This window comes from Pongo pygmaeus, chromosome 18 (genome assembly GCF_028885625.2).
Source record: "Pongo pygmaeus isolate AG05252 chromosome 18, NHGRI_mPonPyg2-v2.0_pri, whole genome shotgun sequence".
NCBI lineage: Eukaryota > Metazoa > Chordata > Mammalia > Primates > Hominidae > Pongo > Pongo pygmaeus.
Genome location: NC_072391.2, coordinates 32,081,095 through 32,196,013, shown reverse-complemented (window position 1 = coordinate 32,196,013; position 114,919 = coordinate 32,081,095). Strand labels below are relative to the sequence as shown.

The window sequence follows — 114,919 nt, the reverse complement described above, 5'->3', positions numbered from 1 at the left end:
CTACAATTGAAAGGAAAAATTATAAAAAAGGAAAAAAAAACCTCCAGTGGCTCCATGTTTCACTCAAAATACAAGCCAAAGTTCTCACTGTGGCCTACAGAGCATTAACCCACCAGAGATCTCGTTCCCTCTCTGACTTCATGGCCCTCTGGCCCTCTCCTCGCCAGTCACGCTGCTGCCCTGGACTGTGATCATTCCAGCATGCCTGTTCTCTTCTTTGAATGCCCTTTCCCAAGAAAGCCTCACATGGCCAGGCTCGGTGGCTGATGCCTGCAATCCCAGCACTTTGGGAGGCCAAGGTGGGCGGATCACAAGGTCAGGAGATCGAGACCATCTTGGCCAACATGATGAAACCCTGTCTCTACTAAAAATACAAAAATTAGCTGGGCATGACGGTGCTTGCCTGTAATCCCAGCTCCTCGGGAGGCTGAGGCAGGAGAATTGCTTGAACCCAGGAGGTGGAGGTTGCAGTGAGCCGAGATTGCACCACTGCACTCCAGCCTGGTGACAATGCTAGACTCTGTCTCAAAAAAAAAAAAAAAAAAAAAAAAAAACCTCATAGATGGCTTGTACCCTCGTGTCCTTTCAATCTCTGCTTGAATGTCAGCTTCTCCTTTACATTTATAGCCTCCTCCTGTACTATCTATTTTTTTTTATATATATGGAGTCTCGCTCTTATGCCCAAGCTGGAGTACAGTGAAATGATCTTGGCTCACTGCCACCTCCATCTCCGGAGTTCAAGCGATTCTCCTACTTCAGCCTCCTGAGCAGCTGAGATTACAGGTGCACACCACCACGCCTGGCTAATTTTTGTATTTTTAGTAGAGACAGGGTTTCACCATGTTGCCCAGGTTGGTCTCGAACTCCTGACCTCAGGTGATCCGCTCGCCTTGGCCTCCCAAAGTGCTGGGACTATAGGCCTGAGCCACTGCGCCTGGCCCTATACGATCTAATTTACTTTGTTATCCAGTTTATTGTCCATTTTTCCTACTAGAATGTAAACTCCACAGAGGAAGTATTGTTATTATTTGTTTTTCTTCACTGTTCTATCCCCAGGACCTAAAACAGTGCCTGAAGCATAGTAGATGCTTAGTAAATATTACTGAATGGGTAAATGTTTGGGGTTGCCCCTGCCCCTAAGGAGAGTTAAGAGGCTTTTGCTTTTGCTGGGCACAGTGGCTCACCCCTGTAATCCCAGCACTTTGGGAGGCTGAGGCAGGCAGATCATGAGGTCAGGAGTTCAAGACCAGCCTGGCCAACATGGTAAAACTCCATCTCTATTAAAAAGACAAAAATTAGCCTGGCGTGGTGGCGGGCGCCTGTAATCCCAGCTACTCAGGAGGCTGAGGCAGGAGAATCACTTGAACCCAGCAGTCTGAGGGTGCAGTGAGCAGAGATCACGCCACTGCACTCCAGCCTGGGCAACAGAGCAAGACTGTGTCTCAAAAAAAAAAAGAGCCTTTTGCTCTTGAAGGTCTAGATTCTTAGAAGCAAAGAGCTGTATTGTCCAAAAGGGATGGGCTGAAGGGGTTGAATGAAGAGGGTTAGGCCGGGCATGGTGGCTCACGCCTGTAATCCCAGCACTTTGGGAGGCTGAGGTGGGCGGATCACCTGAGGTCAGGAGTTCAAGACCAGCCTGGCCTACATAGCAAAACCCCGTCTCTACTAAAAAAAATATATATAAATTAGTTGGGTATGATGCTGCGTGGCTGTAATTCCAGCTACTGGGAAGGCTGGGGCAAGAGAATCATTTGAACCAGGAAGCGGAGGTTGCAGTGAACAGAGATTGCGCCACTGCACTCCAGCCTGGGCGACGGAGCAAGACTCCATCTGCCCCCCCCGCCCAAAAAAAAAAAGAAAAACAAGAGGGCTAAATTCCCAGAGACTGGGCCTTGAAGAATGCTTCTGGTCCTGCAAGTGAGGGCGATCAATGTCTGTGACTCTCTGTGCTGGAAGAGGCAGTCCTGGAGGGTGATGTGTGGAGGTCTGGAGACAGAATCCCAAACCCCTGGATTTAGAGGCTGCAAGGTGGGTTCCAATGTCCAATCTGGGCATGAAGATATGAAATCCCTGGAGTAGAACCATTGCTTTAGAATGAAACAGGCAGCTTGGACAATGAGCATCCCCATAGCCACCAAGACAGTGAAAACCAAAAACCCTCCATCTAATTTTTGAAATACATAAACCTCCCAGGACTCTTTAAAGCCAGATTTAGGCTGGGTGTGGTGGCTCACACCTGTAATCCCAGCACTTTGGGAGGCTGAGGTGGGAGGATCACTTGAGCCCAGGAGTTCAACACCAGCCTGGGCAACACGGTGAGACCTCGTCTCTATTTTTAAAAATTAAATGAAATTAAAAACTAAAAGCCAGATTTGTTTATGTATCATCTACACTCATTAACATTCACCCTTTAAAAGAGTATAGTTCATGAGTTTTGACAAATATATACTGTTGATTAACCACTATGACAATCAAGATATAGAATATTTCCATCACACTCAAATGCCCCTTTTTTACTACTTAGTAGTAAATTTCTTCCATTTACCCCAACTCCCTGACAACTATTGATCTGTCTCTGTTCCTACAGTTTTGCTTTTTCAGAATAGCCTAAAAAGGAATCATGTAGGGTCTTAGTCTGTTTTGTGCTGCTCTGACAGAATACCTGAGACTGGGTAATTCATAAAGAACAGAGATTTATTATTTGGCTTATGGTTCTGGAGGCTGGGAATTCCAAGGCTGAAGGACCTGCATCTGGTGAGGGCCTTCTTGCTGTGTCATCCCACAGTAGAAGGTATCACATCACATCTTTTGAAGGAGACAGCATTCCAAAAAAAAAAACCAACAAAACAAAAAACAAAAAAACAAGAGATTGAACTCATAGCATTAAGTCCCTTTTTTTTTTTTTTTTTTTTTGAGATGGAGTCTTGCTCTGTAGCCCAGGCTGGAGTGCAGTGGTAGGATCTTGGCTCACTGCAACCTCCGCCTCCCAGGTTCAAGCAGTTCTCTGTCTCAGCCTTCCACCAGTCCCTTTATAACCAGCATTAATCTATTTAGGGAGGCAGAGCCCCCATGACCTAAATACCTCCCATTAGGCCCCACCTCCCAACACTGTTGCATTGGGGATTCTTTTTTTAACATATGCTTTTGGGGGACACCTTCAAACCGTGGCGTATAGGCTGTAGCCTTTTGTGCCTGGTTTCATTCACTCAGCGTGATGCTATTGAAATTCATCCATGTTGTTGCATTTTTATTTTTTTGAGACAGAGTTTTGCTCTTGTTGCTCAGGCTGGAGTGGAATGGCGTGGTCTTGGCTCACTGCAAGTTCTACCTCCTGGGTTCAAGTGATTCTTCTGCCTCAGCCTCCCAAGTAGCTGAAATTACAGGCACCCGCCACCACGCCCAGCTAATTTTTGTGCTTTTAGGAGAGATAGGGTTTCACCATGTTGGCCAGGCTGGTCTCGAACTCCTGATCTCAGGTGATCTGCCCGCCTCGGCCTCCCAGAGTGCTGGGATTACAGGCAAGAGCCACTGCACCTAGCTGTTGTTGCGGTTTTATAAAAAAAGTTTTATTTCAAATTTTGTGGGAATGTAATAGGTATATATATTTATGGGGTACATGAGATGTTTTGACACAGGTATGCAATGTGAAATAATCACATCATGGAGAATGGGATATCCATCCCTTCAAGCATTTATGCTTTATGTTTTAAACAATCCAATTACACTCTTAGTTATATTGAAATGTACAGTTAAGTTATTACAGACTATAGTCACCCTGTTGTGTTAGCAAATAGTGGGTCTTGTTCATTCTTCTTTTTTTTTTTTTTATTTTGACAGGGTGACAGGATCTTGCTCCATCACCTAGGCTGGAGTGCAGTGGCACAATCTTGATTCACTGCAACCTCCTCCTCCTGGATTTAAGCGATTCTCCTGTCTCAGCCTCCCATATAGCTGGGATTACAGGCATCTGCCACCATGCCCAGCTAATTTTTGTATTTTTAGTAGGGATAGAGATTCATTATGTTGGCCAGACTGGTCTGAAACACCTGACCCCAAGTGATCCACCCGCCTTGGCCTCCCAAAGTGCTGGGATTACAGGCATGAGCCACCACGCCTGGCCTGAACCACATTTTCTTTATCCATTCATCTGATGATAAACATTTAAGTTCCTTCCAAATCATAGCTATTGGAAACAGTGCTGCAACAAACATGTGAGTTCACATAACTCTTTGATAGGCTGATCGTCTTTTTTTTTTTTTTTGAGATGGAGTCTCCCTCTGTCACCCAGGCTGGAGTGCAATGGCCCAATCTCAGCCCACTGCAACCTCTGCCTCCTGGATTCAAGTGATTCTCCTGCCTCAACCTTAAGTGATCTGCCTGCCTCGGTCTCCCAGCGTGCTGGGATTACAGGTGTAAGCCACCGCGACTGGCCCTGATTGTCTTTCTTTTGGGTATATGCTCAGTATGAGATTGCTGAATCATATGGTAGCTCTATTTTTAGTTTTTGAGGACCTCCAAACTGTTCTCCATAGTGGTTCTACTAATTTACATTCCTGTCTCTACTAAAAATACAAAAATACAAAAAAAAAAAAAAAAAAAATTCACCAGGCATGGTGGCTCAAGCCTGTAGTCCCAGCTACTTGGGAGGCTGAGGCATGGGTTCAAGTAGAGACATGGTTTCACCATGTTGGTCAGGCTGGTCTCGAACTCCTGACCTCAGGTGATCCGCCCGCCTTGGCCTCCCAAAGTGCTGGGATTACAGGCATGAGCCACCACGCCAGGCCAAACATGCTTATTATAGATTCTTTTTTTTTTTGAAAGAACAAAACATCTACAGCTCTGCAAAGCTGGTGGGACCTACTGTTTACCTTAATTCTGACTTGAACTGGAAGCATTTTAAGAAATCTTCTCATTGCTTTTCTAACAAACTCCAGCTTATTTTGCCTTTGTTGCTACTTCTAGCTAGATTTCAAACTTGCCTGTGGACTTGATAATGCAAATTGCAATTAATTATTTCTGGAGTCATGGGAACATACAGCATAGAGGGTACGTGGGGCCCCCAGGTGCTGAATCTAGACATCTGTGGGGTCTCCTGTGTTCAGCAGCTGTTGATCTAATGTCGACGTTGACCATCGGGGGAACGGTTTAAGAGTACCAGGCAAAGGGCAAACTGTAGATCGATCGTTATACTGTTATTAGAAGAGAAGTGACATACTTTATATATGTTTATATTAGCAAGGTCTGTTTTTAATACCATATACTTTATATTCTATGCATTTATATTTCTAATAATATGGTTATCACTGATTCATGTAGAGACTTTTAGAATTTATTAAATCCTTGACCTTGTGCATTATAGCATTCCATTAGCAACAGTTGCGCCCCCTCCTCTTCCCCTTCCTCTTTATTTATTTATTTAATTTTTTTTTTTTTTGAGATGGAGTCTCGCTCTGCCACCCAGGCTGGAGTGCAGTGGCATAATCTCGGCTCACTGCAACCTCTGCCTCCCAGGTTCAAGCGATTCCCCTGCCTCAGCCGCCTGAGTAGCTGGGATTACAGGTGCACACCACCACACCCAGCTAATTTTTGTATTTTTAGTAAAGACGGGGTTTCACCATGTTGGTCAGGCTGGTCTTGAACTCCTGACCTCGTGATCCACCCGCCTCGGCCTCCCAAAGTGCTGGGATTACAGGTGTGAGCCACCGCACCCGGCAACCCCTTCTCTTTTTAAGCTGTTTTATGCAAAAGATCTAGAAGTCCTTGATTTATTTTTTAATTTTTTAAAGTCCTTGATTTACTTTTATTGTTCTTTCCATAGGTAGAAGAGAAAGTTGATTGGTTGGTTGGTTTTTAATTATGCCATTAAACTAAACATTTCTATTAAATTACCTTAAGAAAAATAAAAAAGAACAGCAATAACTTGCAGAGCTGCCTCCATTCCTCATGGCCCCTCTAGTCCCAGTCCACATACTTTCCTACTGAACCTTTTTCTCTTTTGGCTTTTACTTATTTTTTTATTTTTATTTCAAGACAGAGTCTCACTCTGTCACCCAGGCTGGACTGCAGTAGCATGATCTCAGGTCACTACAAACTCCGCCTCCTGGTTTCAAGCGATTCCCCTGCCTTAGCCTCCCGAGTAGCGCACACCACCATGCCCGGTTAATGTTTTGTATTTGTAGTAGAGACGGGGTTTCACCATGTTGTCCAGGCTGGTCTCAAACTCCTGACAGGTGATCCACCTGCCTTGGCCTCCCAAAGTGCTGGGATCGCCACCATGCCTGGCCTCTTATGGCTTTTAAATGAATAAAATGAATAAAATCTTGGATAAGCCTGGGCAACATGGCAAAACCCCTTCTCTACGAAGAAAAAAATTTTTGAATTAGGTGGCTGTGGTGGCATGTGCCTGTGGTCCAGCTACCCAGGAGGCTGAAGTGGGAGGATCTCCTGAGTCTGCGGTGGTCGAGGCTGCGGTGAGCCGAAATAGCGCCACTGCACCCCCACTGAGTGACAGAATGAGACCTTGCCTCAAAAAAAGAAAAAAGTAGAGTAAGCTGGGGTGTGGCAGCGGGAGGCTGCTGGGCACACTTGGGACAAATGGGCCACGGATACGGAGCCGGCAGCAGGGCTCGGGCTGGAGAAGTAGGCTAGGGCTTCCCTGCCCACGCTAGTCCTCCAGGCCTGGCTGCCTCCAGTCCCTGGAGGGCTCGGTGCTAAAGGTCTGTCTGCAACTTCACAGAGGCCTTGCTGGGGAAGGCGCTGCCTCACTGACAGCTCCTGCTCTCTCCGCCAGCCTGGCTCCCCACCCACCACTTCCTCCTGGGTGCGTGACAAAGGCCACTTCGGTTAGGATGGCTCTGACAGATGTTTGTGGGTCACCACACTGCTCCTTCCCCTTCTTCCCACCTGCCAAGAGGTTAAGGGGAGGCTGCGCCTCAGGGGAGCGGTTTCTAAGGTCGTGGTGGGGGCTTATGATGGGTGGAGCTTGGAGGCCACCATCATATTCCAAGGCCCTTGCGATCTCTTGGTAGGTGGGTGTGGGCATTCCGAAGTTCTAGAAACTCAAAGCCGGGCACAGTGGCTCATGCCTGCAGTCCCAGCACTTTGGGAGGCTGAGGCGCGTGGACCATTTGAGGTCAAGAGTTCAAGACCAGCCCGACTGACATGATGAAACCCCGTCTCTACTAAAAATACAAAAAAATTAGCCAGGTGTGGTGGCGGGCACCTATAGTCCCAGCGACTCGGGAGGCTGAGGCAGGAGAATTGCTTGAATCCGGGAGGCAGAGGTTGCCGTGAGCTGAGATCGTGTCACTGCAATACAGCCTCGGTGACAGAGCAAAACTCCATCTCAAATAAATAAATAAATAAGTAAATAAAAACTAAAGTTCTAGAAACTCAACCTGGATTTTCTGAGGAAGGGCTGAGCTGAATGCACTACAGGTAGGATTTTGGAAGGATGGCTTCCCTTGGGGGTGTTCATATGCAGTCCATAGGATCTGTTGTCACTGGGTAAGCTCACTCCAGGGGCTTCATTTCCAGCCTCTAAGTGGATGGTTGATGTGTGTGTGTGTGTGTGTGTGCGTGTGTGTGTATGTGTGTGTGTTTGCAAACGAGCATATAGTTGAGGGCCAGAGACCTGGGAACCAGATATGGGCAACACTCTCTTGCCTTTAATGTTGGTAAATGGGCTGGGCACGGTGGCTCACACCTGTAATCCCAGCACTTTGAGAGGCTAAGAAAGGCGAATCACCTAGGCCAAAAGTTCGAGACCAGCCTGGCCAATATGGTTAAACCCTGTCTCTACTAAAAATACAAAATTGGCTCGGCGTGGTGGCTGGTGCCTGTAATCCCAGCTTCTCAGGAGGCTGAGGCATGAGAATCACTTGAGCCCAGGAGGTGGAGGTTGCAGTGAGCAGAGATCACTTGACTGCATTCCAGCCTGGGCAACAGAGCAAGGCTCTGTCTCAAAACAAAAAACAAAAAACAAACAAATAATGTGGATGAAGGTATTCCTCTCTCTGGGCCTCGGGCCTCCTTCTGTATATATATAGCTCACACCTCTACAGAACTCACCAACCTGTGAGTTCAAATAGCATCATATTAACTTTCACATACCCATGCTGTGGACTCATTGCCCCCATCTGCCAGTCCAGGCTCCCTAGCTTCCTGCAAACCCGAGTTCTTGCAGAAAGCCTCCAGCGCTATCTCACTGGTACTCCACTCCTCTCCCTGGAGTGTGAGCTGCTCCAGGCTTTTGCCCCTTGGCTGCTGTTCTATAGTCCGACCTCAGACACAGCCATTCCCCTTGCTTTTGGCCCTGAGCTCTGGACGTGCCAGGGCTGAAGGAGCTGTGGCAGAGCTGGGGAGAAGGGCTCTCTCTGCTTTGCATCAGGCAGAAGGTGTCCCAAAGCTATTGCTTGGGCTCCAGGGTGTACAGGCTAGTGAAGTAGCTCTTCCCATCTTGTTTCTTTGTTTGTTTGTTTGTTTTGAGACGGAGTCTTGCTCTGTCACCCAGGCTGGAGTGCAGTGGTGCGATATCAGTTCACTGCAACCTCAGCCTCCCAGGTTCAAGCAATTCTCCTGTCTCGGCCTCCCGAGTAGCTGGGACTACAGTCATGTGACACCACGCCCTCTAATTTTTGTATTTTCAGTAGAAACAGGGTTTCACCATGTTGGTCACGCTGGCCTTGAACTCCTGACATCAAGTGATCCGCCTGCCTCGGCCTCCCAAAGTGCTAGGATTACAGGCATGAGCCACCTTGCCCGGCCAGCTCTTTCAGTTTTTACCGATTCTTCTTTCTCTCTCCCTCTGCCTCTTGAACCCAGATTTATATTCAGGGAGGCTGAGCCAGAAACACACTTGAATAATAGCCACCATGCCACAGGCAGTGTCACTCCCCAAGGATGACTAAGACTTTGTTCCTTGGCCGGGTGCAGTGGCTCATGTCTGTATTCCCAGGGCTTTGGGAGGCCAAGGTGGGATGGCTTGAAGCCAGGAGCTCAAGACCAGCTTGGGGGCAATGTAGTGAGTCCCCATTTCTACAAAAAATAAAAATATTAGCCAGGCATGGTGGCACACATCTGTAGTCCCAGCAACTCAGGAGGCTGAGATGAGAGGATCCCTTGAGCCCCAGAGCTTGAGGCTGCAGTGAGTGGTGATCCAGCCTGGGCTGAACAGAGCAAGAACCCATCTCAAAAAAAAAAAAAAAAAAAAAAAAAAAGAAAAAAAGAAAGAAAGAAAAAAGAAAACAAATCAAACAGAAACAAAGTGGGGCACCTGTTACTGACTGATGTGTTTGCATGGTGTAAGGAGCTAAAGTGTTTGGGAGAATTCCTATAGCATCTTTCTAATCATCTCCAATAGCACGTCTAATAGCTGAATGATTACGAAGGCCTCCTGCTGGCTTCACTAGCTGCTGGACTCCTCTCAGTCCCTTCTGCCACTCCTCCTCCAGCTAAATATTCCTGAAGCTCACTGGGGAGCCGTGGATGACTCCCTTCAAAACCCTGGATGGCTCCCTATTATTTTGGAAGTTCTTGGCCAAAGCTCATACTGTGGCAAGTAGGAGAAGCCCCTGAGAGCTGGCTAGAACTAAAAGAATAATTTGTAGCCACACATGGCGGCATTCGCCTGCAGTCCCAGCTAATCAGGAGGCTGAGGCAGGAGGATCGCTTGAGCCCAGGAGGCTGAGGCTGCAGGGAACTATAATCATACCACTACACTCCAGCCTGGGTGACAGAGCCAGACCCTGTCTCAAAAAACAAACAAATAAACAAACAAACAATACCCCAATAATTTAAAGGCTATCAAAAAAACCCTTAGAGGAACCCAAAGACATCGGGTCTCCTGGGCGGCTGGAGGAGGCCCCCACATCCCTCCATTCTCCCTCTCTCTGCAGGCTACTTTCTCCTCTTCAACACACAGTGAAGATAACTGCCCTTCAGTGGCAACGTCAGTTCCCAACTTTGCATTTACTTAATTGAAAGACCATGGACAGCCAGGCGCAGTGGCTCATGCCTGTAATCCCAGCACTTTGGGAGGCCAAGGTGGGTGGATCATTTGAGGTTAGGAGTTTGAGACCAGCCTGGCTAACATGGTGAAACCCCGTCTCTACTAAAAATACAAAAATTAGCCAGGGGTGGTGGGCGCCTGTAGTCCCAGCTACTTGGGGGGCTGAGGCAGGAGAATCGCTTGAACCTGGGAGGCGGAGGTTGCAGTGAGCTAATATCTTGCCACTGCACTGCACTGCACTGCACTCATCCACTGCCACTGAGACAGAGTGAGACCCTGTCTCAAAAAAAAAAAAAAGAAAGAAAGAAAAGAATGACCATGGAGGCTAAGGTCTCAATTTCCACAGTCTTAGGTCTTAGGAGGGAGGATCTCTGATTGGCCCAGCTGGAGTCAAATGTCCATCTTGCGGTAACCTATGGTCAAAGGAACAGGGTCATATCCTACATACAAACCCAGCACTCAGCTGCCTCATCTGGCTGAGGAAGTAGTTCTTACGTGGAGGTTGTCGTGCTAGGCAGACACAACAAAATTATTTGTCACTTGTGGTAATGTTCAATCTTGTGCCATACCTTGGCCCAGCCTCTCTCTTTGGCCTCACACCCTGCTTCCCTTCCTCAGTCTCTCTGATCAGCCTGTTCCCTTCGCCTGGAAAACACATCCCCCATCACCACTTGCCAAAATATCCCCAGGCCTCTAAGGCATTGGGCCAACTTCTCCAGGTCACCTTTTATGATACCTTCAACTGTCAGGCCTCTGAGCCCAAGCTAAGCCATCATACTGTGACCTGCACTGGCCTGAAGCAACTGAAGATCCACAAAATAAGTGAAAATAGCCTTAACTGATGACACTCCACCATTGTGATTTGTTTCTGCCCCACCCTAACTGATCAATGTACTTTGTAATCTCCCCGACCCTTAAGAAGGTTCTTTGTAATTCTCCCCACCCTTGAGAATGTACTTTGTGAGATCCACCCCCTGCCCGCAAAACATTGCTCCTAACTCCACCGCCTATCCCAAAACCTGTAAGAACTAATGATAATCCCACCACCCTTTGCTGACTCTCTTTTTGGACTCAGCCTGCCCGCACCCAGGTGAAATAAACAGCCTTGTTGCTCACACAAAGCCTGTTTGGTGGTTTCTTCACATGGACGCGTGAGACATCAACTAGAAGTGTAGTAATAAAACGTCAGATTTGAAAGGACTCCAAATATCATCTAATCCAACGCTCCCCTGCTTCACACAAGTCCCTTCTCTATTCCCTCCCCCTAAGTATTCAGCCAGCCCCGCTTACGCACCTTCAGACAGGATGCTCACAACTTCCCACAGAGATCCATTGCAGCTCTGCCTATAGGAAATGCTTCCCTGTGACTCCCATGCTGAGAAGTGGCTCTGACCTGTGGAAATGCCCAGGACGAGCCTGTTCCATTCCACACCTGGAAGCTCCTTCAGAAATTTGGACAGGGCTCATGTCAGTTCTTAGTCTTCTCTCTTTCTGGCTGAACATCCTTAGTTATAACTAATATTCCCCCATAAGACAAATTCCCAAGTCCTCTGATCACCCCATGGGGAATACCTGCTTCAACTTTTAGGACATCTGATGCCTCAGAATAAAAGCAAAAGGGGCTGGCCTGAGTGCAGTGGTGTTTACAGCGAATTGATCACAACCAGTTACAAATTCCTGTGTCTTTCTCCACTCCCACTGCTTCACCTGACTAGCCTAAAATCAATCAATCAATCAATCATTCAATCAATGCAAACGCATGTTCCAGGAAATCTTTTTTTTTTTTTTTTTTAATGCAGGGTCTTATTCTGTCACCCAGGCTGGAGTGCAGTGGCACAATCTTGGTTCACTACAGTGATCCTCCCACCTCAGCCTCCCAAGTAGCTGGGACCACAGGCGTGTATCACATGCCCAGCTAATTTTATTTTTTGTAGAGACAGGGGTCTAGCCATGTTGCCCAGGGTGGTCTCGAACTCCTAAGCTCAAGCAATCCTCCCACCTCAGTCTTCTAAAGTGTTGGGATTACTTGGCATGAACCACCACACGTGACCAAGGAAATCTTTTAATTAAAAAAAAGAGGAAGAAGACAAGACAAATGAAATATCCAACAATAAGTCGGTTAAATCAATTAAATATATCAATTTCATAGAATATTATCCAACCTTTAACAAAATATCGACTGGGCACGGTGGCTCATGCCTGTAATCCCAACACTTTGGGAGGCCAAAGTGAGCAGTTCGCCTGAGCCCAGGAGTTTGAAACCAGCTTCAGCAACATGACAAAACCCCATCTTTGCAAAAGATACAAAAATTAGCCGGGTATGGTGGTACATGCCTGTGGTTCCAGCTACTCGGGGAAAGGGAGGAGACCTCCCCATATATTATCTTATGCCCAATTTCTGCCTCCAAAGAAAGAAAAAGTAAAAACTAAAAGGCAGAAATGAAATCCACAAGCAGACAGCCCGGCACCACACCCTGGGCCTGGTAGTTAAAGATCAACCCCTGACCTAATCAGTTATGTTATCTATAGATTACAGACATTCTATAGAAAAGTACTGTGAAAATCCCTATCCTGTTTTGTTCCGATCTAATTACCAGTGCATGCAGCCCCCAGTCACATACCCCCTGCTTGTTCAATTGATCACGACCCTCTCACGCGCACCCCCTTAGAGTTGTGAGCCCTTAAAAGGGACAGGAATTGCTCACTCGGGGAGATCGGCTCTTGAGACAGGAGTCTTGCCAATGCCCCCCGGCCAAATAAACCCCTTCCTTCTTTAACTCGGTGTCTGAGGAGTTTTGTCTGTAGCTCGTCCTGCTACAGGGAGGCTGAGGTGGGAGGATCATTTCAGCCCAGGAGGCAGAGGTTGCAGTGAGCTGAGGTCACGCCACTGCACTCCAGCCTGGGCAACAAAACCATACCCTGTCCCCAAAATAAAAAGGTAGATTTACATGTGCTAGCATAGAAAGACTGTTATGATAATGTAAGCAGAAAAAAATCAAGTTACAAAACAGTGTGTGTCACATCTTATTTATCTGTTAGGCAGGAAATCTGTTTTTTCTCAGCCTCTCACTTCCACATCTCTGCCTACTAAACATTTGTCAGGTATACTTTAAAACAAATTGGTATGAGGAACTTTGCACAGTTATTTCTAGATTTTAGAGATGTCTTATTTATAGAGCACAGAAGAGATGAGATTTTGGGAACCTTCCATGTGTGATGATATTGATATTGATATTGATACACACAGTCGTCCCTCCCATATCAATGGTGGATTGATTCCAGGAAGCCCTGCAAATAACAAGTTCTACGGATGCTCAAGTCCCTTATATAAAATGGCATAGTATTTGTATGTAATCTACACACATCATTTCTAGATTACTTATAATACCTAATACAATGTAAATGGCATGTAAATCATTGGTACACTGTATTGTTTAGAAAATAATTATAAGAAAAAAGTCTGTACATGTTCAGTGCAGAGGTAACCATTATTTCTTTTATAATCATTTTCAATGCATGATTTGTTGAATCCACAGATATGAAACTCACAGATACGAAGGGCTGGCAGTGTATATATCTCCATAATGTTTGTTTTCAAATAAAGAGCACATATTACTTTTAAAATTAAAAAAATTCATAATGGATTTGAGATAAGCTTGGCATGGTGGGAAGATAAGGCAGGAGGATTGCTTGAGCCCAGGAGTTCCAGGCTGCAGTGAACTATGATTGTGCCACTGCACTCCAGCCCGAGTGAGTGCAGCATGGGTGAGAGACTTAATCTCTTTTTTAAAAAATTAATTGGCTGGATGCAGTGGCTCACGCCTATAATCCTAGCACTTTGGGAGGCCGAGGCAGGCGGATCTCCTGAGGTCAGGAGTTTGAGACCAGCCTGGCCAACATGGCGAAACCCCGTCTCTATTAAAAATACAAAAATTAGCTGGGTGAGGTAGCAGGTTCCTGTAATCCCAGCTACTCGGGAGGCTGAGGCAGGAGAATCACTTGAACCCAGGAGGCAGAGGCTGCAGTGAGCCGAGATCATGCCATTGCACTCCAGCCTGGGCTACAGAGCAAGACTCCATCTAATAATAATAATAATGATAATAATAATAATAATACATTTTTGGCCAGACGTGGTAGTTCACGGCTGTAATCCCAGCACTTTGGGAGGCCGAGGCCGGCGGATCACTTGAGGTCAGGAGTTCGAGACCAACCTGGACAACATGATGAAACCCCATCTCTACTAAAAATAGTCCCAGTTACTGGGGAGACTGAGGCGGGAGAATCACTAGAACCTGGGAGGCGGAGGTTGCAGTGAGCCGAGATCGTGCCACTGCACTCCAGCCTGGGCGACAGAGCAAGACCCTGTCTCAAAAAAAATTATAATTTTTTTTTTTTTTTTGAGATGGAGTCTTGCTCTGTCGCCCAGGCTGGAGTGCAGTGGCACGATCTCATCTTACTACAACCTCTGCCTCCCGGGTTCAAGCGATTCTCCTGCCTCAGCCTCCTGAGTGGCTGGGATTACAGGCATGCACCACCATGCCCGGCTAATTTTTGTATTTTTAGTAAAGACGGGGTTTCACCTTGTTGGTCAGGCTGCTCTCGAACTCCTGACCTTGTGATCTGCCTGCCTCAGCCTCCCAAAGTTTTGGGATTACAAGCATAAGCCACCTTGCCCAGGCAAAAAATTATAATTTTTAAAAAGGATTTGCAATGCTTTGATGAGCTCTGAATGTCAGAGTGTTGCACTGTTTACTTCTTCACATTCTTTGCATTTATTCATTCAACAAACACTCTCTAAGACTTTCTTTGTACCAGACCCCATGCTGAGCCTTGGGCACATGGAGACCAGTGAAGCAGGGTTCCAGCTGTAGGAGCTCACAGGTGTCACAGAAAACCCAGAATGGTAAATGCTAGAATAGAGGAAAGACCAGGGTATGAGATCACAGAAGAGGGACTTCCTCTTGAAGATAACAGTGTTTCTTGGGCAGAGAAACAGCCATTCCAAAGGGCAATTGAGAGCCGCACTGTGTTGCCTGGGCTGGAGTGCAGTGGCCATTCACAGGTGCCATCGTAGCACACTATGGCCTTGAACTCCTGGACTCCAATGATCCTCCTGCCTCAGCCTCCCAACTAGCTGGGACTACAGGCTTGCCCCACCATGCATAGCTCTCTTGCTCTTGTGGCAAGAGATGATGCACTAGGCCTTCTCACATTTGCCCCAGATACAAAGCTGAAGCTTTCTGTCACTTGGGATGGTGGCAGCTGATGAAGGTGTGAGGGTGGTGGCCATAGGTGTCATCTCTCAAGTCTTCTGAGGCAGAACCTGCTACTGTTAAGTCCCACAGGCAAGTCCAGGGGAAGTGGGGCTTGGGAACTGAGGCCACGCCGGGCCTGGGTCAGGGTCAGGGCGAGGTCAGGGACTGGCAATGGGGGCACTCATTCAGATGCTGAGCCAAGGTAGTGCAGGCTCAGACTGTGGGAAGGACACTTCAGAGATTCCGAAACTCTTGAATTTTTTTTTTTTTTTGAGACGGAGTTTTGCTCTTGTTGCCCAGGCTGGAGTACAGTAGCATGATCTCGGCTCACTGCTGTGAGACAATTTTGTCTGTTGTGTTCACTGCTGTATCCCTGGGTCTAGCACAGTGGCTGGCACAGAGGAGGTCTTCAGTAAGTATTTGTGAATGAACCCAGGGAGTGTTGAGCATCTATAACCAGGTATCCCAGGTAATTTTTAACCATTATTTTATTTCTTACTAGAAAAAATGATGCTGGCCGCAGTGGCTCACACCTGTAACCCCAGCACTTTCGGAGGCCAAGATGGGAGGATCACCTGAGGTCGGGAGTTCGAGACCAGCCTGGCCAACATGGTGAAACCCCATCTCTACTAAAAATACAAAAAATTAGCTGGGCATGGTGGCGGGGGCCTGTAATCCCAGCTACTCAGGAGGCTGAGACAGGAGAATCGCTTGAACCTGGGGCGCGGAGGTTGCAGTGAGTCAAAATCGTACCACTGCACTCCAGCCTGGGCGAGAGTGGGACTCTGTCTCACCAAAAAATAATAAAATAAATAAATAAATGAGATTATCCCATTTTTGCTAATTAAAAAAAAAACATACATACACAGCACACAGGGCAGGGTTCCCCACAGGGCGGAGGGTGACAGGGCGCCCCCTGGAGTTCAGTATGAGGTGGTGACGCGTGTAGGTGGAAAATGTTTAAAACACCATCCATTAAGGTATCCCAAGGATTTCTCTTTGGGAAATGGGATTTCAAGTTGTTTAACATTCCTCCTTTTTACGAAGCTGTATTTTGTGATTTTTCTACAATGACAACAGAATGATTTTGCAATAAGAAAAAAAAATGGGGCCGGGTGTTGTAGTTCACACCTGTAATCCCAGCATTTTGGGGGCTCAGGTGAGTGGATCATTTGAGCCCAAGAGTTGGAGATCAGCCTGGGAAACATATCAAGACCCTATCTCTACAAAAATTTAGCAGGAGTGGTGGTGTGCACCTGTAGTCCCAGCTACTTGGGAGGCTGGGGTGGGAGGATTGCTTGAGCCCAGGAGGTCAAGGCTGCAGTGAGCTATGATTAAACCACTGCACTCCAGCTGGAGTGACACAGCAAGACCCTGTCTCAAACAAAAAAAAAAGTGAAAAAGAAAAAAAAGGGGGAAATGGGAATAGTGTACTAAAGGTATGTATATTTTACCACAGTAAAAAATAAGAATTTTTTAGATGTACTGATCCTTCAAGTGTAGTGTTATAACCCCAAATGATTATCACAATTGGGCCACATACCTGACCCAAATGCTGTTGTTGTATGTGAAAAGCAAACCAGGGGCTAGGAATCTGATCCCGTTATTCTTTTCCCAACCTGGAGTGCAGTGGCGCAATCATAGCTCACTGTCACCTTGAACTCCCAGGCTCAAGCGAGGTCTTCTTCTTGTTCTTTTTTTTTTTTTTTTTTTTTTTTTGAGATGGAGTCTCGCTCTGGCACCCAGGCTGGAGTGCAGTGGTGCGATCTCTGCTCACTGCAAACTTTGCCTCCCGGGTTCAAGTTATCCTCTTGCCTCAGCCTCTTGAGTAGCTGAAATTACAGGCATGCACCACCATGCCCAGCTAATTTTTGTATTTTTAGTAGAGACAGGGTTTCGCCATATTGGCTAGGCTGGTCTCGAACTCCTGACCTCAGGTGATCCGCTCACGTTGGCCTCCCAAAGTACTGGTATTACAGGCGTGAGCCACTGCGCCTGGCCACAAATAGTAAAACATAGCTCAATGGATCTCTCAGTGAGAAATAAGAACAAAACGAATGCTTCCAGGTGCTGAGGCTGCAGTCCTCAGTGTCACCCTTGAGAGGCCCCTATGGGTCACCTGCACAGAGGCACATGCATGTGTCATTCTGAGCACAGCAGGTTGGTCACTGGCCAAGGTAAATTCGTGATTTTCTTTGCACTGGCCCAAGTGAATATTGCTCCAAGTAGAAGCAACAGGGAACTGCATGGATGAAAACCTTCCCCCAAAGACCTCTGCTTCCTAGAAGGGCATGGAGTAGAGGTTATGAGTATCATCAAGGAGGCCCCTCAGCCAGGTGCAGTGGCTCATGCCTGTAATCCCAGCACTTTAGGAGGCTGAGGCAGGAGGATCACCTGAGGTCAGGAGTTCGAGACCAGCCTGGCCAACATGGTGAAACCCCATCTCTACTAAAAATACAAAAATTAGCCAGGCATAGTGGCAGGTGCCTATAATCCCAGCTACTCGGGAGGCTGAGGCAGGAGAATCGCTTGAACCTGGGAGGCAGAGGTTGCAGTGAGCTGAGGTCAAGCCACTGCACTCCAGCCTGGGTGACAAACGCAAAACTCTTTCTCAAAACAAAACAAAACAAACAAACAAAAACAACAGAGCAGCCCCTGCTCTGCAGAGCTTACAAACGAGGGGGCCAGACAGATAGGCATGGCATTATCACATGATTAAAGAATTACAGGGCCAGGCGCGGTGGCTCATGCCTATAATCCCAGCACTTTGGGAGGCCGAAGGGGGTGGATCACGAGGTCAAGAGATCGAGACCATCCTGGCCAACATGGTGAAACCCTGTCTCACTAAAAATACAAAACATTCGTTGGTCGTGGTGGTGGGTGCCTGTAATCCCAGCTACTTGGGAGGCTGAGGAAGAACTGCTTGAACCCGGGAGGTGGAGGTTGCAGTGAGCCGAGATCACACCACTGCATTCCAGCCCGGGAGACACTGCGAGACTCCATTTAAAAAAAGAAAAGAATTACAAATTGTGCTAAGTGCAGAGAGGGAGAAGTCCAAAGAACTAAGAGAATGTATAACCAGCACCACCTGACCTAGTCACTTCTTAACTCAGGTGAGGTGATTACAGATGTAATACAATGTTTTCCTCTTTCCCTTAGAGATATGAGGATCCTTTCCCTGTACAATAGGCTTAACATTTTGCAAAACACTTCTCAGCTGAGGTTTCCTATGGCCCTTCCACTAGATCCTAAGCAGAGATTGTGACCCTGGTTTAACAGAAGAGGAGACTGAGGTGCAGAGAGGCTAGATCACTTCCTCAAGGTCAGCCAGCTCACTGACAGCAATGCAGACATCATACAAGGTCTTTTGCTTTCACTCTATTTTCCCACTCCATCATGTTTTCTTTTTGCTTGTTTTTTAAATTCTGAAATATAGCATACCTACAAAAAGAGTGTGGGAAAATATCTATGTGCAGTTTTGTTTTTTTGTTTTTTTTTTGAGACGGAGTCTCGCTCTGTCACCCAGGCTGGAGTGCAGTGGTGCAATCTTGGCTCACTGCAACCTCCGCCTCCCAGGTTCAAGCAATTTTCCTGCCTCAGCCTCCCGAGTAGCTGGGATTACAGGCGCTCACCACCACGCCTGGCTAATTTTTGTATTTTCAGTAGAAACGGGGTTTCACCATATTGATCAAGCTGGCCTCAATCTCCTAAACTCGTGATCCACCTGTCTCGGCCTCCCAAAGTACTGGGATTACAGGTGTGAGCCACTGTGCCCAGCCCCAAAAATATCTATGTACAGTTTAAAGAACAACCATGTACCACGTACCCACCACCAGCCCAATGAACAGAATTAAACATAGCCCAGAAGCTCCCTATGTAGGCCTCCCTAGAAATAGCCCCTATGCTAAGTTTTCTATTCATTTTCTTGTCTTTTAAAAAAGTTTTTATCGGCTGGGTGTGGTGGCTTATGCCTGTAATCCCAGCACTTTGGGAGGCCGAGACCAGAAGATCACCTGAGGTCAGGAGTTTGAGACCAGCCTGGCCAACGTGGTGAAATCCCATCTCTACTAAAAATGCAAAAATTAGCCGGGTGTGGTGGTGCACACCTGTAATCCCAGCTATTCAGGAGGCTGAAGCAGGAGAATCGCTTGAACCCGGGAGCTGGAGTTTTTAATAGATATTGGCAAACTGCCCTTCATGGCTATATAAGATATATATATTTTTTACAGATCTATCTATCTATATATATATATTTACAGAGATATAGAAATTTTAGAATAGACCAGTCCTATGTAACCTACTCTGTTCCACAGATGGATGGGTCAACCGAGGCGGAAAGTGAGTCCACCCAAAGCTGGTGGGAAACACCATTAGAATCCATGAAGGTGTCTGGACTTTCAGTCCTAAATCTCTCTCTTTTTTTTTTTTTTTTTGTGGAGGTGTATGTTTGTTTGTTATTGTTGTTTGCTTTTTTAGAGACAGGTTCTCGCTCTGTCGCCCAGACTAGAGTGCAGTGGCGCGGACACAGCTCACTGCAGCCTCGACCTCCTGAGTCCTAGAGTTCTTGAAGTTCCTGTTAACATTAATTATATTGATGCTGCCTGCAGTTTGCTTACTTAATGGTAGTAGTTTAATTTCTAATTTCTCATGCTTTCTGTTTTTTCCTTTGGGCTATTTTGCTACCCTGGATCGATCATGTGCGCTGTCAGGTGACCTTTGGGACAATCCTGCCGATCATGAGGTTTGCCGAGTGACCAATCTTCCCTCGTCTACAATTTGCTGGACTTGGAAAAGTGACTGGAAGGGAGCAGAGTTCCATCAGCCACTGCCAAGAAACCATTTAAGTTACTAAGAGAGCGAAGGAAAGCACGTGACGTTCTGCAATCCCGTTGCAAGCAGTTTTGCAAGCCGGAGGTCGTTGCACCTTTTAGAGTCTAGGAAGCCCGCCTCTCGGTGGCGGAGTCGTCATTGGATGTTGTGGCTGTCAATCACCAGGGCTATAAATAAGGGAGTCCCGCGGCTCCTCTATCAGGAAGATTGCGCATGCCGTGGGTCTGACGACTTGAGTCGCGCTAAGGAGACTCCCTGCAGGTAATATTTGACTTTTACTTCATATTAACCTAAGTGGAAAATAAAAGGGCCCTCTTCTCCCCTCCCTTCCCTGCTGGGCAGGCGCAATGGCGGAAGCCTCGGCGACGGGCGCCTGCGGAGAGGCGATGGCAGCGGCGGAAGGCTCCTCGGGCCCGGCGGGCTTGACTCTGGGCCGGAGCTTCTCGAACTACCGGCCCTTCGAGCCCCAGGCGTTGGGCCTCAGCCCGAGCTGGCGGCTGACGGGCTTCTCCGGCATGAAGGGCTGAGGCTGTAAGGTCCCGCAGGAGACGCTGCTCAAACTCCTGGCGGGACTGACGCGGCCGGATGTGCGGCCCCCGCTGGGCCGGGGCCTGGTGGGCGGCCAGGAAGAGGCGTCCCCAGAAGCCGGCCTGCCAGCAGGAGCGGGCCCCAGCCCCACCTTTCCAGCCCTGGGCATCGGGATGGACTCCTGCGTCATCCCCCTGAGGCACGGGGGCCTGTCACTGGTGCAGACCACGGACTTCTTTTACCCCTTGGTAGAAGATCCCTACATGATGGGGCGCATAGCTTGTGCCAACGTGCTGAGTGACCTCTACGCCATGGGGATTACTGAGTGTGACAACATGTTGATGTTACTCAGCGTCAGCCAGAGTATGAGTGAGGAGGAACGCGAAAAGGTAACGCCACTCATGGTCAAAGGCTTTCGGGATGCGGCTGAGGAAGGAGGGACGGCAGTGACCGGTGGGCAAACAGTGGTCAACCCTTGGATTATAATCGGTGGAGTTGCCACTGTAGTATGCCAGCCAAATGAGTTCATAATGCCGGACAGCGCCGTCGTTGGGGACGTGCTGGTGTTAACCAAACCGTTAGGAACCCAGGTTGCTGTCAATGCCCACCAATGGCTGGATAATCCTGAAAGATGGAATAAAGTAAAGATGGTGGTCTCCAGAGAAGAGGTGGAGCTGGCCTATCAGGAAGCCATGTTCAATATGGCTACCCTCAACAGAACTGCTGCAGGTTTAATGCACACATTTAATGCCCATGCGGCCACAGATATCACAGGCTTTGGCATTCTAGGACACTCCCAGAACCTTGCAAAACAACAAAGAAATGAAGTGTCCTTTGTTATTCATAATCTGCCAATAATTGCCAAGATGGCTGCCGTCAGCAAGGCCAGTGGACGGTTTGGGCTTCTTCAAGGAACCTCAGCTGAAACCTCTGGGGGATTACTGATTTGTCTGCCAAGAGAACAGGCGGCTCGCTTTTGTTCTGAAATCAAATCCTCCAAGTACGGAGAGGGTCACCAAGCGTGGATCGTTGGCATTGTGGAAAAGGGAAACCGAACGGCCCGGATCATTGACAAGCCGCGAGTTATTGAAGTCCTACCTCGTGGGGCCACAGTTGCTGTTCTTGCTCCTGACAGTTCAAATGCCGCCTCTGAGCCTAGCTCGTGAGATGAAAGAACAGAAGTTGTTTGGACCTTAGAGCCATTGTCCCCAATCACGGATGGTTCTCAAGAGTTGATTGTAAGAAATTTCCAAAGAAGGCTGCCTGCATAGTGGTTCCGGCTGCCCTTTCTAGATGATTGGAATCAGCCCATCTAAAGCAGTCTTTATGTGCATTCCGAGGCCAGAGTAACATTTTGAACTTTGGGGGGATATTTGTTCATCACTTGGGTAGAAGAGGAGCAAAAATACCTCTGTTTTCTCTTTCCAAAGTAAGATGAAGCTATTCCAGGTTGAGGGATTTTTCTTTGCACTGGGTTGAATAATTTCTGCACAGGGAGTGAGATTATTAAAATAACACACGCACAAAGTAAATTGCAAAATGAAAAAAATTTAGATCAGAAGCAAATGAGTTTTGGACCAATACTGTTGATAAATCTAAATTGTTAAGAGAGATCTTATAATGCAACATAAAATTCTTTATTCAATTTTACTGAAGTACTGGCGCTTTCCTGCTCTGGACAAGAATTGAGCACCTTGTCTGATGACTGGGAAAGGAGGACCTGCAACCATCTGACTTGGTCTCTGTTAATGACGTCTCTCCCTCTAAACCCCATTAAGGACTGGGAGAGGCAGAGCAAGCCTCAGAGCCCAGGCCTCGGTGGTCATTAAGATGTTAAGTCTTTTGCTGCAAATTCCTGGTGATTTGATCAATAAAGAGTAATTTCTTGCTAAATAAATAAACCTTGTTGAAAAACTATTCTGGCTAATGTTTGGTGGTTTGAAATTCAATACAGTCTTATAAAAGGAACCAGCTGATACATTGAGTCTGGTATAGCAGAGAGAGAGTGTTTTCCCTGATGATGGTGAATTGGGGGATTTAACACCCAGATTCAGGGTTGCATCTTCCCCCTGAGATGACAGAAAAGGACTCAAAGCAGGCATACGCCCCAAGGGTTAGAGAGTGGGGCAGGAAATAGCAAAAGAAAGGTGTCAACAATTCTTGAAAGATGGAAAGGAGGTGGAAGAGGGGTAACTGACTTAAAGGAATCCTTCATAGTAGGGGAAGACAAGAAGCAAGAAGATGTGCTCTCGGAAGATGGGGTAAGGGCTGGGGATAAAAACATACTGGTTGAGAGTTTATACATGGTAATTAGATCTCTAGCGTTCTCCACACTCATTTCACACAGCCAGGTGACTGCCTCTCACCTACGCAGGTAAAGTTGGGAGCACCACACACAGCAGAGGATAGGGAGCCTAACTGAAAAAATAAAAATTTAAAATGAGACTGCCCAGCCCCCTTCCTCAATTAGCTATTCAAAATACTGGCCAGGCTGGCTCGGTGGCTCATGCCTGTAATCCCAGCACTTTTGGAGGTGGAGGCGGGCAGATCATGAGGTCAGGAGGTTGAGACCATCCTGGCTAACAAGATGAAACCACATCTCTACTAAAAATACAAAAAATTAGCTGGGCGTGGTGGCAGGCGCCTGTAGTCCCAGCTACTGGGAAGGCTGAGGTGGGAGAATGGCATGAACCTGGGAGGCGGAGCTTGCAGTGAGCCGAGATCGCACCACTGCACTCCAGTCTGGGCAACAGAGCGAACTCCATCTCAAAAAAAAAAAAAACACGGGCCAGGCCAGGCCCAGTGGCTCATGCTCATAATCCCAGCACTTTGGGAGGCCGAGGTGGGCAGATCTCTTAAGCTCAGGAGTTTGAGTTCAGCCTGGCCGATATGGCAAAACTCCGTCTCTAATAAAACAAAAAAAATACAAAAATACCCAGGCGTGATGGCGTGCCCCTGTAGTCCCAGCTACTCGGGAGGCTGAGGTGGGAGAACCTTGAACCCGCAAGGCAGAGGTTGCAGTGTGCAAACACTGCAGTCCAGCCTGGGCAACAGGAGTGAAACCCTGTCTCAAAAAAAAAAAATAAAAGCCCAAAATCACTGTACCTCCTAGGTGAAAGCCTTTATTGAATGATGTTAAGCTTTTTTTTTTTTTTCTGGACAAAGTCTTGCTCTGTTGCCCGGGCTGGAGTGCAGTGGTGCGATCTCGGCTCACTGCAACCTCCGCCTCCTGGGTTCAAGTGATTTTTCTGCCTCAGCCTCCTGAGTAGCTGAGATTACAGGTGTGCACCACCACACCCGGTGAATTTTGTGTTTTTAGTAGAAAATGTGGTTTCACCATGTTGGCCAGGCTGGTCTCCAACTCCTAACCTGAAACAGTTTACCCCCCTCAGCCTCCTGAAGTGCTGGGATTACAGGCGTGAGCCACCACGCCCAGCTAATGTTAAGCTTTTTAATGCCTCATTCTTAAATATGAGCAGTCAAGGATCACCAGGCATGTGAGGAGAGCCTCCAACTTAAACAGAAAAAGGAAACTCAGAGGGACAATACAGGGAGTAGGAAAAAAGATAAAAAATATCCACAAAGCAATACTTAAGAGAACCAGCCACTTAGAATATAAAGATAAAGCTAAAACTTGAAATTTTTAGTAGGGGGCTGGGTGCGGTGGCTCACATCTGTAATCCCAGCATTTTGGGAGGTCAAGGTGGGTGGATCACCTGAGGTCAGGAGTTCGAGACCAGCCTGGCCGACATGGTGAAACCCCATCTTTACTAAAAATATAAAAATTAGCCAGGCTTGATGGCATGCACCTGTAATCCCAGCTACTCGGGAGGCTGAGGCAGGAGAATCGTTTGAACCCAGGAGGCAGAGGATGCAGTGAGCCGAGATTATGTCACTGCACTCCAGCCTGGATGACAAGGCAAAACTCTGTCTCCAAAAAAAAAAAAAAAATTTCTAATAGGAGACATAAAGTTGCAGAAATTTATCAGAAAGTAGTCCCAAAAGGCCAGGCACCTTACTCACACCTGTAATCCCAGCACTTTGGGAGGCCAAGGCGGGCTTGAGCCCATGAGTTCAAGACCAACCTGGGCAACATGGCGAAAACCTGTCTCTACAAAAAATACAAAAATTAGCAGGCATGGTGGTGTGCACTTGTAGTCCTAGCTTTTCTGGAGGCTGGGGTGGGAGGATCACTTGAGCCTGGGAGGTGGAGGCTGTAGTGAGCCGACATTGCACCACTGCAGTCACCACTGCAGTCCAGCCTGGGTGACACAGTGAGATCCTGTCTCAAAAAATAAATAAGCCAGGCGTGGTGGCTCACGCCTGTAATCCCAGCACTTTGGGAAGCCAAGGCAGGCAGATCACGAGGTCAGGAGATCAAGACCATCCTGGCTAACACGGTGAAACCCCGTCTCTACTAAAAATACAAAAAATTAGCCGGGTGTGGTGGCAGGCGCCTGTAGTCCCAGCTACTTGGGAGGCTGAGGCAGGAGAATGGCGTGAACCCGGGAGGTGGAGCTGGCAGTGAGCCAAGACCATGCCACTGCACTCCAGCCTGGGTGACAGAGTGAGACTCTGTCTCAGAAATAAATAAATAAGAAAGTAGACCATGTAGCCATAAAAAAGAATGAGTTCATGTCCTTTTCAGGGACATGGGTGAAGCTGGAAGCCATCATTCTCAGCAAACTAACACAGGAACAGAAAACCAAACACTGCATGTTCTCACTCATAAGTGGGAGTTGAACAAATGAGAACACATGGACACAGGGAGGGAAACATCACACATCGGGGCCTATTGGGGGGTTGGGGGCAAGCGGAGGCAGAGCATTAGGACAAATAGCTAAAGCACGTGGGGCTTAAAACCTAGATGACAGGTTGATAGGTGCAGCAAACCACCATAGCACATGTATACCTGTGTAACAGGCCTGCAAGTTCTGCACATGTATCCCAGAACTTGAAGTAAAATTAAAAAAAACAACAGTAGCCCAAAAAGATGCACAGTAAAATAAAATCTATAAAGATAAAATGAGGCAGGAGGTTCAACATCTAAGCGGAGTTCTAGAATAGGGCAGTAAAGCAGATGGAAGAAAAAATATTATCCAAGTTTTCTAGAACTTAAAAGTTGTAAACCACATACCTCTTGAATTCCTAGCACAGTACATTTTAAAAGACCCATGCTAATTTTATTAAATTTCAAAATGCCAGGTATGAAGAAGAGATCCTAATAATAATGATAGCAAATGTTTATATAGCACATACTCTGTGCAGGAAGTAAGTGTTTTATACATATTAACCCAATCTTCTAACAACCCCAATTTGCAAATGAGGAAGCTGAGGTATAGGGAGAATAAGACATTTGTCCAAGGTTGCATAGTCAGTCTTGTAGGCGGTCTGACTCCAGAACCCATGCTTCTGATCACTATGATCACATACAAAGGTGTGGGAATAATGACACACCTTTGTATGTCATCATGACATCAGACTTCACAACCTCAAATTGGAAGCTAAAAAACAATAAAGCTGCCAGGCGCGGTGGCTCACACCTGTAATTCCAGCACTTTGGGAAGCCGAGGCAGGAGGATCACTTGAGCCTAGGAGTTTGTGACCAGCCTGGGCAATAGAGTGAGATCCTATTTCTACAAAAAAAAAAAGAAAATTAAGTTTAGCCAGGCGTGGTGGCATGTGCCTGAGGCTGAGGTGCAAGGATTGCTTGAGCAACAGAGTGAGACCCTATCTCAGAAAAAAAAATTTAAAAACACACACACACAAAAGCAATGCCTTCAAAATTCTGAGGGTAAATGTTAATCTCTGTAGAAGTCTACAGCAAGCCACATTTTTCAAATAAGTAAAATAAAGATATCTTGGGGCATGCAGGGTATCAAAATGGCTTCATCCCACGTGCTTTTTCTCAAGAAACTACCAGAGGATATGCTCCAACAAAACAAGGAAGCAGGCCAGACGCGGTGGCTCACGCCTATAATCCCAGTACCTTGGGAGGCCGAGGCGGGCAGATCACGAGGTCAGGAGTTCAAGACCAGCCTGGCCAACATGGTGAAACTTTGTCTCTACTAAAAATATAAAAAATTAGCCAGGCGTGGTGGCGGGTGCCTGTAATCCCAGCTACTTGGGAGGCTGAGGCAGGAAAACCGCTTGAACCCAGGAGTCAGAGGTTGCAGTGAGCTGAGATCATGCCACTGTACTCTAGCCTGGGTGACAGAGCAAGACTCTGTTTCAAAAAAAAAAGAAAGGAAAAAAAAAGAAAACCCCGTCTCTACTAAAAATACAAAAATTAGCCAGGTGTAGTTGGTGGCGGGTGCCTGCAATCCCATCTTAGGAGACTGAGGCAGAAGAATCACTTAAACCCGGGAGGCAGAGGTTGCAGTGAGCCGAAATCACGCCACTGCACTCCAGCCTGGGTGACAAAGCGTGACTCTGTCTCAAAAAAAACCAAGAAAGCAAAACAAAGCAAAACAAAAAACAACAAGGAAGCAAACTGAGAAAGAGAAAAACATGAGATTAAGGAAATGCAACCCAGCACAGGAGAGAGGTGAAGGTAATAGCTAAACAGTAGGCTTACAGAGCAACCAGCCCACGCTGGACAGGGAGCCTGGAAGGCTTCCAGAAAGGCCTTCCAGAAAAGAAAAATATTAAACTGATATAATATTGATACATTTAATTGTGTGAAAATGGTATTGGCAGGATAATCGAATATGTGAAAACAATTAGTGGCCAGGCATGGTGGCTCATGCCTGTAATCTCAGCACTTTGGGAGGCTGAGGCAGGAGGACTGCTTGAGGCCAGGAATTCAAAAGCAGCCTGAGCAACATAATGAGACTCTGTTTCTACCAAAAAAAAAAAAAAAAAAAAAGAATTCGTGATAATCATTTAGAAAATTAGCAAATGATTGCCAGGTGCGGTGGCTCACACCTGTAATCCCAGCACTTTGGGAGGCTAAGGCGGGTGGATCACCTGAGGTCGGGAGTTTGAGACCAGCCTCACCAACATGGAGAAACCTTGTCTCTACTAAAAATACAAAATTAGCCAGGAGTGGTGGTGGGTGCCTATAATCCCAGCTACTCAGGAGGCTGAGGCAGGAGAATCGCTTGAACTCTGGAGGTGGAGGTTACAGTGAGCCGAGATCGCGCCATTGCACTCCAGCCTGGGCAACAAGAACGAGACTCCATCTCAAAAAAAAAAAAAAAAAAAAAGAAAAAGAAAAAAGACAATTAGCAAATGACAACAAAAAATGAATCAACACAGCCAAAAATAACCCTGTAAAACAAACCGGCTTACTAACTCCAGCCCAAAACAACCTTACAGAACAAATGAAATGTAGTCATACTACAGCACTGAACATTGAATTTTTTTTTTTTTTGAGATGGAGTCTATGTTGCCCAGGCTGGAGTGCAGTGGCGTGATGGCGGGTCACTGCAACCTCCGCCTCCTGGTTCAAGCGATTCTCCCGCCTCAGCCTCCCGAGTAGCTGGGATTACAGGCAGATGCCACCACGCCTGACTAGTTTTTGTATTTTCAGTAGAAACAGGGTTTCACCATGTTGGCCAGGCTGGTCTGGAACTCCTGATCTCAAGTGATCCACCTGCCTCGGCCTCCCAAAGTAATCCTGGGATTACAGGTGTGAGTCACCATGCCCGGCCAACATTGAATATTTACATAGCCAGTTATGTAAATACTGTTAACATCAACAACAAAAAATAGGTAAATCAATTCAATCCATTTTTCTCCTGTTCAAAGTGCAGAAACATCTTTTCCAGCAATTTCCCACCCCTGCTACAGATCTCCAACTTCATCTTATGGCACTCTCTCTACCTCTCTCACTACCTGCTGGCCCATCAGCCTTCCCTGAGACTTCAAACAAATCAAGATCCTTTGTGCTCGCAGTTCGCTCTGTCTGGAACCTCACCTCACACTCACCTGGCTGGCTCGCTCTCAGTCCTGTCTCAGTTCAAATAAAACCTCTTCATAAAGGCCCTCTCCCACCTCCCGGCCAACAACCAGCCACTCTCCAATGCATCACCCTGTTTATTTGCTTCGTAGCCTATAATTCCCTTGAGAATGTGTTAGTTCGCTTTAGAATTGTCCCCTTCTGGGCCAGGCATGGTGGTTCATGCCTGTAATCCCAGCACTGTGGGAGGCCGAGGCGGGCGGATCATGAAGTCAGCAGTTCAAGACCAGCCTGGCCAACATGGTGAAACCCCATCTCTACTAAAAATACAAAAATTAGCCAGGCGTGGTGGCGGGCGCCTGTAATCCCAGCTACTTGGGAAGCTGAGACAGGAGAATCGCTTGAACCTGGGAGGCGGAGGTTGCAGTGAGCCGAGATCATGTCATTGCACTCCAGCCTGGGTAACAGAGCAAGACTTTGTCTCAAAAAAAAAAAAAAAAGAATTGTCCCCTTCTGCTAGTATGTAAGCACCAGGAATGTAGGGATGTTCAGTATCTCCAGCAGCTAGAACAGTGCCTGGTCCATAGGTATGGACCCTTTCTTTTCACTCTTCTAGGGCTCTTGGTGTCTCCTGCAATTGAAGCTGGTACCACTTTTTTTATTTGAGACTGTAACCCAGACTAAAGTGCAGTGGCACAATCGTAGCTCACTGTGGCCTCAATATCCTAGGCTCAAGTTATCCTCCCACCTTAGCCTCCCTTGAGCAGCTGGGACTAGAGGCACACACTACCACACCCAGCTAAGTTTAAAAGTGTTTTTGTATAGATGGGGTCTTGCTATGTTGCCTAGGCTGGTCCCTGGCTTCGGACCGGGCATGGTGGCCTGTAATCCCAGCACTTTGGGAGGCCAAGGCGGGCGGATCATTTGAGGTCAGGAGTTTAAGACCAGCCTGACCAACATGGTGAAACCCTGTCTCTACTAAAAATACAAAAAAAATTAGCCAGGCATGGTGGCACAGGCCTGTAATCTCAGCTATTTGGGAAGCTGAGGAAAGAGAATGGCTTGAACCCGGGAAGCTGAGGTTGCAGGGAGACAAGATCACAGCACTACACACCAGCCTGGGTGACAGAGCAAGACTCTGTCGAAAGAAAGGAGAGGAGAGGAGAGGAGAGGAGAGGAGGAAAGAAACACCTGGTTTTTCAAGTGATCCTCCTGCCTTGGCCTCCCAAAGTGCTGGGATTACAGGCGTGAGCCACTGTGCCTGACCCTATTTCCTTTTAGGAGGAAGTTTAGAAAGGCTTTTCAGAGGAGGTGGCCTTGAAACAGGGCTCTGCAGGATGGGTGGCATTTGGATTTGGATGTGCACAGAACGGGGCAGGCATTCCAGATGGAGGGAACCGAGGAAGCAAAGGTGGGGAGGGAAGAGTCCGGAACATCTGTCTGGACTTCAGCAAGTGTGTACAGGGACTGGATGGAAAAGCAGGTTGGAAGAAGACTTCAAAGGGTGTCGGGGACTCTCTGGCCTGAATGAGCTAGGCTGGAGATTCCTAAAAGCCTCTGTTATGACTCTCCCTAAAAAATTTAAGAACAAATATTCTGAATTATAGCAGCACCTTTTCTCCCAGTAGCGGAAGGATGTGCTGCAAGCATGGCCTGCTCGCCTGGCCCAATCCATCCATCCTGCCATTAAACCTTTATTGGCTTGCACTGGAAAAACACCTTTGATTTGAAAAGACTCAGGCATCCCGTCTCTTGGGAAGATAGGCTCATAAAGGGCTAGTCACTGGAGCACGGTGGCTGATGCCTGTAACCCCAGCACTTTGGGAGGCTGAGGCAGCAGGATCACTTGAGTCCAGGAGTTGCTGCAGTGAGCTGTGATTGCACCACTGTACTCCAGCTTGGCCAACATGGTGAGACCCCGTCTCTAATAAAAATACAAAAATTAGCCAAGCATGGTGGCATATGCCTGTAGTCCCAGCTACTCGGGAGGCTGAGGCAGGAGAATCACTTGAATGGAGGTTGCAGTGAGCCGAGATCGTGCCACTGCACTCCAGCCTGGGCGACACAGCAAGACTCCATCTCAAAAAAATAATAATAATAACATATAAATAAATAAATAAGTAAACATTAATAATATAGAAAACATCTCACTATGTTGCCCAGGCTAGTATCAAACTCCTGGGCTCAAGCAATCCTCCCACCTCAGCTTCCCAAAGCGCTAGGATTACAGAAGTGAGCCACCATGCCTGGCTCCAAATCTTGGTGTTTTCTGCCTAGATTCTTGTGTTAGTTATTCATCTTCAGTTCCTTGACTTTCGGTATTGTCTAAATGATTGAGACTGCCACATCTGAATGTCTAGCCCTGATCTCTCCTCTAAACCTTAGATTCAAAACTTCACTGCCAACTCACCATGCCTCTTCAATTTGCCTTGCCCTAAACCACACGCCTGAGGCCACACGTGTTCAGTCCTGCCCCTCATCTTTTCTATCCCCAAATCAGTCACCATCCACCCACTGGGTTGCCAAACCCTCAAAATCTGTAAGTCATTCTACCCTGTCTCCCATCCCCCATTCAAAACCAACAAAAACCTCCAGATCTACCTTCAAAATACGTTCCCAAGACATCCATTTCTCCCCATCTTCACCCACCATCACCCGGCTCAAGTCACCATCATCTCTTGCCTGGACAACAGCAGTAACTCATCCCCCTGCTTCTACTCTTGCCTCCTCCAGTTCTTTTTCTTTTTCTTTTCTTTTTTTTTTTGGAGACAGAGTCTCGATCTGTTGCCCAGGCTGGAGTGCAGTGGCACAATCATAGCTCCCTGCAGCCTCAAACTCCTGGGTTCAAATGATCTGCCCAAAATATGATCACTCTCCTGCTTAAAACCCCCTGAGGCCGGGCGCGGTGGCTCACACCTGTAATCCCAGCACTTTGGGAGGCCAAAGCGGGCAGATCACCTGAGGTCAGGAGTTCGAGGCCAGCCTGACCAACATGGTAAAACCCTGTCTCTACTAAAAATACAAAAATTAGCTGGGCATGGTGGCACATGCCTGTAATCCCAGCTACTAGGGAGGCTGAAGCAGGAGAATTTCTTGAACCCAGGAGGCAGAGGTTGCAGTGAGCTGAGATCGCACCACTGCACTTCAGCCTGAGCATCAGAGGGAGACTCTGTCTACAAAAAAAAAAAAATCTAAAATGAAACTCGTGGTAAATTGGTCTGATCTGAACTCTTTTTACTTCTCCTACACCGTACACATGCAACCACTCTCTCTTTTGCTCACTACCTTCCTGCCACACTGCAATATGCCAAGCCTTTCCTGCATTAGGCATTGGTTGTTTCCTCTGCCTAGAACTCTATTCCCCTTGATTTGTCCTCAGCTTAAATGTCACTTTCTCCAAGCCAAGTAACAGAAAACCGAACTAAAAGTAGTTTGACCATTAAAGGGATTTATTTTCTTATATAGCCAGAGTCCTAAATTAGGGTATTTCTGGAACTTGTACAATAAGTGGCTCAGCAATGTTAGGAAGGATCAAGTTCCTTTCTATCTGGCTGACTTGCTAATTTCAGCCTGAGGACTAGGTTTCCTCTCAATCCTCTCTTCACATACCAACATCTAAAGGTAGAAACATCCTGTGTCTTTTGTGGTTTTGTTTGTTTGTTTGATTTTTTTTTGAGACAGGGTCTCCCTCTGTCACCCAGGCTGGAGTGCAGTGGGCTGATCATAGCTCACTATAACAAACTCCTGGGCTCAAGTGATCCTCCCACCTTAGCCTCCTGAGTAGCTGGGAATATAGGTGCATGCCACCATGCCCAGCTAATTTTTTTTTAATTTTGTGTAGAGTGTCGCTCTGTTGCCAGGGCTGGCCTCAAAAGATCCTCCTGTCTCGGCCTCTGAAACTGCTGGGATTACAGGCATGAACAACCATGGCCGGCCCCTATAATTTCTTTAAAGAACTAAGAAGAACATTTCCCAGAAATTTGCAATAGACTTCCTCCAACTTGGCCGGGCAGTGGCTCATACCTGTAATCCCAGCACTTTGGGAGGTTGAGGCAGGGAGATCATGAGGTCAGGAGATTGAGACCATCCTGGCCAACATGGTGAAACCCCATCCCTACTAAAATACAAAAAATTAGCTGGGCGTGGTGGCACGTGCCTGTAGTCCCGGATACTCAGGAGGCTGACGCAAGGGAATCGCTTAAACCCAGGAGGTGGAGGTTGCAGTGAGCTGAGATTGCGCCACTGCACTCCAGCCTGGCGACAGAGCGAGATTCTGTTTAAAAAAAAAAAAAAAAAAATACTTCCTCCAACTTATTATCCATAGCATGCTCATTCATAAACCAATCAATGGCCAGGGCAATGGGAACACTATGACCAGTCAGGCAGAACAATCAAGTGGAGGAGCGTGGACCCCAGAACAAAATCAAGATTCTGTAAGTGGCCGGGCGCGATGGCTCATGCCTGTAATCCCAGCACTTTGGGAGGCAGAAGGGGGAGGATGACTTGAGGTCAGGAGTTCAAGACCAGCCTGGCCAACATGGTGAAACCCCATCTCTACTAAAAATACAAAAATTAGCTGGGTGTGGTGGTGTGCACCTGTAATCCCAGCTATTCGGGAGGCTGAGGCAGGAGAATCATGTGAACCCAGGAGACAGAGGTTGCAGTGAGCAGAGATCACACCACAGCACTCCAGCCTGGGTGACAGAGTGAGACTCCTAAAAAAAAAAAAAAAATTCTGCAAGAATAGAAGAGGAGCCAGGCATGGTGATGCTCACCTGTAGTCTTAACTACACAAGTGAGCTGTGATTGTGCCACTGCACTCTAGCCTGGGCAATAGAACCAGACCCTGTCTCCTCAAAAAAAAAAAAAAAAAAGAAAAAAAGAAAAAAAAGAATGGAGAAAAGGAAAAAGAGCAATTAAGTAGGTAACCTACAGTGCTTACTATATATCTTCCTGGACCGTGCAATCTAAACATGCCCCCAATCACTTTTCATAGTATGTATGTATGTATGTATTTATTGAAACAGGGTCTCACTCTGTCGCCCAGGCTGCAGTGCAGTGGCATAATCATGTCTCACTGCAGGCCTGACCTCCCTAAGCCCAGGTGATCCTCCCACCTCAGCCTCCCAAGTAGCTGGGACCACAGGTGTGCACCACTACGCCCAGATTTTTCTTTTGTTTTTTTTTTTTTTTTTTTTTGAGACAGGGTCTTGCTGTGTCACCCAGGCTAGAGTACAGTGGCACAATCTCGGCTCACTGCAACCTCCATCTCTCGGGTTCAAGTGATTCTCGTGCCTCAGCCTCCCAAGTAGCTGGGACTACAAGCATGCACCACCACACCCAGCTAAGTTTGTATTTTCAACAGAGACAGGGTTTCACCATGTTGCCCAGGCTGGTCTCAAACTTCTGACCTCAAGTGATCTGCCCACCTCCACCTCCCAAAGTGCCAGGATTACAAGCGTGAGCCACTACGCCCAGCCTTTCATAGTATTTAAAATACAGTCACATTTATTTTTTTCATAATATTTATCACCATTTCAGGCAATACATCATAGGGTCTAGTAACAGACTGTGAAGCGAAACTGCCTGGATTTGACGCTGGCTCTACCACTTTACTAGCTGTTATTTCACCTCTCAGTTTCCTTATCTTTTTTTTTTGAGACGGAGTCTCACTCTTTCGCCGAGACTGAAGCACAGTGGCGCGATCTCGGCTCACTGCAAGCTCCGCCTCCCAGGTTCACTCCATTTTCCTGCCTCAGCCTCCTGAGTAGCTGGGACTACAGGCACCCGCCACCACACCCAGCTAATTTTTTGTATTTTTAGTAGAGACGGGGTTTCACCGTGTTAGCCAGGATGGTCTCGATCTCCTGACCTCGTGATCCGCCCGCCTGGGCCTCCCAAAGTGCTGGCATTACAGGCATGAGCCACAGTGCCCGGCCTCAGTTTCCTTATCTTTAAAATGGGGATGGCAACAATATTACCCACCATATAGGGTTTTTGTGAGGATTAAATTAGTTGCTATGAGGATTAAATATGTAAAATGCTTAAAACAGCTATCCCAGTTCCAGTTCATTCCTGAGGTCCCACTGTATTCTGGAGACACTCTTGTATCCTTATGATAAATTCCTTGTGGCCGGTGGGGGTGGCTCGTGCCTGTAATCCCAGCACTTCGGGAGGCCAAGGCAGGAGGATTGCTAGAGCCCAATCCAGCAATCCTAGTTCAAGACCAGCCTAGGCAACATGGTGAAACCCTGTCTCTATAAAAAATTTAAAAAATAAAAATAATAGATTTCTTTTTCTTGCTAAAACCAGTTTAAACTTGTTTCTGTTGCATGTATCCAATCTTAACTGCTGGATAATATCATTTGTATAAATATACCTCCATGTACCCATTCTTCCGTTGATAGTCATTTTATTTTCAATTTTTTTTACTCTTAGAAACAAAACTGTAATGAACTTCTTGCATGTGTCTCTCTGCACATATTCATTAATTTCTCTAGGGCATATACCTAGAATTGCAATTGTCACAGCCTTGGGATTTTAATTTCCAAATTCTGACTCTGCCTTTTCCTGCACTTTCTTACGCTTTCACTTCCAGCAAGCTGGAAGCCTCCTTAAACGTGGAAATCAGAGATAGTAGCCCTAATAAGGGTACAATAATAAATAATTCTTTGCAAGACTACACCTGTTCTAGGGTTTCATAAAGATCTCTGCTCCTCCCATGGCCAATAACTCAGTGGTTCTGATTTGAAAGCAGCAACTCTGTGACTCGCCACCTCGCGTATTCCCTGGTGTGAGTGAGCCTGGAGTTCTCGTGTGTGGGGTGGAGGAGCCGTGCTGGGAACCCATGAGGCTGGAGAGGCCGGCACAGGCCAGACCATAACGGGCCACGTGTTTCAGGGCAATGTACGTTGCGCTGGGGCCTACTGCCTTCCTTAGGACAGGGATGGGGCGACCTCCATCGTTTCAACCACAGGACACAGAGATGGCGGGGAGCTGAAGTCCTACTGCCGTCTGATCTTACTCCACTCTTCCCCTTCAATCCCATCCAAATAGTGTGGGGGTTGGCCTCGGGGGTTCTCAACGTCCTTAAGCCCTGACAGATTTAATACCTATGCATAGGGCCTTTCATTTATAGGGTTTTCCACCTGACGGGCCCTCTTCCGCTGCCATTTCGCTTTGGCGCCCTCTGGCGCCCATAAAGGAAGTGACGCGCCTGGGCTTCCCCCGCCCTCTGCCCTTCGTTTCTTCCCCGGGTCGAATTGGTACCTGTACCTTTAGACACAGGGCCTAACGGAAGAATTCCAGGGCCTAAGACTAGAAACGCGCGCTTGAAGCTCCCTCAGATTGGTCCAGTGAGGGAAGGGGAGGGCTGTAGCAAACTCCACACAAGTCATTGGTCTCTTTCCTCAGGCTCCGCCCCGTGAGGCAATAGAGAACTCCCGTAATTGGTCGGAGCTCTGGAGGCGGGGCTTCGAGCGCGGCGCGTGGGTTTTCCGTGAAGTCGCGGCTGCAGCGGGTGGGCGGCATGTCTGTGGCCGGTGGGGAGATTCGTGGGGACACGGGGGGAGAGGACACTGCTGCTCCCGGCCGGTTCAGCTTCAGCCCAGAGCCCACGCTCGAGGACATGTAAGCAGGACTGGCCCAGCTCGGGGTGGGGAAGTCGCCCCTTTCTCCCGCGTTTTGGGAAGGATTCCTCCACGTGGTCGGGAAGCGGGCTGGCAGCGGGGCTCGGGTCCTGGCTCTGTGGGCTGTCCCTGGGTGAGCCTTCTTACCTCATCTGCAAAATGGGCGCAGCGGTGCACACCTGAGGCAAGGGAAATTGGGTGGTGCCTCCGAGAGATAACTAGGAACGCCCTTCAGCCTAGCCCTGGGAAGATACCGGCACCCGATACCGCCTCTGCTCTCCAGGCGCCGGGGGTACGAGAGGGGCAAACGAAGTGCTGAGAGGTGGGAGACGTTATTTCTTGCTGGAGGAGGTCAAGAAAGGCTTCTTAGAGGAAGGGCCTGTGGAACTACCTTCTGTAAGAGAAATTGCATTTTGATGTGCGGCGATTCTAGGTGGAGGAAACTGCAGAAGTAGCAGCAGGAGATGGAATAATGAAGAGGGTTTTGTTAGTTTTGGCGAGATGTTAAGGGCAGCTCAGGGACACGCCCGTTTTATAGATGAGGGAACCAAGTTCCGGAAAGAGGAAATGGCCTGCACAATACCATCCAATGAATTAGTTGCAGAATCTCCTGGTCCCAGGCCCCCATTACATACTACCGGGGTAGCTGCCTCTGGCCCCTGCATCATCCTCTAACCCAGAGACTTGGGCTTACACTCCTTTGTCCTATTTCAGCCGCCGCCTCCATGCTGAGTTTGCTGCAGAACGAGACTGGGAACAGTTCCATCAGCCTCGGAACCTCCTCCTGGCTTTGGTTGGGGAAGTGGGGGAGCTGGCAGAACTCTTGTGAGTAGATGGAAAGCTTCCTGGTAGAGTCTGAGTTGTGGGGGACGGGAGGGGAGCATTTATTTGGTCTTCAAACATTCATGGGTTCAATTTCCCCTCCTGATTGCAAGGCTCTTTGCTGTTGTTGGGATGCAGAGAGGACTCACGGGTCCCTGCCCTCTAGGGGCACTCAGCCTCCTGGAAGAGAGAGGTGTGAGGTGTGAAAGCATCAGGGCAGGTCCCGTCTAGGAAGAAGCAGTGGCAACAACCCTTTTCCCTTTTTTGTGTTTCGTTTTTTTTGTTTTTGTTTTTTTTTGAGACGTGGTCTCGCTCTGTCGCCCAGGCTGGAGTGCAGTGGCTCAATTTCCGCTCACTGCAACATCCACCTCCCGGGTTTAAGCAATTCTGTCTCAGCCTCCCGAGTAGCTGGGACTACAGGTGCCCCCCACTACGCCTGGCTAATTTTTGTATTTTTAGTGGAGATGGGGTTTCACCATATTGGTCAGGCTAGTCTCGAATTCCTGACCTCAGGTGATCTACCCGCCTTGGCCTCCCAAAGTGCTGGGATTACAGGGGTGAGCCACCACGCCTGGCCCAACAACCCTTTTCCTCTGCCTCTGGGGCTGAAAGGAAGGTATTCTGTAGAGGACCTGCCTGTGGCATTCCAGACATGGGAACTATATTTGCAGGGGCAGTGAGGCAAGAAAGGGCAAGTTCAATTCAGGGAGAATCTGATGCTCCTTCATTGTAAGCATCTTGGGAAAAATCAGGGATTTGGGATCTGTTTTCTCTGATGTGTCCCAAATGCCCAGCATAGTAGGCACTCAACAGGCACATGTTGGATGAGTGATAGGGCTGTGGAGGAGAGGGGTGGGAGTTGAACCCACGAAGGTAGGATTAGGGCTAGAGTGTGATGGAGAGTTTGGACGAAGACCTGACCAGATATGAGTGTTGGAAAGGTCACTGTGTCTACAGGGTGGATTGGATGGATCACTGAGAGAATGGGACAGGGGACACCAGAGAGTTGGCTGGTGTAGACCAGGCAAGAGGCGATGAGCCCTAGACCAGGACAGTCATTTTTTTAAGAGAAAGGGTCTCACTCTGTTGCCAAGGCTGGAGTGTACTGGTGTGATCATAGCTCACTGCAGCCTCAGGAGCTCAAACGATCCTCCCACCTCAGCCTTCGGAGTAGCTGGGTCTACAGGCGTGCGCCACCACCAAGCCTGGCTAATTTATTTTTATTTTTTGTAGAGATGGGATCTCTCGCTGTTGTTGCCCAGGCTGGTCTCAAACTCCCGGTCTCAAGTGATTCACTCGCCTCACCCTCCCACAGCACTGGGGTTACAGGTTGAACCACTGCACATGGTCTCATGACAGATTTATGAACATCACCTATGTGCTAGGTCTTCTAGAATTGAGATATGGCCTAGAACAAGGCAGAAAGGTTTCCACCTTCACAGTGGAAGGAGATTGACAGTAAATCAGTAATCTCATATTAGAAGATCCAGGAATTATGAGAAGTTCTATGAGGAAAAGAACACAAGGTGATGACCCAGTCTGGCCAACATGGTGAAACCCCGTCTCTACTAACAATACAAAAATTAGCCAGGCATGGTGGCAGGCGCCTGTAATCCCAGCTACTCAGGAGGCTGAGGCACAAGAATTGCTTGAACCCGGGAGGCAGAGATTGCAGTTAGCCAAGATCACACCATGGCACTCCAGCCTGGGCGACAGAGCAAGACTCTGTCTTAAAAAAAAAACAAAAAAGGGGCCGGGCCGGGTGGCTCACACCCGTAATCCCAGCACTTTGGGAGGCTGAGACGGGCGGATCACAAGGTTAGGAGATTGAGACAATCCTGGCTAACACGGTGAAACCCCGTCTCTACTAAAAATACAAAAAAATTAGCCGGGCGTGGTGGCGGGCGCCTGTAGTCCCAGCTACTCAGGAGGCTGAGGCAGGAGAATGGCGTGAACCTGGGAGGCGGAGCTTGTAGTGAGCGGAGATTGCGGCACTGCACTCCAGCCTGGGCGACTGAGCAAAGCTCCGTCTCAAAAAAAAAAAAACAACAACGAAAAAGGTCCAGGTGTGGTGGCTGATGCCTGTAATCCCAGCACTTTGGGAGGCCAAGGCAGGCAGATCACCTGAGGTCAGGAGTTCAAGACTTCAAGACCAGCCTGGCCAACATGGTGAAACCCTGTCTCTACTAAAAAATACAACCATTAGCTGGGCATGGTGACATGCCCCTGTAGTCCCAGCTACTCAGGAGGCTGAGGCAGGAGAATTGCTTGAACCCCAGAGGCAGAAGTTGCAGTAAGCCAAGATTGTGCCACTGCATTCCAGCCAGGGCGACAGAGCAAGACTCCATCTCAACAAAACAAAACAAAAAAGACCAGCCTGGCCAACAGGCTGAAACCCTGTCTCTACTAAAAATACAAAAATTAGCCGGGTGTGGTCACAGGCGCCTATAATCCCAGCCACTCAGGAGGCTGAGGCAGGAGAATCGCTTGAATCCAGGAGGCAGAGGTGGCAGTGAGCCAAGATCACGCCATTGCACTCCAGCTTAGGCGACAGTGAGACTCCGTCTCAAAAAAAAAAAAAAAACCTGCCAGGTGCTGTGGCTTACACCTGTAATCCCAGCATTTTGGGAGGCCAGGGTGGGGCGGATCATGAGGTCAGGAGATCGAGACCATCCTGGCTAACAGGGTGAAACCCCATCTCTACTAAAAATACAAAAAATTAGCTAGTTGTGGTGGCGGGCGCCTGTAGTTGCAGCTACTTAGGAGGCTGAGGCAGGAGAATGGCGTGAACCTGGGAGGCGGAGCTTGCAGTGAGTCAAGATGGCACCACTGCACTCCAGCCTGGGCGACAGAGCGAGACTCCGTTGAAAAAAAGAAACAAAAACCCACAAGGTGATGAGCCAGGAGGTGACATCTAGGCTGAGCCCTGAATAACAGGAAGGAGCTAGCCCTGGGAATGATGGGGGATGGGGAAGCATTCAAGGCAGAGGGAGCAGTGAGTGCAAAAGCCCTGTGACAGTCTAGCCTGTGAGCAAGGCAGAACAAGCCAAAGTGGCCTTAGGCGGGGAGTGAGAGTGGTGGGCAGTGGCATTGGAAAAGACAGGCGTCAGCCCATGCAGGACAGGAGGGCTTTGTCAGGAGTTTAGATTGTATTCCAAGCACAGTTTGGATTTTAGCAGAGAAGGGGAAAAATATAATTTGTGGGGTTTTGTTTTGTTTTGTTTTTGAAACGGAGTTCTGCTCCTGTTACCCAGGCTGGAGTGTGATGGTGTGATGGCGGGTCACTGCAACCTCTGCCTCCTGGGTTCAAGCGATTCTCCTGCCCTCCTGCCTCAGCCTCCCAAGTAGCTGAGATTACAGGCATGTGCCACTACGCCTAACTAATTTGTATTTTCTGTAAAGATGGGGTTTCACCTTGTTGGCCAGGCTGGTCTCAGACTCCTGACCTCAGGTGATCTACCCACTTCAGCCTCCCAAAGTGCTGGCATTACAGGCATGAGCCACGGCACCCAGCCGATTTTTTTTGTTTCGTTTGTTTTGTTTTGTTGTTTTTTTTGAGACGGAGTCCTGCTCTGTTTCCCAGGCTGGAATGCTGTGGTGCGATCTCGGCTCACTGCAACCTCTGCCTCCCGGGTTCAAGAATTTCTCTGCCTCAGCCTCCCAAGTACCTGGGATTGTAGGCGTCCACCACCATGCCCAGCTAATTTTTTTGTATATTTAGTAGAGACGGGGTTTCACCATCTTGGCCAGGCTGGTCTTGAACTCCTGACCTCGTGATCCACCCGCTTCAGCCTCCCCAAGTGCTGGGATTACAGGCGTGAGCCACTGCACCAAGCCTGATTTGTGCTTTTAAAAGATGGTGTGGGCCGGGTGCGGTGGCTCATGCCTGTAATCCCAGCACTTTGAGAGGCCGAGGAGGGCGGATCACCTGAGGTCGAGTGTTCGAGACCAGCCTGGCCAATATGGCAAAACCCTGTCTCTACTAGAAAAACAAAATTAGCCGGGCACGGCGGCACGTGCCTGTAATCCCAGCTACTCGGAAGGCTGAGGCAGAAGAATCGCTTGAACTCGGGAGGCGGAGGTTGCAGTGAGATCGTGCCATTGCACTCCACTCCAGCCTGGGCGACAGAGCGAGACTCCGTCTCAAAAAATAGAAAAGATGGTCTGGGCAGGAGTAGAAGATGAGTTAGCCGGGAGATGAGTGGGGAGGCTTCTGCAGTGGTCCAGGTCCGAGGTTTGGTCTGCGATGGTAATGGCTAGGGCTGGAGAGAATTAGAATTGGGCCTCAAAGCTTTGTCTCAACAAATGAAACATTCTTTTGGCCACTCCTTGGCCCAGGGAGAGACACAGACATCTTGGTATCATCTGTTGGGGTCTCTTCCCCACCTGACTCTTCCCAGGGCCCAGATTGGTTGGGTCGTCCTTGGAGGTGGGTGTTATTACTGCAAGGACTGGCAGAGCCCATTGCCCCAGGTTACATCTGAGTGTGTGTCTGTCTGTGTTCTGCTCCTAGTCAGTGGAAAACCGATGGGGAACCTGGCCCCCAAGGTTGGTCCCCCAGGGAACGGACAGCCCTTCAAGAGGAGCTTAGTGACGTCCTCATCTACCTGGTGGCCTTAGCAGCCCGCTGCCGTGTGGATCTGCCGCTAGCAGTGCTCTCCAAAATGGACATCAACCGGCGACGCTATCCAGCCCATCTGGCCCGCAGCTCTTCCCGCAAGTATACAGAATTGCCCCATGGGGCCATCTCTGAAGACCAGGCTGTGGGGCCTGCGGACATTCCCTGTGACTCCACAGCCCAGACCTCAACCTAGAAAGATGGCCACAGGACTTGCAACTCAGGGTGGTGTCTGAAGAGCAGAGTGGCCTGGCCCTGGAGCCTTTTTCTAGTCTTTTCCGAATAGATCATGGGCCTGAGGCCTCCACTTCTTGAGGTCTGAGGCCCAGCAGCCTCTAGAAGGTAGCCTCCTGGTGTTTGTTCTCCCAGTAAAATGGTTTTGGGCAATAACTTATAGATTCTTCCTGGATGGCCAGGGAGGCTCTGTCTCAGCAGGTGATGGCGGGGGGACCAGGGTTGCCTCTGAGACCCATTCTCGTGTTTCCCTGTTGTACCTTTTGCCTGCAGGGCAGAGAGATCTGGTTTCTAGCAAATTCCCAGTAGGATGTCATGTAAGTTCCTTCCCCCTCTTAGAGATTGAAGGCTGTAAGAGTCCAGATGATGGAGCCAGGCTGTCTGGCTTCAAATGCCATCTTTGACACTTGCAAGCTGAATGACATTACTCAAATTAATCGTTCTGCACTTCAGCTTCCTTGTCTATCAAATAAAAAGAATAGTACCTGCCCAATAGGGTTGTGAGGTTTCAATGAGTTATGTGAGTGCTCAGGGCGGGGCCTGGCACGTAGTAAAGTACACTTGGTAAGTTTTGCAGTTACTGTTATTACCTGTTTTCCTTTTTTTTTTTTTTTTTTTTTTTTTGAGACAGAGTCCTGCTCTTGTAGGCCTGGCTTGGAGTGCGGCGGTATAATCTTGGCTCTCTGCAACTTCTGCCTCCTGAGTTCAAGTGATTCTCATGCCTTAGCCTCCCAGTAGCGGGAATTACAGGCGCCCACCATCACGCCCAGCTTTTTTTTTTTATTGTTTTGAGACGGAGTCTCACTCTTTCGCCCAGGCTGGAGTGCAGTGGTGCGATCTCGGCTCACTGCAAGCTCCGCCTCCCGGATTCACACCATTCTCCTGCCTCAGCCTCCCGAGTAACTGGGACTACAGGTGCCCGCCACCACGCCCGGCTACTTTTTTGTATTTTTAGTAGAGATGGGGTTTCATCGTCTTGGCCAGGCCGGTCTTGAACTTCTGACCTTAGGTGATCTGCCCGCTTTGACCTCCCAAAGTGCTGGGATTACAGGCCTGAGCCACCGTGCCCAGTCGTTTGCCTTTTCATTTTTATTTATTTATATATATATATTTTTTGAGACTGAGTCTCGCTCTGTCATCCAGGCTGGAGTGCAGTGGCGTGATCTCAGCTCACTGCAACCGCTGCCTCCCAGGTTCCAGCGATTCTCCTGCCTCAGCCTCCCAAGTAGCTGGGATTAAAGGTGCATGCAACCATATCCGGCCAATTTTTGTAATTTTAGTAGAGATGGGGTTTCACTATGTTGGCCAGGCTGGTCTCGAACTCCTGACCTCGTGATACGCCCATCTCAGCCTCCCAAAGTGCTGGGATTACAGGCGTGAGTCCCCGCGCCCGGCCTTATTTGCCTTTTTAACTCAACTACCAGGGGCCCAGAGCAGGAAATCAGGGTCAGGTCTTTGATGTGGGGTGAAATAGGGCTTCCTCCTTGGTAAAAGTAAAGGCTATCCACCCTGCCGCACCAAGGCCAATTCATTGTTTCTCCTCTCCACCTAAAGATAGTGTTGAGGGCCGTGTGCAGTGGCTCACGCCTGTCATCCCAGCACTTTGGGAGGCTGAGGCAGGTGGATCCCCTGATGTCAGGAGTTCGAGACCAACCCGGCCAACATGGTGAAACCCCATCTCTACTAAAAATACAAAAATTAGCTGGGCATGGTAGCGGGTGGCTGTAATCCCAGCTACTCCGGAGCCTGAGGCAGGGAGAATTGCTTGAACCCAGGAGTCAGAGGTGGCAGTGAGCTAAGATCACGCCACTGCACTCAAGCCTGGGTGACAGAGCGAGAATCCATCTCAAAAAAAAAGATAGTGTTGAGTGTGTAAGATTTGCCTGTTGTGTGACTTTGGGCACATCACTTTTTTCTGAGATACCTCTGGCTGCCTCCGTCACAGGGTAGGCTAATGTAGGGGAAAGGACTTTTAAACTACAGTTGACCCTTGAACAACACAGGTTTGAGCTATGTGAGTCCACGTTTGTTTGAATTGTTTTTCAATCAGACATGGTTCAGTAATACAGTATTTGTGGGATGCAAAAGCCATGTGTGTGGAGGACCAGCTTTTCCTATGTGTGGGTTCCGCAGAGCTGACTGGGGCTTGAGTATGAGTGGATTTGTGTACACGGTGGGGGTGGGAGTGTGTCCTGGAAACAGTCCCCCACGTACACCAGTAGACATCTGTGCTTTCAGAATCTACAATGGTCGGCCAGGCGCAGTGGCTCACACCTGTAATCCCAGCACTTTGGGAGGCCAAGGCGGGCGGATCACGAAGTCAGGAGATCAAGACCATCCTGGCTAACACAATGAAACCCTGTCTCTGCTAAAAATACAAAAAATTAGCTGGGTGTGGTGACGGGCGCCTGTAGTCCCAGCTACCAGGAGGCTGAGGCAGGAGAATGACGTGAACCCGGGAGGCGGAGTTTGCAGATAGCCGAGTGCCACTGCACTCCAGCCTGGGGGACAGAGCGAGACTCCGTCTCAAAAAAAAAAAAAAAGAATCTACAATGGTCGCTGACTTGCTGCCTCTCTGAGCCAGTCTGCACATCAGTAAAATGAGGCATTCTCCTTTCCTGGCCTCACTCTCTTATATTTCTTATCCATTGACCCCCATTCTTATTTCCCAGGTAAAACAGTGCATCAGATTATGTGCCCAAACCCGCCTTTCTTCTGGCTCTCCAGTGATAATGGGATCCGCATCCTTACGAAGCCCTGATTCCTTCCTCTCTTTAATTGGGTGTCTGCTTTCCCTTCTGTATGATCTTCTCTGCATTAGCCCTTTCTTCCCGTGCAGAAAGCATATATGAATCCCTTCACTGTTGACAAAAGTGAAACCATCAAACCTCGAGCAGCCTCTTCAAAGGGTTGGCTAAATTCCCCCACTCTGCTTCCCCACCGTCCCATTTACAACCTTGCCTCCTGGCTGGTTTTCACCCCGCTCCACTGAAACAACTCTCACCACTTTCCCCGCCCTCATTACAAATGCAACGGGCACCAGAGCAGCAGCTGATCCTCCACTCTCTCTGAAACACTTTCCTCTAGATTTCCCAGATAAGATGCTTACCTGGTTTTCTTCCTACCTCTGGCTATGTTTCCTTATTTTTAGTGGAGACGGGGTCTTACCATGTTGCCCAAGTCAGTCTTGAACTCCTGGCCTCAAGTGATCCTCCTCCCTCGGCCTCCCAAAGTGCTGGGATTACCAGCGTGAGCCACCACGCCTGGCCACTTTCAAGACTCTTCTTGAGTGCTTTCTTCTGGACATGGTGTCATGGACTCCAGACCTGATATCTCTAAGCTGTTATTGCCAATCCCCTCCCTCATGCTGACCTAACATTCAGCATGTCCAGACTTAAGCTCCTGTCTTGCTCTTCATCCTGCACCCCCATCTCAGTGACACTGTCCTGCAGTCACCCAAGCTAAGAAATGAAGTCAGTCCCATCGCCTTTCTCTCAAGCCCAGGTCCACTGCTATGAGTTCCAGCTCCCTACGGATGCCAGATCCATCCTTCCCCTCTAAGCCCTCAAGGCTTTGCTACCTTGGATACTTTAACCTCACTTCCAAAACCCTCTTGCTTTTTGTCCCCCCATTCCACCCCAGGGAACATCTGCAAGCTCTGATGACCCTGGAATGCAGCTTTAGGGGCTCTCTCCACACTTCCCAAACCCCAGCTTCACCTTCAAGACCCAACTTAAACATCACCTCTGAGAAGAGCCTGTCTTCCTCCATCATAGCACCAGTTGACACTGGACTGCAAGTGCCTATTTACTTGTCTCTGCCATTCATTGGCTGTGGCAAAAATGGACAGAAAAGATTTACCTAGCCAGGCATGGTGGCTCATGCCTAATCTCAGCACTTCGGGAGGCAGAGGTGGAAGGATTGCTTGAGGCTAGGATATGGAGACCAGCCTGGGCACCATAGCGAGACCCTGTCTCTACAAAATAAATAAATTTATTTTCATTTTTTATTACTATTTTTTTTGACAGAGTCTCACTCTTGTCGCCCAGGCTGGAGTGCAATGGTGTGATCTCAGCTTACTGCAACCTCCACCTCCCATGTTCAAGCAATTCTCCTGCCTCAGCCTCCCAAGTAGCTGGGATTACAGGTGTCTGCCACCACACCCAGCTGATGTTTTTGGTTTTTGTTTATTTGAGATGGAGTCTCACTCTGTCTCAGCCTTCCGAGTAGCTGGGATTACAGGCTAATTTTTGCATTTTTAGTAGCCTGTTTAGTAGCCATGTTGGCCAGGCTGGTCTCAAACTCCTGACCTCAGGTGATCCACCCGCCTCAGCCTCCCAAACTGTTGGGATTACAGGTGTGAGCCACCTTGCCCAGCCCAAAATAAATTTAAAATAACGCATGGGTTTGGATTTATGATGGGCCAGATTCCCTAGGCCTCCCATAGTACCCCATGCCAGAGCAAACTGTAGCCCCAACCATTGCCTGGCCTGTATGCCTGTAGGCTGCTGGCACGGAAGTGGGTTGCACAGTAGAAAACAAGAAAAAATAAATTTTTATAACTTTGGAATTTTAAATTTGTATTTATTTTTGAGACAGTCTCACTCTGTCGCCCAGCCTGGAGTGCAGTGCCACAACAGTAGCTCACTGCAGCCTCAACCTCCTGTGCTCAAGTGATCCTCCCATCTCAGCCTCCTCATTTGCTGTGACAACAAGTGTGCCTCACCATGCCCAGCTTTTTTTTTTTTTTTTTTTTTTTAATAGATGGGGGGTCTCACTTTGTTCTCCAGGCTGATCTCAAACTCTTGACTTCAAGGGATCCTTCTGCCTCTGCTTCCCAAAGGGCTGGAGATTACAGGCATGAGCTGCTAGGTCCAATCGCTTTGAGATTTTTTTGGTTTGGTTTGATTTGTTGTTTTTTACTTGTTTGTTTGAGGCAGTCTTCCTCTGTTGCCCAGGCCGGAGTGCAATGGCACTATCTCGGTTCATTGCAACCTCTGTCTCCCAGGTTCAAGTGATTCTCATGCCTCAGCACCCCCAGTAGCTGGGATTACAGGCGCCCAACTCAGTTAATTTTTGTATTTTTAGTAGAGACCGGGTTTCACCATGTTGGCCAGGTTGGTCTCGAACTCCTAACCTCAAGTGATCTGCTAGCCTCACCCTCCCAAAGTGCTGGGATTACAGGCGTGAGTCACTGCGCGCCGGGCTGGGTAAGCTTACATAACAAAGCAGTTAAAACCTTTAACGTAGTGTTAACAGTTTTCTCTCCTTCACTAGACTGAGATCTGAGGGTCGTGCCTTGCTCACTGGAGCTCTGCCGAATGCAGTGCGTGTCTGATCTTGAACATAGTATATTTATGGCCCCTTTCAGATTTAAGGTTATCAGGACGTAACCAAGGGCCAAGTGTGCGATCACCTCCTACCCCCAACACAAACCGAGGTGCCGGGAACCCCTTTTAGGTTTACATCCCCATTTGGTTCCTTGACAACTCACTTGGCACCTGAGCCTGGGGAACCCCAACTTTCTTCCTCTCCCACCCACCTCACTCACAGGCACGGGTGGGGTGAGGATATAATACTTTATTCACTAACACGGGCCGAGGGAATGTAGTGATGTGGGGTGGGCACTGTTTCCAGGGACCCCGGCAGGGGATTCTCCCTGTCTCCCAGTTCCAGGGCAGCCGGGCCTGCCGTCCCCTCAATTTCCCAGACCCGGAGGCCGGGGCGCAGGAGGAGCCTGGGTTAGTGCAGCCAGGTCGAAGCCCCAGCGCGCCCCTCCGCAGCCCTGCGGGACTCAGCTGCCCTCGCACTCCGGGCAGCGCTCGGTGGCAGTGGCGGCCGTGGCGCCAGGGGGCAGCTTGAAGTCCCTGCCGCAGCCGGCGCAGATATACAGGCGGCGCCGCATGTGCGCGCGTCGGTGGCGGATGAAGTGCGAGCTTAGGCGGAAGCGGCGGCCGCACTCGGCGCAGGGGTAGGGCCGTTCGCCTGTGTGCGTGCGCGCGTGCTCCGCCAGGTTGGAGCGGTGGCCGAAGCGACGGCCACACACAGCGCAGCGGTGCGGCTTCTCGCCCGTGTGCACGCGCCGGTGCTTGGCCAGCGCCGAGCTCTGAGCGAAGCGCGTGCCGCAGTCGGCGCAAGCGTAGGGCCGCTCGCCCGTGTGCGTGCGTCGGTGGCGCGCCAGGCACGAGCTGCCGCCAAAAGCGCGTCCGCAGTCCGGGCACGCGTACGGCTTCTCGCCCGTGTGCACGCGCAGGTGCTGTGCGTAGTTGGAGCTCTGCGCGAAGCGGCGGCCGCAGTGCGCGCATGCGTACGGCTTCTCGCCCGTGTGCCGCCGCCGGTGCTGCCGCAGGTTCGAGGCGGCCGAGAAGCGCTTGTCGCACTCGGGGCACTCGTAGGGCCGCTCGCCTGTGTGCGTGCGGCCGTGTTTGGTCAGCGCCGACTTCTGCGAGAAGCGCCGCCCGCACTCGGTGCACGCGAAGGGCCGTTCGCCCGTGTGCGTGCGCGCGTGCTTGGCCAGCGTGGAGCGGCGCGCGAAGGCGCGGCCGCAGTCGGGGCACGCGTGGGGACGCGCCGGGTCGGCGGACGGCGCGGGCGCCTCGCCCGGGACCTGCGGGGAGAGGGGGATAGGTCAGCCTTTAGCGGCAGGCCCCGGAGCCAGAGACCTGGGTCTCCACAGGCTGCTCCCTCTGTGAGCCTCAGTTCCCCATCTATGAAATAGGAAAGGCCACGGTGCTGCCTCGCAGGATGGTGTGCGCATCCAGTGAGATAATGCGCGTAACGCACACATCACAAAGCCCAGTGGCGTTCTAGCTATTTTTATTAATTCAACCAATATTTACTGAGGGCATGCAGTGTCCTAGACTGTTCTAGGCACGGGGATTCTGCATTAAATAAAAAGCATTAAAAAATTCCTGCTTTCAGGAATAATGGATAAGGAATGCTAGTACTGGGGATGCTACAGATTTAAACAGGGTTGTCAAGACACTTTACCGATATGATAACATGAGCAAAGACTTAAAGGAGGTGACAGAGCAGGCTACATGGATAGCCCTCTGAGGAGCACTGCAGAGGGAACGGCTAGGTGCAGAGGCGGGAGTTGCCTGCTGTTCCAGAAATGGCAAGAAAAATTGGTTAAAGCAGAATGCATGATGGGGGGAGTCACGGATGTAGTGGTGGAGGAGATCTCTTGGCATATAGGGCCTTGTATTTGTTATATTTGGCTTTTTTTTTTTTTTTTTTTTAAGAGACAGGGTCTTGCTGTGGCCCAGGCTTGGTCCTGAACCTCCTGGCTCAAGCAGTTCCTCCTGACTCAGCCTTCTGAGTAGCTGGAGTTACAGGCACATACCACTGTGCCTGGCTCTGGCTTTTAATATAAAGGAGACAGAGAACTGTAAGAGGAGATGTCAGAGGACTTTGAGCAGGGAAGTGACCATATCCTACACATTTAAAAAGGCTCCCTCAGGCTACTGGGGTTGAAAACCAAATGAAGGAGTTGGAGAGAACAGAAGCCCAGTGAGGAGGCCACTACAGCCACCTGGCAAGAGAAGATAGTGGCTCATACCCAGGTGACAGAAGTGGACGGTGGATGGTGGAGGTGGTGAGAAGTGATTGGCTTCTGGATCTATTTGCAGTGTGAGACAATAGATTTAATAAGAGATTAGATATGAGGTGTGAAGAAAAAGAGATCAAAATGACTTCAAGGTTTTTGAGCTTAGCAGCTGCAAAAGTGGAGTTGCCATTTACAGAGATGAGGATGGTGGGAGGAGCAAGTTGAGAGGGGAGATCTGTTTTGGATGCTGTCATGGCTTCTTGACATATCTGGAGCTCAGAAGCGAGGCCTAGACTGGAGATGTTAATTGAGAAGCTGTCAACCTATAGATGGTTTATAAAGCCTTGAGAATGAGTGGATGAGACCATCCAGGGGATGGGCAGAGAGAACCTAGGGCAGCAAGACGGGGAGAAGCCAGGGAGGGAGGAGAGCAGGAGAGGGGCATCCTGGAAGCCAGGCCAGGACCAAGTCCAGGCTCTTAATCAGCTTTGAATAGCAAACACCTATCATTTTTTAAGCAGTGAAGAAAAAGGCAAGGGTAAAAGCCAAATGTTATTCTGAGGTCTGAAATGAAAAAAATCTGAAAATTAGCCAGTTTCACAAGCTCTGGCCTTCTAGAGATAAAAATCAGAAAAAGGAAAGAAATGCCTTCTAAGAGGCACATGAAGGGAAAACATTCTGGACTAACAGTGAAGAGTATTGAGGGCATATTGCTCCCTTCTTAGAAAAGAGAACGCTCAAAACCCCAGCAAAACTGATGTCGAGTATCTACTATGGCCAAGCAATTAATTCATGACCAAATGAAGTGCCTGGGGCATATTAAGGACAAGACAGTGTCAGCTTCTCCCATATTCGATCTCCACGAGGTAATTATCATCATCCCCATTTTACAGATGGGAAACAGGTTAAGAGAGAGGGACAGCAAGGCCAGGTGCAGTGGCTCACGCCTGTAATACCACCACTTTGGGAGGCCGAGGCAGGTGGATCATGAGGTCAGGAGTTCGAGCCCAGCCTGGCCAAGATGTTGAAACCCCATCTCTACTAAAAATACAAAAATTAGCTGGGTGTGGTGGCGGACGCCTGTAATCCCAGCTACTTGGGAGGCTAAGGCAGGGAACTGCTTGAACCCGGGAGGTGGAGGTTGCAGTGAGCCGAGATTGCGCCACTGCCTCCAGCCTGGGTGACAGGGTGACAGGGTGAGACTCCGTCTCAAAAAAAAAAAAAAAAAAAAGAGGGTGACAGCAGAAAATAGTAGGGCCTTCTCTTTCTGAAGCTACAGGAGGGCAACTTCAAGGCCTTCAAGATAGTTTGTCAAAAGGTAGTGGCTTTGTGGTAACCAACTCAGAAATTAGAAAACAAGCCAGGCATGGTGGTTCACGCCTGTAATCCCAGCACTTTGGGAGACCGAGGTGGGCGGATCACTTGAGGTCAGGAGTTCAAGACCAGCCTGGCCAACAAGGTGAAACCCTGTCTCTACTAAAAATACAAAAATTAGCCGAATGTGGTGGCTCATGCCTGTAATCCCAGCTACTCAGGAGGCTGAGGCAGGAGAATCACTTGAACCCGGGAGGCAGAGGTTGCAGTGAGCTGAGATCATGCCACTGCACTCCAGCCTGGGGAACAGAGTGAGATTCCATCTCAAAAAAAAAAAAAGAGGCCGGGCGCAGTGGCTCACGCCTGTAATCCCAGCACTTTGGGAGGCCGAGGCGGGCAGATCACGAGGTCAGGAGATCGAGACCATCCTGGCTAACATGGTGAAACCCCATCTCTACTAAAAAAATACAAAAAATTAGCCAGGCGTGGTGGCGGGTGCCTGTAGTCCCAGCTACGAGGGAGGCTGAGGCAGGAGAATGGCATGAACCCGGGAGGCGGAGCTTGCAGTGAGCGGAGATACGCCACTGCACTCCAGCCTGGGCGACAGAGCGAGACTCCGTCGAAAAAAAAAATTAGAAAACAGGGCAATTTGGAAAATTAGTGACCAAGAGAAATCTGGTTTAAATAGTATCTATACTGATAACAATAGCAACAATCAATAACAAAGTATTAAGCTTTGACAACACTATGTATGTTATTGTATTAAATCCTCCTGTCACCCGCCTTGAGCTGGGTGTTCTCTCTTTTGATAGCTGAGAAAGCTGAGGGTGAGGGCGATGAAATTCACATGGCCAGTGGGAGCCAGGATGGACTCAGGGTGCCCATGAGACCATGCCGTCGTTCAGGCTACACTGTTCTGAACTCACGTGACCAAGATGTGACAGAGGCTGGATTCCACGTCCCTGGCACACTCCAAGAGGGATTCAAGGTTAAAATACAACTTGATACTTTAAATGGAGACACTCCCCACAGTACGTTTGGCACCATCTGAATTCAAGGTCATATTTTCCAGTCTTGCCCTGGTTTTGAAATCTGTTGGTTTATTTCAATACATCAGCCACTGTGGAGAGAACTTGTCTCATCAGATCTACATTTTTCTGGCCCGTTTTTCCTTGGCACCCTCTTTCAGGTGACTTTGGACAGCCTGAGGGCTTCCTCATGCTGAGTTCACTGACTTCTGAAAAAGAAATTCTCCATACAAGCGCTGCTGATGTCTCCAGCCCAGGAGAAGGGGCCTTGGATGCCCGAGGAAAAATCTTGGTAAGAGGAGCTGAATCCAGCTCATTAAGATCCTCCTCTGCCCCAGTGTCCCAAGAAAGGCTAGGTGGGCTAAGTGAGATCAAATTCCCAGTATGAGGCCGGTGCAGTGACTCACACCTGTAATCTCAGCACTTTGGGAGGCCAAGGAAGGAGGATTACTTGAGGCCAGGAGTTGGACACCAGCCTGAGCAACACAGTTAGACCTCGTCTCTACAAAAAGTGAAAAATTAGCCAGGTGTGGTGGGGTGCACTTGTAGTCCCAACAACTTGGTAGGCTGAGGAAGGAGGATCACTTGAGCCCAAGAGTTCAAGGCTGCAGTGAGCTACAATCACGTGCCACTGCACTCCAGCCTGGGTGACAAAGCAAGATCGTGTCTCTAAAAAAAGAAAAAAAACCCAAAATTTCCCAGCATGAGGTATGAGGTGGTATGTGGGCAAATTTTTAAAAAGTCTCATTATAATTGTTACACATTTATTTTCACGAATATTAAAAAAACAAGATATCACATGAAACCCACAATTTCATCAGTACTATTGTTTAGATGAAGGTAAATTTATTTAACAAAACAATGTGAATCTATTTGAAGAAAAACATTAATAAATAATGTGAGTACAACATATGAGCAATACACGTGACTGAAACTTGGCAAATACCAGACTAGGTGATCATTAATGGCCCAAGCATGTCTTAAATTCTACAACTATTAGATTTAAAAATTAGAATAAATGGTATTTGCACTATAACAGGAGGCTACTGTGAACATACAATGTAGTGTAATAATATAATAATCCAGGTATTAGAAGTTAGTGATTTTTGTCTTCCTGCTTAAATGTTTTTTAACCAGAGCAAACATCCCAGTTTCTTCCTTAGCCATTACTTCTCTAATTAATAAAATAACTCCCACTTGTTGGGCACTCACCATGTGCCAGGAACTGTGCTAAGTGCTTTTTACCAGTACTCTCTTTCTAAATTCTCACCATGGCTTTGGTTAGGTACCTTAGCCCTGTTTTATATATAAGGAAATAAGACTCAGAAGTTAAGTGACTACACAAGGCTGTTCAGCTAATAAATGGCAGAGCCAGGGTTTGAACTGAAGTTACTCATTTTCTGGAACACCTATTCTGTTAACCATGATGCAATTCTTTTTTTATTCTCTCTCTCTTTTTTTTTTTTTTTTTGAGAAAAGGTCTCACTGTGTTACCCAGGCTGGATGCAGTGGCATGATCACGGCTCACTGCAGCCTTAACTTCCCGGGCTTAAGCAATCCTCCTGACTCAGCCCCCCAAATAGCTGGCACTACAGGGGCGTGCCACCATACCCGGCTAATTTTTGTATTTCAGTAGAGATAGGGTTTTGCCATGTTGCCCAGGCTGGTCTCGAACTCCTGAGCTCAATCAATCCTCCTGCCTCGGCCTCCAAAAGTGCTGGGATTACAGACAAGAGCCATTGCGCCCAGCCTCCATGATGCAATTCTAATCTCACTAACTAGAGTTTGAGGCCACTTACACAGCTTGTCTCCCTCCCCTGGCCCGTTTTTGTGGTCACAGTCTTCCTTCTTTTTGGTACAAACTATTAAACACAACCAGTGTCCTCTAGTTCCTTGCTGGAGGATGTGTGGTCCAAAGACCAGCAACATCAACATCACTGGGAACTTTTTACAAATGCAGAATCTCAAATCCCACTCCAGATTTTACTGAATTAAAATCCTTATTTTAACAAGACCCCTGGGTGATCTGTATGCATGTTAAAAATTCAGAAACTGATCTAGAAGAGAAAAGAGCTACTCCTGGAGAAAGCAGGGAACAAAGGTGAAGAGGCTTTGCGGGCTGAGACCACAACGGGGGATGGGATAGGTGTCGAGGGGATGAAGCCAGAATGGCATGAGGTCAGATGGTAAAGAGCTTTGAATGCCAAGTTTAGGAGCTGAGACCTCACCCTGAGGAAAGCAGAAAACCACTCAAGGTTTCAAGCCAGGGAAAGATAGGTTTGGATGTGCATGGAGCCCTCTGAGAAAATCTTTCTAAAAGATAGATTGGGTTTTGATGGCAGAGGGAGAAGACTCCAGCCCCTGCATGCAGCGTAATTAAGGCCCTTCTGGACAGTGACTGGCCACAGGACTGGCAATAGCTAGGACTCGCTGAATGTCACCACTGGAAGGCGCTTTCGAGGTCACCATTTCATAGATGGAGAAATGAGGCTCAGGAAGGCCCACAGCAAGCTAACGATCGAGCACCCTTCTGGGCACGGTGCTAACAGTTCATGGGATGTGTGTGCGTAATCCTCAATTCCACCCATCTCCTCCAAATCTAGTCACCCTGATGACACTTCTCAGACTGGCATTCAGGGGTCTTACTCTATTACCCCATTTTACAGATGAGAAAGCCAAAGAAAAGCTGGTAAATGGTAGAGTTAGGACCGCTACATGATACCATTCACAATCTGGCCCTGTGTGCCTTTCATGACTAGTCATGCCAGATCTTCACTGCACATGCCCTTTGGCTCTAGCCGGGTTCCTAAATGGCCCCTTTTCCTCATCATTGCTGTTACTACCTTAGAGCAGGCCCTACCTGGCCTGGTCTCCCTGTAGCAGCCAATAATTCTTCTAAACAGAAAATCCAGTCATGTCCCTCCTCTGATTTTTTTTTTTTTTTTTTTTTTTTGAGATGGAATCTTGCTCTGTTGCCCAGGCTGGAGTGCAGTGGTGCAATCTCAGCTCACTGCGACCTCCGCCTCCCGGATTCAAGCGATTCTCCTGCCTCAGCCTCCCAAGTAGCTGGGATTGCAGGCAGGCGCCACCACACCCGGCTAATTTTTGTATTTTTAGTAGAGATGGGGTTTCACCATGTTGCCCAGGCTGGTCTCGAACTCCTGACCTCAAGTGATCTGCCTGCCTCAGCCTTCCAAAGTGCTGGGATTACAGGCATGAGTCACCACACCTGGCCTGTTTTTGTTTTTTGAGACAGGGTCTCTCTTTGTTGCCCAGGCTAGAGTACAGTGGTGCAGTCATGGCTCACTGCAGCCTTGAACTCCTGGGCTCATTCAGCCTCCAGAGTAGCTAGGACTACAGGCATGCCACCATGCCCAGCTAATTAAATTTTTTTTTTTTTTTTTTTTTGTAGAGATGAGGTCTCCCTATGTTGCCCAGGGAGGAATCGAACTCTTGGGCTCAAGTGATCCTCCCACCTTGGCTTTCCAAAGTGCTAGGATTACAGGCGTGAGCCAGCACGCCTGGCTCTTCCCATGATTTAAGGCTTCTTATGGTGCCACAGAACCCAACACAGTACGTCCTGCCCTAGCTTGCAAGGCCCCTCTGTCCCCCAACTGCCTTTCCCGTCTCATTTCCTCTGAGTCTTTGCTTTTGCTGTTTCCTCCTCCTGGAATGCCCTTCCTCCTCCTCCACATGCCAAACCCCCGCAAAGCCTTCAAGGCCCAAGTCAAAAATCATCTCCTCTGGGAAGCCTTCCCCACTGCCTTGAGTCGTTTGCCTTCAGTCTTCTGTGCCTCCACATTCACTTCCCTGATCAACTCCAGTTCTCATGGTTCAGCCCAGGCCTTTGATAAAAATGAGTTGAGCCAGGCATGGTGGCTCACGCCTGTAATCCCAACACTTTGGGAGGCCGAGGCGAGCGGATCACAAGGTCAAGAGTTCGAGACCAGCCTGACCAGTATGGTGAAACCCCATCTCTACTAAAAATACAAAAATTAGCTGGGCATGGTAGTGCACACCTGTAATCCCAGCTACTCAGGAGACTGAGGCAGGAGAATGGCATGAACCCGGGAGGTGGAGGTGCAGTGAACCAAGATTGCGCCACTGCACTCCAGCCTGGGCGACACAGTGAGACTCCGTCTCAAAAAAAAAAAAAAAAAAAAAAGTTGAAAAATCTTGAGAAGGATGACCTTGCCCAAGGTCCCGAGCTTTGGGGAGAAGAATAAATGTAACAGCAACTATTTCCGTGTTTATTTTGTGCCAGATACAGTTCTAACTCTGTGCATGTGTTGACTCATTCATTCTTCACAACTTCAAGATGCAGGTGCTGTTATAATTTCCCTTTTACAAATGAGGAAACTGAGGCATGAAGCGGTTAGGAAACTTGCCCAAGGTCACACAGCGGGTAAGTGATGGAGCTGGAAGTCCACCCTAAGCTCTGGAGCCTGTGTTTGTAACTTAGAGGCCAAAGGTGGAGATCAGGCAATCACAGGGCCAGAAGAGGCAGGCAGAGCTGGATAATGGGCCAAGGGGGCCCGCAACAAACACAACCAGATAGTTACTACACTATCTGGAGGCCTGAGGAGCTAGTCCCCTCCCCCAGCACCCACCAGGCCCACTAGAGGGCAGCAGAGCATTCTTTCCCTGGGAACTGGCTCCTGGGCAGGAAGAATCAGAGTCCCGGCCCCTGCAAGCTGGGTCCCTGGAGCCAAGCCCTCTACTGGGACTCAGGGCTGCTCAGGCTGGGGGCAGACAGAGTCCTCTGGGGTTCTGAGAAGCGGAAACATATCTGGTGGCAGTTAGGGTCTCCAGGGGGGAAATTTAACTCATATTCTGATCTCAAAACCTTCAAATACCCTCAGAATAAAAGCCAGACTCCCTGTGTGTCCTACCAACCACCCCCACTCATCCACACTACAGCATGACCGAACCACCCACCCTCACTGCTGCAGTGCACTACTCACTCGTCTGAGCCTCTATAAGGGCCATTTCTGGCTGGATGCGGTGGCTCACACCTATAATCCCAGCACTTTGGGAGGCTGAGGTGGGAGGATCACCTGAACTCAGGAGTTTGGGACCAGTCTGGCCAACATGGCAAAACCCCAACTCTACTGAAAATACAAAAAATTAGCTGGGTGTGGTGGCGCATGCCTGTAATCCCAGCATCTTGGGAGGCTGAGGCAGGAGAACTACTTGAACCCGGGAGATGGAGGTTGCAGTGAGCCGAGATCACGCCACTGCACTCCAGCCTGGGCAACAGAGCGAAACTGTGTCTCAAAACAAAACAAAAAAAATTAGCCAGGTGTAGTGGTGCATGCCTGTAGTCCCACCTACTTGGGAGGCTGAGGTGGGAGGATCACCTGAGCCCAGGGAAGTCAAGGCTGCGGTGAGCTGTACTGCACTCCAGCTTGGGTGACTGAATGAGACCCTGTCTCAAACAATAACAACAATAATAATAAAAGAGCCATTTCCTCTGCTTGGGTCCATCACCCCACTTCCGACCCCAGACTCCTACTAGTCTCACGTAAGTCATCCTTTTACTAACTTTGAGACCTGTGGCAAGTTACCAAACTGCCCTGGGCCTCAGTCTCCTCATCTGTAAAATGGAATAAATGCTACCAACATCATAGAATCGAGGTGCTTAGAACACTGCCTGGCACATAGAAAATGCTAGGCAAGGGTTAGCTATTGTTACTGTTGCTGTTGAACTAACCTGGCCTTTCCCCAACCTCTAAATCTGAGTTAAGTTCCCACTTCTAGGCTTCATCATCCCCCTGTACCTGCAGCCATCACATGGGATTCTAACTGTGTGGTTACCCTTCAGTCTAACATCAAGCTCCATGGGGGATCCAAGGACGGAGTTTAATCTCCTGCACCCAGCAGGAAGCCTGGGACAGTAGGCGTGTCTTTTGTATGATGGAAGCCCAGACAGTGGGGCAGAAGGATGGGCCAATCCTGAGGTTTTAGATCTGAGATTCTGGGAAAAGTAGGGGCAAGATCCCTGGCTTCTATCTGAGGGAGGCTGGGCCTGGACCAGGTTTGGGGACAGTGGGCCCCAGTGTGTGTGTGACACATACCTCCTTGTTGTCCATGGGGATCTTGAGTTTCACCACCTCATACTTCTCCTCACCCTCATCCTCCTCACCCTTCACCAGCAGCACCATCTCCTCCTGCATCTCTTCCTCCTCCTCTTCCTCTGCCTGCTGTTCGCCAGGCATCTTGGTGTCCTGAGGCGGGGAGCTGGATCAGAAGCTCAGGACCCGCTCCCCCCCACCGTGGCCCTGGCCCAGCAAGGCGGTGCAGCCGTGGCTTCTCCCGCCCCTGCCCTGGTCTCCGAATCTGGTCCTCTCCCGTCCACCCTAGCCCGGCCCCACGCTCTGGCACAGCCCGGGGACCAGCTCCGAGGGCTCGCGTTCACCCCACTCATCCCGGCATTCAAGGCCTTGAACGGTTCGAATCTCCAGCCCCCGCAAGTCGCCACCATCCTTGAGCTGAGTCACTCCCCAGCGCCCGGGTCGGCGACCTGGAGCTCTGGGGCACGGGCTGGAGGCGGGATCGGGGCGGAAACCCCGGGGAGGGGGTGCGCACTCACCAGCCGAAGGTTCGGGGCTCGCGGTGCCCCAGGCCTGGGCGCCGGGCGGTTGGGCACTCAGCGAGGCCGCGGCTCCGGGGGCGGGGAGGGGGCGGGGCCGCAGGGACGGACGGTCATTGGTCCGAACATATAGCCCCACCCCCCTAGGGCGGAGCCCGAAGAACCCAGGCGTCCGGCCCAAACGGCTCGGAGAGGGCGGCGAGCTCAGACCTAGCGTCATCTGCAGTCCCCCAACTCCCAAGCACCTGGAACCTCCCCAGCCCGGCGTTCAAGGTCCTTGCCGCCGAGTTCCAACCTACCCTCGCGGCCCGTCTCCTGGGGCCGGCTTGGAGGTCTCCGCTGCGCCCAGTGCCTCTGCTCCGCCCGAAATAGGCCACGTGCGCTCCCGCCCCGGCCTGGGCCTCTCGCTGGCGCCCCGCCTGGAGGGCGGACCCTGTTGCCTCCTCACTTCTTCCATTCCCTCTTTATCTCCTCTGCCGTCTTTTCTCCTTTCTCGGCGTCGCCTATTCCGCTGGCCTCTGGGATATCTTGTTCCCTGAATACATCCTAACCAATTCAACATCCACCCAAGCTACCGCTGTCGCGTCATGCGTGGGGTGCTTACCATGCGCCAGCGCTGTTCAGCGTCTTACACGCCTGGTCTCATTTGATCCGCATAACGATGGGTCCTGATCCATTTTACAGATGAGCTCACTGAAGTTCAGGGAAGTAAACTGATTTGCCTAAGTTACACAATAAAGATGTCATAGCATCTCTGACAACCAGTAGCCTAGGTGAACAACAGCCCAAAGCTAAATCCAGTCCACAGGGGTACCTTAGGGTATTTTTACTTTTAAAAAATCGTTTCGGACGGGCACGGTGGCTCACGCCTGTAATCCCAGCACTTCAGGAGGCCGAGGCGGGCGGATCACAAGGTCAGGAGATAGTGACCATCCTGGCTAACACGGTGAAACCCCGTCTCTACTAAACAAAATACAAAAAATTAGCTGGGCGTGGTGGCGGGCGCCTGTAGTGCCAGCTACTCGGGAGGCTGAGGCAGGAGAATGGCGTGAACCCGGGAGGCGGAGCTTGCAGTGAGCCGAGATCGCGCCACTGCGCTCCAGCCTGGGCGACAGAGCGAGACTCCGTCTCAAAACAAAACAAAAAAAAAATCGTTTCAAAGCCGGGCGCGGTGGCTCATGCCTGTAATCCCAGCACTTTGGGAGGCGGAGGCCGGTGGATCCCTTGAGGTCAGGATTTCGAGACCAGCCTGACCAACATGGTGAAACCCCGTCTCTACTAAAAATACAAAAATTAGCCAAGCGTGGTGGTGCACGCCTGTAATCCCAGCTACTCGAGAAGCTGAGGCACGAGAATTGCTTGAACTCAAGAGGCAGTGGTTGCAGTGAGCCGAGATCATGCCATTGCTCTCCAGCCTAGGTAACAAGAGCGAAACTCCGTCTCAAGAAAAAAAAAAAAATTAAATTGGGATATTTCGTATAAAAATAGATTTTTTTTTAGTGGAATATACAAATGCCACTTCCTTTGAAAAATAGCCACTTCCCTTGAAAAAGCAGGTATCTAATTTTCCCATTTTATGAATGGGGCAACTAAGATTCAGAAATCATGAAGGAAAAGAGAAATAACATTCAGTAAGTGCTTACAAGTCCTATGTTGTTTCTTTACAACAGCCCTGTTGGGATCAATAATATCTCCATTGGACAAAAGAGGAAACGGAAGCTTAGAGAAGTTAAGTAATTTGCTCAAAGTCACACAGCTGGCAAGCAGCAGATTCAAAGCTTGTGCTCTTCTATTGCACCAAATTACCTCTCAGGAATGAAGTTATAAAATTGGCTCTTTCCCAGAGCTGGGAGAAAGGGTCAAATGCCTGGATACTCACACACAGGATCCCCAAAAGCCACTTTGCATTCATTCTCTGAGGTTTTTTTTTGTTTGTTTTTTTTTTGAGATGGAGTCTTGCTCTGTTGCCCAGGTTGGAGTGCAATGGCACAGTCGAGGCTCACTGCAACCTCCGCTTCCCAGGTTCAAGTGATTCTCCTGCCTCAGCCTCCCAAGTAGCTGGGATTACAAGCACACACCACCACACTCGGCTATTTTTGTATTTTTTGTAGAGACGGGGTTTCACCATGTTGGCCAGGCTGGTCTCAAACCCCCTGACCTCGTGATCCACCCACCTCGGCCTCCCAAAGTGCTGGAATTACAGGCTTGAGCCACCACGCCCAGCCTCTCTGGGTATTTATTGAGTCCTATATACCTGTCACCATTCTACGTATGGGAGATGTAGTAGTGAACAAAACATAAAAATATTGGCTCTTGTGGCACTACTAAGGGTGCAAAAAAATGTACACATGTAAAAAGGAAGGTAATATCAGATAATGATAGGTGCAACGAGAGAAATCTGACAAGATGATCCAACAGAGAGCGGCTATGGTAACAGGGGCTTTAATGCAGGCAGGGAAGGCATCTCAGGATACAATTTTTTTTTTTTTTGAGATGGAGTCTCACTCTATCACCCAGGCTGGAGTGCAGTGGCACGATCTCGGCTCACTGCAACCTCCACCTCCCGGGTTCAAGGGATTCTCCTGCCTCAGCCTCCCGAGTAGCTGAGATTACAGGTGCGCGCCACCACACTCAGCTAATTTTTTTTTTTTTTTTTTTTTGAGGCAGAGTCTCACTCTGTCTCCCAGGCTGGAGTGCAGTGGCACAATCTAGGCTCACTGCAAGCTCTGCCTTCCGAGTTCACACCATTCACCTGCCTCAGCCTCCCAAGTAGCTGGGACTACAGGCACCCGCCACCACGACCAGCTAATTTTTTTGGTATTTTTAGTAAAGACAGGGTTTCACCGTGTTAGCCAGGCTGGTCTTGAACTCCTGACCTCAAGTGATCTGCCTGCCTTGGCCTCCCAAAGTGCTGGGATTACAGGCATGAGCCACCATTCCCAGCCTGGATACAATATTTTGTTCGTTTGTTTGAGACGGAGTCTCCAACTGTCACCCTGGCTGGTGGACAGTGGCGCCATCTTGGCTCGCTGCAACCTCCACCTCCCGGGTTCAATTCTCCTGCCTCAGCCTCCCGAGTAGCTAGGATTACAGGTGCCTGCCACCATGCCTGGCTAATTTTTTGTATTTTCAGTAGAGAAGGGGGTTTCACTGTGTGAGCCAGGCTGGTCTTGAACTCCTGTCCTCAAGTGATCCACCCGCTTCGGCCTCCCAAAGTGCTGGGATTATAGGCGTGAGCCACCGCGCCCGGCCTGGATACAATATTTGAGATGAACCTTGAATGATGAGAAAGGGTTAGCCATTTGAAAATCTGGAAGAAGAGTGTTTGAGACTGAACTGCAGAGGCCTTGAGGCAGAAGCTTGTGTGTTTGAGGAATAAGAAGAAGACTTGTGTTGCTGGATCTGAGCATCCAAGGGAGTGAACAAGGGGAAATGTAGCAGGGGAGATGGAGGAAAGGTAGGCAGAGGGTAAACTTGGCCAGAACCCAACCTCTAGCGAAAGTAAGGCATCTCGCTCTGATTAAGAGAGAATCAGTGAGGAGACTCAGCCAGGAGCCTGTCTCTGGCAGTGAAAGTCCCTACTGGAAGGAGCCTCCTGCTGTTTTAAACAGGAACTTGGAAAAAGAAGGTAAAGGGCTCCATCGATTTGCCCTGCAACCATGTACAGGTATCTACTTGCAATACGATCTAGTTCATGTTCTTGAGGATCTCATAGTCTAGTAAAGAAGTTTTTGGGCCATGCGCGGTGGTCACGCCTATAATCGCAGCACTTTGGGAGGCTGAGGCAGGTGGATCACCTGAGGTCAGGAGTTCGAGACCAGCCTGGCCAACACCCCGTCTCTACTAAAAATACAAAAATTAGCCGAGTGTGGTGGCGCATGTCTATAGTCCCAGCTACTTGGGAGGCTGAGGCAGGAGAATCGCTTAAACTCTGTCTCAAAAAAAAAAAAAAAGAAGTTTTTGAGGCCAGGAGCAAAGGCACATACCTGTAATACCAACAATTTGGGAGTCCGAAGCGGGTAGTCACTTGAGGTCAGGAGTTCAAGACCAGTCTGGCCAACATGGCGAAACCCTGTCTTTACTAAAAATACAAAAATTAGCTGGGCATGGTGGCACATGCCTGTAATCCCAGCTACTTGGGAGGCTGAGGCATGAGAATCACTTGAACCCAGGAGATGGAGGTTGCAGTAAGCTGATATCGCGCCACTGCACTCCAGCCTGGGCAACAGAGCAAGACCCTGTCTTAACAAAAAAAAAAAAAAAAAAAAGAAGCAGCAGCAGCAGCTTGTGGGCTGGGCGTGGTGGCTCTCACCTGTAATCCTAGCACCTTGGGAGGTTGAGGCAGGTGGATTGCTTGAGCTCAGGAGTTGGAGACAAGCCTGGGAAATGTGGTGAAACCCTGTCTCTACAAAAATCACCAAAAAAAGAAAATTAGCTGAGCATAATGGTGCACGTGCCTGTAGTCCCAGATACTTGTGTGGCTGAGGCAGGAGGAGCACTTGAACCTGGGAGGTCGAGGCTGCAGTGAGCCAATATTACATGCTGCACTCCAGCCTGGGTGATAAAGTAAGACTCTGTCTCAAAAAAAAAAAAAAAAAAGAAGCTTTTGATTTAAAATATATCTCTAAATATACAGTATGAGTGATATACGAAAAGGACAATAGGGTGTTCTGGCAGGAGAAGAGTGGGGTAAGTGAACAACTCTTTCAGGGGTATTAGGTATTTGGTGCTGGTCTCACTGAGAAGGTAACCGTGAAGGACCTTGAAAGATGAGTGGGTGTCAGGTGTGGTGATGCACACCTATGGTCCCAGCTACTTAGGAGGCTGAGGCAGGAGGACTGCTGGAGCCCAGGGGTTCAAGGCTATAGTGCACTATGTGCCTGTGAATAGCTACTGTATTCCAGCCTGGGCAATATAGTGAGACCTCATCTCTAAAAAAACAAACAAACAAAAACTAAAGATGAGTGGGACTTTGCCAGCTTGGCAAGGAGGCAGTAGTTTGTGGAAATATATATATATATTTTGAGACAGGGTCTCAATCTGTCCCCCAGGCTGGAGTGCAGTGTGCCCTCACAGCTCACCGCAACCTTGACTTCCCAAGCGCAAGCGATCCTCCTGCCTCAAGCCTCCCGAGTAGCTGAGACTACAGTATTTTCTGGTGGTGGCGGGGGTTGTTTTTGTTTTTTGGAGATAGGATCTTGCTTTCTTGCCCAGGATGGAGTGCAGTGGCGTGACCATGGCTCACTGCAGCCTCAACTTCCTGGGCCCAAGCGATCCTCCCACCTCAGCCTCCTGAGTTGCTGGGACTACAGGTGCGTTCCACCTAATTTTTGTATTTTTTGTAGAGAGGTCTCACTATGTTGCCCAGGCTGGTCTCAAACTCCTGGCCTCCTGGCCTCCTGCCTCAACCTCCCAAAATGCTGGGATGACAGGCCTGAGCCACACCTGGCCTGGAAAGGCCTTCGGATCACAGGGGATTCTCTCCCGCTCATAGGTTTGCTGGACATTTCTCACCTCACTTGTAATTATTTGTTCAATGTTTATCTTCCGCATAAAAACAGGTCAGGGACTTTGTCTTGTTTATATTTCTATCCCAGTACGCAGCACACAATAGGTGCAGCTGTTGAGTGAGTATCCTCAAGAAGCTCTTCACGTGTTAGATGCTCAGAGAGGGGTTGCTCAGAGAAGGGGATTCTAACTAACCCAGGCTGGAGGGTCAGAGTAGGCTTCTTGGAGGAAGTAGTGCTTGAGGTGTTTTGACAGAGGAGATTAACAAGGGGTGGGTAGTAGTGGAGGAGCATTCCAAGTAAAAGAAACGACATTTAAGGAGCCCAGAGCTGAAACTACACAAGTGGAAGGGCTTGAGTGCCAATGAAAGTTAGGCTTTACGGACAGCATGTGGGGTTTCAATGGGGGAGTGACATGGCCAGATGTAATTTTAGAAAGCAGGCCAGGCACGGTGGCTCATGCCTATAAATCCCAGCACTTTGGGAGGCCGAGGCGGGCAGATCACCTAAGGTCAGGAGTTCGAGACCAGCCTGGCCAGTATGGTGAAACCCCGTCTCTACTAAAAATAAAAAAATTAGCCAGGTGCGGTGGCGGACGCCTGTAATCCGAGCTCCTAGAGAGGCTGAGGCAGGAGAATCGCTTGAACCCAAGCGGAGGTTACAATGAGCCGAAGATCCTGCCACTGCCCTCCAGCCTGGGCGACAGAGTGAGACCCTGTCTTGAGAAAAAAAGAAAAAAGAAAAAGAAAGAAAGAAAGAAAAGAAAGTGGCCAGGCGCGGTGGCTCACGCCTGTAATCCCAGCACTTTGGAAGGCTGAGGCGGGCGGATCACGAAGTCAGGAGTTCGAGACCAGCCGGACAAACATGGTGAAACTCCGTCTTTACTAAAAATACAAAAATTAGCCGGGCGTGGTAGCGCGTGCCTGTAATCCCAGCTACTCATGAGGCTGAGACAGGAAAATCGCTTGAACCCGGGAGGTGGAGGTTGTAGTGAGCCGAGATCGCGCCACTGCACTCCAGCCTGGGCGACAGAGCGAGACTCCGTCTCAAAAAAAAGAAAAGAAAGTTCACTGCAGGTCGGCTTGGAGGGCACACTGGTAGGGAAGGGAGCTAGGAAAACCAGCAAGAAGGAACTTCCAGAAGCCCCAAAGGGCTCCGCTCAGGCCATCAAGAGCCCCAGCCCTGAACGCAGGGTTCTAGGGTTTTGAGAGCGCATCAATTTGGAAAGGGCGGGCGGAGCGGGAGGAGCCGCACTGCAGCCAGCTCTGCTCGGTTTCTAGGGAAGCCTGGCCAGTGCTTACGATCTCGCGAGAACCCGTCCAGGGATTCTTCTCGCACGGAGATCGAGGAGAGCCGGGGGCGGGAACTTGCGACCCTGTACTTCGTTGCCTTCATTGCTTAGCGGGGAGAACCGCCCTGGACTTCTTTTTTCTTTAATCCCTGGCCGATCAGGCCAGTGGTTGTGAAAACGCTAGGGATTGCAGACCTGCTTCCCAGGCCCCTCGGGGCGCCGGGAAATCCGGCGGGCTTTTCTGGGGGTGAAGGAGCACCGTTTGCCCTCCCTTTGGGCCGTGCAGCCGAATGACTCATTTGCCGACGCATAAAAAGGGTCTCGGGTGTCGGGTTTCCCAGGTCCCGGTGGGCGGCGCGCCGGCGTCCGGGCTTTCCACGCCGGTTCCAGACCTGTGGACTGCCTCCCGCCGACAGTCGTCGCCATAGCAACAACGCCCCCCGCACGCCCCCTCTTCCTCCTTGCTGCCTTCCCTCTGCAGCGCCGCGCGGTTTTCCTTTTAAGGGTCGCGCTGGATGCTGTGGCGTAGGTGGTGCCTGCGGGCAGCCAGACCTCAGGCCTGGGGCATCGGCTGATGGAGCTGGCGGCCGTTTTTGAACCAGACGTCGGAGCTAGAAAGCCGCTGACTACGCCAAGATAACCTCTTTATTTAATGGGCTCAGAGAGCAAGGGAACCACACAAAATTTACAGTTTGAGTTTTGCCCGCAGAGACCCCTCTCCACCTTTTTCATGCCTGTGTGTACACACACACAGTCCAACCCTCAGACGAGAAGCCGTTTATTGGTAAAGAGACACATGGAAATGTGGCTGCCAGGCCTCAGAGTGTCCTGCCCTTTTCCCAAACAGCTGGCCTCTGCTATCCACCAGGACTTGGGCTTGGCATCCAGGCTGGATACCATGAGAGCACCTTCTGTCTCTGGTCTATTCTGCCAGTGTCTCCGTGTCAGGGTGGGTTGGCTCCCTGCAAGGCACAAAGGCCTGGGCTCTGTCCAAGAGTGCCCCTCCGTAGGGGTGGGTACCACCATGCCACACAGCAGTATTTGCCCCATCCGGATGATCAAGATACCCCTGCCTCATCCAGTTACCTTAAATTCCAGAAGCCGCATCACTGCAGCTCAGAAGGTAAACAAACCCCGGTTCAGGCATTGGTCTCCCAGAGCAAGGTTGGGAGGCATCAGTGGTGCAATCAGCTCACTGCAGCCTCAAACTTTTGGGCTCAAGTGATTCTCCCACCTCAGCCTCCCAAAGTGCTGGGATTACAGGTGTGTACTACCCGCCCAGCAAGGGGAAAGTGTCAGTTCTTAACAGATGAGGCAGCAGGAATTTAGGGTTCTTTGAGTCCTCAGGTGAAAGCTAGTTTATTTATTCAACAAGTATTGAATGCCTACTGTGTGCTAGGCAGTCTTCTAGAAGCCAGGGGTACGGCCCATCCTGGCAAGGTCCTGACTGAGCCCAGCCAGCAGTTTCCTGAGCTTCAAGGTTACTGTCTCCAATCCCTATTTCTATCTATTCTTCCTCCCCTTTCTTCCCTTCCTTCTCCCTCCCACCACCTCCCAGGCCCTTTCTTCTCTGCTGAGCAGCAGAGCCCCTCCCTTTGGTCTCCTGGGCCTCCACCCTCCCTGGACTGCGTCATTCCAGTCCTGTTGGTGCCTCCTGCTTGAGGGGCCTTGCCCTACCATCCCCTATCCCAAAGGGCCTTAGGACCAGGTGCCCACGCTGGTGCTTGATGCGGGCAGAACTGTCACCAAAACCCTTGCCACACTCTGCACACTTGTATGGCTTCTCCCCTGTGTGCGTACGCCTGTGTTTGACCAGATCTGAGCTCCGGGGGAACTCCTTCCCACAGAAGCCACACACGTGGGGCTGGCTGGGTCCAGAAGGCTGGGCCCGAACTCGGGGTCGAGGGGCCATGGGTACTGGGCCAGGTGGGTTATGTGGCCGCAGGAGAGTGGATGGTGGTGGTGGCCGGGCCCGTTCACCACGGTGGGTGCGGAGGTGCTTGACTCGGGCTGAGCTGTCAGCAAAACCCTTGCCGCATTCAGGACAGAGGTAGGGTTTCTCCCCTGTGTGCACACGATGGTGTTTCACCAGGTCAGAGCTTCGGCGGAAGCCCTTGCCACACTCAGGGCACTTGTGGGGCTTGTCGCCTGCCAGTGGTGGGGGTGGCTCCCCGGCCTGTGGGCCCCCAGGCTCTGGCTCCAAGCCAGGCAGGCCAAAAGGCTCACCCGAGTGTGAGGGACTTCGAGGTGTCAGCGGGGGGCTGGTGCCCAGAGGAGGTGGGGGTGGGCTGGGGATCAGAGCGGGTAGGGGATAGCCTGGGAAGCTGAAGTCCTGGGGCTCCATGTGAGTGAGGCGGTGGCGAAGAAGGGTGGAGCTGAGGCTGAAGGTACGGTCGCATTCCGGGCAGGCATGGGGCCTCTCGCCACTGTGGGTGCGGAGGTGTTTGACTCGGGCGGAGCTGTCCGCGAAACCCTTGCCGCACTCTGGGCAGAGGTAGGGCTTCTCACCAGTGTGCACCCGCAGGTGCTTCACCAGGTCGGATCCCCGGGCAAACTCCTTTCCACACACATCACAGCCAAAGGGCTTGGGCCCCAAGTGACTGCGCTGGTGACTCAGGAGGCTGCAGCTGAGCACAAACCTCTTGCCACAATCAGTGCAGATATATGGCTTGTCCTGGGCCTTCGGTCCCTGGGTAGCTGCCGTGGCTGCCCGAGATGGCTGCCGTCGGGGCACCACTGGTCGGGGGGGCTGCTCCCCCCGGTGTGTCCGCTGGTGCTTGATGCGGGCAGAACTGTCGCCAAAGCCCTTGCCACATATGCCACACTTGTAGGGCTTCTCACCAGTGTGTGTCCGCTGGTGTTTCACCAGGTCAGAACTCTGCCGGAAGCTCTTGCCACATTCACCACAGATAGTGGGGCGCTCACCAGCAGGGATCCGGGACCGAGGAATCTTTGGGGGACCCTGGGCTGGTGGCCGGGCTCTATAGGGCTTCTCCCCACTATGAGTCCGCTGGTGTTTGATCCGGGCAGAGCTATCCCCAAAGCCCTTGCCACAGACCCCACACTTGTAGGGTTTCTCCCCTGTGTGGGTCCGCTGGTGTTTCACCAGATCTGACATCTGCCTGAAGCTCTTGCCACACTCACCACACACAGCAGCCCGATCACTACTAGCCTGGCCCCAGCGTGGTTCACCCAGGAGCCGGGGGCCTCTGTCCCGAGGCTGAGGCTTTCCTAGACCCTCTCTCTGTACCCATAAGTCATCCCAGTTCTGGATGCCTTCAGGTTTGAGAGAGGCATTTCCTACTTCATGATCTGGAGCCAACTCTTCTTCTTCCTTGAACCCCAAGTCATCTTCCTGTGGGGTATGTTCAAACACATGCGGCTGAGAAATCACATTCTCACTCCCTAGACCTGAGGAAAGAAAAGGAAGTTGTAGACCCTCCCCTTTGGCTCAGTACTTATTGTTGACAGCAACCTCTCCAGGAAGACTCCCTTGACAATCTGTGGTCACAGGAACCCCAATCTCTCTGTCCTCTCAACCTCTGGTGCACTTACTATCTGTGCCTCTCAATAAAAACTTGTTTTTACTGTGCCCTTAATGTATGTCATTCACCAAACTCAGCATTAGTATTAAATGCTTGCAAACAATACTATAACACTATGACTATCCCCATATTACAGGCATGGAAAGACTCAGAGAATTTAAGTCCTTTTGCTGGAGGTTATAAAGGTTAGAAAGTAGCAAAGCCAGGCTAGCAAGGTGGCTCACACCTGTAATCCTAGCACTTTGGGAGGCCGAGGTGGGTGGATCACTTAAGCCCAGGAGTTAGAAACCAGCCTGGGCAACATGGTGAGACCCCATCTCTACAAAAAAAATACAAAAATTAGCTGGGCATGGTGGTGCACACCTGTAGTCCCAGCTACTGGGAGGCTGAGGTAGGAGGATCACTTGAGCCCAGGAGGTGGAGGCTGCAGTGAGCTGTGATTGTGCCACTCTAGCCTGGATGACGCAGTGAGACCCTGTCGCCAAAAAAAAAAAAAAAAAAAAAAGTAGCAAAGCCTGGTGTCTAACTAAGGTCTGTCTGACACTCAAGCCCGTGTTAACCCCTACATTATATTGTCTATTTGGAAAACCTGGTATTTGCTATTATTATTGTATCTTCTTATATCAGCCCATTCGGTAATTTATTACATCAGTTATCCTGTGTGTACCTGAGAGGACCCAGGCACACATCCCTTCCTCAAGAAGCTTAGGGTGGTAGGAGGGATAAGATAAAGTATCAATGGTTATAATTGTGGGTTCAGAATAACTATGTTGTCACAAGAGAGATAGGAGGTAAGGAAATAGGAACCGGCATTACGGCAGAGCGGAGAGAAAATAATGGAGTGCAATGGAAGATAAGGTGTCAAAGGATGTTGGGACTAGCCTGAGCACGCACGGTTTGGATTGGACACTAGCTAAGGCTTTTAATTAGAAGACAGGGGGACTCTAGGGAAGGTTTTCCAGAAGAGACACAGGATTATATCTGGACTTAGATCAATCTGGCGAGAGAATGCATCAGTGGAGGGAAAGGGGCAGAGAGGAGGCTACTGCAATTGCCAGGATAAAACAGAATGAAGCCTGAAGTAGGGCAGAGGCAGTGAGGTCGAGGAAGGCCGTGAGGGAGGGGACAGAGGCCGTGAAGAGCCTCTCCCGGCCTGGCGCACCGTAGGTGCTCCGAAAGCTCCGCTCCCTCCCTCGAGGTTTGCTCCCCTCCCCCTATCTCCCCAGAGGCATAGCTCACGTCCGATCTTCCTGGATCTCGGCCGGCCACAGCCAAGCATCGCAGTCCCCACCGGCCGTTACCTGTCCGTGGCGGCGCACGGCCGAGGCCCTCACCTGTGCGGGCGCCTCTCAGTGGCTCCCTCTCCTCCGGGCCGTGGAGATCCGGGCCCCAAGGCTCTACCGCGCGCTCCATCGCCGGCACGCCGCCCTGAGCAAGGGGACAGACAGCATCCCGCGGTCACACATCCATGTGTGGCCCGCGGCGCCCTGCCGCTGCCCTCTGCCGGCCAGCGCGGGCACCGGGCGGCGTCGGGTCCCAGGTAAGGGCGCGGCTCCCGGTGCCCCCCGCCCGCGCCGCTGGCCGCCCCTGCACCTGCTGCTCCTCCCCGCAAGCAGCCGCCGCTCTCACCTTGCCGGCCGCCTCCAGCTCCGCCACCCCGGCACCCTCCCGAGCTCCTCAGCGGGGTGCAGGCGCCCGAGCCGCCAGCGGCTCCGGGATACAGGCTCCGCGCCAAGCCGGGAGGGGGCTCGGACCCAGGCGTCCCGGGGGCGGCCGCCGGGGGCGGGGACGGGAAGCGGAAGCGCGGGGCCGCACGGAGCCGCTCTAGGACCTTGGAGGAGCTGCGCGCCTGTGGGGGTCGCCCGCGTCGGCGGGAGCTCTGTGGCCGGCGGGCGGCAGCGTGCGGCCCAGGGGCTACTCTAAGCCGAGGCCGGCGGCCCGAACTCGGTGGTATTAACCGTGTGCCTCCTGGGCTGCAGCTGGGTGATGAGGCCCGAGGCGCTTCGTAATTGTGGCTGTGTGTCTCCAGCCACCCGCGCCGACCTCCCGGGCCGGCCGACAGCGCCAGCCACTCCGACCTGGGAGAGACAAAGAAAGAGGGATCCAAAGACGGACCCGGGGAAAGGGGTGGGGGAGAGACCAAGGCAGACAAAGGGCGGCGGAGACCCCAGACGGGGCGGGGCGGGGCGCCGAGACATGGGAAACAAAGCGGAGCTGGTCCGAGAGGCCGAGGGCCCGGGGTGGGGGTGGGGATGGAATGGGGGCTGGGCTGGGGATACCGAGGCAGGAGCAGAGGCTAGAGGCAGACACCGGGTAAATGCTGCTGGAGAGATGGAATCAGACCTGGGGCCCGGAACAGAGACCCTGAGCCAGAGACTCACATCAGAGCCCTGAGCCACAGACGACACACGGGCAGAGAGAGACCGAGGGACAGCGGCTGACCAAAAATACGGGGAGCCAAAGATTGGCCGCTAGAGACAAAGAGACGTAGAAACGGATAAGAGATAAAAGTCATTGACGCAGAGTCCGAGGAGCAGTAAGAAGAGGCTGGGAGCCTGGAGAGAAACAGGCCCAGAAGCGGAGGAACAAAAGACGACAGTCAGCGAAACGGGCAGAGACAAAGAGAAAGAGACACAAAGAAAGAGGCGGCCAGAAAGACTCCGGACAGGTCGGCAGCCCTACAGAGGCCAGGCTCAGGGAGAGGCTGAAGAACAAGCCCTGTTTCCTATCCTGGTGGGGCCCTGGCTGGAGCTGTGTTTCCAGGTTCCCAGGCCCTTCCCAGGAGCAAGATCCCAGTATCCGCCCTCTGGGCGGGCTTGGTTTTGGGGTGGAGAGTGTCTGGAGGTGTCTTCAGCCCCTCTGCCAATGATGGTGGGGTTAACTGTGGTTTATGTATTAATTCACATTTATTAGCATCTTAGTGCTAAGCCAAGAGTTGGGGATAAAGAGTTGAAACACCTGCAAGATTTGTCCTTCGAGAGCTACCAGTCTAAAGGAGCAAGTACACAAATCACTGAAATTAGAGAATGTAGCTGGGCCTGGTGGCCTGCCCCTGTAATCCCAGCTGGGAGGATTCCCTGAACCTGGGCATTCAAGGATGCAGCGAGCCATGATCATGGATCGTGCCACTATACTCCATGTACATCGTGCCATGTACTTTAAAAAAAAAAAAAAAAAAAAGAGAGAGAGAGAGTGGGCTGGGCCCAGTGGCTCATGCCTGTAATCCCAGCACTTTGGGAGGCCAAGGTGGGAGGATCACTTGAGGCCAGTAGTTCGAAACCAGCCTAGGCAAAAAAGTGGACCTTGTCTCTACAAAAAAACAAAAATTTAGCAGTGCATGGTAGCACATATCTGTGGTCCTGGCTACACTGGAGACTGAGGCAGGAGGATCACCTGAGCCCAGGAGGTTGAGGCTGCAGTAAACCATATTTGTGACACTGCCCTTCAGCCTGGGCAATAGAGCGAGACCCCATCTAAAAAAAAAAGAGAAAGAGAGAGACTGTTAAGGTAGTTATATGGACCCGGCCAGGTGCAGTGGCTCACACCTGTAATCCCAACACTTTGGGAGGCCGAGGCAGGTGAATCACATGAGGTCAGGAGTTTGAGACCAATCTGGCCAACATGGTGAAACCCCGTCTCTACTAAAAATACAAAACTTAGCAGGGCGTGGTGGCATGGGCCTGTAATCCCAGCTACTCAGGAGGCTGAGGCAGGAGTATCACTTGAACCCGGGAGGTGGAGGTTGCAAAGAGCCGAGATCACGCCAGTGCATTCCAGCCTGGGTGACAGAGACAGACTCCGTCTCAAAAAAATAAATAAATAAAATTTAAAAGGCTGGGTGTGGTGCCTCACACCTGTAATCCCAGCACTTTGGGAGCCCGAGGCAGGCAGCTCACTTGAGGTCAGGAGTTCCAGACCAGCCTGGCCAGCATGGTGAAACCCCATCTCTACTAAAAATACAAAAATTAGCAGGGCGTGGTGGCAGGCGCCTGTAATCCCAGCTACTCGGGAGGCTGAGGCAGGAGAATCACTTGAACCCCGGAGGCGGAGGTTGCAGTGAGCTGAGATTGCGCCATTGCACTCCAGCCTGGGGGACAAGAGCGAGACTTCGTCTCAAGGAAAAAAAAAAAAAAAAAGAGTTATATGGACCAATTCACGATAGTGTGGGAGAACAGGAAGGGTTCTAGTTTGTAGTAATGAATCTCTGTGTGCCTGGCATGCATGGATGTTAACAATGACAGAAACAGGGACCACAAATCAACACATACTTATTGATCACCAACTAACACCTAAACACTGTCCTAGCCCTGGAAATAAAGAAACTCTTCAGGGAGCTCTTGGCCCAATAGGATATGGAGTTGTCAGATGGTGTGACAGGTTCTATATTGACTGTATGGACAAAATTTTATAGGACTGCAGCGCACAGAGATGCCTTCTATAGCGTTCAGTGGCTGCAGATACTGTCTTTAAAGCCATTTATGCAGAGTGTGGTTCTAGGCCTTGTCACTTAATTCCTACTTGACTTTAGGGAAGTTACTTAAGCTTCTGTTTCCCAAGCTGTAAAATAGGGATGATAACAGCTAACTTTGATGGTTGAGGATGAATATGTGTAAAGCACTTAGCAAAAGTATCAGCTATTACTCTAATTGGTTTGATTTCAGCAAAGTGCAGACTCTGCCTGGAGTGGGGGCTGAATGAACAACTCCAGGCAGTGGGGGCTGAATGAACAGTGGGCCACACACTAATTGAAAACCTAATATGGGCCAGGCATGGTGGCTCATGCCTGTAATCTCAACACCTCGGGAGGCTGAGGTGGGCAGGTCTCTTGAGTCCAGCAGTTTGAGACCAGCCTGGCCAACATGGTGAAACCTCATCTCTAAAAAGATACAGGGCTGGGGGCGGTGGCTCACTCCTGTAATCCCAGCACTTTGGGATGCCGAGGTGGGCGGATCACGAGGTCAGAAGATTGAGACCATCCTGGCTAACACGGTGAAACCCCGTCTCTGCTAAAAAGACAAAAAAATTAGATGGGCGTGGTGGTGGGCGCCTGTAGTCCCAGATACTCAGGAGGCTGAGGCAGGAGAATGGCGTGAACCTGGGAGGTGGAGCTTCCAGTGAGCCGAGATCGCGCCACTGCGCTCCAGCCTGGGCGACAGAGCGAGACTCTGCCTCAGGAAAAAATAAAATAAAATAAATAAAAAGATACAAGAAAGTTAGCTGGGAGTGGTGGTGCACACCTGTAGTCCCAGCTACTTGGGAGGCTGAGGTGAGAGGATCACTTGGGCGCGGGAGGTGAAATTTGCAGGGAGCTGAGATCATGCCACTGCACTCCAGCCTGGGTGACAGAGCAAGATCCTATCCCACCCCCCTGGCCAAAGAAAAAAGAAAGAGAAAGAAAACGAAAGAGAAAGAAAACCTTAGGCTGGAATCAGTGGCTTATGCCTATAATCCCCACACTTTGGGAGGCTGAGGCAGGGGAATCACCTGAGGTCAGGAGTTCGAGACCAGTTTGGCCAACATGGTGAAACCCCATCTCTACTAAAAAATACAAAAATTAGCCAGGTGTGGTGGTACGCGCCTGTAATCCCAGCTACTCAGGAGGCTGAGGCAGGAGAATCACTTGAACTCGGGAGCCGGAGGTTGCAGTGAGCTGAGATCACACCACTGCATTCCATTCTGGGCAACAGAACAAAACTCTGTTAAAAAAAAAAAAGAAAAAGAAAAAGAAAAAAAACCCGCCAGGAGCGGTGGCTCACGCCTGTAATCCCAGCACTTTGGTAGGCTGAGGCGGGTGGATCATGAGGTCAAGGGTTCGAGACCAGCCTGACCAACATGGTGAAACCCCGTCTTTACTAAAAATAAAAAAATTAGCTGGGGGTGGTGGCGCTCACCTGTAATCCCAGCTACTCAGGAGGCTGAGGCAGGATAATCGTTTGAACCCGGGAGGCAGAGGTTGCAGTGAGCAGAGATCACTGCACTCCAGCCTGGGCGACAGAGTGAGACTCCATCTCAAAAAATAAAAATAACAGAAAACCTAATGTGTACTAGAAGCTTGAGATCCAAAGATGACTATGGATTATGACCTATCTTCAGAGAGGAAAATAGAGAATAGCTCTGTTTTAATGTGCCGTGAGTTTACATATTAGGAAAGCAGTGAAAGATGAAGATAGAATGTAAGTTTATTTGGCCGGGCGCAGTGGCTCATGCTTGTAATCCCAGCACTTTGGGAGGTCAAGGTGGGCAGATCACGAGGTCAGGAGATCAAGACCATCCTGGCTAACACGTTGAAACCCCGTCTCTGGCCGGGTGCAGTGGCTCACACCTGTAATCCCAGCACTTTGGGAGGCTGAGGTGGGCAGATCACGAGGTCAGGAGATCAAGAGCATCCTGGCTAACACGGTGAAACCCTGTCTCTACTAAAAATATAAAAAAAAAATTAGCCGGGTGTGATGGCAGGTGCCTGTAGTCCCAGCTACTCAGGAGGCTGAGGCAGGAGAATGGCATGAACCCAGGAGGCGGAGCATGCAGTGAGCCAAGATCAGGCCACTGCACTCCAGCCTGGGTGACAGAGCAAAACTCCATCTCAAAAAAAAAAAAAAAAAAAGAAACCCCGTCTCTACTAAAAATACAAAAACTTAGCTGGGCATGGTGGCAGGCGCCTGTAGTCCTAGCTACTCGGGAGGCTGAGGCAGGAGAATCACGTGAACCCGGGAGGGGATGTTGCAGTGAGCCCAGATCGCGCCACTGCACTCCAGCCTGGGCGACAGAGCGAGACTCCGACTCAAAAAAAATACATAAATAAAAATAAAAAAGAATGTAAGTTTATTCATTTGTTCCACAAATATTTCCTGGGTATCCATCAGGTACTGGGCATTTGTGCTGGGAAACAGAAGAGGGTATAAATGGTCAGCATGCCTGCCATATTCATTTGCAGAGCTGCCTAACTCTGACTTTGAGAGGACAAATCCTATAGTTATTAGATCTGAACTTGAATTCATGTCTAAAGATATAGAAGTCCCTCCAGGGATGCAAGGGGGAGGGGAAGAGGTAACTATGAAGACATGATGGCAAGATGAAGAAGAACTAATACAGGCTGGGCATAGTGGCTCACACCTGGAATCCCAGTGCTTTGGGAGGCCGAGGCAGGAGAATCATTTGAGGTCAGGAGTTTGGGACCAGCCTGGCCAACATAGTGACCCCGTCTCTAAAAAGAAAAAAGAATTAGCCAGGGATGGTGGTGCAAAGCTATAGTCCCAGCTACTTGGGAGGCAGAAGTGAGCCCAGGTGTTCAAGGCTGCAATAAGCTATGATCGCACTACTACATTCCAGCCTGGGCAACAGAACAAGACCCTGTTTCTAAAAAAAAAAAAGGAACTAATCCAAATTACTAAATAATTACTAAATGGGAAGAGAGCTGTCCACCACACACTGCCCTATATGAAACTCAAGGTACTGCCTTCCTTTGTCGAAGCAAACAAGCCCCAAATATCATGTGAATGATTCGCCATAATTAGTTGGAATTAATAAGCACGTAAATGGACTATGGTGTCACTGTTAATTCATATAAACTCTACATTTAACACAATGACCAAGCAAGAGCCTTTTTTTTTTTTTTTTGAGACAGAGTCTCACTCTGTTGCCCAGGCTGGAGTGCAGTGGCACGATCTCGGCTCACCACAACCTCTGCCTCCCAGGTTCAAGCAATTCTCCTGTCTCAGCCTCCCAAGTAGCTGGGATTACAGGCGCGCACCACCATGCCCAGCTAATATTTGTATTCTTATTCTTCTTATTAATTTTTGAGGCGGAGTCTCGCTCTGTTGCCTAGGCTGGAGTGCAGTGGCACAATCTCGGCTCACTGCAAGCTACACTTCCCGGGTTCACGCCATTCTCCTGCCTCAGCCTCCGGAGTAGCTGGGACTACAGGCGCCCACCACCATGCCCAGCTAATTTTTTGTATTCTTAGTAGAGACGGGTTTCACCGTGTCAGCCAGGATGATCTCGATCTCCTGACCTCGTGATCCGCCTGCCTTGGCCTCCCAAAGTGCTGGGATTACAGGCATGAGCCACTGCGCCCAGCCAATTTTTGTATTTTTAGTAGAGACGGAGTTTCACTTTGTTGGCCAGGCTAGTCTCGAACTCCTGATCTGATGATCCGCCTGCCTCAGCTTCCCAAAGTGCTGGGATTACAGGCGTGAGCCACCACGCCCGGCCGCAAGAGCCTTTTTTGCAGGATTGTTTTCTTTTTGTTGTTGTTGTTTTTATTTTTATTTTTATTTTTAATTTTCTTTTGAGATAGAGTCTTACTCTGTCGCCCAGGCTGGAGTGCAGTGGCGCAGTCTCGGCTCACTGCAACCTCCGCATCCTGAGTTCAAGCAATTCTCCTGCCTCAGCCTCCTGAGTAGCTGAGATTACAGGTGTGTGGCACCACGCCCAGCTAATTTTTGTATTTTTTTTTTTAGTAGAGATGGGGTGTCGCCATGTTGGCCAGGCTGGTCTTGAACTCCTGACCTCAGGTGATCCACCCACGTTGATCTCCCAAAGTGCTAGGATTACAGGCGTGAGCCACCGCGCCCGGACTGTGGTTGTTTTTTTGAGACAGGGTCTTGCTCTGTTGCCACTGCACCTGGCCTGGCATTAATATGTACAAATGCTTAAAATATATAACTTCCTGGGCCGGGTGCAGCGGCTGTAATCCCAGGACTTTGGGAGACCAAGAAGGGAGGATTGTGTGAGTTCAGGAGTTCAAGACCAGCCAGGGCAACATAGCAAGATCTTGTCTTTACTAAAAATCAAAAAGCTTAACTGGGTGTGGTGGTGCACACCTGTAGTCCCAGCTAAAACAAACACAAAAACGAAAACGAAAACAGATAATGTACATGGGCACGTATCATAGAAAGACGTAGAGAACAGGCCTGGCGTGGTGGCTCACACCTGTAATCCCAGCACTTTGGGATGCCAGGAGTTTGAGACCAGCCTGACCAACATGGTGAAACTCCACCTCTACTAAAAATACAAAATTACCTGGGCGTGGTGGCACATGCCTGTAATCCCAGCTACTCGGGAGGCTGAGGCAGGAAAATCACTTGAACCCCGGAGGCGGAGGTTGCGGTGAGCCAAGATCACACCATTGCACTCCAGCTTGGACAACAAGAGCGAAACTAAAAGAGCGAAACTCCGTCTCAAAAAAAGAAAAAATGGTGATAACACATTAAAAAATATATTTTTTTTGAGGTAGGGTCTGGCTCTGTCACACAGACTGGACGATCCTCCCACCTCAGCCTTCTGAGTAGCTGGGACCACAGGTGCATGCCACCATGCCCAGCTAATTTTTGTATTTTTTGTAGACATGGGGTTCCACCATGTTCCCCAGGCTGGTCTCGAATTCCTGAGCTTAAGCCATCCTCCTGCCTCAGCCTTCCAAAGTCCTGGGATTACAGGCATGAGCCACCACTCCCAGCCCACATTTAAATGTTTATATTTCAATTGCATTTTATAATTTTTCTATGAGAGCATGTGTTGGTTGTACAATAAATAGATAAATATATGTCATCCTAAATTTTGTTTTTTTTTTGAGACAGGGTCTCGCTCTGTCACCCATGCTAAAGTGTAGTGACACCACAATGACTCATTGCAGCCTCAAATTCCTGGGCTCAAGTGATCCTCCTGCCTCAACCTCCCAACTAGCTGGGACAACAATTGTGCACCACGATGCCCAGCTCCTTTTTTTTTTTTTTTTTAATTTGTAAAGACAGGATCTCACTGTGTTGCTCAGGCTGGTCTCAAACTCCTGGCCTCAAGTGATCCTCCCACCTCGGCCTCCCAAAGTGCTGAGATTACAGACATGAGCCACTGCCTGGCCTACATATTATCCTCTTATTTATTTATTTTTTTAATACAGATCAGGTCTTGCTATGTTGACCAGACTGGTCTTGAACTCCTAGCCTCAAGCAATCCTCCCACCTCAGCCTCCCAAAGCACTGGGATTACAGGCGTGAACCACCACACCCAACCTTTTTTTTTTTTTTTTTCCTTTAAACATGTTATTCTGTCAAAGGCTGTTGAATAACTCAGAGAAGAGTCGATCAGGGTCTGAACCCAAAGCAGGTTAATGGCATGGAGAGTGTGGAAAAAAGGGGACCAATTTTTTTGAAGGATAGGTGGGAATTGGAAACTCACTGGAAACACTTGTGGGGAGTGAGGGTGGGAGGAGTTCAGAATGTTTTTTTCCTTTTTTTTGAGACAGAGTCTTGCTCTGTCACCAGGCTGGAGTGCAGTAGTGCAATCTTGGCTCACTGCAACCTGCGCCTCCTGGGTTCAAGTGATTCTTGTGCCTCAGCCTCCCGAGTAGCTGGGATTACAGGCACGCGCCACCACACCCAACTAATTTTTGTATTTTTAGTAGAGACGGGGTTTCACCATGTTGGCCAGGATGGTCTCGATCTCCTGATCTTCTAAGCTGCCTGCCTTAGCCTCCCCAAGTCCTGGGATTACAGGCGTGAACCACCACGCCCGGCTGATTTCAGAATTTTAACTAAGACCATAGAGATGCTCAGCCTGGTGAGAGATGCAGGAGGAAGGCCAGTGGTGGTGTGCTGAGAGGTAACATGATCCCTACCCTTTGCTTATTTATTTATTTATATTATTATTATTATTATTATTATTATTTGAGAAAGAGTCTTGCTCTTGTTGCCCAGATTGGAGTGCAATGGCACGATCTCAGCTCAACGCAACCTTCGCCTCCCAGGTTCAAGTGATTCTCCTGCTTCAGCTCCCGTGTAGCTGGGATTACAGGCATGCGCCATCACACCCTGCTAATTTTGTATTTTTAGTAGAGTCAGGGTTTCTCCATGTTGGTCAGGCTGGTCTCGAACTCCTGACCACAGGTGATCCGCCTGACTCAGCCTCCCAAAGTGCTGGGATTACAGGCATGAGCCACCGCGCCCGGCCTATTTATTTATCTTTTTGAGACGGAGTCTCACCCCGTTGCCCAGGCTGGAGTGCAGTGGCAGGATCTTGGCTCACTGCAACCTACGCCTCTCAGGTTCTAGCAATTCTCCTGCCTCAGCCTCCCTAGTAGCTGTGATTACAGGCGTGCACCACCACGCCTGGCTAATTTTTGTATTCTTAGAAGAGACGGGGGTTTCACCATGTTGGCCAGGCTGGTCTTGAACTCCTGACCTCAAGTGATCCGCCTGCCCCGTCCTCCCAAAGTGCTGGAATTACAGGCATGAGTCACTGCACCCAGCCACCCTTTCCAGATTCTTAACAGTCCCTAGATGATATTAAGTAGCATTTTTGTTTGTTTGTCTTTTGTTTTTTGAGACGGAGTCTTGCTCTGTCACCAGGCTGGAGTGCAGTGGTGCGATCTTGGCTCACTGCAACCTCCACCTCCTGGGTTCAAGCAATTCTCCTGCTTTAGCCTCCTGAGTAGCTGGGACTACAGGCACATGCCACCATGCCCAGCTAATTTTTTGTATTTTTAGTAGAGATGGGGTTTCAGCATGTTGGCCAGGATGGTCTCAATCTCTTGACCTCGTGATCTGCCCAACTCGGCCTCCCAAAGTGCTGGGATTACAGGTGTGAGCCACTGCAGCCATCCTGAGGTAGATTTGTTTGTTTGTTTGTTTGAGATAGGGTCTTGCTCTGTTGCCCAGGATGGACTGTAGTGGTGCAATCTCGGCTCACTGCAACCTCCACCTCCTGGGCTCAAGCAATTCTCTTGCCTCAGATTCCCAAGTAGCTGGAATTATAGGCACACACCACCACACCTGGCTAATTTTTGTATTTTTGCTAGACAGGGTCTCGCCATGTTGGCCAGGCTGGTCTTGAACTCCTGGCCTCAAGTGATCCACCCGCCTCGGCCTCCCAAAGTGCTGGGATTACAGGCGTGAGCCACCACGCCAGCCAGGTGCTGGGAATCTGAAGGAGGGAGAATGACCCTGCCTAGGGTAGGTGGAGAGATTGCATAGAGGCAGAGCCCTTGGAAAGAAACACTTGAAGGATGAGGAAGAGTTTAACTGATTCAGAAAAAGGAAAAGCTCAATGTGGGTAGAGAGCCAAGGATGTTTGGAAGAGTGAGAGATGGGGTGATGAGGCCAGCTGAGCGAGGCTTTGGCAGTCAGGCCAGAACTCAGACTTGACTCTGAGTTACTGGGGAGTTCCTGAAGGATTTTGAGCAGTGGAGTTCCTTGGCCAGGATTCTGAAGGAAAATCTGTCGGGCAGTGGTGTCCAAAGACCTGGAGTCCTTTTATGAATCCATTGTCTGAGCTGGAAAATGGATGGCTTCACCCACTCCCAATCCCATCATGGCTTCTGGTCCACTTAAACCATGAGAACTTTTTTCTTTTTTTGAAACAGGGTTGGCCTGGCGTGGTGGCTCACGCCTGTAATCCCAGCAGTTTGGGAGGCCCAGGCGGGTGGATCATGAGGTCAGGAGATGGAAACCATCCTGGCTAACACGGTGAAATCCCGTCTCTACTAAAAATACAAAAAATTTAGCCAGGCGCGGTAGCGGTAGCGGGTGCCTGTAGTCCCAGCTACTCGGGAGGCTGAGGCAGGAGAACGGCGCGAACCCGGGAGGCTGAGCTTGCAGTGAGCCGAGGTGGTGCCACTACACTCCAGCCTGGGCAACAGAGCAAGACTCCGTCTCAAAAAAAAAAAAAAAAAAAAAAGAAAAGAAAAAAGAAACAGGGTTTTGCTGTGTTGCTCAGGCTGGAGTGTAGTGGTGTGATCACAGCTCACTGCAGTCTTGATCTTCTGGGCTCATGCAATCCTCCCACCTCAGCCTCCCCAGTAGCTGGGACTACAGGATTGTACCATCATGCCTCGCTAATTTTTTTTATGTTTTGTAGAGATGGTAGAGGGGCACGTCCCTCTGTTGCCCAGGCTGGTCTCGAGTTCCTTGGCTCAAGCTGTCCTCCCTCCTCCGCCTCCCAAAGTGCTGAGATTACAGGCGTGAGCCACCTTGCCCGTCCTGGGAACTGTTTTTTAATCAGCTCATCAAAACCTTCATCTCCCCTGGTAACAAAGGTAGCCGCTTCCTTCCTCTCTGCACATACCCCAGGTCTCACCACGATGATGGAGCTACAGTGGGACTTGGAATCCAGATGTGTGAAGGATGGAGGGGTTGAAGGTGCGTAGAGAGGTGATGGGCAAAGGGGTCCAGGAGGTGGTAACCCCAGGTGTTCTTGGCCTTGGCCTTCCCCACCTCTCTGGGATTGGGCCAGTTTGAGTATCTCAGCTGCCTCTTCTGCCCGCCCCCTTGTTAGCCGCACTCAGCTTCCTGCCCCACCAGAGGAAGTGGGGAGAGACAGCAGGTGCAGTGATGGCTGGTGGAGTCATGGTGAGTCCTTACACCCAGAAACCCGGGCATCTCGGCCCCCAGCCCCCATGCCTAGGGTCCCCAGACCCCACTGACTCTTCCTAGCCCAGGAACTCAAGTGATCCTGGGGACCCTGCCTGCCATTGCCAGCAGCCTCATATTGTCCACCCCCATCCACAGGACAAGGAGTACGTGGGTTTTGCTGCCCTCCCCAACCAGCTGCACCGCAAGTCTGTCAAGAAGGGGTTTGACTTCACACTAATGGTGGCAGGTCTGGGGGGTTTGGAGAGGGAACTGTGGAGGGGATGTCCTTAGGAGATCCTGGCTGTCCCCTCCCCTGACCAGTTGGGCCTGTTCTGTCCACAGGGGAGTCAGGCCTAGGGAAATCCACCCTCATCAACAGCCTCTTCCTCACCAACCTCTATGAGGATCGCCAGGTGCCAGAGGCCAGTGGTAAGACCCTCCCCACCCTCTCCAGGCAGTAGCCCCTGTCCCCAGGTTACACCCTAGTCTTTTCCATCTGGGGACTCAGGTAGTTGACTGCTTTTTTCTGAGACTTTCCTCCCCTGGGAAATGGGTGCAGGCAACTGTGATATTGACAAAGGAAATTAATTCTGCCTCAGAGCCTCCCCAGATCCCTGACCTCTCCCCCATCCCACAGCTCGCTTGACACAGACCCTGGCCATTGAGCGCCGGGGTGTAGAGATCGAGGAAGGGGGTGTGAAGGTGAAGCTGACCCTTGTGGACACGCCTGGCTTTGGGGACTCAGTGGACTGCTCTGACTGGTGAGGAAGAGGAAAGGGGACAGAGGCTCAGCCTCTCACAGTGGCGACTCCCTGGAGAGTTACAGGGCTGGTTTGTGCTGGCTTCCTATCCCAAAAGGTGGTGTCTGTTTCAGAGGGCCACTGGGTCCCTGTGCTTCTTGATGACTCACCTAGGTCCCCACCAGTTCCCCTTAATGTCTTTGGAGGGAGCCAAAGAAATGACATTCTACTCCCACAGTCCTGGCTAGCCTTACCCCCTGCCCTCTGGCCTTTGATCTCTGACCTCACATCCTCTCCCCACACCCAGCTGGTTTCCGGTGGTGAAATTCATCGAGGAGCAATTTGAGCAGTACCTTAGGGATGAGAGTGGCCTGAACCGGAAGAACATCCAGGACTCCCGAGTCCACTGCTGCCTCTACTTCATCTCACCCTTCGGCCGGGGGTCTGGTGGGGGGATCCTGGGGGCTGGGGCATTTAGGGAGGGCTGGGGGGTCTCTGCCCCCTGAGGCTGGACAATGACCAATCCCTGGGTGCAGGCTCCGGCCCCTAGATGTGGCCTTCCTCCGGGCAGTACACGAGAAAGTCAACATCATCCCAGTCATTGGCAAAGCGGATGCCCTGATGCCCCAGGAAACCCAGGCCCTCAAGCAGAAGGTGTGAGTGATGACCTCTGACCTTTGACCCCAAGTGAGGCCAAACCTGATTTCAGCTTAGACTTCTTTGATCTTGAAGTGGCCTTTTTGGAGCATGGTGCTTCAGGCTAGATTGTAGGAGAAGCTTCTGAGGAAGGCGGGTGGTAAGCCGCCCGCGTAGCCATGTCTCTGAAGGCTCAAAATAGGCTAGATATGCAGCCCCTGGGCTAGATGCCTGGCTAAGGCCTATTTGAGGGCAGGAGCATAGACATGAGAACATAGTGACTTCCCTCTGGCCCCCACCCTGTGTCTTCAGAGCTCTTTCCCACTGTTTCTGCTTATATCTCTCTCGGCCTCTTTCTCTCTTTTTTTTTTTTTTTTATAAGATAGAGTCTCGCTCTGTGGCCCAGGCTGGAGTACAGTGGCAAGATCATAGCTCACTGCAGCCTCGAACTTGTAGGCGCAAGTGATCCTCCTGCCTCAGCCTCTTGAGTAGCAGGGACTACAGATGAACACCACCGTGCCTGGCTAACTTAAAAAAATATTTTTTTGGCTGGGCTTGGTGGCAGACACCTGTTAATCCCAGCACTTTGGGAGGCTGAGGTCAGTGGATTGCTTGCGCTGAAGAGTTTAAGACAAGCCACGGCAACATGGCAAAACCCCATCTCTACAAAAAGTACAAAAATTAGCCAGGTGTGGTAGTGTGCACTTGTAGTCCCAGCTACTCAGGAGGCTGAGATGGGAGGATCACCCGAGCCTGAGAGGTTGAGGCTGCAGTGAACCAAGATGGAGCCACTGGACTCCAGCCTGGGTGATAGAGTGAAACCTTGTTTCAAAAAAGATATATATTTTTTTTGTAGAGATGGGATCTAGCTATATTGCCCAGGCTTCTCCTGGTCTCTTAATGTCTGCCCCATCTTAGAATCTTGTGTTTCTCACCATCTATGTCTCTGAGATTTTGTTTTTGTTTTCCTGTACGTCCATCTCTCCCCATCTCTGTCTTTCATGTCTTTCTCTCTGTCTCTGACCACCCAGTATCTCTGTGTCTCACTGTCTCTGGTCATGAAATGTCTGTCATTGTGGCCCATTTCACACTGTCTCTGTATCTGTTTCCCCTGAGATCCGGGATCAGTTGAAGGAAGAGGAGATCCACATCTACCAGTTCCCCGAATGTGACTCTGATGAAGATGAAGACTTCAAGAGGCAGGATGCAGAGATGAAGGTGTGGGAAACAAAGAAGGAAGGCAGGCCGGGCACGGTGGCTCATATCTGTAATCCCAGCACTTTGGGAGGCTGAGACGGGCGGATACCCTGAGGTCAGAAGTTCGAGACCAGCCTGGGCAACATGGCAAGACCCCCACCTCTACTAAAAATACACAAATTAGCCAGGTGTGGTGGTAGGCGCCTGTAATTCCAGCTACTCGGGAGGCTGAGGCAGGAGAATCACTTGAACACTCCAGCCTAGGTAATGGAGTAAGACCCTGTCTCAAAAAAAAAAAAAAAAAAAGAGGAAGGGGCAGGAAGCAGAGGGAGGCGGGTGTGGAGATTGAAGCTGGGAAAGAGAAAGTTTCTGCCGTGTGAGCCAGTGGTGACCCCCTGCCCCCTGCTCTCCAGGAAAGCATCCCTTTTGCAGTCGTGGGATCATGCGAGGTGGTGAAGGATGGTGGGAACCGACCGGTGAGGGGACGCCGCTACTCCTGGGGGACCGTGGAGGGTGAGTGAGGCCAGGCAGGGGTCCTAAGGCCAGCAGGGAGCCCGGGGCCTCTGGGTCAGGCGCACTCAACATGTGAAGTTGGGTTGGGCTTTGGTCCCAGGGGATCCTAGGAGGAAAGGGGGGTCGCTGGGCTGCAGACCGCGGACCCTCCGCTAGAGTGGCGGCAGGACTTTCCTGTAGACCCGACCCTACGGGTGGGTTGGACCCGAAACTCCCTGATGTTCGCTGGTCCGCGCTGCCCCCCCTCCAGTGGAGAACCCACATCACTGCGATTTCTTGAACCTGCGACGGATGCTGGTGCAGACACACCTGCAGGACCTGAAAGAGGTGACGCACGATCTGCTCTACGAGGGCTACCGGGCCCGCTGCCTACAGAGCCTGGCCCGGCCTGGGGCTCGCGATCGAGCCAGCCGCAGGTGAGACCCGGGGCCGACAGTCTCGGAGCCTCCAAGGTCCCGCCTCACCCATGACCCCGCCCTGAGGCCCCGTCCCCACCACCCATGACTCCGCCTTCACCACGCAGACCTCTCTCCCTCCCTCCCTCCCTCCCTCTCTCCCTCCAACCCTCCCTCTCTCCCTCCCTCTCTCTCCCTCTCTCCCCACCCGCTTTGCCTCCGGCCCTAACCTCAAGGACCTGGCTCCGCCTCCTAGACCCCAACCTCGCCCGAGGCCCTGCCTCCTGGGCCTCACCCACAACCTCAGGCCCCGCTCCTGATTCCTGTCCCCTTCCCACTGTCCCGCAGTAAACTTTCCCGCCAGAGCGCCACGGAGATCCCGCTGCCCATGCTGCCTCTGGCGGACACCGAGAAGCTGATCCGCGAGAAAGACGAAGAGGTGAGCACGCACCTCGCTTCCCCCCGACCGATGCCCCAGGTCCCCCTCTGGCCTTGCCAGGTCACCGCCTGCAATCTCGCCCTGCACAGCTGCGCCGCATGCAAGAGATGCTGGAGAAGATGCAGGCCCAGATGCAGCAGAGCCAGGCCCAGGGCGAGCAGTCAGACGCCCTCTGAGGCCACGCCCCGCCCGGCCTTACCTCGGCTCCGCCTTCAGTCGGCCTCTTGTCCAATCCCCGCGCCCCACACTGCCCAGCGCCCCCCGGACCTCCGCGGGTGCCGCCCTCGCGCGGGCTAGGGGTAGGTTCTCCTCGCCTGGACCCGTATCCCCGCCCCGGCGCTGGTCCCGCCCACCCAGACACCGCCCACTTCCCGGCCCGGGACCTGCACAGTCTCCGACTGCATCACTGTCTTCCGGGGTTCCCCCTCTTCTCCCAGGCTCTGTCTTCAATAAAAACTGAGCTTCCCGCGGCCACGCGAGCCTTCTCCTTCCTTGCGGAAAAAGACGGCGGGCGTAGATTGTGGGGCCGCCTCCCGCAGGCCTCCAGGCCGCATCCATTCATTTGTGGGGCGCCCCCACCTGAGGCCCTCGCGCAGACACTCTGAAGGCGCCGCCCATAAGAAACAAAGACCAGTTAAATTTTATTGGGAGCCGGGGTGGAGGTCGGGCCGAACAGAAACGTCGGCCAGCCGAGGCCCGCGGGGGCCCCTATTCCTGGTCCTTGGCGTCGCCGTGCGTGATGACGTAGCAGATGTTTTTGTAGTCGACGTTGCCGCCCACGTCGGGGGGGAAGGCCGCCCACATGTTCTTGATCTGGGGAAAGACGTAGGGGCGTCTCGCACAGGCCCTTAGGCTCCCCGGCCCCAGCCCCTTTGCCTCTCCGGCCCCGCCCTGGTCCCCACTCACCTCCTCCTGGGAGAAGCGGTCACACTGCGTGGTCAGCAGCTCCTCCAGGCTGGAGAGAGGTGTCACAAGGGGAGTTGCGATTGGGTTCCTGGTTCCTTTCCACTCCCTCGCACCTCATCCCCGTTGCCAGCCCCAGCCTCCCCCGAAAACCCAGGTCACTCTACTTCCTTTTTTGGCCTCCCAGACACTCGCTTTTGCCCTCTCCGCCCACATTTGCTGTGAGAATGCACTCTTACCGCCCATTACCACAATCTTAACTACTCCCTTACCTCTGGCAGTGCCTAACCCTTCGTAGGAATTTTTGGGTTTTTGTTTGTTTTGAGACTGGGTCTCACCCTGCCGCCCAGGCTGGAATGCAGTGGTTTGATCATGGCTCACTGCAACCTGGAACTCCTGGGCTCAAGGGATCTTCCTGCCTCAGCCTCCAGAGTAGCTGGGACTACAGGTGTTTGCCACCACTCCCGCGAATTTTTTTTTTTTTTGCTTTTCTTTCTTTTTTTTTTTTTTTTTGGAGACAAAGTTTTGCTATTCTCGCCCAGGTTGGAGGGCAGTGGCGTGATCTCGGCTCACTGCAACCTCCGCCTCCAGGGTTCAAGCGATTCTCATGTCCCAGTCTCCCGAGTAGCTGGGACTACAGGCGCCCGCCACCACGCCCAGCTAATTTTTGTATTTTTAGTAGAGACGGGGTTTCACCGTGTTGGCCAGGCTGGTCTTGAACTCTTGACCTCACATGATCCGCCCGCCTTGGCCTCCCAAAGTGCTGGGATTACAGGCATGAGCCACTGCGCCCGGCCAGCCCACGAATTTTTTAGTTAAGTTTTTAGAAACAGGGTCGTGCTGTGTTATCCAGGCTGATCTCAAACTCCTGTCCTCAAGCAAATCGTTCTGCCTCTGCCTCCCAAAGCACTGGGATTATAGGCCTGAGCCACAGGGCCCAGCCTTGGTAGGAATTTAAGGAGGCTGTCAGTGTGGGAGCAGCTGGTGGAGTGGGGGAAGGGTCGGAAGGGTGGGGGAGCCGATGCTTACAACTTCTTCTTGATGGTGCCCTTTCCCTCGGGGTCCAGGACCTTGAAGGCTCCAGTGATCACATCCTCAGGGTCGGCACCTGTGGGGGTCAGAGGGCACATGAAGCTGATGGGTCCCTGAAGGGTCTGGGAAAAGGCAGCCGGGGCCTTGGACCCAGGACACTCCTCTCACCCTTGAGCTTCTCCCCAAACATGGTCAGGAAGACAGTGAAGTTGATGGGACCGCTGGCTTCCTTCATCATGGCATCCAACTCCTCATTCTTCACATTGAGGCGGCCTGGAGTGGGTTGGGGGAAGCATGGGCTGGAGCAGGCTCCTGGGGCTGGGCCTGTGCTTCCTACTAATTCAGCTGATCCCATCCATTTTTCAGCTGGGTAGACTGAGGCCCAAGGTGGAGCTGACAGGGCTGGAACCCAAGGCCACTGAATTTCCTAGACTCTGCAGCCTTGAATATTCCCACCTGGGGGTAGGGGGCTCACCCATGGCTGCGAAGGTGTCCCGAAGGTCCTCCTTGTCTATAATACCATCACGGTTCTGGTCGATCACGGTGAAGGCCTGGGGAGGGCCGGGGTGGGGAGGGTTAGGTCCCCCATGGCCCAGCCTCAGCATCCTTACCCCAGGCAGATCAGATGCTGGCTCTCAGCCAACTGTCCTCTTCCACCCCAAGCAGAGAGGGGAGGAAGGAATTCTAAACCTTTCCCCTCCTTCAAACAGGTGCACATTCCAGGGAGAGGGCCGGGGAGAGGGCTAGCAGGGCTGCTTTTGGTCAGCCTTCCAGTTTCCCCGTTCCCTCACCCACCTCTTTGAACTCCTGGATCTGAGTCTGGTCGAACATGGAGAAGACGCTGGAGCTTCCGCCCTCTACTGTCCTTCTCTTGGCCCTCTTGGGTGCCTGGAGGGTGAGGGTTGAACAAAGGGGCCCATGGACCAGTCCCCTCCACCTCTCTGTGGGCAATGGATTAGATTCAGAATTCTTCCAGTCCCTGTTCCTAAAGCAGCCCTTTGGCCCGAGTCTCCCCTTCCTTGGGACCTCTTTGCTGAGGGGGCTTGCTTTGATTGCATTCCCCAAATTCCCATCTGTGGCTCCTGGGTCTCCAACTCTCCATCCCCCACAATGGGTGGAAGCTTCCTTATCTTCTCGGTGCCCTGAGCCTAGCTCCTCTGAGCCCCAGACTTGCTGTGTGACCCTATCCACTCATTTGCCCTGTTTGAGCCTCTACTTTTCTTTTTTTTCTTTGAGACAGAGTCTTGGTCTATCACTCAGGCTGGAGTGCAGTGCTGCGATCTCAGCTTACCGCAACCTCTGCCTCCCGGGTTCAAGTGATTCTCATGTCTCAGTCTCCGTAGTAGCTGGGATTATAGGCATGCACCACCACGCCCAGTTAATTTTTGTATTTTTAGTAGAGACGGGGTTTCGCCATGTTGGCCAGGCTGGTCTCGAACTCCTGGCTTTAAGTGATCCAACCACCTTGGCCTCCCAAAGTGCTGGGATTACAGGTGTGAACCACAGCACCTGGCCTGAGCCTCTACTTTCTCATTTGTAAAATGGGATGGGAGTTATTGCCTGGCTGGTGCCAGAGGGCCTTAGGAAGATGGAGTACAGGAAAGAATGGATCAGGCTTTGAGAGAGACTGGGCCCCTGTGAGTTGAATGTCTGGGCGGATTATCATTGATTGGATCCTTTAGGCCATCACACAGTCTGTTTTCCATCAGTGATGCCGAGAAAGAGATGAGCATCCTTTTAACTTTTTGTTGGACTGGCAACCAGCTACTTTCTTTCAAAGGGTGAGGCTGCCCTGAGGTCTAAGGGATCTGGGCAGGGGTTGGAGGATTCTCACTCACCATGTCTTCAGTCTCAGGGGGGCAAGGCAGCGGCTCCGGCTGGAAAGAAGCAGGGAGTCAGCATGGGGCAGTCCCTCTGGGGTTATATAGTCCTGCCCCAGGGAGCCCTTAACATACCAAGGTAACCTTAGCCCTGCGGGTGCCCACCCCAGATACCAAAATAGCCCAACTCAGGGCCTCTCCTTTCTTGGAGGGCCAGCAGCAGCTGGAGTCCGGGGGGAGGAAGGGGGGAGCAGGTCTTGCGATGCATGTCTCACTAGGGCCTGGGCAAGAAGGGATGTTCTTTCTCCCAAAGAGGGGCTGGAATGTGCCAGAGTTTAGAGGGGACCCAACCCAAGGCATCGTTCTGGGGGATAAATGAACCAGATCCTGTACCCCTGAGTGGGGTGGGCTCAGATTTAAACCCAGTAAACGTCTGGGTGCAGTGGTTCACACCTGTAATCCCAGCACTTTGGGAAGCTGAGGCGGGAGGATTGCTTGAGGCCAGAAGTTCAGGACCAGCCTGGGCAACATAGTGAGACCCCTGTCTCTAATTTTTTTTTTTTTTTTTTTTTTTTTAGACAGTCTCGCTCTGTCTCCCGGGCTGGAGTGCGGTAGCATGATCTTGGTTCACTGCAACCTCCACCTCCTTGGTTCAAGTGATTCTCCTATCTCGGCCTCCCAAGTAGCTGGGATTATAGGTGTGCCACAAAGCCAGGCTAATTTTTTTTTGTATTTTTAGTAGAGATGGGGTTTCACCATGTCAGCCAGAGTGGTCTCAATCTTCTGACCTCGTGATCCATCCATCTTGGCCTCCCAAAGTGCTGGGATTACAGGTGTGAGCCACCACGCCTGGCCCCCGTCTCTATTTTAAATTAATAAAATACACCCAGTAAACATGTATTGAACGCACACAGTGTGCCACGTGCTAGGCCGGGCTTTGTGGGTTCACTTTGGCAGACACAATCCCTCCACTCCCACGTGGTGGAGTTCATAGTCAAGTGTGTGTAAGTGTGAGGGTGGTGAGAAAGAGCCATCTGTGGAAGCTGAGGGATCAGGTGGGTCTCTTACCTCCCTTCAAGGAGAGGGGAATTTTTTTTTTTTTTTTTTTTTTTTTTTTGAGATGGAGTCTTGCTCTTGTCGCCCAGGCTGGAGTGCAGTGGTGCGATCTCGGCTTACTGCAACCTCCACCTTCTGGGTTCAAGCGATACTTCTGCCTCAGCCTCCCGAGTAGCTGGGATTCCAGGCACCCACCACCATGCCCAGCTACTTTTTTTTTTTTTTGAGATGAAGTCTCGTTTTGTTACCCAGGCTGGAGTGCAGTGGCATGATCTTGGCTCACTGCAACCTCCGCCTCCCGGGTTCAAGTGATTCTCCTGCTTCAGCCTCCCGAGTAGCTGGGACTACAGGCACGTGTCACCACGCCCACCTAATTTTTTTGTATTTTTAGTAGAGACGGGGTTTCCCCGTGTTAGCCAGCATGGTCTCGATCTCCTGACCTTGTGATCCACCTGCCTCGGCCTCCCAAAGTGCTGGGATTACAGGTGTGAGCCACCGCACCCGGCATCAAATTTTTTATATTTTTAGTAGAGATGGGGTTTCACCCTGTTGGCCAGGCTGGTCTCAAACTCTGACTTCAGATGATCCACCCGTCTCGGCCTCCCAAAGTGCTCAAAGTGCTCAAAGTGCTGGGATTACAAGCATGAGCCACCGTGCCAAGCCGAGAGGGATTTTTTGAGGCGAGATGCTTTGTGGTCTCAGGTTTTGTGCTGGGCCTTGGTTTCCCCTCTGTAAAAGGGAGATGTAGTTCCCATCCCACAGAACTTGCCTTATAACTAATAATTATCCCTGTCCTGGTGGAACTTACAGTCTAGCCATAGAGACAGGAATGAATGCAGAAACTGACATACCAGGGCTGGTCAGGAGCCCAGAAGTGGAGGGCGCGCCAGCCCTGTCTAGGAGTATGGGAGTGGCTTCACGAGGGCCAGGGAGTCAGGTGCAGGTGGAGGATCAGGTGTGCTGGGCGGAGGGCATGACCTGAGCAAAGGCCTGGAGAGTGGAAGATCAGAGGTGTTCAGGTTGCCAGAATTGTGATGGGGCTGGTGACCAGCCCCTGAGGGGCCTTCAAGGCCAGGCACAGGACGGAGACCCTGGGGAACCTTGGAAAGGTTTCATGCAGAAGAAGGACGTGATCTAGTATGAGTCTAGAATATTTTCTCTGGGTACTGGTGCAGAGGCTGGAACTCAGGAGGGGAGGCAAAGACCCTAAGAGGACAGCCAGCTGGTCAATTTCTGTGAGGTGCCTTGATGGCCAGTGGCAGCTCACTTCATTCTGGCCAAGAGCCAGCTTGGCTGATTGTGTGACTTTGATGTACCCTCTCTTCTCCCTCTGGGCCTCAGTGACCCAGTCCCCTCCATGCAGCAGACGTCTGGAAAAATAGTGGCTGTGGAAGCCCCAAGTTGGCAAGGACAACCATCTCCTTCTCCTCCTGTTCCCTCTAGGACCCAATGTCCTGAGGAAGATGCCTCCCCCTCCCCCCTCCTCCAGGCCCATGCCGATACCTCTAAGACATTTTCTTTTCTGGGCACTGAGGCCCAGCCACCTGTTGTCTCTAAGAAGACAGAAGGAGCCACCCTAAACTTAGCAGCTGCCCTTAGCCTCCCACACCAGCCCCTTCCTGCCTCAGACGGCAGCTGCCTCGCCTTATAGGGTTACCATGGGGGTCCAGGCCAGGGAAGAGGCCACTTATTTCTGGGTTCTGGGAGAGGAGGAGGACTCCAAAAAGGGGAATGGGAGGAGTGCTCAGGAAGCTTGGGTCAAATGAGAGATGGGGAAGGTGAGGAGAAGGAGATCAGACACTGAATGGGAATTGACAGGACTTGGGGCTGATTTGGGAGTGAGGGACCTTAGAGAACTCAGAAACCAAGGAGGAGCTGAGAAGTCGGGAGCTAGGTCTCACTGGAATTCCAGGATGGTGGATGCTATGTGGAAATCGGAATATGGGGGTCAGAGAAAGAAGAGGGTGTTTAGAAGTTGGAAGGTTGGAGCTCATAACGTCAGGTCTTTATGCTTGTGATCTAAGGACAACCTGGAGCGCTCATGAGATTGAGGTCGGGGTTCTCAGTGGAACATGAGGAGCACAGAGGGATGTGGCAGTGAGGGGAGAGGGGTTGACGGGACTGGGGCGTTGGATCCCCAAAAGAATAGTAACACACATATGGGGAGTTCATGGTATTGGGGATTCATGGATTTGGGGTTTGAGATCCCCACTAGAAGAAATGGTGGGGGTACTCAGAGGGATAAGGTCTGAGGAATTGGAGCCTGGGTTCTGGGGAGGAGCTCAGATAGATGGGAACTGAGGAGAGGGACTTGGAGGTTGGGATTCCCGCAGGAAATGGGTGAAGCTGAGATATGTGTTGCTTATGGGATCTGGGGGCTCTGGCTATTGCCACCTGGGCCCTGGAGTGTTGGGGTTAGTTGGGGGCCGGGATCGGAGAATTACAGAGTAAAGGCTGAGAGTACTGGGTCAGGGCACTGGATCTGTGGTGGGGCTCAGGGTCCCACAGACCACCAGAGTCGGGGGCTCAGGAGCTGAACGAAGAATAGGGGCCCAGAAAGGACTCGAGAAGGGCAGCGCGGCACTCATTGGTTGAGGGCTGCACTAATGCCCCCGCCCCTTCTCCGTGCTGTCCCCAGCTGTCACCCTCCTGTAAGGCTTGTCTCCGGTTGTCACCGACTATCCTTGGGCTGGCACCGCCTGCTGGCAGCATCTTTGCCCTTTGGATGCTCCCATTGGCTGAGACAGCTATCTATTTTCCTGTCCTGTGGTCAAAGTGGGAGAACACGATCATTGGCTGACAAGGCGAATTAATCTCTAGCTTGCCCCGCCTCCTCCCAGCTGTCATTCCTTACTGACCATTTTGGGAGACCTAAAGAATGCCTCAGCTCTTCCTATTGACTGCGGACGCTGTCTGTCACCGCCTAAATAGACATCACTGCCTGTCAATTTGACCACCACCTACTCCCCATTCATTGGCTCCCTTTTTACCGTTCCTATTGGTCAAGAAGCCTCCAGGCCCCACCTCTTATGCGCACAGCCCCTGCCGCCTCCTCCTCCGCCGTTCCGCGGTCATTCACCCTTCAGTCATATTCATTGGCCAGGAGATTCAGGCTCCTGCGTTTCTATTGGTTATTTCTTTCGTCCCACCTCCCCCTGCCTTTCCTCGTCCTCTGACTGGTCTTACAGCCCTACGCCTTCTCCGTTTCCTCTTTCCAGATGACCCACCCCCTTTTCGCCTCCAGCCCCGCCCACGATTGCAACGATTGGCAGAAGTCCAGTTCTCTCTCTCCTACTATTCGTCCAAATATTCTGACTAGGCGGGAGAAAAAAGGAGCGCGATGGGCCAGTCCGCGCGCAGGCGTGGAACGCCGAGACGCTGGCCGCGGAGCCGGCTCTGCGGCGTGTGCGCAGGCGCGAGGTCGGCGGCTCGCCCCAAGCGGGAGGGAGGGGGCGGTGGCGAGAGCGCGCGAGGGGGTGAGAGGGCACGAGAGAGACCCCGGCGCGCGGTGCCCCCCGACCCCTGCCCCGCCCCCGGCGCGCGCCGAGCCGCGCCCTTCGCCCTCTCCCCTTTCACGGCTGGCCTCGCCGGGAGGCCCGAGGGGCGGCGCCTTCTGCGGCCTCCCCGGCGGGGGGATGTGAGGGGCGGCCCACGGCCATGGAGACGGGCCCGGCGCCCCTGGTGGCGCCGCCGCGCCGTCATGGCGCCCCCGCGGCCCCCTCGCCGCCGCCCCGGGGTTCCCGGGCCGGGCCCGTCGTGGTGGTGGCTCCGGGACCTCCAGTGACTACGGCCACTTCGGCCCCCGTCACCCTGGTGGCCCCCGGGGAGGCGCGGCCCGCCTGGATCCCGGGGTCGGCCCAGACCTCTGCTCCGGCTCCGGCCCCAGCCCCGGCCGTCACGGGCAGCACGGTGGTGGTGCTGACCCTGGAGGCCTCGCCCGAAGCCCCAAAGCCACAGGTCCCCTCCGGCCCGGAACCCCCAGAGCCCGCGACGGTGGCTGGAGTTGAGACGTCGAGGGCTCTGGCCGCAGGGGCAGACTCTCCGAAGACAGAGGAGGCTCGACCCTCACCCGCCCCAGGACCAGGGACCCCCACCGGGACCCCTACCAGGACCCCTTCCAGAACGGCTCCTGGGGCCCTGACCGCCAAACCCCCGCTTGCCCCCAAGCCGGGAACCACAGTGGCCTCAGGAGTGACTGCATGGAGTGCATCAGGACAAGTGACAGGTGGGCATGGAGCTGCCGCAGCAACATCAGCATCAGCAGGACAGGCTCCTGAGGACCCCTCAGGCCCTGGCACAGGCCCCTCTGGGACTTGTGAGGCTCCGGTAGCTGTCGTGACCGTGACCCCAGCTCCGGAGCCTGCTGAAAACTCTCAAGACCTGGGCTCCACGTCCAGCCTGGGACCTGGCATCTCTGGGCCTCGAGGGCAGGCCCCGGACACGCTGAGTTACTTGGACTCCGTGAGCCTCATGTCTGGGACCTTGGAGTCCTTGGCGGATGATGTGAGCTCCATGGGCTCAGACTCAGAGATAAACGGTCTGGCCCTGCGCAAGACGGACAAGTATGGCTTCCTTGGGGGCAGCCAGTACTCCGGCAGCCTGTGAGTACCAGTGGGCACCCAGCGGGACCGCCTCGGGGAAGCAGAGGTTGGGGGAGGGCGAAACGATACACTTTGCCCAGACTCTGGCAGCCCAGCCTCCTCTGAGGATCCACGGGGGTGATCAGCGCGAGCTGCCGTGTCTTGAGCATCCTGAGGTGCCTGTGACATTGGCATGTTAGTGGAGTTTCAGACCAGGGGTCAAGAGGTCTGAGTTTAAGCCTTGCCTTTGATGGGTTGTGTGCCCTTGAGCTAGTGGCTTCCCCATTTCTGTGCCTCAGTTTCTTCCTCTATAAAGTGGATTGAATGAGATGATACCTGAGGTCATCGCAGCTCTTTGATGGGGAACTCCAGCTACAGGCCGGATATTCTGGAGGGTTGGCTGGGCGACGGTTCTGGTAGAGACCCTTGGTCCCTTGGGGGTAGATAGCCTGGGAGGGATGCAGGCACCTCCCTTCCCCCATAACCCTAGGTCCCAGGGATGGAGTAGAGAGGTGGGGAAGTCTGGCTGATGGAAGGGAGACCGCGCAGTCAGGACCCCGCTGTGAAACAGGGCAGTCTTGTATGTGCACTGAAGTAAATGGGGTGGGAGAGGCCTCTTCTCCATTTCCTCATCTCCGCAGCCGGGCTGACTCTTTCCTAGTTCTCTCCGGGGCCTGAGTCACTCCCGAGGTGGGGGGGTGATTGCCTCTGACTTCTTCCTTCCCCCTCTCTGGATCCTGCCCGTTGTTCCTGTGCCCCTTTGACCTGCTGGGCCAGTCAGCCTACAGCATCGCCTGGGCCCCCAGGTGTCAGGCCCCAGGTGCTAAGGCTAAAATAGTCCTTTCAAGGAGCCAATCATCTGGAGAGAAAGACAAGTACTTAAACAGTTGGTTTCAATAGAAGACCTCGGGTTTAGCCTAGAGATCCCCAGAGGGTTTGCTGAGCGCACCTAGAGCAGGGAGTCAGCTGAACCTGCTCTGAATCGTGGAGAGTAAGTAGGATTGATTTAGTCTGGGCTATATGTGCAGGGATGGGGGAAAGCCCTGTGGGAGAGTTTTCCAGGCAGGGTTCGTGAGCCAACCAAAATCAGAAAGCCTTTGATTGGGTACCAGCATTCAGGGTCTTAGATGGGAAAGCAACTGAGGTTTGACCCTGGTGCCTTCTAGTCATGAGGACTCGGTTTACAGATGAAGAAACAATTAGTGCAGTTGAGCGAATTGTCCCCTCAAATAATCTGGATCTGTGTGACCAGTGGCTCTCTCCTCAATAACAGGCTGTCCTGAGGAACTAGGGCTAAATTCAGTTTGAGGGAGTCCCTCTTGTGTGCCAGGCACTGTGCCGGGTGCTGTTTCTCTGCTTTGTAGCTTTGTCCCTCTAAGATCAACTTCCATGCCAGAGAACTCTACCTCTTGGGCAAGACTGACTGTAATCCACGTTACTTTCACAGCGTTCAGCGGCTCGCTGCTGTCCACAGGATGAAGTTCAGGTTCTTTGGCCTGTGCACAGCCTCTCTGGTCACCTTTGCCACCACTCCTCACCGGGTGCTTTGCGCTGTGGTCCTGCTGAACTAGTTGTAGTCCTTTCCCTGTCATATTCAGGCTGTGCACCTGCCAGGAGTGCTCTTCTCCCCTTTTTTTGCCTGCTAAGTTCTACTCATTTCTTCATGGCTTACCTCAGATGTCCCCTCCTCCAGGAAGCCTTCCCTGATACCCACTGTCCCCACTCCAATTAGATGTGTCTTTGGTGCATCTTTGTCATTGCATTTCCCATACTGTATTACAGTTATTGCTCCTCCTAGGCCGTAACCTTCTTGAGGGCCAGAACGTATCTTACTCTTCCCAGCCCTTGGAGAGTTTGTAGCTGACTTATGATAGAAATTAATGAGAGATGGTCTCTCTGTTTGAGGAGCTTTTAGAACAAAGGAAACTACCATTTAACGAGCCCCTTCTATTTAACAGTTGTTTATATGCAGTTTCTCAATAGTCTTCTCATAACTTTGTGATGTAGGTGGTGGTGGTGTTTTTTTTGTTTTTGTTTTTTTCTTTGAGATGGAGGTTTGCTCTTGTTGCCTAGGCTGGAGTGCAATGGTGCGATCTTGGCTCACTGCAACCTCCGCCTCCCAGGTTCAAGCGATTCTCCTGCCTCAGCCTCCCGAGTATCTGGGATTGATGGCATGTGCCACCACACCCGGCTGAGTTTGTATTTTTAGTAGAGACAGGGTTTCACCATGTTGGCCAGGCTGGTCTTGAACTCTCGACCTCAGGTGATCTTCTTCTTACTTCTGACACCTCGGCCTCCCAAAGTGCTGGGATTACAGGCATGAGCCACCATGCCTGGCCCGGTGGTGTCTTTTTATAATTGAGGAAGGGACTTAGGTCATCCTTGCCAAGGCTCCCCATTGTCGCAGAGACAGAACTGAAATTTGAACTTAGGTGGGTTTGATTCTTAAGACCCAAGCTTTCTTCCGTTCCACTCACCTAGTACTGGCTCCTACAAGTAACTGTTTGAAGAATGATGGGGCACCATGAGTATGAACCTCTGACAGAACAGTGAGTAAATAGGGCAGGGAGTCCTTTATTTGCCTGGGGTGATTTCAGGGAGGAGGAGGTAAAGTAAATTGCAGGTGACCCAAGGGATCGCAAACGTTTGATAGGACAAAACTCAGATGGTTGCGTCTAAAGAGACAGAAGTGCATTTGTTCTGTATTTTATTTTATTATTATTTTTTGAGATGGAGTCTCGCTCTGTCATCCGGGCTGGGGTGCGGTGGCACAGTCTCGACTCACTGCACCCTCTGCCTCCCGGGTTCAAGCGATTCTCGTGCCTCAGCTTCGGGAATAGCTGGGATTTCAAGCACGTGCCACCATGCCTGGCTAATTTTTGTATTTATAGTAGAGACGGGGTTTTACCATGTTGTCCAGGCTGGTCTCAAACTCCTGACCTCAAGTCATCCGCCCGCCTCGGCCTCCCAAAGTGCTGGGATTACAGGCGGGAGCCACCATGCCTGGCCTATTTTATTATTTTATTTTTATTTTTTGTAGAGACAGAATCTCGTTATGTTGCCCAGGCTGGCCTTGAACTCCTGGCCTCAAGTGATCCTCCTGCCTCTGCTTCCCAAAGTGCTGGGATTACAGGCATGAGCTACCATGCCTGGCCCTCTAGGGTATTTTATTTTATGGATAGTAAGGTATTACTTAATGGGCACTTCGCTGTGTGTTATTTTGTATAAACTCAACAAATCCCTTTGGGTAGATATTGTTACTTTCTCCACCTTACAGATGAGGAAATTGGGCTTAGCAAAATTAAGTGATTTGCCCAAGGTCACACAATGAATAAATGGTAAAGCTAGGACTTGGATCCAGATCTAATGCAAAATGTGGCTTTAAAATACTCCATACTCTCTCCCCAGATTTGGATGTGTCAGAAGTGAGATTTAAATATGACCTCTGAATAGAGATTCATCAGGGAAGGAAGCCCTTTCAGTGTGCCTTGGGATGCCCAAGTGGCTAGACATCCTGATGTTTGGTAGCTCACAGACTGTCCAGTTTCTCGTTTGAGCTTGGGGAGGTGGCTTGCCTCAGTTCCCCCTGCAATGCAGGTTTTACACTATTGCTACTGACCCCTTTCGTGCTCCCCCTACCCTGCAGAGAGAGCTCCATTCCCGTGGACGTGGCTCGGCAGCGGGAGCTCAAATGGCTGGACATGTTCAGTAACTGGGATAAGTGGCTGTCACGGCGATTCCAGAAGGTTTGAGAGCTGAATGGTGGGCAGGGCAATGCACAAGTTGGGAGGGGCAGCATGTGCTCTAGGGAAGCCCAGGAAGCTGATAATATCTGCCCCCTGGACCACACTGGGGATAGATGGGCCCTGGCGGGGGAATGGCTTTAAAAATAGAAGTCCAGGCCAGGTCCAGTGGAATCAAGCTTATGGGATGTTGGGGGAGTATCCAGGGAGTTTGTGGACTGCTGGGGAAAGCTTGGAGGCTGTGCCGGCCCTTGAAGCTGACCCCCTCCTGCCACTTTGCCTTAGGTGAAGTTGCGCTGCCGGAAGGGGATCCCCTCCTCTCTCAGAGCCAAGGCCTGGCAGTACCTGTCTAATAGCAAGGAACTTCTGGAGCAGAACCCAGGAAAGTTTGAGGTGCGTGCAGCTCCAAGGTGTGGGGACATGTGGCCCTGTCTGTGCAAGGGGTATCAGTTCCCCCAGATGCTGAGGTAATCCCCACTGTCCCACTGCAGGAGCTGGAACGGGCTCCTGGGGACCCCAAGTGGCTGGATGTGATTGAGAAGGACCTGCACCGCCAGTTCCCTTTCCACGAGATGTTTGCTGCTCGAGGGGGGCATGGGTAAGGTGGCCGGACCATGGGGATCAGTCAGCAAACATTGGCTGGAGGATCCACCTTTTATCTAGGTGGATACAAGACTGAGCTGAAAGTGGTTTTTGCCCTTCCGGACTTGTAGAAGAGTGATCTGTAATGGACTAAGTGTCAAGCCATGTCAAAGGAACTGTCCTGGGAAGGAGACTTGACTTGGGTTGTGTGTGGGGGCACATCATGGGCTCCTTGAAGAGCTTGCATTTGGGCTGGGTTTTGGAGGGGTGGGAGCTACAGCAGTGGGGCAGGGTTTTCCTGCCTGGGGTTATGGAAAAGATCACCAGGGACCCTTAAATGCTATGCCAAAGCATTTGGAATTTTGTTCTATAGACCAAGCTTCCTCCAGATGTCAGTATATACTGTTCCCTAGTAGTATGCAAGATGATCATCTTAGGGAGTTCTCTGATGGACTTTTGTTTTGTTTTTTGAGATGGAGTCTCCCTTTGTTGCCCAGGCTGGAGTGCAGTGGTGTGATCTCAGCCCACTGCAACCTCTGCCTTCCAGGTTCAAGCAATTCTCATGCCTCAGCCTTCTGAGTAGCTGGGATTATAGGTGCACACCATCGTGCCCAGCTCATTTTTGTGTTTTTAGCAGAGATGGGGTTTCGCCATGTTGGCCAGACTGGTCTTGAACTCCCGACCTCAAGTGATCTGCCCGCCTCGGCCTCCCAAAATGCTGGGGATTACAAATGTGAGCCACCGCACCTGACCAGATGGGTTTTTTGTTCTTTTTTTTTTTTTTTTTTGAGATGGATTTTTGCTCTTGTCACCGAGGCAGGAGTACAGTGGCACGATCTTGGCTCACTGCAACCTCTGCCTCCTGGATTCAGGTGATTTTCCTGCCTCAGCCTCCCAAGTAGCTGGGATTACAGGTGCGCACCACCACACCTGGCTAATTTTTGTATTTTTAGTAGAGACGGGGTTTCACCATGTTGGCCACGCTGGTCTCGAACTCCTGACCTTAGGTGATCCACCTGTCTCAGCCTCCCAAAGTGCTAGGATTATAGGCGTGAGCCACCACGGTCAGCCAGACAATATTTTTAATCAATAATTCATTCTTTAGCCAATATTTATTGAGCATCTGCTATCTGCCAGGCACTGTCCAGTCACAAATGATTGCAGTGAACAAAAAACCAAAAACTTCTCTCATGGTGTTTATATTTTAGTGGGGACAAACAATAAATCAGGGAAAGGAAAGTATGTTGTATGTGAAATGATGGTAAGCATTAAAGAGGAAGTTATTTTTATTTTTACTTTTATTTGTTTTTTGATAGAGATGGGTTTTCATCATGTTGCCCAGGCTGGTCTTGAACTCCTGGGCTCAAGCAATCCGCCCGCCTCAGCCTCCTTAAGTGCTGGGATTACAGGCGTGAGCCACTGTGCCTGGGCCTAAAGAGGAGTTTAAAGCAAGAGGGAAATAGAGAATGTGAGTGGGGATGGGGTTACAAATGACTTGATCCTGCTTATGTTTTAAAAGGGTCATTCTGGCTACCATGCTGAGAACAGACTATAGGGAGATAAGGACAGAAACGGACCAGTTAGGAGACTTCCTGTAATCCAGGAGAGGGGTGAGAGCTAGACCAGCATGGTAGCAGCGGGAGTATGGGGAGAAGTGGTTGGATTCTGGATATATTTTGAAGGTCGAGTCAAAGGGATTTGCCAATGGATTAGACATGCAGTGTGAGAGGAGAGAGGGGAGTAGGGTTTTTGGCCTGAGAAATGAGAAGAATGGAGTTGCTGTTTACTAATACAGATGGGGTAAAGGTAGCTGTGGGGGGCGTATCAGGAGCTCAGTTTTGGAATGTTTATTTTTTATTTTTATTTTTTGAGACGAAGTCTTGCTCTGTTGCCCAGGCTGGAATGCAGTGGCACTACCTTGGGTCACTGCAACCTCTGCCTCTTGGGTTCAAGCAATTCTCCTGCCTCAGCCTCCTGAGTAGCTGGAATTACAGGCGCCCGCCACCATGCCCAGCTAAGTTTTGTATTTTTAGTAGAGATGGGGTTTTGCCATGTTGGCCAGGCTGGTCTCGAACTCCTGACCTCAAGTGATCTGCTCACCTCGGCCTCCCAAAGTGCTGGGATTACAGGTGTGAGTCTCCATGCCCAGCAGGGAACATTAAGTTTAAAATGCTTATTGGACCTCTAGATGGAGATGTAAGTTCAGTGTACAGTATACACAAACCTGGATTTCAGGGCAGATGTTTAAACTGGAGATAAATTGGAAATTAAGAGTCGTCGACTTATAGAGGGACTAAATCTTACCCACGAAACTGGATGAAGTCACAAAGGCAACAAGTGTAGATACAAAAGGAATTGATGCGAAATGTCCAGCGATTGAGCCCTGCAGCTCCAATAGTTTGAGAATGGGAAGATGAGAAAGAGCTGGTAAAGGAGACTGGAATGAGAAGGTAGAGGTAGGAGGAGGACCAGGAGCATGTGATTGGGAGCAAAGTGAAGCGGGGTTTCAAGCATCAGCTGTGTGAAGTGCTGCTGAAGGGTCCAATAAAGTCCAGCCTGAAAATTGACCTCTGGATTGAACACTGGAGAAGTCATTAGTGACCATGTTAAAAACAGTTTTGTGGCTGGGTGCGGTGGCTCACGCCTGTAATCCCAGCACTTTGGGAGGCCAAGGCGGGTAGATCATCTGAGGTCAGGAGTTCAAGACCAGCCTGGCCAACATGGTGAAACCCCGTCTCTACTAAAAATATTTTTAAAAGGCCAGGCGTGGTGGCTCACGCCTGTAATCCCAGCACTTTGGGAGGCCGAGGCGGGCAGATCATGAGGTCAGGAGTTCGAGACCATCCTGGCTAACACGGTGAAACCCCCGTCTCTACCAAAAAATACAAAAAATTAGCCGGGCATGGTGGCAGGTGCCTGTAGTCCCAGCTACTCGGGAGGCTGAGGCAGGAGGATGGCGTGAACCCGGGAGACAGAGCTTCCAGTGAGCTGAGATCGTGTCACTGCACTCCAGCCTGGGCGACAGAGGAGATTCTGTCTCAAAAAAAAAAAAAAAAAATTAGCTTGGTGTGGTGGCAGGTGCCTGTAATCCCAGTTACTCGGGAGGCTGAGGCAGAGGTTTCAGTGAGCCGAGATCGCGCCATTGCACTCCAGCCTGGGCAACAAGAGTGAAACTCCGTCTCAAAGGAAAAAAAACAGTTTTGTGGCTAGGCGCGGTGGCTCACGCCTGTAATCCCAGCACTTTGGGAGGCTTAGGCAGGCGGATCACCTGAGGTCAGGAGTTTGAGACCAGCCTGACCAACATGGAGAAGCCCCGTCTCTACTAAAAATACAAAACTAGCCGGGCATGGTCGGGAGGCTGAGACAGGAGAATTGCATGAACCTGGGAGACAGAGGTTGCAGTGAGCCGAGATCGCACTATTGCACTCCAGCCTGGGCAACGAGAGTGAAACTCCGTCTCAAACAAAAACAGTTCTGTGTGGAGCAGTGGGTGAAACCCTGACTGGAGAATGGGAGGAAAGAAATTGAAGACAGTGAGTCTATAGGTAAGGAAAGAAAGTGTGGTATTTGGAGGGAAGAGAGAGGTGAAGAGACTTTTTTTTTTTTTTTTTTGAGACAGAGCTGGACTGTCGCCCAGGCTGGAGTGCAGTGGTGTGATCTTGGCTCACTGCAGCCTCTGCCTCCCAGATTCCCAGATTCAAGTGATTCTCCCACCTTAGCCTCCCAAGTACCTGGGATCACAGGTGCCCGCCCACCACACCTGGCTAATTTTTGTATTTTTAGTAGAGATGGGGTTTTGCCATGTTGGCCAGGCTGGTCTCGAACTCCTGACCTCAGGTGACCCGCCCACCTTGGCCTCCCAAAGTGCTAGGATTACAGGCGCGAGCTACTGCGCCTGGTGAAGAGACTTTTTTTTTTTTTTTTTGGAAACTCAAATAACAGCATGTGGGTATGCTTGTGGGAATGGTGGAGAGAGAAATTGATAGTGCAGGAGCAAGGGGAGGGTTGTTGGAGTGGTGGCCTGTACACGCGAGAAGGGATGGGATCCTGGGCCCAAGTGGAAAGGAAGTGCTTGCCAGGATCACAGACTCTTCACCCATAGCAACAGGGAGAAGGCAGGGAGACGGAAGCAGGCAGGTGGGTGATGGGTGTGGGTGCTTGTGGAAGTTACATATTTATTTTAATATGCATTAGGTAAAATAACCATATCAAACCTGTCATTTCGTGGCTGCTTTTGCAAAGTGGAGAAAAAATGTCAAGTAAATAATAGTAGGGTGGTATGCAGATAAAATACAGATGAAGATCACACTTGAATGCCTGGAGTTTTGGGAAAAGCTATTCTGGGAAGTGGTCAGGAGGAGGATGTGTGAGACTGGAGGCAGGGAGAGGATCTGGGAGGTCATTTTTTATGGGCAAGAAATGGAGGTCTGAGCTGTGAATGGCTGTGGAGGTGGAGAGGAGCAGGCAGGAATGGAATTCAGGGTGCAGCGCTGCTTAGGCTTGGAGGAAGGGGCTCTTTTCTGATGTGGGGCTGAGTGAATAGAAGTCCTGGACACGGCAGTGGGGCACCCTCAAGAGGAGCAGGTCTGGGGTACAGATTTTATTCTTTTAGATGCAGAGACAAGAGAAAGGGCTGAGGCACAGCTGGCTTCCAAGCCTTCCCCAAGAACCATGAAATCCAGTGAGACCGATAAGGCAGGCCCTGCCCTGGGGAGCTCCTGCTTTGGAGTGACAAAGACATTTAGTGCTAGAGGAGGGCTGATGCTGTGGCTGTGGAAAGCTTCCTGGAGAAAATGACCTGGAAGGTTTCTGGGATGTGGCAGAGGAAGGAGGGCAAGGGTGCAGCCTGTGCTGGGATGGCCGGGAGCATGTGGAGTATGTAGCCAAAGGCGGAGCCCCGGGGCCTGGAGTGCTCTGCTGTGGGCTGAGCCTTTAGCTGAAGCTCGCTCACCAGGACTGGGCAGGTGGATGGAGGAGCCTGGTGGTAAAGCTCTGGGACGAATCTGGAACTGGGTTTGGGGACAGAGCTCTCAGCCCCTGTGACTGCCCTCACAGTCTTCCCCAACCCCCACAGGCAACAAGACCTGTACCGAATCCTGAAGGCCTACACCATCTACCGGCCTGACGAGGGTTACTGCCAGGCCCAGGCCCCGGTGGCTGCGGTCCTGCTCATGCACATGCCTGCGGAGGTCAGTGCCCTGGTCCTGGGCCGGGAGGGGCAGGGGGGATCTCAGCCCACAGTGGTGATGGGGGAGCTCCCTGCTCCCTGCTTCTCAGGCCCCACCTCTCCTCCTTGTTCTTGCTCTTCTCAGCAAGCCTTTTGGTGCCTGGTGCAGATCTGCGACAAGTACCTCCCAGGTTACTACAGTGCAGGGCTGGTGAGTGTCTGGAGGCTGGGTGCATCCAGGGCTGTGGCGTTTCCTCCAGGCTGCAGGGAGGTCCCTGCCTTGCCCCACCCTGGCCTTCCCGGCCTCTGCCCACAGGGCCGGCCAGTTCTTCCCTGATGGGGGCACAGCTGACTTGGCCCTCTTCTCATGGCTTGTCCCACCTGCAGGAGGCCATTCAGTTGGACGGGGAGATCTTTTTTGCTCTCCTGCGCCGGGCCTCCCCGCTGGCACATCGCCACCTGCGGCGGCAGCGCATCGACCCTGTGCTCTACATGACGGAGTGGTTCATGTGCATCTTCGCCCGCACCCTGCCCTGGGCATCGGTGCTTCGTGTCTGGGACATGTTTTTCTGTGAAGGTACTTCTGTGGCCCTCCAGGCCATGAGGGGCTGGGGTTTCCATGGTGGCTATCAGGAGTTCTGTCATATTTCTGGTGGTCCATGGACAAAAGCTACTTGTTGGGTGGAGGTTTCACCATAAGCAGCTGGGGGCTGGAGAAACAGGCCTGATTTTAGTTCTGCCACCAACCTAGAGCCTGCTCTCCCTGAGACTGATAGCAGCTCATGTCCTTTCACGGGGCCTGTTTCCTCATCTGAGATTGGCAGTAGATGGGGATGGGGGCTGTGAGTCTGTCCTGATCAGGACCGGCTGAGATCCTGGGTCTGACCACCCCATGCTCTCTACTCTCCACCCCTGCAGGCGTTAAGATCATCTTCCGGGTGGCCCTGGTCCTGCTGCGCCACACGCTGGGCTCGGTGGAGAAGCTGCGCTCCTGCCAAGGCATGTATGAGACCATGGAGCAGCTGCGTAACCTGCCCCAGCAGTGCATGCAGGAGGACTTCCTGGTGCATGAGGTAGGCCTGTGCCCTCAACACAGCCCCTGCCTGCCTCAGCCCGCTCCCACCCTCAGCTCCGTTCTGGTACGCATTTCTTCTCTGTCCAGGTGACCAATCTGCCGGTGACAGAAGCACTGATTGAGCGGGAGAATGCAGCCCAGCTCAAGAAGTGGCGGGAAACGCGGGGGGAGCTGCAGTATCGGCCCTCACGGCGACTGCATGGGTCCCGGGCCATCCACGAGGAGCGCCGGCGGCAACAGCCACCCCTGGGCCCCTCCTCCAGCCTCCTCAGCCTCCCTGGCCTCAAGAGCCGAGGCTCCCGGGCAGCTGGAGGGGCCCCGTCCCCGCCGCCCCCCGTCCGCAGAGCCAGTGCTGGGCCTGCCCCAGGGCCTGTGGTCACTGCTGAGGGACTGCATCCATCCCTTCCCTCACCCACTGGCAATAGCACCCCCTTGGGTTCCAGCAAGGAGACCCGGAAGCAGGAGAAGGAGCGGCAGAAACAGGAGAAGGAGCGGCAGAAACAGGAGAAGGAGCGGGAGAAACAGGAGAAGGAGCGGGAGAAGGAGCGGCAGAAGCAGGAGAAAGAGCGAGAGAAGCAGGAAAAGGAGCGAGAGAAGCAGGAGAAGGAGCGGCAGAAGCAGGAGAAGAAGGCTCAAGGCCGGAAGCTTTCGCTGCGTCGAAAGGCAGATGGGCCCCCAGGCCCCCACGATGGTGGGGACAGGCCCTCAGCAGCCGAGGCCCGGCAGGACGCTTACTTCTGACCTCTGCCCTGGGGCTGGACTGCATGGCCCCCCTCTTTCCCTCAGCCAAGAACAGGCCTGGCCCGAGGTGCCACCCCCTAGCCCCTTGTCAGGCTGTCCCTCGCTGGGGAAAGTGGCTTGGTTCCCCATCTCCTCGCCAGCTGCTGATCCCTACACGGGCAGGACAGATGGGCAGCTGCAAATGAGTCTGGAGCCTCTCACCTCCCATGAGGCTCAGCTGGGGTCTCTGTCGCTCCTGCCCCAGTTCCCTCTGGGTCCCCTCCTAGGTGCTGTCCTGAATGGCCCGTTGTCATCCCAGGGGTGACTCCTGGTGATGGGAGTCAGCAGTTTCAGATTCTTACACTCCATGGCTCCCCTTATCATGAGGTGGAGCTGGCTTCCTTTTCCCTGTCTTCAGCCCTCCCTGTCTCCCCCACTTCCTGGCCAGGGCTCTCCTTCTGGACCTTTCTGTGTTGTAATTATGTACAGAGGATGGGGTTGGCCTGGGGTGGGGGTGCTCGCTTTGTCTTCTGTCCTTTGGTTCTCCTTCTATAATGCTCCTGTACCCAGTTTATTTAAGGGGACATGCACTGGAATAGGAAATGTCCCCCATCTCCCTTCCTGCACCCTGCTGTGCTCCCTCCAAACCCACCTTGCTCTGTGTTCTCAGGCCCCCCTGCTTTGTCTCATCAGGACTCATACCTTTCACCTTGTTCCCTTCCACCCCTCCAGTTAGTCCCTGTCTGGGTAAGGGTCTTCCCTTGAGCTCCAGGGGGTGGAACCCAATGTTTACATTCTCTTCTGTCTCTGCCCCCACCCTATGCAGCGCTTTGAGGAATCGGAAAAGAACCTGCTGTTGTACCTGGGCCTGTCTCCTGCCTTGTTATTTGATGAGGGGGGATGGGGTAAGGACAAGGGAGGGAGGGACAGAGCCAGGACCTGGGTCTCTGTTGAAGCAGTCTGCTGTCTTGGCAAGTAGGTACTTCTTGGCTTTGGGTCCATCTCTCAGTCACTCATCAGACACTGGTTGAGCTCCTGCTCCATCTTTGCCTGGGATCTGCTGTCTCCATTGTCACTGGCTGTCTGGAGCTCTCTATGTACCACCTGCAGCACCGAATCTCCTTCTCAAAGTGCTCATGCAACTCCTGGAAGCTGGAGGGGGGTACTCACAGTGGCTAGAAAGCCACTGTCCTCTGGGGATGAGATGGGCTCTTGGCCAGCTGCCTGGCACAGCTCCCAGTATTGGGTCTTGGAGGGGGGGGCAGCAGCCCAGCCAGCCGCCTCCAGCTCACGCCAGCCAGTGCTCACAGCCAAGTCTCCAGCTCTTCCTGGGTTTCTGCAGCCAGCTTGTAGGCCCGCCCACCTGTGCCCTCCACCCCAGGGGTCAGGATGGTAAAGGCATAGGGTTCTGCGGCCTTAAGGTGTGGCTCCACCTGGCAGTTCTCTAACAGGATGAGGCCCAGGGGTGCATGGTTGGTCTAGTGTTATAGGTAGAAGAGGAGGTTTCCTCGGAGGATGAAGCATCGGCGCTGGTAGCTGAAGTTTTGGGTCCCCTTTAGCAAGATGCCTTCCTGGTCTGGGGCCTGTATTCTGTAACCATGGAAGAAACTGAGCACGGACTTTCTGTGCAGTTTCATCGTGATCCAATATGGGAGGAAACCCCTAGGGAGAGAGAAGTGGCCCATCTAGTTGCCTGGGGGAAGAGTAGGGGAACTCTCATGCTGTCCTCGTCTGGCTCCAGCAGGTGCTGTCTGGGCACAGTCTTGGCTTAGGGGGATGCAGGCTCCGAGTGTCAAGAGCTAGGGGTCCCAGCACAGGGGCTGACCCCCGCTACCTCCCCAATTCCCCCTTCTGCTTGGGCCACATTCCGTTACCTGGGCAGGAGTTGCTAGGCCCTATTTGCTCAGGTGGGCTTCATGCTGCAGAAAGGCACTGTTGCCCTTTTCCAGGCCTACCTGAGAGCAGGGCACAAGGGGCTTCTGGCCTGGGTACTGGTGCCAATGCCACCTTTCCAGTGATAGCTCTCCCACTTCAGAAACCAGGAACTCGCCCAGGGTATGGGCGTGGGACAAATTACTTCCCCTGGGTCCTAAAGGGAGCTGTGTTCAGAAAGCGTCCCGAGAGCCGTCCAGGGGCCCCAGGCTGGCCATCGGGAGAGCCAGGCTTCCCCTCGGGGAGGGCAAGGCTGCACCTCTCAGACTAGGAGGGCTGACCACTGGACCATAGGAGTGGGAAGGCAGGATTTCTAAAGAGACGGTAGGGGCGCTGAGCCCTTAGCCCTGGGGGAAGGGTGACTTGAACCCAGGACAGGAAAACGGGGCAACAACCCACTGGCCCTGCTCGGACTTTGCCCCTCCATCCTGACCCTGGGCGGCCCTTTAGGCAGATGCGCTCCAGTTTTTCTCCAGAGCCTCTACTGCTTGAATGAGGGAATCGAAGCTACTTCCGGCCATTTCTCACGCCCAGTCAGAGTCTAAGCATTCTTAGGTTGCCTCTTCTCACTATTGTCCTCCCACGCTATGACGTCACTTCTGGCGGGAGAGAGGGTGGAGGCTTCTTCCCTCGCTCATTGCGTACTTCCGCCCGCTCTTCCAGTTAGTTCCCTAACCTGAGAGAAGCCACTTCCGGGCGTCCCGGGCGCCTTCCGCAGTCCTCTTCCGGGTGATGGCGGCCGGGTGCCCCGGATGTAGCCCTGGCGCAAGCATCTGTTCTTTTCTCCCCCTCGCCTCCCGCGGATTCCCAGGTGAGTGCGCGCGGGTGGGACCGCCCGAATCCCCGTGGCCCTCTAAGCTGTACACAGCCCGGGACAGTTGGGGCTCACCATACGGAATTGGGAGTTCGGAGCAGGGAGGAACGGGGTGACGAGAGCGCCAGGTCCTGGGTCTGCCCGGGCCGGGCGAGCTCCGAGAGAGCCCGGGTAGAGGGCGGGGGTCAGCCTGTGGAGCCGGTGGCGCGCAGACTGCGGGGGCTGGAGTTGGGGGCGGTCACGTGGTGAAGCCTGTCTCCTTTCGGCCAGGGTCGGGGGATCTAGAGGGTCGGCTCCTCCGTCCGCGCCCCGTTTAACTCGCGGATGCTAGACCCAAGTCCTGGAGGCTTTCTGGCTGCCAGCTTCCTTTTGGCCCCTGCTTTTGTGCTCCCTCCGCTCCCAAACTGTACCTGTCACAGACCAGGAAAAATGTTTGCTGTGCTGGGTCCTCTGGCGGCAAGTCCCCTCCTCACCCCATTCCCTTCCTCTGCATCCTTTCCTCAGCTTGAGAAACATCTCTTTGCCCCGTCATGCCAAAGAGGAAAGTGACCTTCCAAGGCGTGGGAGATGAGGAGGATGAGGATGAAATCATTGTCCCCAAGAAGAAGGTGAGGGGGCCAGACTGCTTTGTGTGGGGGAAAGAGGAGCTAGAAGCCTGAGGAGGAAGAAAGCTGGCGGGAGCGGGGCGGGGCGGGCAGGCAGAGAAAAGCCTAGTTTTTTCAGGTTCTCTGAGGAATGGGTTGGGAGTGTCTTCAGTGTGGGTCCTGAAATATTTGGGGAAGTAGTCGAGATCCTGAAATACTTGGGGAATATTTGGGTCCAGATCCGGAAGCATTTGGGGAAGTAGCCAGTAACCTGCATTTGTTGACTTCCTGGCTCGTGCTCACAGCTGGTGGACCCTGTGGCTGGGTCAGGGGGTCCTGGGAGCCGCTTCAAAGGCAAACACTCTTTGGATAGCGATGAGGAGGATGATGATGATGATGGGGGTTCCAGTAAATATGACATCTTGGCCTCAGAGGATGTAGAAGGTAAGCTGTACCCAAGAATACACTCTGCTGGAGAAACAAGTAGGGGCCTCTGGTGGTGTGGAGCGAGGGAGGCTCCGGTCTCTTTTTTCCATGCCTAGAAAAGGGCACCTGTGTCTTTGGTGCAGGTCAGGAGGCAGCCACACTCCCCAGCGAGGGGGGTGTTCGGATCACACCTTTTAACCTGCAGGAGGAGATGGAGGAAGGCCACTTTGATGCCGATGGCAACTACTTCCTGAACCGGGATGCTCAGATCCGAGACAGCTGGCTGGACAACATTGACTGGGTGCGGCCCAGGGGCTGGCGTGGCTGGGGCCTGGGAGTGGCAGATGCTGGGCCTGCTCCCGTGGCAGTTCGTGGGAAATCACTCCATCTTCCCATTACAGGTGAAGATCCGGGAGCGGCCACCTGGCCAGCGCCAGGCCTCAGACTCGGAGGAGGAGGACAGCTTGGGCCAGACCCCAATGAGTGCCCAAGCCCTCTTGGAGGGACTTTTGGAGCTCCTATTGCCTAGAGAGACAGTGGCTGGGGCACTGAGGCGTCTGGGGGCCCGAGGAGGAGGGAGAGGAAGCAAGGGGCCTGGGCGACCCAGTTCCCCTCAGCGCTTGGACCGGCTCTCCGGGTTGGCCGATCAGATGGTGGCCCGGGGCAACCTTGGCGTGTACCAGGAAACAAGGGAACGGTTGGCTATGCGTCTGAAGGGTTTGGGGTGTCAGACCCTAGGACCCCACAATCCCACACCCCCACCCTCCCTGGACATGTTCGCTGAGGAGGTGGCGGAGGAGGAACTGGAGACCCCAACCCTTACCCAGAGAGGAGGTGAGCTTGGAGGACAGAGGAGGGGGCAGTGGGTAGGAAGTGAGACACTGGAGGCCAAATGGCTTTGCCTGTTATTTTAGAAGCAGAGTCGCCGGGAGATGGTCTGGTGGATGTGATGTGGGAATATAAGTGGGAGAACACAGGGGATGCCGAGCTGTATGGGCCCTTCACCAGTGCCCAGATGCAGGTGAGCTGCTTTCTCCCTCTTTCTGCGTTGTCCCTGCTTCCCCCACTCTTGTCAGTCGTTCCCCAGCTCTGCCTTCTTCTTGCAGACCTGGGTGAGTGAAGGCTATTTCCCGGACGGTGTTTATTGCCGGAAGCTGGACCCCCCTGGTGGTCAGTTCTACAACTCCAAACGGATTGACTTTGACCTCTACACCTGAGCCTGCGGGGGTGCCAGTTTGGTGGGCCCTTCTTTCCTGGACTTTGTGGAGGAGGCACCAAGTGTCTCAGGCAGCGAGGAAATTGGAGGCCATTTTTCAGTCAGTTTCCCTTTCCCAATAAAAGCCTTTAGTTGTGTACTGGGGCCTTGGCTGTGCTGATGGCCAGAAGCCAGGGGCCTTCTCCACAGTCCCTTTGGACTTGTCTTGGTTCCTGAGTGCTCCCATGAAGATCCTCCTTGGAGGTGCCTGTCAGGTGTCCTGTGGCCTCCCTGTCTGGGCTCTGCTTGCCGTGTAAACACCCCCAACTGTGCTACTCTGTGCTCCTCTCCCAGGTTTCTTGTTCGATTTCTCTTAGGTCTTTGGCTTTCAGGACCTCAGATTCTTTGTCCTTGCAGCCACCAGAGGATAGAGCCCCAGAAGTGGAGCTTTTAGGCCCGGAAGGACCAGGGCATCGAGAAGACATTGGGACCCTGTTGGGGGTGAGCATGGAACCCTCTTACTTTCGCTCCACCCTCTCAAGCTCCTTAGATGCTGGGCAGAAGTGGGATGAGTGGCCCAAGACCGAGATCCCTAAGGTTCTGAGAGCCAGTGTCTTCCCTAATCTGGCTTTCCTCTATCCTTGCCGTCGTTCCCACAGCCCTTCAGTGAAGTGCAAACTCAGTGGCCAAGTGTGGGCCAAGCGTGCATTGTACTGGCACAGAGAGGGGCAGTGACTCACTGGAGGTCACAGGAATCAAAGGGCTGGCCCAGACCCAGTGGGCTTCTTTCCCAGACTTTTCTTGGCACAAAGCCTTTGCTGCCTGGTCTTTGAGGCCCTGCGGCCTACATTCTCTGGGTCCCACTATGTGCCTGGCACAGGGCTAGTGCCTTGAGGAAACTGAAGTAGTTGGATTGGTCCCCTTCCAGGAATTCAGAGTCTGGTGGCAGGGGCATGGGAGATAGACAGATATAATTGTATAGCCTGGGCCTGGCACCCTCCACCCCATGCCCCACCAGCATTGCCTTACGCCTCCCTTGCACCACGTTAGATGCTTTCTTCCGGTTTTCCACTCTGGCTGCCCCTTGGAGTCTCCTGGGGAGCTGTAATATCTCTTTGGAGATTCAGATTGAGTTGGTCTAGGTTGTGGCCCAGGCATTGGGTATTTCGGAAGCCCCCACGTGTTTTCAGCTTGCAGCCAGGCTGAGAGAGAGCCCCTGGGTCAGACCCCCATGGTTTAGGCACACCTAGCGGGAGGGGTGGCTCCTGGACCCCACTGTGGTTGTAGAGCTGAGCATGTGTGTGGCCTGTTAGTTGCGGGGGTCTGGGCACTGGAGCTGCAGGACACTTGGGATCCCAGGGCAGAAAGGGCCAGACGAGCAACTAGGAAAGACTTGGGGGCCAGGGCGTAGTGGGGTTACCTGACGCTCTTGTGAGGCCCATTCTAGTGCCTGCTCACTCCAAGAAGCCATCAGGGGTAAGATACCTTCCTTTAAACATCACTAAGAAAGAAGAGGCCTGCCAGTGACACAGTAAGATGCCATTGATCTAAAGATGCGTCGATTTCAAAAAGGTCCAGAAGTGGAAAGCAGGTGTTAGGGCTGCTGAGCTACAGGGTTCTCCTGTAGGCCCCAGGGATAGTCTCTCAGGGGTGCTGAGTGAGTGCGTGGTAAATGGATGGAGCTCAGGGGCGCCTCCTGCCAGTGTCCTCCAGGCACTCAAACCTAGCCCTTCCGAAGCCGACCTCACGTGACCTCACAGCCCCTCCTGAAGCCGCCTCACTGATGACGATGGTGGGTGGAATAACAGCCCCCAAAGATGTCCAGGTTTGGAACCCCAGGACCTCGGAAAGTGTTACCTTGCGTGGCAAAAGGGACCCGGCGCCTGTGCTTCAGTTCAGGATTTCATGGTGGGGAGATGACCGTGGATGGTTGAGGTGGGCCCTGAGTAATCATGGGGGCCCTTATAAGAGAAAGGGAGTCAGGAGGGTCTGCGAATGAAGCATGGAAGCTTCTGGCTGTGAAGATGGCAAGAAGGCCTGGGGCCAGGTGAAGAGGTGGCCCCTGGAGGAGCTGGAAAAGGCATTGGATTCTGCCCCAGAGCCTCCGTGGAGAGACAAAGCCGCACTGACACGACTTCAGCCTGGTGAAAACCATTTTGGACTCCTGACCTCTAGAACTGTAAGATAATAAATTGGTGTGGTTTTCAGCCTCTCAGTTTGTGGTAATTTGTTAACAGCCCCAATAGGAAACAATTACTCGTGCATCCAGGGGACACCTCATGAACCACCTGGTCTCACTAAGTTCTCCCTTCCTGTGACCACATTGCTATTTCAGGTCCTTGTCATCACTTATAAATGTGGCTGCCTCTTGCTAGGGTGGCCTTTATAGCACATCTGAAACAGCACTCCTTGGCTTTTTGTTTGTTTTGTTTTTAGAGACAGGGCTTTACTGTCACCCAGGTTGGAGTACAGTGGTGTGATCATAGCTCACTGCAGCCTTGAACTCCTGGGTTCAAGTGATCCTCCCACCTCAGCCTCCTAAGTAGCTGGGTCTACAGGAGTGTACCACTTCACCTGGCTCATTAAGAAACTTTTTTTTTTTACTGATAGGATCTTGCTATGTTGCCCAGGCTAGTCTCAAACTCCTGCACTCAACCAATCCTCCCAGATGAGCCTCCCAAAGTGCTGGGGTTACAGGTGTGGGCCACTGTGCCCAGCATGCCAGCATGCTTTTCTTTTTTAGTTGTATGTGTGTATATATGCAGTTTGTATGTATACAGTTTGTAAGAGAGAGAGATACATATATAAACATGAACTTTTTGTTTGAGTAAGCTTTTTTTGTTGTTGTTGTTGAGATGAATTTTGCTCTTGTTGGCAGGCTGGAGTGCAAATGGCACGATCTCAGCTCACTGCAACCTCTGCCTCCTGGGTTCAAGGGATTGTCATGCCTCAGTCTCCTGAGTAGCTGGGGCTACAAGCACCTGCCACCACGCTTCAGTACCCTGCAGTGGTTTTTTGTATATTCACAGGGTTGTGCAACCATCACCACAGTCTAATTTTAAAACCTTTTTTTCCTACCATGAAAGAAACCTGACCCATGAGTAGCCCCTCCCCGCTACTCCCCACCTTTCCTCAACCCCCAGCCCTGGCAACCACCCATCTACTTTCTGCCTCTAGATTTGCCTCTTCTGGGCATTGAAGATAAATGGAATCATATATGTGGTCTTCTGCGTCTGGCTTCTACTTGGCCCTATGCTTTCAAGTTCAACCATGTGGATATCTTCATCTATGTTTATTGTTTTTTTTTTTTTTTTGAGACGGAGTCTTGCTCTGTCACCCAGGCTGGAGTGCAGTGGCACGCTCTTGGCTCA

General features: G+C 51.4%; 8 protein-coding genes and 1 non-coding gene across 15 annotated transcripts; 6 read left to right on the top strand and 3 right to left on the bottom strand.

The window, feature by feature from the left end:
- The first annotated feature begins 20,250 nt into the window (after nt 1–20,250).
- On the top strand, nt 20,251–22,539 carry SEPHS2 (selenophosphate synthetase 2). Its single transcript, XM_054453616.2, has 2 exons — nt 20,251–20,355; nt 20,403–22,539. Exon 2 carries the CDS (start codon nt 20,442–20,444, stop codon nt 21,786–21,788), a length of 1,347 nt encoding a protein of 448 aa, XP_054309591.1. The 5' UTR covers nt 20,251–20,355; nt 20,403–20,441; the 3' UTR covers nt 21,789–22,539.
- A 13,404-nt stretch (nt 22,540–35,943) lies between these two features.
- On the top strand, nt 35,944–42,320 carry DCTPP1 (dCTP pyrophosphatase 1). Its single transcript, XM_054453615.2, has 3 exons — nt 35,944–36,154; nt 36,868–36,978; nt 41,489–42,320. Exons 1-3 carry the CDS (start codon nt 36,054–36,056, stop codon nt 41,787–41,789), a joined length of 513 nt encoding a protein of 170 aa, XP_054309590.1. The 5' UTR covers nt 35,944–36,053; the 3' UTR covers nt 41,790–42,320.
- A 3,906-nt stretch (nt 42,321–46,226) lies between these two features.
- On the top strand, nt 46,227–46,361 carry LOC129016399 (small nucleolar RNA SNORA42/SNORA80 family). Its single transcript, XR_008494801.1, has one exon. It is a non-coding gene; the product is annotated as a small nucleolar RNA SNORA42/SNORA80 family (small nucleolar RNA).
- A 1,031-nt stretch (nt 46,362–47,392) lies between these two features.
- ZNF771 (zinc finger protein 771) lies at nt 47,393–58,714 on the bottom strand. Of its 2 annotated transcripts, none has more exons than XM_054453614.2 (3): nt 58,610–58,714; nt 57,796–57,945; nt 47,393–48,434 (listed from the first exon to the last, which is right to left on the bottom strand). In XM_054453614.2, exons 2-3 carry the CDS (start codon nt 57,934–57,936, stop codon nt 47,622–47,624), a joined length of 954 nt encoding a protein of 317 aa, XP_054309589.1. In that variant the 5' UTR covers nt 57,937–57,945; nt 58,610–58,714; the 3' UTR covers nt 47,393–47,621. The 2 variants fall into 2 exon arrangements, with proteins under 2 accessions (XP_054309589.1, XP_054309587.1); XM_054453612.2 differs by lacking the exon at nt 58,610–58,714 and adding an exon at nt 58,311–58,407.
- Nucleotides 58,715–65,735: 7,021 nt separating this feature from the next.
- ZNF48 (zinc finger protein 48) lies at nt 65,736–71,995 on the bottom strand. Of its 2 annotated transcripts, none has more exons than XM_063654833.1 (3): nt 70,612–71,995; nt 69,988–70,081; nt 65,736–68,519 (listed from the first exon to the last, which is right to left on the bottom strand). In XM_063654833.1, the coding sequence occupies exons 1-3, from the start codon at nt 70,849–70,851 to the stop codon at nt 66,739–66,741; spliced, it is 2,115 nt and encodes a 704-aa protein (XP_063510903.1). In that variant the 5' UTR covers nt 70,852–71,995; the 3' UTR covers nt 65,736–66,738. The 2 variants fall into 2 exon arrangements, with proteins under 2 accessions (XP_063510903.1, XP_054310141.1); XM_054454166.2 differs by lacking the exon at nt 70,612–71,995 and adding an exon at nt 70,283–70,317.
- Nucleotides 70,012–86,391, top strand: SEPTIN1 (septin 1). Of its 2 annotated transcripts, XM_054454168.2 has the most exons (13): nt 70,012–70,193; nt 81,718–81,786; nt 81,923–81,996; nt 82,156–82,246; nt 82,342–82,428; nt 82,637–82,760; nt 83,047–83,181; nt 83,276–83,393; nt 84,492–84,593; nt 84,986–85,085; nt 85,336–85,501; nt 85,829–85,919; nt 86,009–86,391. In XM_054454168.2, exons 2-13 carry the CDS (start codon nt 81,729–81,731, stop codon nt 86,093–86,095), a joined length of 1,233 nt encoding a protein of 410 aa, XP_054310143.1. In that variant the 5' UTR covers nt 70,012–70,193; nt 81,718–81,728; the 3' UTR covers nt 86,096–86,391. The 2 variants fall into 2 exon arrangements, with proteins under 2 accessions (XP_054310143.1, XP_054310142.1); XM_054454167.2 differs by lacking the exon at nt 70,012–70,193 and having other exon boundaries at nt 81,495–81,786.
- A 145-nt stretch (nt 86,392–86,536) lies between these two features.
- Nucleotides 86,537–93,872, bottom strand: MYL11 (myosin light chain 11). Of its 2 annotated transcripts, XM_063654832.1 has the most exons (9): nt 93,755–93,872; nt 91,582–91,720; nt 89,693–89,731; nt 88,650–88,742; nt 88,330–88,405; nt 88,023–88,127; nt 87,852–87,930; nt 86,826–86,874; nt 86,537–86,732 (listed from the first exon to the last, which is right to left on the bottom strand). In XM_063654832.1, exons 3-9 carry the CDS (start codon nt 89,693–89,695, stop codon nt 86,628–86,630), a joined length of 510 nt encoding a protein of 169 aa, XP_063510902.1. In that variant the 5' UTR covers nt 89,696–89,731; nt 91,582–91,720; nt 93,755–93,872; the 3' UTR covers nt 86,537–86,627. The 2 variants fall into 2 exon arrangements, with proteins under 2 accessions (XP_063510902.1, XP_054309138.1); XM_054453163.1 differs by lacking the exon at nt 91,582–91,720 and having other exon boundaries at nt 93,755–93,796.
- Nucleotides 93,873–94,112: 240 nt separating this feature from the next.
- On the top strand, nt 94,113–107,463 carry TBC1D10B (TBC1 domain family member 10B). 2 transcript variants are annotated; one of them, XM_054453160.2, is made up of 9 exons: nt 94,115–95,331; nt 98,957–99,056; nt 99,339–99,446; nt 99,545–99,651; nt 104,710–104,824; nt 104,948–105,013; nt 105,190–105,379; nt 105,721–105,875; nt 105,965–107,463. In XM_054453160.2, the coding sequence occupies exons 1-9, from the start codon at nt 94,388–94,390 to the stop codon at nt 106,616–106,618; spliced, it is 2,439 nt and encodes an 812-aa protein (XP_054309135.1). In that variant the 5' UTR covers nt 94,115–94,387; the 3' UTR covers nt 106,619–107,463. The 2 variants fall into 2 exon arrangements, with proteins under 2 accessions (XP_063510900.1, XP_054309135.1); XM_063654830.1 differs by lacking the exons at nt 98,957–99,056; nt 99,339–99,446; nt 99,545–99,651 and having other exon boundaries at nt 94,113–95,331.
- Nucleotides 107,464–108,705: 1,242 nt separating this feature from the next.
- CD2BP2 (CD2 cytoplasmic tail binding protein 2) lies at nt 108,706–113,763 on the top strand. 2 transcript variants are annotated; one of them, XM_063654831.1, is made up of 8 exons: nt 108,706–108,853; nt 109,193–109,340; nt 109,848–109,951; nt 110,233–110,371; nt 110,497–110,654; nt 110,755–111,187; nt 111,268–111,374; nt 111,460–113,763. In XM_063654831.1, the coding sequence occupies exons 3-8, from the start codon at nt 109,874–109,876 to the stop codon at nt 111,568–111,570; spliced, it is 1,026 nt and encodes a 341-aa protein (XP_063510901.1). In that variant the 5' UTR covers nt 108,706–108,853; nt 109,193–109,340; nt 109,848–109,873; the 3' UTR covers nt 111,571–113,763. The 2 variants fall into 2 exon arrangements, with proteins under 2 accessions (XP_063510901.1, XP_054309136.1); XM_054453161.2 differs by lacking the exon at nt 108,706–108,853 and having other exon boundaries at nt 109,183–109,340.
- The last annotated feature ends 1,156 nt before the right edge of the window (nt 113,764–114,919 follow it).

What these genes read in the sequence shown, in the direction of transcription:
- MYL11 (XM_063654832.1), bottom strand. An exon ending in AGATCCAGGAGTTCAAAGAG is followed by an intron (nt 88,406 to 88,649) that starts GTGGGTGAGGGA and finishes GGCCCTCCCCAG; the next exon opens with GCCTTCACCGTGATCGACCA. An exon ending in GGACACCTTCGCAGCCATGG is followed by an intron (nt 88,128 to 88,329) that starts GTGAGCCCCCTA and finishes AACCCACTCCAG; the next exon opens with GCCGCCTCAATGTGAAGAAT.
- DCTPP1 (XM_054453615.2), top strand. Translation starts at nt 36,054, where the DNA reads ATGTCTGTGGCCGGTGGGGAGATTCGTGGGGACACGGGGGGAGAGGAC. An exon ending in GAGCCCACGCTCGAGGACAT is followed by an intron (nt 36,155 to 36,867) that starts GTAAGCAGGACT and finishes GTCCTATTTCAG; the next exon opens with CCGCCGCCTCCATGCTGAGT. An exon ending in GGGGAGCTGGCAGAACTCTT is followed by an intron (nt 36,979 to 41,488) that starts GTGAGTAGATGG and finishes TTCTGCTCCTAG; the next exon opens with TCAGTGGAAAACCGATGGGG.
- CD2BP2 (XM_063654831.1), top strand. Translation starts at nt 109,874, where the DNA reads ATGCCAAAGAGGAAAGTGACCTTCCAAGGCGTGGGAGATGAGGAGGAT. An exon ending in GGCTGGACAACATTGACTGG is followed by an intron (nt 110,655 to 110,754) that starts GTGCGGCCCAGG and finishes TTCCCATTACAG; the next exon opens with GTGAAGATCCGGGAGCGGCC. An exon ending in AACCCTTACCCAGAGAGGAG is followed by an intron (nt 111,188 to 111,267) that starts GTGAGCTTGGAG and finishes CTGTTATTTTAG; the next exon opens with AAGCAGAGTCGCCGGGAGAT.
- SEPTIN1 (XM_054454167.2), top strand. Translation starts at nt 81,495, where the DNA reads ATGTTTTGTAGAGATGGTAGAGGGGCACGTCCCTCTGTTGCCCAGGCT. An exon ending in GAAGGATGGAGGGGTTGAAG is followed by an intron (nt 81,787 to 81,922) that starts GTGCGTAGAGAG and finishes CCCCCTTGTTAG; the next exon opens with CCGCACTCAGCTTCCTGCCC. An exon ending in CCCAGGCCCTCAAGCAGAAG is followed by an intron (nt 83,394 to 84,491) that starts GTGTGAGTGATG and finishes GTTTCCCCTGAG; the next exon opens with ATCCGGGATCAGTTGAAGGA.
- ZNF771 (XM_054453614.2), bottom strand. Translation starts at nt 57,936, where the DNA reads ATGCCTGGCGAACAGCAGGCAGAGGAAGAGGAGGAGGAAGAGATGCAG. An exon ending in TCCCCATGGACAACAAGGAG is followed by an intron (nt 48,435 to 57,795) that starts GTATGTGTCACA and finishes CTCTCCCCGCAG; the next exon opens with GTCCCGGGCGAGGCGCCCGC.
- ZNF48 (XM_063654833.1), bottom strand. Translation starts at nt 70,851, where the DNA reads ATGTCTCGGCGCCCCGCCCCGCCCCGTCTGGGGTCTCCGCCGCCCTTT. An exon ending in TGCAGCCCAGGAGGCACACG is followed by an intron (nt 70,082 to 70,611) that starts GTTAATACCACC and finishes CCCCTTGCTCAG; the next exon opens with GGCGGCGTGCCGGCGATGGA. An exon ending in ACTGAGAGGCGCCCGCACAG is followed by an intron (nt 68,520 to 69,987) that starts GTGAGGGCCTCG and finishes TTCTTTCCTCAG; the next exon opens with GTCTAGGGAGTGAGAATGTG.
- TBC1D10B (XM_054453160.2), top strand. Translation starts at nt 94,388, where the DNA reads ATGGAGACGGGCCCGGCGCCCCTGGTGGCGCCGCCGCGCCGTCATGGC. An exon ending in GCTGCTCGAGGGGGGCATGG is followed by an intron (nt 99,652 to 104,709) that starts GTAAGGTGGCCG and finishes CAACCCCCACAG; the next exon opens with GCAACAAGACCTGTACCGAA. An exon ending in GGACATGTTTTTCTGTGAAG is followed by an intron (nt 105,380 to 105,720) that starts GTACTTCTGTGG and finishes CCACCCCTGCAG; the next exon opens with GCGTTAAGATCATCTTCCGG.